Consider the following 139775-nt stretch of genomic DNA (forward strand, 5'->3'; position numbering starts at 1 on the left):
AGGTTAACCTTATTTACTAATTACTAAATTAATATTGAGGGTAATTACTATATATTTCTAAATTGAATTTGCGAGAACTTCCCCGGATATACATACATATATAGAGAGAATAGCACTATTTTCATACACTTGTATGAAAATATGTACTTAATCAGTTTTTACTGCAATGAATAGAATAAACATTTGCATAGTTTCGAAGTTTTTCATAGTTTTTATTACTTATCCTGAGTTTCATAATAAAATAGTTTAATAAACTTAAACAGTTAAACAGATCAGCATTTGTAATCTTTTTCAGAACAAATCCGAACAAGCACATATTGCAACATTATAGAGTAAGAAAATATTTAAAATCATATACATAGACTAACGCCTGCTCAGATAATGTTGGTGAAAGTTAATTCATGTCGTTGCCAGGAATTAAATGACTCGATGTTTTGCACAGCTGGAGCAGTTTTTCTGGGTCTCTACAGATTATGCATTATTTCAAAAAATAGGAAAGTTGTACTTAAATTTCGTCCAAAACTGAACACGATTATTCCGATTATAAAACTCACCTTTTCATAAAGTTCTCAATCCTCGCCTTCGCACCGGTCATACCGTGCAATTCGGTGAGTTTCAACAGTTCGGTGCAATTTTCCCAAGAGACGAGTGTCGTAAGAAACTTGTCACAAATATCGGTCAAGGATGTGATTTGATACTAAAAATAAAAAACATGATACATTTAAGTATTCACAATTGTGTTGGCACCCTCATGCAGTATCGTAAAACGTGTAATTTTCGAGGACAAAATTAAGGGTCCAACATCGTACAACGCGTAATTTACAATTCGTAAACGCGTAATTCTGCTGAGAAAATTTTACTTCAGTTGCGAAATATCATAACCGCCGTAACTTATTTTTTACGATATGAAGGATCTGTTCAAGTACATGAGGAAAATTTTTCGATACGGTTGCTACAGGGCTGAGGATTTAAATTAAATCCTCAGCCCTGTAATGCCCTGTAAAGCCCTGTAACAAAAAATGAAGGCTAAATCCAGCTCATGATTATATCATTTAATCATTTTTTGTTATCCATCGGCGAGAAATTATTACCACACGGTAAAGTTGCATAATATGTACATATAAAGGCAATTATCATTCAAAAGATTATTTACTCTGTACCCACCTTGTCTGCCGCATTGACAATTTCGCTGTAAAACTGGCCCCATTTGTCATCCAGTTCCCCAGTGTAGACGAACTTGGCAACTTTTTTTCCAACATGGCAAGAGCGACCTCCTTGTAACCCGGGGCACTTTGACCTTGCTCCCTTCTCACCTCCAGAAAAGTTGGTGGCAAATCCACATCCGAAATGGCGAATCTATGCTTCCCAAAAATCTCGAATTGGATCAACATCGTTAACGGGGGGTTTCCGGTGTGATGAAAAATTGAGGCGAGTGTCAAATTAGATAATCTAAAAGTCCTAAAATTGCATTTCAGTTGTTCCATGCTGGCCGCTGTGAATTTATGGAATCCCACATCTGCCAGAATAAATTATATAAAATAAATAATTGTACAAAATTAAATATGTTGTCTCATTTCTTCCCAAAAAACTGTTTGGGGCCGTACATAAAGCATGTAGGCGATTCTCGGAGAGTTTTGATCCCTACCCCCCGATGAGGAACTATCCTTCCCATGTTATACTTAACATGGGAAAGATATAGAATGCCTTGACCCCCCTCCCTCAAATCGATCACATGCGTTCAGCACAGTCCCTCTTAATATTTTGTTTTTTGCCCTTACAAAATGCATATCTGTAATTATTCCCACCCAAAATGGCAACTCTTAGGGTGACGGGAAGCTCATTCGACCCTCGATATTCCACCAGTTGAAAAAATAATGTGACGGATGAGTTCTCATTGTCGGAGTCCGGGGCGAGGAAAAATTTCCATTTAGAGACCCTGTCGATGGTGGCGCCGACCGTGAAGGGGAGCACGTGCATGTCCTTCAAATTCGGATTGGTGGCGAGGACCTGGAGATTTTCAATGTTCCAGGTAAATTTCTTGATCTCGCTGTCCACCTGAGAAATGAGGAATAAATAAGTCAAATATCAAGCAGCGCCATAAAATTGAGCGAGGTCACCCACGTGGGATTTGGCGATCAGGGACATGGTGGTACTCTTGAAGGTACAAACTTTTATAAAAAGATGGTTTACACTTTAATGATAGATATTCAAATTAGGCAAAATTAATGGATTATTAAATATGAAATGTATAAATGTAATTATCTGTAAGAAGTGTGATGTTGAGTTGTAAATTATAATAGGTAAACTACTTCATAAATATTTACGCAAATTGTGTTTCGCAAATACACTTAAACATTGATTTGATCAACCCGGATAAAAAACTACGACGTGTTTAATCCTGTTCCTGCCAAGACTTTAACTGATCAGGGTTAAACTTTGCATGAAAATGCCATGAATAAGGAGCACACCCGCAAAGAGAGTAAGAGGACAAATATATACGCCCACAAGGGGGAGCTATTTCATATGAGGGAAGTAGAATGTAGTAGAGAATCTAACACGACCTGTAGAATAACTAATGTTAAAGGGAAGCGGCATCGCCCAGTAAGTATATTTACTTAAGTATATTTATTAGCATGCATTTTTATATGCGTGCTAGAAATCTGCTGGCCAACTTGGCCTGGCCAACTGGCCGATATCTGTAATAGAATTTTTTAAAGTCTACGTAACGACAGTGCATCAATTCCACGGCAATGGAATCGATGCTGCTGAGGGGCTGTACACAAAGCATGTGGTATATTTTCGGAGATTTTTTTTGCCCCACCCCCTGGTCTAAACTATGCTCCCCATGTTATAATTATTATAGGAAGGATGACCCTTACCCTCTTCCATCCGTCAAATCGATCACACGGTTTGTGTAGTTCCTAAGTCGTTTTGCCAACTCTCTTTAGTCAGCAAATCTCTTTTTTATTGCTCTTTGATACGCAAAGTGGTCATTAAGCTGAACTGATCCAGAAATAATGTAAACAAATGACGCCCAACCTACTCACTAATACGTCACGATATGAGAAAAGATGATTATTAAGAATTGTTGTATGCACACTCTTAGAAATCCAGGGTTGCAATTATGTATACCAGTCCTAAAGCCGTGTTCAAACTTAGGTATGTCTGTATATGAATCAAAAAAGCCGCGCTATAAAATTCACTCACGTAGGACTTGGCGATCAGGGCATGACGACGGTACAATTGAAGGCACACACTTTCTTGAATAGTTTACACTGACAGTTTCAAATTAGTAAAATTTTATATGGATTGTTTAATATTAAATGTTCATGTGTACATAAATCTGTAGGTGAGAATAATTATATGGAAGTACAAATTATAATTTTAAATGGATAAATTACTTTATTTGTAGTTCATTTATGGTTCGAAAAGCTATGTACATATGCACGTGAACGTGGGTGTGATGAACCGGATAATAAAAATCACGCCGTGTTTAATCTTGTTCCTGTGAAGACCTTAATTGTTTCATGAACATTTCAATGATATGAATAACGAGCTGATGACAGCGCAATTAGCACTGCCACGTGTCATCATCATCAGTGGTGTCTATAGTTTTACACACGATACATGATTTACATTTACATAAATGATTTATATTTACATATCTATATTATAATTTCGAAAAGTCCGTCCCGTCAAATTTTCCGTGACATTCCTGCATTCTGATTGGTTGCCGGCTTCCTGGTTCCACCAATCACAGCACGGATATGATTTAGGTTATGATTTCGGTTATGATTTGGGTTATGATTTGGGTTATGATTTCGGTTATGATTTAGGTTATGATTTAGGTTATGATTTCGGTTTTGATTTGGGTTACGATTTGGGTTATGATTTGGGTTATGATTTGGGTTATGATTTGGGTTATGATTTAGGTTATGATTTCGGTTATGATTTGGGTTATGATTTGGGTTATGATTTAGGTTATGATTTGGGTTATGATTTGGGTTATGAATTGGGTTATGATTTCTGTTATGATTTGGGCTACGATTTAGGTTATGATTTGGGTTATCATTTCGGTTATAATTTCGGTTATGATTTGGGCTATGATTTAGGTTATGATTTGGGTTATGATTTGGGTTATGATTTGGGTTATGATTTGGGTTATGATTTGGGTTATGATTTGGGCTATCATTTGGGTTATAATTTGGGTTATCATTTCGGTTATGATTTCGGTTATGATTTCGGTTATGATTCCGGTTATGATTTCGGTTATGGTTTCTGTAATCATTTGGGTTATCATTTCGGTTATGATTTGGGCTATGATTTAGGTTATGATTTCGGTTATGATTTCTGTTATGATTTGGGCTATGATTTAGGTTATGATTTCGGTTTTGATTTCGGTTACGATTTGGGTTATGATTTGGGTTATGATTTGGGTTATGATTTGGGTTATGATTTGGGTTATGATTTGGGTTATGATTTGGGTTATGATTTCTGTTATGATTTGGGCTATGATTTAGGTTATGATTTGGGTTATGATTTGGGTTATGATTTGGGTTATGATTTGGGTTATGATTTGGGTTATGATTTGGGTTATCATTTGGGTTATAATTTCGGTTATCATTTCGGTTACGATTTGGGTTATAATTTGGGTTATGATTTCGGTTATGGTTTCAGTTATCATTTGGGTTATCATTTCGGTTATAATTTCGGTTATAATTTCGGTTATGATTTGGGTTATGATTTCGGTTATCATTTGGGTTATCATTTCGGTTATAATTTCGGTTATAATTTCGGTTATGATTTGGGTTATGATTTCGGTTACGATTTGGGTTATAATTTCGGTTATGATTTCGGTTATGATTTGGGTTATGATTTGGGTTATGATTTGGGTTATGATTTGGGTTATGATTTCGGTTATAATTTCGGTTATGATTTGGGCTATGATTTAGGTTATGATTTGGGTTATGATTTGGGTTATGATTTGGGTTATGATTTGGGTTATGATTTGGGTTATGATTTGGGTTATGATTTGGGTTATGATTTGGGTTATGATTTGGGTTATGATTTGGGTTATGATTTCTGTTATGATTTGGGCTATGATTTAGGTTATGATTTGGGTTATGATTTGGGTTATGATTTGGGTTATGATTTGGGTTATGATTTGGGTTATCATTTGGGTTATCATTTGGGTTATAATTTCGGTTATCATTTCGGTTATGATTTCGGTTATGATTTCGGTTATGATTCCGGTTATGATTTCGGTTATGGTTTCAGTTATCATTTGGGTTATCATTTCGGTTATAATTTCGGTTATGATTTCGGTTATGATTTCTGTTATGATTTGGGCCATGATTTAGGTTATGATTTCGGTTATGATTTCGGTTATGATTTGGGTTATGATTTGGGTTATGATTTAGGTTACGATTTGGGTTATGATTTGGGTTATGATTTGGGTTATCATTTCGGTTATAATTTCGGTTATCATTTCGGTTATGATTTCGGTTATGATTTCGGTTACGATTTGGGTTATGATTTGGGTTATGATTTGGGTTATGATTTGGGTTATGATTTGGGTTATGATTTGGGTTATGATTTGGGTTATGATTTGGGTTATGATTTAGGTTATGATTTGGGTTATGATTTGGGTTATGATTTGGGTTATGATTTGGGTTATGATTTCTGTTATGATTTGGGCTATGATTTAGGTTATGATTTGGGTTATGATTTTAGTTATGATTTGGGTTATGATTTGGGTTATGATTTGGGTTATGATTTGGGTTATGATTTGGGTTATGATTTCTGTTATGATTTGGGCTATGATTTAGGTTATGATTTGGGTTATGATTTGGGTTATGATTTGGGTTATGATTTGGGTTATGATTTGGGTTATCATTTGGGTTATCATTTGGGTTATAATTTCGGTTATCATTTCGGTTATGATTTCGGTTATGATTTCGGTTATGATTCCGGTTATGATTTCGGTTATGGTTTCAGTTATCATTTGGGTTATCATTTCGGTTATAATTTCGGTTATGATTTCGGTTATGATTTCTGTTATGATTTGGGCCATGATTTAGGTTATGATTTCGGTTATGATTTCGGTTATGATTTGGGTTATGATTTGGGTTATGATTTAGGTTACGATTTGGGTTATGATTTGGGTTATGATTTGGGTTATCATTTCGGTTATAATTTCGGTTATCATTTCGGTTATGATTTCGGTTATGATTTCGGTTACGATTTGGGTTATGATTTGGGTTATGATTTGGGTTATGATTTGGGTTATGATTTGGGTAATGATTTGGGTTATGATTTGGGTTATGATTTGGGTTATGATTTAGGTTATGATTTGGGTTATGATTTGGGTTATGATTTGGGTTATGATTTGGGTTATGATTTCTGTTATGATTTGGGCTATGATTTAGGTTATGATTTGGGTTATGATTTTAGTTATGATTTGGGTTATGATTTGGGTTATGATTTGGGTTATGATTTGGGTTATGATTTGGGTTATGATTTCTGTTATGATTTGGGCTATGATTTAGGTTATGATTTGGGTTATGATTTGGGTTATGATTTGGGTTATGATTTGGGTTATGATTTCGGTTATCATTTCGGTTATGATTTCGGTTATGATTTCGGTTATGATTTGTGAAGTTCCGTTTATGGGGGGGGGGTTCACTGCGTTGATGAGACGATCGTTGTCGTTGTTGTACATGGAAATAAATTGGGTGTTGGAGGCAAGGTGAGATTTGGTGAGACAAAGTCAGGACAGGTTTTATTGCACGTATCAAGATACAGGCAGTCGACTCGCTGTCGATGGTCACTCTTATATACCATACGTATACCTATTTAGTCTACTTATATGTCTAACCGGTTATTGGGTGGTAAGAGGTGTAAGAATTATAAGAGTTGCCCTTTTGACATAGTGATCATTGATCACTAACACAACTACGAAAAGGAGATAGTGAGAGTTGCAGATCTAAAGAACCAGTTTTTCAATAAGGATTTGGCAAAGATCACCTCTTCACAGCTCTCATGTTATGAAGAGCCGGCCCGACTTATGAAGCGAAAAAATCCAAGATTTGCGTCAGTGTACCTACTTCAAGGGTGTGCATCACATTGTTTGTGTTAATTTGGAAACTTCTCAATCCCAGGTAAGGAGAATGTCAAAATTCTATGTCGGTTAAAAATTGATAGAGAAATTATTAAAATTTTCCTAGGTAGACTAAAATAGACTTAAAGTAACAGAGCGAATTAACCAATAAGTAAGATTATTAAGGCTACGTAAATGGCAATTTATTGAAAATGAAATCTGTTAACGCGAAAAAATTGTTTCTTAGGTAGAAATGGGGTTTGATATCTTGAAGGTTAACTGGATTTTGTTGATGCAGGGTCCTCATTGCCCGCTGTGTCTCTGTGGGCATCATTTTTGCTCACGGGACAGGTGGAGGAAACACCTTCAATCATGTCAAGGAGGTCGCCGCTGTGAGAGAGGGCGTTGTCACATGATGGGGTGTATTCAGCATCCAAGTGGAAGTCTAAAATAGTTTGAATTTCGAAGTTTCGAGTCTCTTTCGCCTTTTTTTAAATTTTGGGGAGGGAACTATGTTTTTGTTGAAAACCAAATTGGCGAAAATAAATGATCGATTGATTATTACGAAAATAATTCCGATGTTTGTAATTATTATTTGTGTGAAATGACATCGCATAAAGGGTAGACCAACATGTGTATGTGTTGAGGAGTGTCCGAGATCAATATAGGAGTTCATCATATCTCCGGAACGAATATGGGAGCGCGCCGACTTGAGGTAGGATGGTATGCATGTTTGGGGACCGAATCGGGTTGGGACGTTCTCCACTATGTGCAGGGGGCGTCGAGGTGAATCCGGAGGTGCGCAGGAAGGTTCGGCGGTGCTAGGAGTCAAGTTTTTTAGAACTTCATGGTGAGTCCGGAATGTTCGAGGGAGTGGGTAGTCAAGTAGGGGTTACTATGGAGTGTTCGACGGGGTTCGTAATCAAGTTTTTTTGAAAATTCGGGGTGACTTCAGAGTGTTCGACGGGGTTGGTAGTCAAATTTTTGAAATTCGGGGTGATTCCGGGGTGTTCTACGGGGTTGGTTGTCAAGTTTTTTTTGGAAATTCGGGGTGACTCAGTGGTGTTCGACGGGGTTGGTAGTCAAATTTTTGAAATTCGGGGTGATTCCGGGGTGTTCTACGGGGTTGGTTGTCAAGTTTTTTTGGAAATTCGGGGTGACTCCGGGGTGTTCGATGGGGTTGGTATTCAAATTTTTGAAATTCGGGGTGATTCCGGGGTGTTCTACGGGGTTGGTTGTCAAGCTTTTGGAAATTCGGGGTGACTCCGGGGTGTTCGACGGGGTTGGAAGTGAGGAGGTCTACGGTGTAAAGAAAAGAAATATCCGTTGTAAATTGAAGGGGGCGTGGTCTTTGGAGGATTGGAACATTGTTGCGCCAGGCCGGAAGTGTGTAAGAGTCTATGGCGTGGTCGATATCTGATGGGACGTGTGGAGTGACGACGAGAGGCGGAATAAGATAGAATTCCGGGACGTGTCTTAAAATTCGGGGGTAGATTTGAGGAAGGGGCGGTCGTGGGGGTGATAACTGGTGACCCATGTGCCTCACCAGTATTTTGGGCTGAGGAGGGGAGGGTAACCAAAGATTGATTGTGTCTGCTGTAGGTGTCGAAAGCGCCTTGGTGGGTGAGGACTGAAGGGTGGGAGATAATTTCTGGGTGTCTATTGCAAAATTCGTCGAACCACGCAATGTCAACGGTTGAAGTGGCGTGACAAAACTTGTTGGAGCGTGGGGGTTTCACTGTTGTGGCGAATACATAAAAAATTTGTTTGAGGTGAAGATGGGTGAGGTGGAGAAGTGGGGTGAGGAGGTGGGTTGGATCTATGTAAGAGAAAAAGAATCCGTTGTCGTTGGTTGTTAAAGAAAGTGATTGGCATATGTCGGCGTGGCGGCGTATGGCAACGGATGGCACGAAGAAATTATAAGTATTTTTATTGTTGAGGCGGATCGGCTGGATGAGATTGCATTGATGGAGAGCCTGGGGTTGAATTTTGGGGTGGGGCTGGCCTACTGGTAGCCGGCACAGGACGTGAGGGAGTGGATGGAAGTGGTGGGGAAGGGTATGTTCGGGTAGAGTGGGGGGATTGGAGGAGTTTCCTTAGGTTGGATGGGTGGTTCGGCGTGATCTTGATACGTGGTATGACGCGGTTTTAAGACGCGGGAGATAGCGGGGGGAGTGAGAACAAGAACAAAGTTGGTACGTGTATGACAGGAGGCCCCTTTTGGGAGGGCGTGGAGGAAGTAAACGTAGGTTACCTGGCACCGTTATGAGTTTTGAAGGGGGGACAATGGTGAGTTTTTCATTGTGTCGTGTGCAGAATCCATAAGCGCCATAATAGGTGAGGATATTGGGGTTGCGGAATACTTCCGGGTGTCTGGCTGTAAATTCGTTGTACCATTTTTCATCCACAGCTGTAGAGTCGGTGAAATTAAATGGGCGTGTAGGTGAAATGCTGGACGTAAATTTTCCACACATTTGGAGGAGGTGGTTGCGGGTGAAGAAAAAGTTCGCATCAAAAAGTCGGAGAAGTTCGGAGGCCAATTGCATTTCTTCGAGATAGGTCAGCAGGAGGATTGAGCTGTTGTACGCCCGAAATTGGGTGGACGAGAAGGTGGCCTTAGGCGACTTGGGAACTTGTTGGTCCATGGCACGGGAGTATGAAATCGAAGTTGTGTGGTCTTGTTGAACTGCACGTCGTTCACTGTCACAAGGTGGAAGATACAAGACGGAGGAGCCAGTGTCTGGGGCGATACTGCAGGTTGCGAGGAGAAGAGAGTCGTCTGGGAGAAGAATATGGGTTGGTGGGTGATGGGTGTTATGGCCTGAGGAAGGGTCGAGTTGGATGGTCTGCAGGATGAGTATGCACAATTAAGGCAGGAGGGAGACTGGTTTTGAGGGGAGAGAATCAGGTGAGAATGAGGGCGTCTCTGAGAGGAAGGTCGTTCTTCCTCGTGGGAGATATGAGATTGGCCGAGCCGTCCTGTCGATGCGGAGAACAGGTTTGGTGAGGTTCAGGTGTGCGATAAAAGGTAGAAGGTGGGTTGGAACTAGATTGTGGTCGGTGGGTCGGATCGTTGTAAGTGAGACGGCTAATTGTTTGAACAGCATGGGAGATGAGCCCTGAAGCGAGGAGAGTAATATTGTGGTCCAGTTGGTCCAAAAGGTATATGGATTGAGAATAACATCGGGGGCGAGTAAAGTGTTGAGTCAACCGGTGAAGTGAGATTGGACAAAGTGTTGTAGCAATTGAGTATATAGAGGTAGAGTAGAAGATACCGTTATACTAAACGTATTGCTGAGTCGCGTACGTGGTTCGTGAACAGACGGGGAGGTACGTAGTAGCGTTTAAAAAAGAAAACTAATGTAATTGAGTTGACAATTCGCTACTGGTTGAATGACAGATCGAAGGTTGCCTAATACTGGAAAAATGTGCAGACGAAGGTGACCAGGAGGAGTTTACTAGTGTTAAATCTTAAGGTAGGGGAGTGAGGGTACTCATTAGGGGAGATGCCCTTGGAAGTCTATATGCAACGTAAATGCACAGGAGAAGGAACTCTCCTGTGGATTTATGATGATCGCGTCGTTAGTTCTCTTATATATTTAATGCGGCGAATGGTTGTGGGGACCATAGAGCGACCGCTGTATAATATGGTAGACTATCCGGTTTTCGCTTCTAAGTAATAGTTATGTGGTACAAAAGAATGTGGGATGTCTACGTAATCCTAGATATCGAAAATCACCTATGGAAAAGCGCAAAAAAATACACAGGAGAAAGAATTCTCTTGTGGATTTTTGTTTTTGTAAATCCTATGGGTGGGTTTTATAATGCGTATATATATATATATCTGGGTGACCGGTAAGTATTACTATTTATTACTATTGTATTAATGGGTATAGTCAAGGGGACCATCCTAGGTTCGCCCTGATACGTATATACGTGTATACGTGTATACGTATATACGTGATACGTATATAATTAATACAGCTATCTGGGTGACCGGTAAGTATTACTATTTATTACTATTGTATTACGGGGATAGTCAAGGGGACCATCCTGGATTCGCGGTGATACCTATATAATTAATACAGCTAGTGTAATATGGTGATCTAATTGAGAACGTTGCCGAGGGGCAGAGGTTGGTCAAACGCTGCCTGGTTTAAAAGTATGTGGGATAGAGAAATTCGTGTGTCGTGAGGCGACGCAATCGGGGCATGAAGGAAAAGGAATGTTGCCACCGGCGGTGTGGGGGGCGAGGCGTTGGCTAGGTGAAGAAGGTAGAGGGTTAGAATTGGAAAGTGGTCGGGAGAGGTTGGTAGGTTGATTAGGTCGAGTTAATAGATCTGGTCGCCGGGTATTTGGGATATGTGAGGAGGAGCGATTTGGATTGTAGTTAGTGTGTATAGGCAATGAGTTAGAACGTGATTGGCGGGGGTGTGCGTTAGGGGGAGAATACAACGAGTGATTTTCACTACGAGGTCGGTTAGTATTGGGGTTGTAGCGTCGTCGAGAATGGACTCTCCCACCTCCACCAAAATTACGGCCGTCACCATCCTGTATGGGATGTGTGCCTCGGAATTCTGTATTCCTGGATTGCCAGTGATTCAAAGGTGCTGTGATGTGGAATTGGCTATGTACATTCTGGCGGGTAGAGAAACCGCCACCACGGTTGATGAAATACGAAGATCTACCCCTATGGTTACGGTTACCCTGGGAGGTGCGCTGTTGGTAGTTATTGTGCCTGAAACCACCCGTGGGTGGGGAATCTGGGAAGGTCATGAGCTGACCCGACGAACGAGGGCGAGGTGCATCTAACATATGAATAGAATCTGAACCTGCAGAGACTACATGAGGCCTCATGTCGGATGTACCAATCCCTTGTTGTAATTGGGAGGGAAGTTGTTGGGCTAAGAGAGAGACGAAGTGCGGGTCGTTGGTCGATCGGGGATTGACGAATGGGGGGTGTGCATTACATTCTTGAATGGAAGTAAACCTTAAGGCTTGAATGAGGTGGGCAAAAACTGCATCGTAGGAAGAAGATGTAGCGGGTGTGGGCCACCCCGTCAAATTGTCGATGTGAGAGATGTGTGGTGGGCAGGCGCAGAAGTCGCCATCAATGGTCGAGATATGCGAGGGAGGGAAAGGTGGTCGATAGAATGCGTTGGTATGGTGTGGAGGTACAGGTTGGAAGGAAGGTAGAATGTGAGGTGGCACAAAAATGTTAGCAGGGAGGGGTGCCGCGGGGGTTGGTAAAGGTTCCAACTCCGTATTAGGACAGACTTGTGATAAAGAAAGAGGAGAGTTAGTGTCTGTCGGGGGTGAACATCCTGGAGAGATGGTGATGTCGTTGATAGTTGTCCCCATTTGGAAAAGAGTGGGTGATGTAATAATGAAAGGAAAAATTGGTGGTGGTTGAAGAGCGGAAGGGTGTTTTGGGCAGGGTCTCAACCACTGCTGGGAGGGGGAGTAAAAAATGTTGTGGTACCAATAAGGATTGAGGGGTTGATGGGCACGGAGTCGTTGTGCAGGGGGTTTCGTAGACTACGGTGGTGGCTGGTGGAAGACGTTGGGGGCTGGCGTTTGGTTGAGGATAGAAAGTAGCCGGAGGCAAGATACTAGTTTTGAGATAAAAATTCGCAGGGATGGATGCTGCAGGTAGTTGATTTGCACTCGAAACTGGATTTTAGCTATCGGGGTCAGAAGAGAGAGGTGATGAAGGAGAAGCAGTTTCTGGTTGGGGTGAACGTCTTGGACTCAAAGTGATATCGTGGTGTGGAGCAACAACCTGGTTTTGAGGTGGAGATGTTGAAATTGGAAAGGGGGTGGCAGGTTGGAGAGATTGGCCAAGTGACGTGGCACCACAAGTATGCGGAACAACCTCGATTTGGGGTCGAGTTGGTGAAATTGGAAAGTTCCTCGATGATGGGAGAGATTGGCCAATTGACGTGGCACCAAAATTATGAGGACCAAGAGTGTGAGATGATGCTGCGGTTAATTGAGATGTAAGGCCGACTCGTCCGCCGAAAAATATGGGTCTAGTGGGCGTGCCGGATGAAAATGTGGATCGTATGTGGTTATATGTAACCGGTAAGTAGGAGGAGAACGAGGATTCGGGGAGGCCGATGTGGGGTTAGTGGTTTGGATGTGTAATATCGATGTCGAGAAATGAAATTATCCTTAATGCGGTCGAGTTGAACGAGCTGCCGCTCTCTCTTATTACAAAGTGCTGTGTGTCAGGTATGGGAAAAAAGAGCTATAACTACCAACACGCTAAATGAAACGGAGGATGCCCTAACGGCTGGAGAGAACAACGGGGTGCGTACGACTTACTGTCACAGGGTAAATGATTTTCAAAATATATCGGCGCCCCTCGGAGCGTGAACCGATAATTAGAAAAATACGCTTAATGGCGAGAAAAAAAAATGGCTACTGTGGCCTACTAGGTGCAAAAAGGACTGAAAAACGACCTCGTCCTTGCTGTCTCCGCAGTCAAGGGAAATAAATTCATAAAGTCTTCTATGTGTACTTGAAATGTAGGGGCCCCTATGGGCAAGAAGTGTTCCCCAAACTTCTCCCCGTCCTTTTTAGTTCTGACAGGTACGTGATTCTAGGGAATTGTGGACGTATGGTCGGTGGTGGGAACTCAAAATATTTTTTTTCCGTAAAATATCGACGGAGTACCGACCAATGGTGGATCGTGTAAAATGGTGAAGGGGGGAGAGTGTGGGGGGGGGGGGGTGGGTAAAAAGTCATGGAAAATTTTTTTTTTTTTTTTTACTTACCTTGGTGGTCTGTCACACCGACGTCGTGAAGATGGGGGATAGAGAGGGAATGGCGCGTTTTGTAGTGATGACACTTCGTTACACTGCAGTCGTGAAGATGGGGCGATTTTGAGAGAGGGGGTGCGGCGTCCTTCTCTCCTTCTGACAAGGAGAGGCCGCCGTGGGTACCAATGTGAAGTTCCGTTTATGGGGGGGGGTTCACTGCGTTTATGGTGGTGGTGAGGCAGATGAGACGATCGTTGTCGTTGTTGTAGATGGAAATAAATTGCGTCTTGGAGGCAAGGTGAGATTTGGTGAGACAAAGTCAGGACAGGTTTTATTGCACGTATCAAGATACAGGCAGTCGACTCGCTGTCGATGGTCACTCTTGTTCTTACTTATATACCATACGTATACCTATTTAGTCTACTTATATGTCTAACCGGTTATTGGGTGGTAAGAGTTGTAAGAATTATAAGAGTTGCCTTTTTGACATAGTGATCATTGATCACTAACACAACTACGAAGAGGAGATAGTGAGAGTTGCAGATCTAAAGAACCAGTTTTTCAATAAGGATTTGGCAAAGATCACCTCTTCACAGATTCCGGTTATGATTTCGGTTATGATTTCGGTTATGATTTCGGTTATGATTTCTGTTATGATTTGGGTTATCATTTCGGTTATAATTTCGGTTATGATTTCGGTTATGATTTCGGTTATGATTTCGGTTATGATTCCGGTTATGATTTCGGTTATGATTTCTGTTATCATTTGGGTTATCATTTCGGTTATAATTTCGGTTATGATTTCGGTTATGATTTCGGTTATGATTTCGGTTATGAGTTTGGTTATGGGCAACCAGGAAAAAATTCTTAGCAAATTAAAAAAATCGCTTATTACGTTAAAAAAACGTTAAAAAATTCTGAGCAACCTACAAAATTTCCCAAGGGGCGTAAAAAAAATTTTTCAGCAACCTTAAGGAAATTCGTTAACAAAGTAAAAAAAAATCCTTAGCAGCGTCAAAAAAATTCCTTAGCAACGTTAAAAAATTCCTTAGCAACGTTAAAAAAATTCCTTAGAAACGTTAAAAAAATTCCTTAGCAACGTTCAAAAATTCTCTACAAATTTTTTCACACACATACTCCGCGATACAACTTATACTATGAAATAAAAATTCCTTCGAGTAAAAATTCCCTTGGCGACATAAAAAAATTTTTAGCAACATAAAAAAAATTGCTTAGCAGCGTTAAAAAAAATCCTTGGCAATGTTAAGAAATTCTTGGCAAGGTTAAAAAATTCCTTAGCAACGTTAAAAAAATTCCCTAGCAACGTTAAAAAAAATTATTCGCAACGTTAACAAAATTCCTTAGTAATGTTAAAAAATTCCTTAACTACTTTGAAAGAATTCCTAAGGAAAGTGACAACCGCATCACAATCCAATCCAATCCAATCTGAATGAAGGAATGTCGTGGAAAGTCTCACGAAACAGCCTCTTCGATGTTTTAATACATGTAGATGTTTTTTAACCTCAAATTATAATTTGGTTATAATTAGTACATCGCCCAAGTTATGTGGTGCTTTCATCTAATGATTTTGGTGTGTTGATTTAAAACTTGATGTGGACCGTCTTTAAGACGGGCTTATAGGCTAGTTTAAATATATTTGATGCTGGAAGTAGCAATATTCGTTGTATGAAAAGTGAACCATCACCACGCTACCCAGTCATATTTATTTAAGTTCCCCAAATTCCCCACGAGAAATAAGGGTTCCAGAAATAATATCATGTGTTAACAATATTCTACAAAAACATGTCACCAACTTTTAATAATAAAAATATTAGTATGTATTATATATTTTATATTTCCATTATATTAAATATGTACACTCTTAGCAACTTGGTAACAAAACTCCAGATTTCGTTGACACCAACCGTCGGTGTCAACGTCAAATCCATTAAATGGTGTCAGAATGTTGTTGAAAAATGACACTGAAAAAAAATATGTGCTGACACCGTACAAGTAACAGCGATGTTTCTTCAATGGTGAGACCGAGTAAAAATCCGGTAAAGAATGGACACAGCCCAATGTTAACGCGGGAGCTAAAATTCTAAATCAACACTGGATTGTGTCAGTCTTTCTTCGCAACGCACGGTTCGGTTTGGCCGTTATTATTTTCTTTCTTGACAAAAAAGATTAACAAAAATGGATAAATTGACCCGTGTCTCTAATTCACTGCGGGGAAAAAAATTAATTGTTTGTAGTGGGGACTATTATCAATTTATTGAATCAGGTATATAACAGGTTAATATTATATTAATTTATGTATAAGGTTAAAATTATTTTACTCCGTGCATTTTTATACTAAATTTATTCGTTTCAGTGAAAATAAAATTCGATATTGGACCTGACGCCGAGATCTGTCTTCAAGATCACGAGGGGGCCGAGATTGATGAACAAGTCTTCCCAATTTTATTGGAACAGCCGGCCACCCCTAATATAGAGTTCATCATCAAAGGGGAGGAGCAAGCTGAATTGTCCTTGGATTATTCATTTGCGCCGAGCTCATCATTAGTATATTGTAATTGTCATCTTTAATTTTTCTGCAGCTACATATTTACCTATAGCATTAGATCCTTGGCCTTAAAAACTTTCTACATTTCCAGCTGAAAACTCAACTAAACACGGGAATTCATTGCCAGTGCTGTCACCTATTAAAGCAGTGCCACAAAGTCCCCAATTTACCCAGGTAAAGAATGCGATTATAAGTTTCAATAAATTAAGTACTATTTTATATAAGTTTTTCTTAGATCTTGGAGTCTATGGTGCAAAACGACCTCGAGCTAAACCGATTGGTCCGCGATTGCAACGATAAAGGATTTGTCGACAGCGCAACTTCTTCCGTTCTGATTAAGTCCTTTGTCGCAAAGTTAATTGAACTGAAAGGGTTTGGCAAATTTTAAGGCATTACTAGGTTAATTACAATATGTTCTTTAACATTAGATAGTCGTTTATATATGTATGCATAAGGCTCATCAGGCTGCTCTTATTACACATATTACATGTAGTTTCTTCATTAAATTTCAGTGAGTCGCCGTCTACTGCTGATCAAAAATTACTTGAACTCGGAATAATTTCCATAATCCCTTGTTGGAAATATTCGGCCTCAGAGAATGGAATTGTATGGGAAAATTATACATTTTTTTTAAATTTACAAACTTAATGTTAACTTTTTTCATAGGACATACTTTATGACGAGATAAACCGGTCCGGACTGATCCAATCACGCCTACGGTCAATTCATCGAAATTTAAAAGGGACCAAGCCACCCAAACGCGTACAGCCAACGTCGAATACTGGACCAAAGCCGAAATTTCCTAAGCCAAGCCTCGAGGAATCCAGCGATGAAAATGTGGATTTGATTGCCCAATTAAATTCCACCACTCTGAAGGACGAAGGCGAATTGAAACGCCTGACCCTCGAAACATTTTCTCATCGCAACTATTTGAGACGGACGAGTGACCCATCCATTTTAAGGTTATATAGGAAATTTCAGGAATAGAATTTAATGGTGATATTTATAATACATAAAACTAATTTTTAAACCAACTCAACTAATCAAATATACTGACATTTTTTTCTTAGATTAACTTCGAATTCTCACAGTTGTACCCGGAAGAGGAGAATAATTTTCTGAATTCGTGGCAAATTTGGACGAAACAAATCCTCCAGGAGGCAAAGTATATTAACAAATCTCCGGCTCTCTTAAAATTTCTTACTGAAAATTGCGGTACAAAATAAATTCATGATTACATAATATTAATTAAAATTGTGTAAGTTGATTAAATTAATTTTATTCAGGCGAATGGGATGAAGCAATCGGGGCTCTGTTTACGCTGCTTCATTTAATTCCCCCTACCGCACAATGAAAGGCAAAGGGGAACCGGTGCAATATTGAGGATGCCAAAACAAGACCAGTAACTTATTACAAGGCAATACTCAGTTATGTCATACATTTTGTTATTTTCATAAATCTGTATTTTCATATTGCACATTTTCTCTTGCAGGAAGGCACGCCGCTGCAATCTACGATTGGACACGTCTATTTTGGACACGTGGAAAGGGGATGTAAAACAGCCAAATCTCCTATGTCTCGGAAGTGACAAAAACAGCTTGGACAATTTTTTTATTATCTGTGACCGCCTACTCCTTCCACTTGCCGCAAGGAACTCCACCGAAGCCATCGATTCCTTGTTCAAATCGCACTATGTATTTGGAACTGAATATGACGTGAGCTTGCGGGGATTGTGGAAGTTTATTCAAGTGTACATCTTTAAGTTGGACCCTGAAGAACCAAATCTCCCCATGAAAGTTAAGCAAGTCTTCAACCAGCTCAACCGGGGAATCAATCAACCGCAAAAAAATGTTTAACTGTCCGGAATGTTTGAGGTTGGTCATAGGTAGCGATGAGCTAATAAGTCACGTGAAGTATATTCATTCTTATAGTTATGTAAATTTTAAAATAATTAGTTGTCCTTTTCAAACATGTTGTGCCGGGCTGAGCTCATGGAGTGGATTCTTGCGTCATATCAAATCTCATGATAATTCAGTAGTTAATTTAATTTATGAGTGCAATAGTTTGCAAAATATTTCCCAGTCAAAATCTGATTATACTGTAAGCTTAGAAAATATTGAGGGGATATCTAAAACTTTTGACGCCGATAAAGCAGAGCAATGCCCTTCTGCTCTGGAAAATATGTCAGTGGATCTAGGAATTAAATTAATTACTGAATTGTTGTCTAACTTTTGTTCCTCTTTACTTGCTACAGGTGTAACAAATTCTACAGTAGATTACGTTGTGAGAGAACTTAGATATTCAATGAATGATATCTTCAATATTATTCTCAAATTAGAGAAACCTTTCTGCCCAAATGAATTTGAGAAATTTTATTCACAGACAATTAGCCTACTTAAATCGTTTGATGAAATAAAATCAGGATATCATAGACAAAAGCTTTTGCTGAAGGAAGATCAATTTGTCTCGCCAAGGGAACTAACATTAGGAAGCAGGGTGGAATTAAGGGTTAATAATAACAAAAGGCAGCAAGTATTGGTTGAGGACACATTTATGTATGTACCTCTGCTAAAAACATTAGAAAAAATTGTAAAACTTCCGGAATATTCCAGGTATTTAAACTTTCATGAACATACTTCAAAAACTTACGCGTGTTATTCTCATTCAAAGTCATTTAAATCCAACGAATTATTTTCGAAATTTCCAGACTCTTTACAATTACAATTGTTTTATGACGATTTTGAAACGGTTAATCCGCTTGGGTCTAAACGGGGAGTTCATAAAATTGGGGCTCTATATTTTGTGCTACGAAATTCTCCTGACTTTGTCAATTCTCAACTAAGTCAAATACACTTGTTAGCTTTATTTTACTCCGAGGATGCGAAAAAATACGGCCTTAATTCCATTCTTAGCTTAATTATTTCAGACATTAAAATTCTTGAAAATGAGGGTATTAAAACATTAGGGATGGAAAAACTATTTGGAACAGTTAGTACCATCGTTTTTGATAATTTAGGAGGCAATGCAATTTTGGGATTTCATGAGTCATTCAATGCCAATAATTACTGCAGAATTTGTTGCACAAGCAAAGAAGAGGCTCAAACTATTTTCCAGCACGAGAAAATGAAAATCAGAAACGCAGAAAATTATTCTCTTGATCTCCAAAGAAAAACAAATGGGGTACAGAGACCTTGTATTTTTAACGACTTGAAATATTTCAAATTTCTTGATTCACCTTCTGTGGATATCATGCATGACCTATTGGAAGGCGTCGTGCAATACGAGATCAAGTTAGTACTTCAAAAGTTAATTTCTTTAAAGTGTTTTGATTTGGACACTATTAATCAAAGGCTTATCTCGTATGATTTTGGATATCTAGACTCCAAAAATAAACCAAGTCCGATTAGGTTAGATAATACTGGGAATAGGATCGGTCAAAAAGCAGCTCAAGCGTGGTGCCTTATTAGGCATTTGCCAATTATAATTGGGGATCTAATTTTCACAGACGAAGCTATAAAACAGTGGGAATTAATCCTTTTGCTTTTAGATGTGATGAGTATTGTTTTTTGTCGTGAGTTTTCTGAGGCTATTCTGATTAGATTAGAATCATTAATTGTACAGCATCATTGCAAATTTAAGGAACTGTTCCCTGATTGTCGCTTAATCCCAAAACATCATTTCATGTGTCATTATCCTTTCGTTGTCAGGCAAAGTGGTCCATTAATTTCTCTTTGGATGATGAGATTTGAGGGAAAGCACAACTATTTTGCACAGTTAGCAAATAATACAAAAAATTTCAAAAACATCTGTCACACTCTTGCTTGGCGTCATCAGCAATATTCTGCAGTTGCCTTCAAAAAATTTTCAACTCAGATTGCTCTAAAAGCAGACAACATATTTTTACAGAAACTTTATCAGTTTTCAAATTCATTTGACGTTATTGAACTTTTGCGAAATAGTGACCAGTTCCGCGACTGTAACGTGGATACGGAAATTTGTACCACAAATCAGATATGGTTCAAAAATTATAATTATAAGCTAAACTTTGTAGTTTGTTTTGGACATAAATCTATTTTTCCAAAATTTTGTATTATTTCTGAATTTTTGCTTACAAATGAGTCAACCTGTTATTTACTTTTGCGTCAGTTAAATGTAGAATACTTCGATCGTCATTTTTTTAGTTACAGAGTCAACAATATAGGTGAGGTATGTATATCATTTATGCGATGTAAATAATTTACCAATACATGATTGCTTCGAATTAATGCATAATTGCAGTTCTGATGGGATGTTTATTACTTTAAGACATCATATTTAATTTTTGATTTAATAGTACATATATATATATTAGTGTATGATTTGTGTAGATAAGTTATGTAGTACATAAAATATTATAGAATTTGTGTTGGTATATTACCTGGTTAACTATAGAATATTCCTGATTTTAAATACATATTTTAATTTGTAAGTGCTAAATATGGTATTATTTAGTGTGAAATAAAAAATTTGTTACAAAACGTTGTTAAAATGTGTCCCAATCCTTTACCTCATTATGTCAAAGCAGAGCTGACCTATTAGCTAAGCCGTCACCATCCGGGAAGGATTTGTCACCAAGCGGTAACGTGCACATATTAAAATATTGTGTTGCAACAACATAGCTGAGCACAACCCGTTATAATACTCCGGTGTTGCTATTGTCATAACGGCATGTTGGGTTGACACCGCGCGGTGCGCAACTTAATTGACACCACGTTGTGTCAATTTGACACCAATCCGGTAGAGTCATATATAGACACCGGCTTGGTGTCAGTTGGGTGTCGATTTTTCTGTGAGTGTGGATCCGTCAAATTGTCCCCCTTGCCAGTTCTGATGGTTCATATTATCCTCTTGTTTTTATGGTGTTACAACTTCTTCGTTGGCGTAGCAATGGTGCTGCATGGCGAGCAGTTTGTGGATGGGTGGAACCTTTTGTTATGGGAGTTTCGGAAATTATATTATATATTCATATTTTATATTTCCATAAAGTACAAATAAGAAAACTTTCAATTTTAGAAAACTATTTACAATACAAAAAGCTATTTGACTAATAATATGCGTCCTCCAAATTGAATAATGCACATAAATGCCTAATTGAATAAATACGTTGGGATTAAATACATAATTTATGGACGGCCCCTTACTTGTGTCGCAACAAACAAAAGAAGGAAAACTCTAGAGCTTATCTCGTCTCGAATTTCATTGACTTTCTAAGGATACGTTTATTTTTTAATACTTACCGTAATAATTTGTGAATGGACCAGACATATGACCAGACTAGGTATGCTCATGGCTGGCATGCAACACATCGAGTGAGGTAGACTTTCTGAAAAGTGGATTTGAAAAACAGGCCGTAAAAGACATTTTGAACACCAAGCTAAGTGTGCAAAATGTATTTTCTGACCTCCAAATCGTCACGGGTGAAACCCCAACCATCGTCAACAGCAGAATAGATGATGCTCATGAGTTTGCCAATTGTTGTTTCGTTTGCAAATGTCTTTTTTTATTAGTACTTAATTTACGTGTACCCCAACTCTTCATGAAGTTATCGAATTACAACCAGCCACCAAACCAATCCCACTAACAAACACGTGGCGATATGATGAAAAGATGATTCTTCAGAATTATTGCATGCACGCGCTTAGAAATCCAGGATTAGAATTATACGACTCTACCAAAGTGATACGGACCAGGGTTGCAAGTGATATATATCACCTAGTGAGATTTAGTGAGATTTAATGATTTATATCATTTATCTCACTTGGGGCTGAGTGAGAAATATGAGAAATAATGAGATAAACATGCAGTTAATGACTCCGTCCGCTAGGTGGCGCTAGTGCATGGCTCATAAATCTCACTAAATCTCATATTTCTCATGTCTCACTATTTCTCATTATATCTCAGTGAGATGAGATTTGTGAAGGTGAGATGAGATTTCTGCAACCCTGATACGGACTAGTAAGAGGTCTGTATTAAGTTTTAACCCCACTGGTAGAAACTTTCATGGGCCTTGATTTATGTACCTATGTATAATTTTGGTACCAAGTGGTAGCAAGTTTTTGTAATACCGAGAAATCAATGGGTGTCTGACTATACCAGATTTATTAGAGTGCATGAAAACGGGAGAATGTACATCAAATAACTGTATGCATATATGTATGCATGTATTTATAAGCATTTAAATTATTATTAAATTTATTTATTTAAATTTTACTAACAATCGAGCCTTTTTAAGTGTGTAGTTGCTATTTGAGTGGAGCGCAGAAGTGGAAGTAATTTTTACATATTTATTATACACAAACTTCCAGGATAAAACTAATAATGAGAATAAGATTGAATTTTCACTTACATAAAAATTGGTTTCCATTTGTTTTTTTTAAATAAATATTTAAATTACAAATCCAAGGGAAATTCAGTTAATAAATATGTTTGTACTAATATATAGAAAGATAAGTAAACGGCCATCCAAAATAATGGTGATGAAGGTTAAGGCATATCGTTGTCAACAATTAAATGGCTGGATGACACGTACAACTGAAGCAATTTTCCCGGGTCACTATTAAATATACCAAACAATTAAGAACAGATTACTTCCAGAAGTTACGAAGTTACGAAGTTCTTCCGACAGTGAGCAAAATTATTTCGAATTTTAAACTTGCCTTTTCATAAATTCTTCAATCTCTCCCTTCGCACCGGGCATCCCGTGCAATTCGGCAAGTTTCAACAGCTCTGTGCAATTTTCCCATGAGACGAGTGTCGGAAGAAGCTTATCACAAATATTGGTCAAGGATGTGAGTTGATACTATAAATAAAACAAAATATAGGCAATTGTCTTGATACACAAATAGTTTACGAAGAACAGAACAAGCTCCATAAAAATCATAACCTTGGTAACGCAATTTTTCTGGCAATATTTTACCACGCTTACAAACTCTCGACTACGTTGCAACTAATTTTATGATACAATGAATATTGGTACAGTACGAAGGAATCGTATCGCGTCGAAACATATTTTTTTTAATGTTCAGCGAACCAAATATTTATTAGGCTTGTAATTGCGCAGGTATGCAAATGAATTTTCAAGCGAATTTATTCGCGAACTTTGTGTTTTGCTAGCTATGCTAAATCGGAACGAATATCCTCAACATATGTACATATGTAGGTATGTATGACAGACCATGCATGTACACCAATATAATTATGTAAATGTATGCATGTAAATGCACCCACCTTATCAGCTGCGTTGACAATCTCGCCGTAAAACTGGCCCCATTTTTCATCCATTTCGTCCGTGTAGACGAACTTTAACAAGATTTTGAGCGCGTCGCCCCCCATGTCGACCAAGTTCACAACGCCGTCCGTCTTCTCCTTCATCTCGGCGGCGAACATGGCTGCAAAGACGGCGCTGTGCATGGAGAGGATCAGCCTGTGCGCCACGACACGCTGACCATCCCGCGTCATGAAGGTCACATCAGACCACTCCCCGCTTTCCAGCATGGCCAGGGCGATCTCCTTGTAGCGCTGGGAGCTTTGATTCATTCTCTTCGCCAAAAAAGATGGCGACAGCAAATCCGAATCCGAAATGGCGTATCTCTGTTTCCCAAAAATCTGGAATTTGATAAATACCTTCAACAGACGGTTGCCACCGTGCTGAAAAATTGAGCCGAGCGTTCCATCAGGCAGCGGAAAAGTGGTAATATTGCATTTCATAGGCGCCGTACTGGCCGCTGTGAATTTGTGTATTCCCAAGACTAGGAATTGTAAATATAAAATTATGAAGGATTAGCAAAATTTATAGTGTCAAAATATTTATAGTATTTTGATCTCAGCTTTTTCAGTGGCTTGGATTTCTAGTTACAAAATTCGAATTAAGATTATACGAAGTTCTGGGAAGAAATTGATCTTTTATCACTTCAAAATACTCTATTTGTTACAAAAATCATGAAAGTTAAGTAATTTAATAGTAAGATTTTCATGAAATCACGTGTAATTTTGTGCGCGTGTGACTGTCTATGCAAATTCTCGACTTTTTGCAAGGGCAATGGAATTCGAAACCTTTGAAAAAACGGAGATCAAGACTACTTTATTTTGGCAACATATTTTCCCGATTATGTACGTTATCTCATCATAGATAACCTAATTGTTTTATTTTTGTCCTTACAAACCGCATATCTCCAATTGTTATCACCCATGACGGAAATTTGCAGCTCGATGGGAATCTCTTCTGTCCCAGAGTATTCTACCAATTGGACGTAAAAGGCGATGGACAACGGGAAGCGTGCATTGTTGTTGTTATCGGGAGACAGGAAAAATTTCCATTTTGAGGCCCTGTCGATAGTTGAGCCGATAGAGAAGGGGAAAACATGCGTGTCTCTTAAGTTCGGATTAGTGGCTAGGATCTTCAGATTTTCAAGATTCCAGGTAAATCTCTTGACCTCGTGGTCCACCTGGGAAAGGAGAAAATGAATAAAATAATTTTTAAAAATATGTAAAAAAAAAAAAAAAATGTGCGATGAATTAAATTTAGGAGTAAGACCGGTTTCGCTATAAAATTCAATAAAATTTGCTCACATGAGACTTAGCGATCACTGACATGATGAAACTTTGTATGTATTTAGTGAAGGCACAAACTATTAATTATATGTATGCAGATGTTCAGTAAAAATTGGCGAATATGTATGGTGAAATTGGCGAAGTGTGAAATGTAAATGTGCAACGTAATATTTAGTTAATTTATGAAATGACGGAGGGATGTGGAATTATAAGTTATAATTGACAACGGATTAAATAATTACTTTGTATTTATTTTAATACGTACTTTCTTTGTGTTCCGCAAAGGCTCGACTGGATAAGAAATGACGACGTGATTAGCTTATATAGCTCCCGAGAGGACTTTAACTGAACCACGGACCACGGTTAAATTTTACATGAAAATTCATTTCTAATATGCACATGGTTATATTGCTCCACCACCACAAGCGTACCTAGTCTGATCACATGTTCTGTCCTACGCTTCCTTCGACTAAATATATGTAGTTGCAAGTGAGCCTTTTCTTCATGCTACATCACGATTATGTACATATGTAGCGAGTTATGTTTTAAAAATCAAGCCAAACATTAGCAATCGTATGGCACCCTAGAATATTCACTTCGAGACAAAATATGTATTTTGAGGGCGAAGTAAAACTTTTAGTAAATTTTCTATCACTTGTTACTCCACGTGACGAGAAAAAGGCGCACGTGCGGAATTTGACCTCTATAATTTTGCCTCCAAGAGGCCATTCAACGGAAAAACAAATGCCACTTGATTCCTAATTTTTGGCCAGTAGTTGTGTGGACAGGGGAAAGTAAACGTTTTGAAAAGTAATAATCTGGTCAGGAATTTCATCGGCTTTCAAGTGATAATTTCATTTTTTGAATAGTTAATAGAATGGCTTTGTTCCATTTAAAAATGTGATGAGGTTACATATGTATACCATACACTCCGTGCTGGTACAGATTTGGGAATTAGTTCCTCCCCGATTGATAATAAATACTTTGTTTCTGAGCGGTAAATTTTCATTCCCACAACGGTATTTCATACCTTAATGTAATGCCTTTTATTACCGTGTTGGTGAAATCATACATTTACTCCGGCTCCAGTTGATTCAATTCAACACAATTTAGCTAGGCGTGTACACTCATTTCTTTAACAGGACGAGACATACGACGGAACTAGGTATCTAATATGTCCCATTAGCCATCATACAACAAAGCGACCGATCCTGAGGTACATATTGTTCCTGGAAAGTGGATGTAAAACAACACGTTGTGAAGGACGTGCTGAAGTCTAACGCCGTCTTTCGTCCGCAATAATGGCATCATGAACCTTTCTCACATCATCACAACCGTATCATGGCGACAGTATTGTATCGATGCTGAGCATCATAACTTTATCTCTTAAGTCATCCGTTCTATTTTCTCCTCCGCAGACATACGAATGTAGCGTGATGAACATTTTTTATGATGCGGATGATATAAATCGGTCAGTAAGTTGAAGTCATGATGAAACAGAAGAAACAAACGACAACAAACTAAACCGATCAGCACGTTGTGATATAATGAAATGAATGTGAGTAAAAATTACTGCATGAATTATACAATTAGAAATGCAGCGTTAAAATAATATGTACGTATACCAAGCGGTATTCACATTTGTAAATGCTTAAATTTGTCGAAATGTAGTAAAAAGCGGATGCTGAGTTTGAGAGGATCTTTGTCATCATTTCGACCCAATTTTTATCAGGTCACACTCTTAGAAATGCAGTATTAAACAGTAAAAGCACTAACTATATATTATGCATGCATGCATGCTTGCATATGTGTGTACGTGTAAGTCGCGAAAATATGCAAATTATAGGATGCTGTTTTGACCTGAGGTATTCTAATTTTTCGGGGGTGAAGTAAGATTAGGGTTGTAAGGACACCCCGTCAGAATCTTTGTGATGGGTGTGGTCATAAATTTAAAAAATTATTTGTTTTTTTAATGCGTTGTCACACATTGAGACGATTCTTATCCATACACGGGTGTGCCAATTGCCATGACCCCCAGTTCCCAATGAGGAAATTAGACTTTTTGGAAATATGAGAAAGGTGCTTACTTACTGGGCCCACTGTAGCTGTAAGTAGCTGTTTTCTTCGAAACGGCTAGAGATAATGAAAATCTGATGAGTGCATTGGATTCCCCGTGCGATTTTGCATAACAACCACGAATCAGTTTTTTACTACTTGCAAAGAAAATTAGCATGGAAAATATTGATTGGAAGCGGGCGGCGAAAATTTTTCTCTACAAAAATGGGGAGAGAAATGGCGAATTTTAGAAGTGTGGCAGAAATCGAACGTGCACTATAATTTAGTCCAACGGACTATAATAACGTTCATGGGGACCGGGTCGACTAAGAACAGTCGAAGAAAGATTTTTTGAAATCGTACAAAGACCACACCCATCATGAAGGCGTTTAAAGCTGGAATCCGAAGAAATTCACGAAATTCCAACGGAAACCAACCTCACAGGTGACAGGATAGAAGCAGATTATCCAATGAGCGTTCAAATTGAACCTTAGACTTAGGACTTTGAAATGTGGTACTTGCCACATGCCGATCATTCCCCAAAGGAAGACCAGATTAAAGAAACCCAGGAGTAACTTCAAGCGGGACGCTCAGAAAAACTGAAGAGGATTCTATTTACAGATGAGGAGATTATCACATCAGAAAAATCTTTTAACAAGCGAGTTGGCCTAATCTACGCCAAATCTGTCAGAGACATCCCCAAATATAGACAAAAGGTCAGAAAGCCACATTATCCAGGTTTTGTCATGATTTTGGTAGGTGGGAGCAAATTGGGGTAATTCCTCTACATTTTTTTGAAACTGGGGGGAAGGTGGGGGGATCAAATTTCTTAAAATACTTTTCGAGTCCGTGCTACATCCCCTAAGTGAGATCCAATTCATTGAAGTCGACAGGACCTTGGAGTACGACTCAGCAAGAGCTTATAGTAGAAAAAATGACCCAAGCGTGTGTAAAAAACAAAATTCCGAACTTTACATCCACTTGGAAATGGTAATTCTACTTTCAGGATTTGAATCTCCGGATTATGAAAAATGGTCAAAGTTAGGGGCAAACGTATGTTCTAAGTCTCATAGAAGTCTAGGGATCCGAAAAAATTTTTTGACTACGGAATGGAACACTATACCCAGGAATTAGTGCGTGCTTCAGCAGAGGACTGCAGGCGGTTTCTATAGCGCTGCGTTAGCGCCGAGGGAGGAAATTTCGAAAACTAAAAATTGTTCTCTACTCTGAAATTAACTGGCTTTCAGTTAAAATTAACTAGAAATTCGTAACATAAAAACTGTTAAAGTCACAGGGTTTCATTTCACTTACAGTTTCAGTGGGCCACCTAGTACGTATAAAATGACCCGATTTATAAATATGTACATATGTATGTACATATTTATAATCCCTACATAGTTATGCTACCTATGTATGTATGTATCTAAAACCAAACCACTACCAATCCGGTAGGAAATTATTACCAAATTATTAAGTTATTTTCTACTATGGAGTACATACATACATACATAAGTAGGTGAGTCAGCCAGATTTTTAGCAGTGTATTTTTAAGTGTACAATATTGTACATATTTAACTCTACTGGATTGTTTTACAGTGCATGTCCAAACGAATCGGGGAAGACCTCAGTCGTCTTCAGTCACTGAGACTTACTGAAGAATACAGAGCTAAACATCAAAGTTTCACACTAGGTCAAGCAAGGGAGGGCTTTTCCTGCAGGAGACATTATGTACTCATGCTTTAGTTAGTTACTGAAGAAAATGCACTGACGAACATTTTCTTCAGTAAGAAATGCCTGAGTGTGTCTATGAAAGAGTTTGTCGGGCATTAGCGTATGCATTCACAAATCTGAACTCTCTGCTTAAAACTATGTATGTACATACATTCACAATCGAGTAACTAGTATTAAAGTTATGTATATGGAGTTATGTATATGGAGCAACTGTAATGTAAATATGCAACATGTGCAGTGAGTGCATGATACTTTTAATAATCTGATTTACTTCGGAAATTTGGTGTATTGTAAGTTTTTCATTGCTATTATGCATCTTGACGGAAGATGGTGAGGAATATGTATGTATGTATATGTATGTATGCATCTTGGTGAAATCTAACCGATGTAACTGTAACCGATAACCACCCATACAACTGCATCAGTAAGTAAAGCAACCATTATGCAATACAGAATTTAAACGAGAAACTTCTCCAGACTGAGCTCTGCTCGCATTCACTCTCACTAAATCTCATCCCTGTAAATACACTGTGTCCAAAAAGTCCTGACGCATAAAATACGAGTAATTTTTATTGGCTTGTAGAAAAGTGGGAAAGGAAATAATTAATTTGAAACATTTGTTTTCAAGTACCCTAGTAAGTTGTGTGTCCACCGTCGTTGGTCATCATTTGGTCCACACGTGTTTTAAAGCTTTGGGCCAACTTTTGTAAAAGGTCAACCGGAAGCGAATTCCATGTGGTTTGGAATCGGGCCTGTAACTCTTGTCTTGTCGTGGGAAGAGGGTCTTGGTATGCTGAATCCTTTAATATGGACCATAAATTCTCGATGGGGTTCAAGTCAGGAGAATTTCCAGGCCACACCCCTTTTCCCCACACCGTTTCAAATTCGTCCTCTAAAATCTTCATCGTCGACTTTGCGGTATGTGCTGGAGCCCCATCTTGTTGGAAAACTATATTATTTCGACTGCTAAATATCCCACTGCTCATAGCCTGAGTATAGGTAGGCAAAATTTTGGTTTGATAATAGTTGGCGTTGATGGTTTGGCCCTGAGGAACAACGTGCAGTTGCGTGACGCCTCCGGCACAGAAGCCACCCGCCACCATGATCTTAAGGCTGTGTTTTGGCCTTAAAATCGGAGGAACGTCTATTCTTTCTTCTGTTCTGTATCTACGATTTTGAGAGTGACCTTGGCCGTGGAGCTCAATCCATGTCTCATCCGTAAATAGTATATTGGCCCTCAATTTTTGACCACGCGTCCCCGGCGTCAAAAATCCAGTTTCCTCCACCAACTGTCCAAATTTAAGTCTGTCTTGAACATTTTTTTTACTTAAAAGAGTCTTCTTTTGGCTCCGATATGCAGTTTTACCCCATTTTGTTGTCTTGAGGTAATTGTGCACGGTACTTTTTGAAATATTCTTATTTTTGTTCATATACCGGGGAGTGGAATTCAATATTCTTGCGGTTTTTCGTACAGATGCTCCACATTTTCTATACATTTTGGACTTTATTTGACGTTTTGTGGTAGGCGAGAGTACTCTTGGTCTTCCGGATCGTTTTCTATCTGTAAATTGTTTTTTGTTTCTCCACCGGCGAACTGTACTTGGAGACACTTGAACTTTTTGACAAATTTCTTTGGTGCCATACCCTTCGCTGAATAATGTTTGTATTCTAACTCTTTTATGTTCACAAGATACCTTGACCTTAGGACCCATTGTGGAAAAAATATAATTTGTCGGAACTTCCAAATATAAAAGTAATCAACAAAACAACGAGGCAAAACCGCGCGCGGGACGACAGCGTCAGGACTTTTTGGACACAGTGTACACACATAAATATGTACCAAGAAAAATTCATTGTGATTACCGTGATAGGAAATTGCTGACGTTTCAACTGATGTTGATGATGAGATGGTGTTTTACTGAAATTACGTATTTACAGTTCATTTTGTAATTATTGCATGACTGTGTTACATATGAAATCCTGACCGTATGTAGGTTAAACTTTGGAAAATATCTTTTTTTTATGTTGTTATGCTCTAAAATCGACATTTCGATAGATTTATGAAAATGTATTTATAAACCTTTAGAACCAAGATATAACCTAGGGACTGTGCAGAAAGCATATGATCGATTTGAGGGTAAAGGCATCCTACCTGTCCCATGCAAATTATAACATGGGGCGTATAAGTCACAGTCGGGTAGGGGTCAAAATTCTCCGAAAGTGGATCGCATCCTTTATTTATGGCCGTGTGGATACAAACATACCTACAAATTTATGGTAATTCGTTAAACGGGAATTTACAGTATGTAACAAAAGTATATTTCAGTTTTTTAATTTTCGCCAAGGCGGCGATTTTAGACCTCCAACCTGTCCTGGGCGAAAAATTCCTGTGGGCGCCAAAAAAATCGTACACGGTCCGACCAAAGCTCATTATTCTATCGTATAGACAGTGCGAAATTGGTCACAAATATTGCAGCATATCAACCATAAATTTAAATAATATTCATTAACCTTGTAATTTTTGAAACTCCAACTGTCAATGTACATATCCGATCTGCCTACAAAATTTCGACACATTTTCATATACTTCGATGAGACCCATTACAAATGGTGTTCATTCGAAGATACCAAGCCTCTACAGTGTTCTTGGTACCAGGAGTGGAATTATTCAAATATTAAGTAATTATTTTGTCATTGGCTACGGAAAGAATAAACGTTTTAGTCGATTTAAAATTAATTGTTTGGATGTATTTATGCGACTTATTTATTTTGCAATGAAATAATTTTAGTTTTTGGTTTCTGGATAAAGCAGTGAAACAATTGAAATCGAAGTATATATACTTCGATACATATATGTAAATAGTTGAATAAAATTGTTGTCACATTGTTACTGTTTAAACAAGTAAACAATTTTCATTGGCGATGGAAGAAATAAACATTTTAGTCGATTTGAAATTAATTGTTTGTGTTCATGCGATTTGTTTGTTTTACAATTTAATTATTGTATATTAAATATATTTATGTATTATGTTGGGTATGATATTTGAAGTTACATACAAATTTCTCCTACATTGTTAACAACCTAGAAGAATGACATAAATAATTTAATACGCTAAAAAAATGGCAGATTCAAAACTATCATTCGCAAAAATATTTGACTTACATAAATTCACTTAAGGCATACATCTACATATGTATGCATAACTGTAACCCCCAAAATTACTTTAATACTTTGTGTGATGCAAGCTCGGTTCGGTACTAACGTGTCCCGCAATTAATACGTAGAAATTATATAAATAATTGCATAAACTCACATAACGGTAAAACCGAGAAAAAGACAATTCATAGCTTCCACGAAGTGTTTCTTTCCAAGTAAATAATATCCCCAATTTATTTATTACGGGGATAAACTTCAGAATCAATTGAGGATAAAAACCTTCAAATCAGGCATTCTAATCTTGCTCAGTATTAATTTATTGATTCTTTCTCCGTAATTGTAATTAGACCCGAATTAAGGAGTATAATTTTTCTGAGTGCTCAACTAATTAGCTAGATTTAAAGATAATCCTCACATAGTGATAACAAGTAGTGTGACGGAAGGATTGTGTGAATCTCAATTGAGTAGTTTAATTTGCGTCAGACGTTCCTGAAAATTCGGCAATATATAAGGCAGTCGGTCAGCAGGAAATTTTACACTACCTTTTCATCCACAGTTTGGTCAAGCAACACATTTTTGCCTGGACAAGATGACATACTCCCCCATTTGGCAAGCCTTGATTGCTGCCGGGATAATCCTGTCGGTCACCAAGGCAACTCAGGCAGCTATAAGCTTCGAATATGAAGGCTTCACCGGGGTTGATTTTACAGGTGAATGTTTATAAATTTATCAAAAATTTCTAAATAAATACATATGTAAAAGCGAAAATTAGATTTGGGGGAGAGATTTTGTCGAAATTCGTCACCCAATTTTTCTCACACCCCTTATTTATTTACCCAAAATATGTATGATATTTTGCAGGTGAAGGTTTATAAATTTGTCCAATTTCTGAAATAGTGTAAAAATCCGATATTCGGATGCTGTCATTTCAAAATTTTCACCCAATTTTTCTCACACCCTTTATTTTTTTAGACAAAACGTGATTAGTTAAAAAAATTGAATTGTTGCTAGGAAGTGGGATCGACACTAGCGTGTCTTCCCAGAACCCGAACGGCTGTGCTTATATTGACCGGATTTTGGACTTAAAGATGGTCTCTTTCAACACGTACGGCCGTTGCTTGACGCTATATTCTGAGCTGGACTGTAAAGGAGAGCAGCGTATATTTAAGGGGATCTATCCCGACCTGGCCAAAAAGGGGTGGGCAAATAAGGCGAGATCCATTGCTCCATTGCCCGATAATTTAGTTTGTCTCGGATAAAGGAGTAAAAAGCAATGAGATGGAAGATTTGGACGTTTGAAGTCAAATTAATACGTAGTGAAGCAAAATTTTGCTTCACATTATAGTATGTGTTTGGGGAAATGTACATGTACGAAGAAATAAATAATGCATAAGCAATTTTAAAATGCTTATCTATGTGTTGTTTTTGAAGGATATTTGCATGCATATCTTTAGTTTCTTGTAGTGGAGGTCTCCCAGCGTATGCACTACTCTATTAATTAAATTTGTCATCAAGCGATTCCAGTTCGCTTAAAACCAGAGACCTGGGAGACCTTCCATTATTACTTGGTACTGATACAATTTATACAATGATACAATCAACTGATACTGATTTTTAACGAAAGGTACATACACATATTGGCTTGTATTTATGCTTGGATTGATTTGCAGATAAGTGACATGTGTAAGAATAATTGGGTCATTTACATATGTATATAAGTATGCATGTATGTATGTACATAGGCATATTCACTAATCCTGATATGTCATTGCGCTTTAAACTGCATGCCCTTTATACGTACATATTCTCATACTTCACATTTCACGTGCATTGTAATTGTTAGGTTACCGGCCCTTCCATTTCATCCATTTACATATTTACTTTACACAATTCGTATACATACATACATACATTTCAACTTAAACATATGTAGATGTAAAATTGACCAAGGTGGATAAACGACGAAGAAATCATCTGAGGAAGAAATCATCTCCTTGACATTTATTGACCCTGATGGACACGCCACGCTTTTTCGGCATCTCAACAAATTTATGTGTGTATGCAAATATGTATGGTTAAGTAATTGAGCATGCATGCTGATAACCTACTTTCCTTAATTCTTATTATGTAATAAATATGTATATGTATATCTATCGTGACATTCATATGTCAGTATAATAAATATTGTATGTAAATGTACAAATTTAAGTATGGAAATTACTTATGTAGATTTACTCGGCTCGTACGATGTTTTTGGGAGTGATCATAAATTATTAAGCAGTTGTAAGCTCGTCATTTTATAAATTAAGTCGATTTCTTTTTCAATGTGATCAATAAGAACTGGGTGAATCAATATTATGGAATTGATGAGATCCACACAATTTCTGAATGAATCGTTTTAAAGAAGAAGATTCAAAGTCCAATTTTGTTCATGTTCGCAGTTTTATCATCACGCGTTCAATTCCAGTTGATAAAATCTCCTTAGTCAGTCATCATTCACATTTACATATCCACGTTGTCATGGATACGAGTGTAATTTCTAAATTTGTGGATCCCACCAAAATTTGGGAGTGGATTGAAAATTTTGTGCATCAGCTTCCCTCAAATAAGGGATACGTCCTTCTTGGTGGAATTGGGGTGTGGACATTGTACAAATTTATAAGTAATCCAGTTCGGTTTATTTCTATAATAAGGACGATTCCGAGAGATTTCTGGTATGTAAATTTTTAATTAGCTTCGAGTTGTGCAAAATATTACATTTTTATTTTAAACAAAGAATTATGTTGTTGCCAATTAAATATGTAAATTACGTATAAATTATACAAATTTATTCATTTTACTAATATAAATATTTGTAAAATCATTTTAATTCGTAAGTTTTGTAAAATTAATTTACAAAGTTTGACAAAATACATATGTATATACATACATATATGTACAAAGACGCCATTTATGTGTATGTATGTATGAGTAAGTATACAAAAAAAATTGGGAGCTAATTTTTCTTAGAAATCGGCCTAAAACATTGTAGAAGTTTGTAAGTTTACAGAATTTACGGATTCTGCAAAGTTAATAAAAGCATGAATTCTCTCATTGTATTTCTATTAAAGATAAAAGAATATGTTTTGGAAATTGTGTAGATTTCCGTAAAAATTAGATATACAATATTTATTCATTTAGCAAGTGTAAAAATTTGTAAAATTAAGAAAATAAGGATACTTAAACTCACAAATAGATAGTTTAATCTTACATTTTTTAATTACAATTATAGCGCACTTCCAACTTTAATCTTATTGAAGAGAAATCTGAGACATTTCCAGAATGGAAACTACACAATATTTCGAGTATTTGAAGAAATTGTGAAAAAGAATCGGAACAAAATTATTTTCCAATTTAATGATTTTAAAATGACGGGAAAGGAGGTAAATAAATTACGTTTTTTTAATTCTTTTAAAAGGTTTTAAATTAAAAAATCTATTACTTTAATTATTCCAGGTGCAAGAATTAAGTTATCGTGTGGCGAATTATTTTGCATCGCTTGGCTACAAGAAAGGTGATCGAGTGGGAATATTTATGACAAATTGTGCCGAATATGCTCCGATTTGGCTGGGCCTCAGTCGGGTAAATTTATTTAAATATTTATTCATAAAATTTATATTTACAACTTCACAAGAAGCGTTCAAAGTTCTAAAATGGAAATTCGCAAAGTTTATAGAAGAAGTTGTCAAAATGTGACGATTAGTTTAAGTTAGAGGTCAACCCCGGCAAATTTGGCGGCGGCGCGGGCCCCAATTCAGACAAACTTTCGGGCAGTTTCGGGTTTCGTGCCACGGCGAGGTGTCCCAATCTTGATGTGCATACTTAGAAATAATGTCACCCTTTTGATAAGTTAATGCACCCTGAATTTAATATGAAGTAATTTATACTAAATCCAGAGTAAAATTTGGTCTTGATTAAGTAGATGTTACCCTGAATTTACAAAAGGCGTTAGGTGATTGTTTTGACGAATTCTCGGGTGAATATCTTTGGCGGGGAGTTGAATTTTGAACTGATTTTTGGTAGGTTGCAAGATAATACTCTCAAAAATATATCTTTAAAATTTTAGGGTGATAGCTTCGCAAATGCACCATACAGTGCCCCCGGAGTTGGTAGAAGCCAAAAAAACACTTTCCAAACTTAATTGCTTATATAGCATGATAACCAAAGAGGTCAGAGGTGAATGATTGTTAATATAATAACCCTAGATAATCATTGCATGTAATAATAAAAGAATCCGTAATGAATCACACAACGTGGGCCTTCCATCATCGCGGATAGTTTGCCCAAAAAATGATAAATCAGACCGTGCGCGGAAAAATTAACCTGCTGACCTTGAAAGTTGACCCACCGGGTCAAATGCAGCTTGAGGGTAAAGCTGGAAGTGTCCTAAGTAATATTAAAACAAACAGTCAAGATTTTGTGTAAACAGTTTTATACAAGGACCCGAGCTAATCAGCTGTCGCAGAATCCTAAAAAACTCGTGAACTTATTTGGAAAATTAATGGTCAAATTTTTTCGAAAATAAATTTTAATAATCTTTTGGTGTCCCCTGCTGCAGAACTATTTTATCTACAAGGTACAAGTGACAAAATAATAAAATTATTGCGTTTTGGTTAGTTAAATTATTTCTGAAGTTCGACATCGAAAACGACGGGAACTTTTCCAAAAAGTTTATAAGGTCTGATGAAAACTCAGTCCGTGGGGTATAACCACTTATCAAAATTTTGTCAAAAGTACTTACAGTGCAATATACTATATGTACCTTGGATAAAAACCACGTTAGGGATTTTTAGCATCAAAGTCGTAAAATGTGGGGGCCTTAAAAGTGGAAGAGTTGCGTTAAAGAGCGCATTTCATTAGGACAAGTATGAAATTAGACTGTAAAACGGACTTAAAAGATAAGCATGAGGCAAAAGTGGTTTTATATAGTGAAAAGCATGCTAAGTCCCTTAAAAATAGTCGCAAAATCTATTTTGGCATCAGGACCTCAGAAAAAAATATTTTGTTCAACGCCATTTTATAAGAACACTGGTTTGGAAAACTAAAAAAGGACACCTCTCCAAATTTGACCTTGCCTCATTTCGCAGAGTACACAAAATCGGAAGCCAGATATGCTTACCTATAGTTTGAGACATGGGCTTTCACATAAAAAAAGTTAGAAATCTCTACGACTAAAATCCATCCCGCAATTAAGGCATGAATTCGTCAAAACCATGTCCTAACGCCTTTTGTAATATAAATACATATATATATTTAGCTTACTTAATATTGAATTTAGACTTAATTTGCTTTTCAGAACGGTAATATTATTTTGAAAATTGTACTAAATCGACTAATTTTTCTGCTTTATAGATTGGCGTCATTGGCGCCCTGATAAACACGAACCTTCGCCAAACCCCGTTGAAACATTGTATCGAATCTGTCAACTGCAAAGCGGTCATATTTACGCTGGATCTTGTTGATGGTTCGTAATTCTCAGTTTTTAAAAAATCCACTGAAAACTTCAATTTTTTGATTTCTTTTTCGGTATCTAGCTATGAATGAATTACTGGCCGAATGTGGAGGTCAGTTGGAGGGCGAGCCAACCCTTTACACGTTCCTCGAGGGGGGCACATCCATCCCCATGACGTTCTACGACTCCTTCAAAAGCCTGAACGAAATATTGGTCGACGTTGATACCATTTGCCCACTCGTAAAGGAAGCGATAGGATTCGGTGATGTGGCCATGTTCATTTTCACCTCAGGGACGACAGGACTTCCAAAAGGTCAGAGTTGACAAATTACTTGCAAATTTTAAATTTGGCAATTGCAAATTTTATTTCTGAGGCTAGTGAGTATTTATTTAATCGAATTTTACCCCCGCAAAAGGCTGCAAATCCGTACATTTAGCCAAACCATTTCCCCAACCGTTTCAAAATATTTAGAAATCGTACTGCAAGATTTGTTGGAACTCTGTAAAATAAAGATTGAGTTTTACAAGGGAACCGTGTAAGGTGTCCCACCCTGAATTTCGGAGTAAAATTTCACCCAATTAGACGACTCCTTTGGGATGTATGAGGTACCTTACACGGTTCCCTTGCTAAACTCAAACCTCGTTTTAAAGACTCCCAACAAATCGAGTAGGAATCAAGATTAGAAAATCTGATCACATAAATCATAACACAGGTTTTATTTACATTATGAGGTATAACAAATATGATAATTTCACCCATTTGCATACATATTTAAATATATTTCAGCTGCTTCGATTAAGCATTCGCGGTTCTTAATGCTGGCCGCGACTGTTGTGCATATCGCGGGAATAAAGAATTCGGACATCGTTTACACGCCACTCCCTCTGTATCACGGATCTGGAACGGTACTCGGCTCGGGCCCGGCGCTCCTCTACGGGGCATGCCAAGTAATCCGGAAGAAGTTTTCTGCCTCCAATTTTTGGTCGGATTGCATCAAATATAACGCCACGGTGAGAAAAATTATGTCACGACGAAATAAATACACAAATATTCTGACGTGACATGTCATTGACAAAATTGACATGTCATAACTTGTGACTCATAAATGTCCAATTTGTCATAAATGTCCAATTTGTGTCATATTTGTCATAAATATCGGTCACATTAGAATTGTGACAAATTGTATGGTCAAATTGACACGTATCGACTTGACACGGACAAGCCTTACGTATGCTCAATCCTGTATAATTTATTTTGCATAATCTTGCTATAAATATCTATGGGTTGTATGTATTCTGCCCAACAGTATGTATGTACATACATATTTCTGCAAAAAATGATACTGCAAAAAATCATAAAGTTTTTCTGCAGGAAAGCCGTTCAAATTTTTACTCTGGTTGTTTTTCATCGGTTAATTTACGAATATAAAATGATATTAAGAAGGATTAATTATGCATAAAAATATGTACGTCGTTTTTTCTCAGGTTTCTCAATACATTGGGGAAACGTGTCGCTACCTGTTGGGCCAACCGGTATCCAAACAAGATAAGCAACATAAGGTTCGAGTAATGTATGGAAACGGTTTAAGGGGAGAGATTTGGGCAGATTTCGTGTCAAGGTTCGGAGTCAAGATCTCCGAGTTTTACGGGGCGACGGAAGGAAACTGTAATATGGGTAAAGAAAACTTAATTTCAATTTCAATTTTTTCAATTTTTTCAAAAAGCTAATTTTTTGACGAATTATTTTCACAAATTAATTCTCGAGGCAATCCGGGTATTCATGATTCCTTCGAGATTTTAAAGGCGTCATAAGATTTTATCAATATCTGGAAAAATGGCGTTAGTAAGGCTACAATGTGTACGAAGATTATTTTTACTTCGTATTTACGGTACTAAGGTTACCAGGACAATTGTAGATGCCCTCAATAATTTCCAATTTTCGATATAAATATAAATATACTTGATCGGAACTTTTAGCTTTTATCTTATTTTCAAAATTTGTTTACCAGAAAGTTAAATTTTACTCAAAAATTATCCCTGTCCTTTTTTAAGTGAATTTGGACGGTCGTGTCGGTGCGATTGGATTCGTCCCGCTCTGGGGGCCTAATGTTCTTCCCATACGACTAATAAAAGTGGACGAAGAAACCGGCGAGCCGATTCGGGATCCCAAGACGGGATTTGTCGTCCGATGTGGGCTCAACCACCCGGGTGAAATTGTGGGACGGATTATTAAGAAGGATCCCATAACAGATTTTCAAGGGTGCGCACGTTTAGAAATTATGTATTGATCTCCTTTAAAAACTACCTAAATGCACTCTGAATTCTATATTACGCAACCTGTATTAAATCCAGAGGAAACTTGACTCTTTATGAAGTTTAAGCTACTCTGGGTTTATTATAGGTTATTTAATTTCTAGTTCAGACTGCATTTATTTAGTCCCTGAAAGAGATATATTATGTATTTTTTAGTGTTTTATCTGCGTGAATTTGAATATGTTGCGAAATTTAAAACCCTAAACGGAATAATTAATTAAAAATGTAGATATGCTGATAAGACGTCGACGAGTGGGAAAATTATGGTGGACGCGTTTCGCAAAGGAGACTCGTGGTTTAGATCGGGCGACGTTTTGGTTCAAGATAATCTCGGATATTTCTACTTCCAGGACAGAAAAGGGGATACTTTTAGATGGAAAGGTGACAAAATAATTCATAATTTAATTGGCAAAATTACTAATTAGCAATTTATAAATGTTTGCCTAGTTCAATTTTAATTTATATGCGTTGAGCAAAATGTAGTTATGACAAATTTTATACGATTCTCTATTACTTCGAATTTTTGGCACATTTTTGGCCATTGTGAATTGTTTGCTGAGATAGTCAAAAATAAGTCTGAAAGGTTTCCTGACAGATATTCAGCGACCAAGAAATGTTAGCAAGCAAATAACACCTCAGCCTAATATTTATTCTGTAAGGAACTATAAGGATGAGACTTACGTACTTAAATATAATGTTGGCTGACATTTTTTAATCAATGAAACTTCAACAAGGCATAATTTGAAATTTTTGGGCAATTTCTAAATGGTGCACTACCTGTAAAAATGTAGAAGATTTTTACCTAAAATTTCGAGAACAACTCAGTTTAACCAGACAATTATTAAAAAATCTTTAGGTGAGAATTGTTCCACGGCTGAGGTGGAGTCGATCATCAGCACGATAAGCGGTCTCAAGGGGACGGTCGTGTTTGGCGTGGAAATTCCTGGCGCGAATGGGCGTGCCGGCATGGCGGTCATGTCCGACCCAGAAAACACGCTGGACATGAAAGAACTGGCGAACGGTGTGATTAAAGGGCTCCCCGCGTACGCGAGACCAGTTTTTGTCCGCGTCCTTTCCACCGAATTGGTCCTCACAGGTATAGTGGAATTATTTGTGCGTCACAGTCATCTAATTTACATATTTTGAGTCATAAGCGAGAGACATACATAAAAATTTATTCAACATATCTCCATAGGAAACCCGTATCGCCCAAAATGGGTATAGCGAGATTTATACAAATTAAGATAAAAATATTAAGCTAAAAAATTCGATCCAACGGATCCGAGATTATCACATCCGATCTACCCACGATAAAGGCTTAAAGAACGACCTTGTATAGGCCGACTTTTCGAGCAAACTCCCTTACATACATCTTTCATGCACGAAACTTAAAAATTTGTTTACAGTTTATACAACTTAGTTATTTATTCATTGTAGTATAGATTATATTCGCAGAGATGTATGTATGTGTACAATTATTACTTTTTTAGAAAAGTCTAAACGCCCAGCGCTTCACAAAATATCCCTATCCGAAATTTAATAATAAAAAAACCTTAACCTATTTCGTAGTCTTATAGTAAGAAAATCTCATCCAGCTCTCGTCCGGCTGGAAGAGATCCCAAAATTGCAGCAACGTTTCCACGCTGGTTTACACATCTACATACATATGTACATATATTGGATATTTTTATTAATATTTCTCGTCGTTTTTGTATAATTCAACAGGGACATACAAACTGAAGAAGAACGAATACCAGAAGGAAGCCTTCAACATAAACCTGGTCCCAGATCCCGTCTACTTCTTCAATGGGAAGAAATATGTCCGAATGGATCAGGAAATCTATGAGGATATAATGTCGAGCAAAATTAGAGTGTAAAAGCAATACAAATTTTTAATAAAAAATACATGTAAACTATGTACTGTATAATTCATGATGAAATATTTATATTTCTTATAGAATATGTATTTCTTTTAAAAATTGTACATGGGACATGCATGACTTAATTGTATCAAGATATGACTGCGCTTTAATCCTTTTATCGTAGAGTGGAGTATAAAGGAAGACGGAATTTACTTACTTGTACAGAGTTGGTTATAGGAAAGCTAGACATAGTTTGAGGTAAATTGATACAAAATTTAACTTAAAGCAATCCCATGTTTAAAAAAAATTGGAAAGTCAGGAGCGTTCAAACGCCGTCCTGGATTATTCAATTTTTTATGCTTTAAAAAACATTTTTTTTATTAAAAAAATTCAATCAATTTTTATTAATGTTAAGCTTAGAAATTTTAACTATTATTAGATTTTCCACCACCGAAAATTTGTAGTGCGTTATCGATTATCCATAATTATCCATATTTCTTCGTTCTAATATGGTCATGTATTCTCGGAGTAACTCCTTCTACCATATCCAACTCTGTGTCTTTTACATATGTATGCATTTACATACATCCCAGCCAACAATTCTTTGTGTTTTCTGGATCAATTCGGCCACAATTTTCGACCTATTCGGGACCGATTTCTTGACGATTCGTACAGAAATCCCAAAGAAATCGGTGGGAAATGTCCGCAGAATCGTACAGAATTCTTGACGATTCGTCACGACTTTTTATGCCGAACTCTGTACGAATTCTGTACGAATTCTTTCCGATTCTTTCTCGACTTCGTGACGATTTCTGATGGAAATCCTAACGAATTTTGTACGAATTCTGCCCGAAATCACTACGATTTACATTTAAATAAAAAATTAGATAGACGAGTTGCCCTTTTAAATAATTTTATTACTTTTGTGATCATAACAAAAAATAAACTAATTATTTGTAAATTAATTCTGTGATGATGGCGAGGGCAGGTTGTTGGTGACTGGCTGTTTCCTGTGAAATTAAAAGAGGTTATAAATATTTTGCACCATATATTGATAATAGCAAAAATTTCTCACTTATTTCTTTTATACACACGATCGCCGGCCTTAGTCAACTCCCTCGAGATTCCGTCATCAATTTTTGAGTGGTCAGGTGTCAAAGGGCTCATCAGAATTGCCGCACCGCCTAATAATTAAAAAATAATAATAAATTCAAGGGAAGAAACCCTAATTATATGATTCACCCTACTTATTCATACTTACTGTGTAGGACATATTTTATATCCGCTAGCGTAGAAAACGAAAGCTTTTTCTGCATTCCTTTTAGACTATATTTGGACAATAAATCGTCGGTCATCAATTTTTTCATCATCTTGCTAATGACATCAACTTCCTCGTATCCTCTCACTCCTCCAGAGACGATGGTGATCTGAATACCCCAAAGAACAATTACCACAAGCAAAACGAGATAAAAACGGATAAAACTTGCTACAACATTTTACAAAATGAAATACTTACCAGGTCACCTTTTGCTACGTCAGACGACTTTACCATGTCATTTAGGTTTTCCAATTCGACAGTATTTGTAAGAGGAAACGTAAATTTCTGTAGTTCCATTGAAATCCGTGTATTCGAGGCAGAGCGACCTTTCCCTCCATCGAGAATTGTGTGCAGAATTTGACCTTGTTCTGCCAATGCAAGTTGAATTCCCTTGACCATCCGCAGCACTGTAATTAAAATAACCGAAGGTTTATTTAGATATTCTTTGGATAGTAGAAATAGTACAAAATTTTTAAAAAAGCTCACATTGAGTAATTTCGCAGGGATCCGTCTGAACCTCCTTCTCATTGGTGTCAATCGCTGGAGAGACGAAATACACCACGTCTTGATCTTGTGTGACAGAAGACGCCTCTCTTGACAAGTTCTCGTTCTCTTCTAGAATAACGTTGGCGTCGCTAGGAATAACGCTTCCAGACTCATCAATTTCGGGTGGCGTGGGAAGAGAAACCTGTCGTTTTGATTTCGATGCCGACGTGGCGCTTCTTTGTTCTTCAAAATCCGAAGTATAGGTTGCTGCTTTCAAATTCTGCCGAGCTTCGTTGTAGCTTCCTGAAAAATTGGACAAAAATTCAATGGTTTATAAAATTATGAATGTAGTTTGGAATGTAAAATGGAATGTAAGGCAAATGACATGTGAGCTTACCGTACGCATTTCCGACGATCAGAGCTTTGCATTTTACCCACGTCTCGAAATTCGGTTCGGCATAATTTTTAACAAGTTTATTTACATTATTCGGTGGGGGTGGCCAATAACAGACTTCTCCAACCATCCACGGCTTGGCAACAACGGCAACAGCATCATTCTCTTCAGGAAATTTCACAATTTGGAATTCCATTATTTAACTACAATGTAAAAGGGGGAACACAACAGTTTTTAAATTGGATTCGTTTAAAACAACGCACTTGTAATTAATCTCGGAGATAGGGAGTTGTATTTCACTTGACAATTTTGACAAATCTACATTAATTGTTGAGATAAGTGAAGAATCACAAGGGCAGGTAAACGCACTTTCAAAGCCACACAATTTTCGACAGACTACCGTCACCTCTCCGGTTTTTTCTAAGAACTTTTGCGCGACTGCAAATTGTCGGTTAGCGAAACAAAATGTACCGTTATGAACATTAGGTTTTAATGTAAAGTTTTTATATTTCACAGCACTATAACTTCCGTCAGATTGGATTTTTGACAGTACTGGAACTTCTACTTTGTTCACAAAAGGCCCCTGCACTACAGAATCTTTTTCAATTAACCGCCTGTGAACTTGAGCCAAAGAACCAGATGATTTTCGAATTAATCTCTTAATTTCACCAAGTTTATTTTCATACTTGAAGGCACTAAATGTGTCTAATCCACCAAGTCGACGGACATCTGTTGCCAAATGTATTAGTCCATGAATGTTGTACGAAATATTCACTTTTCCATACAATATTTTAAATTGGCTAACAAAATAATGTAATAGAGAATCAGCATAAGTAATAAGTTGCTCTTTTTGTTTTGGTGAAGCCAAAATTCGGATTGCAAAGTTGAGACACAAAAATAATTGGTAATGTTGTTCTGGTAAATGTTTCTTCAAAGCCAAGGGACCCGTATAAAGAAGAAATGTACGTAATTCAGTTGCTTTCCACCTGTCAATTTCTGAAAGTGGTCTTTGTTTCCGGTTGAACTCTACAGGTAAACACTTGCCAACTTTTACGAGTTTTTTTGATATTTTTAAAATCACTTTCGACCCTAGACGAAATACTTTAACTTTTCCACTTGTCCACAGTTTTACCAACTTTTTTGTAACTCCTAAGCAAATCAAATGCATGTATTCATAGGGAAAACTTTCTACCATGTCGAGGGGAAGCTTTTCTAAGTCACTAATTCCATTATGATGTTTTTCTTGCACCCGTCCTCTAAAAGTGTCATTTGTTCTTAATTCGGCATCCGTTTTTAACATAACCACCCGGTTGTCAATATATTTACCCTTAACTATGCACTTTCCACAACCATAATAACCGGTATGATTTTTAATGCTTGTAATAAACGCACGAGCAGGGGCGTCACAAATAAATGCTTCTATTTGAAAATTGATTTTACGGCTATTGTAAATAATTCCATTACTAATTAGTTCGAGAGATTCTTCCACAAAATCGCGAAGATAATTATTCAAGTCGTTTGGCTTACTGCAACCTTCGTAAATTCCAATTACAAACACATCACTAACGTTTTTCACACTTCCAAGAATGGGCCAAAGCTGTTTATTTGTACTTTTGTGAATCGGAATGCCGTCAATATTAATGTGAACAACAACTGTCTCGGGGCATGAATTTGATTTGTTTAAAACTTTTATAATTCCGGCTGCAAGTCCTAAATGGCAGTATTGTCCAGGCTCAACTTGTCGAATAACGGTAGTAGTGGGCGTTTGAAGTAATGTTCTTCTGATGGCAAGTCTGAGAAACATTGATGAGTTTTTAATATTTTAAGGAGGTCGGAAATAGCTGAGTGAGTCACGTTATGTCCAGTTCCCCATTTCTGAAGTTTTATTCTAAGGTCAATGCTGTCCTCCAATAAATCTATGCAGTCACTATCAGAACTGTTGCTTTCGTCAATTAAAGGTGAAAATTCCCCAATGTCAAACTTTTCTAAGTAATTATTTTGCGCTGGCACATAATTTAGTAAATCACTATCTGCATTACTTATAATTTCACTTACTGATTCGAGTTGTAGTTTGTGATTATGAGGTGTAGATTCGTGTTGTTCTTTGCTTCTTACGTCGTTGGTTATCACAGGTTGTTGTTGGAGGGAGGATTTATTATTCAGATAACTTTCCAAATTAATGTTGTTCTTTAAAATCCTCCGTTTTTGTCTGAGGGAGAGCAGTAATAAATTGCGTGGGCTCATGGCCACTTCCAAGAACATACTGCCGCCTTAGCTAGAATTCCTTAAGAATTCGTACAATACAATTGAGATTACCGAAATCTCCAAGAAATCGTGGCGAATTCGGGCTATCCTTCTGTCTAAATTCGATCAAGATTTTCCTTTGAGAATTCGGAGTGAAATCACAAAGAAATCGTACCGAATTTTAGTCATCTTTCGGCCTAAATTCGTTGAAGATTTTTCGGTGCGAATTCGTAGTGAAATCGCATCGAATTCTTCAAGAATTCTGACAGCTTTCGAGCTCGGTGTAATTTCGACCTGTTCGTACAGAATTCTTTCAAAGAATTTTGGCCGAATTGTTGGCTGGGATAGTTTACATATTTATGTAAATGTCTGCTTATTAATTTAGTGACTGGTTCTTTGTACGTCATCTACTCATTCATTTAAATACTTTTAAGCTTAAATATATATGTAAAACTGACCAAGGAGAATATGTAAATTAGACAGCAATGTTTACCATCATCTTAACCTTTACTGACCCTGATGGGCTCGCTTTTCCCCTACTTAACAAAGTTATGTATGCACTTATACATGAGTAGTTAAGCAAGCATACTTATCACCTAGTTTACTTAAGGAAGTGATGCATATTTCTGATTATTCTGATGTCAGGCTCTGACACAAATATATGTATATATCAACATGATATTGCAAATGTGCATATGCATGGAAACTTAAGTCTTTTATGTTGACTTCTCTCGTTTTAGTAGGGAGTGATTAAAAATCATTCGTTGTATACATATATCTAAACTCATTTTATAAATTAACTGGGTTTGAACATATGTGGAAAATGGAGGAAAAGTTGTCAATATTTCGAATGCTATCTATCGAAGTCATTATCAAGCCACGTGTAGGAAAAGACGAAAAAATTATACCGATTTTACAATATAGGAACTATGTAACTAAGTAAATTGATTATTTATTCTTGAATATTTGATGAGCAACACAACTTCTGAATGAATATCTTTAACGAAAGGGAGTCAAAGTCCAAATTTTATCATTTTTGCATTTAAAGTATTTGTGTCAATTTGTTATGAATTGATCTTTGTTGACACGTATATGAATGCATAAATAAATAAATGATTAAGAAACAAACAAATCACGCATTCAATTCCAGTTGACAAGATATACTCAGTCATCTTTCACATTTACATATTCACGTTGCTATGGATACCAGCTTAATTTCTAAATTTGTGGATCCCTCCAAAATTTGGGAGTGGGTGGAAAATTTTGTGCATGAGCTTCCCTCAAATAAGGGATACGTCCTTCTCGGTGGAATCGGGGTGTGGACGCTGTACAAATTTATAAGGAACCCGATTCGGTTTATTTCTATAATAAGGACTATTCCGAGAGATTTCTGGTGTGCAAATTTACAAATATTTATGCAAATTTTACAAAACATTAGACATAAAGGAATGTGTTTGGTTATCATGTACATTTTCCTTGATAATTATTGAGATTTATTCCATTCACAAATCTAAATATTTATGAAATTAAATAAATTAATGCATTCACGCAAGATTAGTACATACGTAACTTATTTATACATATATAAAATCTAAAAATTGTGTGAAATAATTACACAAATTTTTCCAAAATAAAAAAAAATCGCTTGATCTCACTGTTTGCAAAAATTCGCAAGATAGATAATTTTCGTTAGAAATATTTGTAAAATTGTGTAAAGGTTTGCAAGTTTATAGAATTTACGGATTTTGCAATTTTACCAACAACTGCGTAAATTGTCTCATTACAGTCAATCCAAGAAGTATTGGCAACCACGGAAGCTAGAAACAATTGGCTATAACTTTTCCATGCATTATCAAATTTGCATAAAACTTTGTCCGCATTTGGTAAATCTAATGTAGTGTTCGATTATAATCATGCTTCCGATTAAAATTAAATAACCAGCACGTTATCCTGATTTTGATACGAACGAGTCAGGTACGAACCTCTAAAAAGTATTGGCAACCTGTGTCATAATTATTTGTACGAAATTTTTATAACGACAAACCTCTGCGTCTTGTCAAGGTAAGTTAATCAGATCAAAGAATTTTACTTTATCTGCTTCGTAAGTCCAGATTGGTATTGCCTAGAGCCAAAATGTCGACACCAAACGGGCTATTTTTGGCGGAGCGAGGAATAATCTTGCCTCCTTCAAAATCAAGCTTTTATATCGATAACTCAGACAGAAAACATGCTCCGTGATATTTACTATTGGAAACGTATCCAAAGAACATGAAGCAATTATTTCAGTTCGTGGTTTCCTATGATCCGGCTAAAAATGCCTCCTAATCCTAAAATCAATGGATTAATCAAGCAAATTATCACTCAAGATCGGGAGATTTCAGCTCCCATAACCATGTTGAATTTGAGTACGGAATGTGGGGTCAACATAGCATGCAATTTGGTGATCAATCAAAAATCATGCCATGGGGTTTCAGGGTCCAGTATCCCGACAGGCGGGAAGGTACCCAACGCGAACCAACTCAATAAATTTGAACGGGCTAAATACCATCATTAACAGAATTCCAATGAATGAAAAAGGAGCTGATGGTCTCACATAAGCTCATTTTACCTATTCGGAGCTAATTAAAGGGTTCAAGTCTGCCGGATGCATTAAAAGGCTCAGAAAAACGAATATGTGCATATAGCAGTTAAACACAGAGGAGGAGCGATTATGGTTTGGGGTTAAATGACCAGGTCGCGGCGTACTTATGTGGTCATTATCGGTGAAATCCTGACCAGGGGGGTCTAGGTAATCATTCGAAACGATAATTTGAAAAGATTTGACAAAAACATGACTCAGGAAGGAATTTCATATTCCAAAATTGCAGTGGCCCCAAACATGCATCCAAATTAACGATGCACATTTTTGGAGACCGAAAATTTCAGCATCTTTCGTTGGCTGCACAGTCTCCCGATGTGATTCTTATTGTCCGGGTTGAGATAAGAGCGACTGCTGGGAAATCACTCGTCGAAAAACGAGCTTGTCAAAAGTTCGAAAGAAGATTGGGAAGCAGTATGAAAAAGCGTTAGAAAGAAACTGGTCGAGTCAATTCCAAGGCGGATTTTTGCTCTTATTGCGTCGAGGGGAGGTGGTGCGCTGTACTAGTCGCAGTTTACCGAAACAAAATTGCAGTGTCTTTGATTATGATTTTTTTAAGTTAAGGGTTTCCAATACTTTTTGTGGGTTAATTTCGCAAATTTTCCAACAAATTATATAAAAACCGTGCCAATCTAATTTTAATCAACAAAGGATTATTATCATCGAATACCACATTAGATTTGTCAAATGTATGCAAAATTTCAGGCTAATTGGATAATCCATTCAAAAGTTATAGCCAATCATATTTAGCTTCCGTGGGGGTTGCCAATACTTGTTGGATTGACTGTATATTTCTATTGAATATCAATTAAGTTATTTTTGACAATTGTATTAATTTCCCCAAAAAGTTGTACAAATTTAATCGTGTTAAAAATAAAATATTTGTGAAATTTGTGAAATTAAGCACAAGTTATGTTTGTAAAGATCTGTGAAAAAATATGAAAAAAGGTGCGGAATAAATGCATGAATTTAATTTTGCATATTTTTATCCACCATTATAGCGCACTTCCAACTTTGTTCTTATTGAAAAGAAATCTGAGACGTTTTCAGAATGGAAACTACACAATATTTCAAGCATTTGATGAAACTGAGAAAAACAACCGGAATAAAATACTTTTTCAGTTTAATGATTTTAAAATGTCGGCAAAGGAGGTACGTATGTAAATAAACAATGTAACGAGTTTTATTACTCCAATGAGCTTATTTTAATTGTTCAATTATGTCAGGTGCAAGAATTAAGTTATTGGATCGCGAATTATTTTGCCTCACAAGGTTACAAGAAAGGTGATCGAGTAGGAATATTTATGACGAATTGTGCCGAATATGTTCCAATTTGGCTGGGTCTCAGTCGGGTAAAATATTTAATTTTCCAAATTCTTACACTCCCAAAAATAATTTTACCCCTCTAAGCAGCAAATACACTCTATTAATTAAAATAAACTGAATTCATAGCTACGTTAACTTGATAAAGGGTACGCAAGGTTTACCCAGAATTTGGTATATTGTATGTATTTACTTAGGATGTCCTTAGTATGAATAGAATTTAGAGTTCATTTACATACCTAACGTAAAATTTTTGGGTCCTAGATTGACTCGTGTTAACGAATTTATTTTTTCTAGATTGGCGTGATTGGGGCTCTTATAAATACGAACCTTCGCTTAACCCCGTTAAAGCATTGTATCGAATCCGTTAACTGTAAAGCGGTCATATTTACTTTAGATCTTGTTGATGGTAAGTAATTAAAAATGTTTAAGGATCCGTTCAAAATCCAATTTTTATCCTATGTTTTTGGTCTAGCGATGAATGAATTACTGGCCGAATGTGGAGGTCAGTTGGAGGGTGGTCCAACCCTTTACACATTCCTCGAGGGGGGCACATCCATCCCCATGACGTTCTACGATTCCTTCAAAAGCCTGAACGAAATCTTGGCCGATGTGAACCCTACGTGTCCGATTGTGAAGGAAACCATCGGATTTGGAGATGTGGCCATGTTCATTTTCACTTCTGGGACGACAGGGCTTCCAAAAGGTCAGGGGTCACGGGTGTTAGGCAAATTATTTTGATAAGCCTAATTAATCATTGTTTAATCGACTTTACCTCAAAATATTGAGTATATCGGGCCTTGAATCTAGTCAAACTATTTAATTCAGCATCTTGAAATTCAGAGAGATTAGAAAATTTGACTATTTTAATCGAGATTAAATTTTTTTTGGCACAAATATTCATACATGACGGTTTTCCTTCGCTGTCTAAAAATGAAAATTATGAGAATGCCATTGAAATTTAATTTATTCAGCTGCTTCGATTAAACACTCGAGATACTTAATGCTGGCTGCGACTACGGTGCACATAAAAATCAATATTATTCGGAAACCAGCAGAGTCATGTAAACAAAGTTTTTTTCCCCTTGTAGTCCAACAATATGAGGAGTCGAGAAGAGAAAAGGGTGCAGATTCAAACTCTATTGAGCGAGGGATATGGTGCCTCCCAAATTTCGAGGAAACTAGGAGTTGCTTACAATACGGTCAAACTGTGGGAAGGTCGCCGTACCGTGGTGGACAAAAAAAGGTCAGGCCGACCCACAGCATTCTCCCCTACTTCAAAATCGCAAATAACAAGAAATTTGAAAGAGAAAATTGGTGGATCCGTGAGGAAAACACTAAAGAAGCTGAACGAGTCGGCGAGGTATCAAAAGAAGGGGAAGAAAATAAGTCGTGCTGCGGTTCGAAATTACGCAAAAAAGCAAAAATGGGGCAAAACGGCTTACAAAAGACCTAAGAAACAGATTCTGACTCAAAAAAATATTCAGGACCGATTAAAATTCGGCGAAACAGTCAAGAGAACGGGATACTTGGGTGACGACAGACGGGCGCAGCAGAAACGCTCTCACATTCTTTTCACTGATGAAACCTGGCTGGAGGTGTCACCAACTGGTAACAGACAAAATCAAAGATACTATACAGCTGATCCGAAAAAAATCCCGAAAATATTGACCCCAAAACTTGGTCTAAAAGTTATGGTAGCTGGTGGCTTCTGTGCTCAAGGAGTTACAAAGCTGCATATGGTAAGTGGAGGTACCGTAAACGCTGCATACTACAAAGACAAGATCCTCCCACTTTACATTAAATCCATGAAGGACCCAACTTTATTCCCCCAACAACAGAAGGTCACCTTTCAGCAAGATGGAGCACCAGCACACACTGCAAAAGTGACCACCAAAGTTTTGGAGGCGCTCCTTTTGACAGTGTGGGGGAAAGGGGTGTGGCCCGGAAATTCACCAGATTTGAATCCTCTGGAGAATTTATGAATCATTGTTAAGGATTCTGCGTACAAACCGCCATATCCAACCAAAACCGCTGAGCTATTCAGAAGATTTCAACATGAGTGGGAAAGCATTCCGGTTACCGTTTTGGAAAATTTGGCACAGTCATTCAATTCACGCATTGAACAAATGTTGGAAGCTGGTGGCGGACACTCTAAATATTAGTTAATAATCGTACAAAAAATTATAATATTCTATACACGCAATAAAAAGTTTTGACTACTTATGTTTTGAAGTTAATTTTTTTCAGAAACTTTAAGCCCACCCTTTACATGCGTAGATACGCGGATAAGACGTCAACGAGAGGGAAAATTATGGTGGATGCGTTTCGCAAAGGAGACTCGTGGTTTAGATCGGGCGACGTTTTGATTCAAGATAATCTCGGATATTTCTACTTCCAAGACAGAAAAGGGGACACTTTTAGGTGGAAAGGTGACAATGATTAATAATTTAATTGACCTAATTACTAATCAACAAGTTATAAATTTTTCCTTTGAGCAAAAACATATGTTAATGAAAAGCTTTGTCTCCAGAATTTACACGAATTATGTTAAATAACTTCCATCCAATAGTTTCAGTTTTTGGTAAAAATATTGGCCTGGATGCTAGATTAAAAAAAATAATGTAAATTTTACGGCCAGGTTGAAATTTTTTTACAATTTATAATTTCTGAAAAATATTAGTTAAAATTTTGAGAAAAGTCCAGTACGTTATTGCTGAATATTAAAATTATTAGGTGAGAATTGTTCCACGGCTGAGGTGGAGTCGATCATCAGCACGATAAGCGGTCTCAAGGGGACGGTCGTGTTTGGCGTGGAAATTCCTGGCGCGGATGGGCGTGCCGGCATGGCGGTCATGTCCGACCCAGAAAACACGCTGGACATGAAAGAACTGGCGAACGGGGTGATTAAAGGGCTCCCGGCGTACGCGAGACCACTTTTCGTCCGCGTCCTTTCCACCGAGTTGGTCCTCACAGGTAAAAGAGAATTGCTTTGATAAGACATGTGTAGTGTGTTTGAAATCTTTATCTGAAGTCATACCTGTGCAAGTGAATTTATCTTCACTCATTTTCACATCGAGCCAAGTTGCCCTTCACTCCCCTCACTCGCGTGAAGGAAGGCTGGGTGAGGCTTCACTCACTGACAAATCTGATTCTCACTCCTTCATTCCCTTCACTCCTTCACTCACTCTCACTCACTCATTCCCCTCACTCAGCTATTTTCCTCACTCTTTCTTTCATTCAATTAAATCCCTCGTGTCGTCATAACTTAAACATTTTGGCGCCATCTAGTGGGGCAATGTGAGAATAGGCTGGGGCAATGTGAGACTGGGCTGGGGCAATGTGAGACTGGGCTGGGGCAATGTGAGACTGGGCTGGGGCAATGTGAGACTGGACTGGGGCAATGTGAGACTAAGCTGGAGCAATGTGAGACTGGGCTTGGGTAATGTAGCACGAGACTGGGGCAACGCGAGAATTTCCTGGGGTGAAATGAGACTCACTATTTTCATATGCCCACGGTAACTTCAGTATGTAAACTAATTATCTACCCTATATTACTTCGCCCTTCTTCCCCGGAGACGAAGGAGTGAAAAAGATGAAGCCTTCATCTCCTTCACTCCTTCACCCTTCATTCCACTCATTTCTCGTCTCAGCTTCCCTCACTCACCTTCACTCACTCGATCAAATTTTTCAACTCCCTCACTCAGCTTCACTCTCCTTCACTCCCTCATCGTGAATGAAGCCTCAATTTCCCTAAATTGAGTGAAGCTGCACAGGTATGTCTGAAGTACAATAACGTGGTACATCTCATTTGCATAAATCTCATTATGCCCATTTTTGGCGATACGGGCTTTCCATGTTGAATAAATCCTACGTCTCTAACCAATGCTTCAAATTCAAAACATGAATGGACTATACATATATATTATGCGTTTTTTGGGTAATGGGCCCCCTGTTTGAATTTGAAATCCGCCCGCCACCAGGTTAACTTACGGACGAAATGAAACAGCGGCAAAACCAGGGGGACCCATTACCCAAAACATTCATAATAGCACAAATAAATCGACTGTATGTACGAAAATCCACTATTAGGGGACGTTCGTAAACTTCGTAACGCAAAGAGGGGTGGGCCCAATGATATCGTGCCTATGTGACACATGTTAAAGGGGGTGGGTGGGTGTCCAGAAAACCAAAAACTTAGGATTATAGTGTCGCCCTTCTAAAAAATGAATGCACTTTGCAATTCTATATTAACCGGGCCTGGGACAGTGAATGTCTAAAAAATGATGTTAAGGGTTCATTTTTGGAGAGAATGGAAAACGGATCGGTAATTCTGTGGAGAAACCCATTCCCCACATATTTACCGATTCATTTTCAATTCTGTCCAAAAATGAGCCCTTAACATCATACTTAAGAAATTATTTTTGTGCCTGCGTCCCAGGCAGCTTTAAGTAAATTATGCCAAATTCTTAGCAAACTTAAAGTTTGCTCAGAATAAAGAGTAAATTACTCTACGTAAATTAATTATATATAAAGTCAGCGTTACTCAGGATTTAGTATAGTTTAGTTAATTTAGACTCTAAATTTTAGAGCCTATTCATGTACTGTTCAAAAGGGCATCCTTGTTTTTAAGAGTATACAACTTTGCAAAGCAGATAATGCACAAAATTATATGAAGGAAATTGTTTGTGAGCCAACATTTCCCACAAAATTCCAATGGTTTCCCTTCATGCACACCCCTTTTAAATTAGTTTACGGATTATCTTATATATATTATATATATCTTATATATATATCTTAAATATTTTAATATTTCTCGCCATCATTAAATATTTATAACCAAATTCAGGGACTTAAAAACTGAAGAAGAACGAATACCAGAAGGAAGCCTTCAACATAAACCTTGTTCCCGATCCCGTCTACTTCTTCAACGGGAAAAAATATCTTCGAATGGATCAGGAAATGTATGAGGATATTATGTCGGGCAAAATTAGAGTGTAAAAATTAATATGTTCACACATTTAAATATGTGCATAAAATGTGTATAACTTTGGATGATTTTTTGATGAAAAATAAAAGTGCTTTGTTCCAAATAGAATACGGCACGTGCATTACGTATCGATACACCTAATTACAAATCAGCATTAATTTTTGCATATGATTTATTGCTTAATTTAAGTAACTTACTTAAATGGGCATCGACGATTTATCGGACGTGCAGCAAATATGTTTATTTAGGTAATAATTAATTGGACGTCTCCTGTTGCCCCGCGGTGCGGTTTAATTCAACCACCTCAACCGAATAACACATGGTCACGGACAGCCATTGATTGTGTTCTGGTGCCCAATATTAAACAAGTCGCCGTTCGTTATCAAAATATGAAATAACCAAAACACCACACAATTTGTGCGACACAAAGTAAGTAAATTATCAAGTACATATTTATCCTTTGTAATTCCACCTTCATGATGGAGGCTCCATCCCTCTTCCTCAGACGAATTATTTACATTACTTACTTAATATTTAACACTTCCCAATTTTTTTTCTATTAAATATCTATCAGTAACAGGATAAAATTTGAAAAAAACCGTGTGCCTTCAATAGTACCATCATGTCATTGGTCGCCAAGTCGTACGTGAGTAACTTCCGGTCAATTTTGTAGCGCGTTTTAACGTGTAACTCATCCTCTTTTTTTCTCATTTTTTGTCCAGGTGGACAAGGAGGTCAACGAATTTATCTGGAACATTGAAGATCTGCAGCTCCTCGCTACTAATCCGAATATGACGGAAATGCACGTTTTCCCCTTCACGGTCGGCTCCAGCATCGACAGAGTCTCGAAATGGAAACTTTTCCTTGCCCCCGACAACACTAAGGGTCCCCTGTTCATCGCACTATTCTTCCAATTGGTCGAATACACCGGTACTGACAGGCTCCCCGTCACCCTGAAAGTTTGCATCGAGCCGAGCAGTTCTTCCAGATATGGATGTCGTAAGAGTAGAAAAATAATAAATAGTTCATGATGAGATAACCAAATTTTAATTTTACACAATTCCTACATAGACATTGAATTTTCCAACTTCACCGCAGGCAAGGAGCGTATGAAATGCAATTTTGTTTCTGATGCTGACTTGACCTCTACCAGTAGGTTTCCGCAGAGGTATACGCTCGGCTCAATTTTTAAGGAGTTTTCCACCCCCGGGTTAAAATTGATGATCAAGTTCGAGATGTTTGGGAAACACCGATTCACTATTTCGGACGAGGATGGGTCGTCGCCAGCTTCTTTGATGGCGAGGGAGCAAGCCCTTAGCGCCAGACGCCACAAGGAGGTCGCGCTTGCCATGCTGGAAAGCGGGGAGCGGTCCGATGTGACCTTTGTGACGCGGGATGAACAACGCGTCCCGGCGCACAGGCTGATCCTCTCCATGCACAGCGCCGTCTTTGCCGCCATGTTCGCCGCCGAGATGAAGGAGAAGACGGACGGCGTCGTCGAGCTGGTCGACATGGGGGGCGACGCGCTCAAAATCTTGTTAAAGTTCGTCTACATTGGAGAACTGGATGATAAATGGGGCCAATTTTACGGTGAGATTATCAACGCGGCGGAAAAGGTGGGTAAATTTTCATGCACATAATAGATACATGGGGCAGCCATGGACATATAACTTAAAATTATGACGTATAACTTAACTTATAATTATAAATATACGTCGCCTTATGGCGTTTCTATGACTTATAACTTATAAAATAAGTCATACGTCATAATTATAAGTTATAAGTTATATGTCCATGGCTGCCCCATGTATCTAATATGTCCATGCATATTATGCAATTATAAACCATATTGGCACTCATAAAAATACTGTGAACAGGAAATGCGCTCTGAATTCCACAATTAGGAAACTAAATATTCAAAATTCAGATTAAACTTTACTATTGAAATGAATTATGAGCGTATTTACTTTTTAAAAGGGCAACATTACTTTTTAGGGTGCATTAACGACGACTAAATTAGATTTCCTGAAAACATGATTTTCATAGTATCTGGAATTCATACATTTTTTATTTATAGTATCAACTCACATCCTTGACCAATATTTGTGATAAGCTTCTTCCGACACTCGTCTCATGGGAAAACTGCGTCGAGCTGTTGAAACTGACCGAATTGCACGGTATGGCCGGTGCGAAGGAGGGGATTGAAAAATTTATGAGAAGGTAAATATTTTGTAGACAAATATTTTTCAATTTCGAGACATTTTGCAGAATGATGAATAATCAGTTGTTAATTGTTTTGTATGCAGTGACCCGGGAAAATTGTTTCACTTGACAAATCAACTTCTCAGCGTCGTCAATGCATTTGCATAATTCTTGAGACCAATTTAATCAAACTTTGTGGACAATTGTTATGACGAACGTTAATCTACGTGTCTGCATATGACATAATTAATTGCAACGAATCACTTGTAATTTTTTCATTATTGTAATAAATATGTACGTATCGAATCGATACTATCGATGATATGTATTAAGAGTTGACTATATTTTAGGTTAAACCAATCCTCATAAATCACATAGTGGCGAAACTGACGAACTCGGTGGGGTATAAAGTTCACAAGTTTCGGTGGGAATTTTGAATTTTTTGCAAAAAAACTGCAAATATCATCTGGCATTGTTTATGTTTTTAGTGGTTTCCAGTGGGAAGAGTATGTGTGGTGGTGGCTTCCCACCACGCATACTCTATGACAAGTTGAGACGAATCAGGAAAAAATGCAATGTCTTGACCTTGTCATTCTTATACCGATATTAAATGTGCACTCAAAAATGTGAAATTTGTTGAATTATAACTATTGATAGTTGGGCAACAAGGGAGCAAGGCCCTTTAAGGAATTGATATGCTACTTTTATTTATATTAAATGACGAACTCGAGAGGAAACAAAATTTTGATGGAAATTGATATTCGGCCATAACTGGAATTTGACGCTGGGCTCAGTTTCGAAGCGCTGTGACAACCGCCCGTTAAAGTTGATAATCAAATTTGAGCTCTTTGGGAAACACAGAGTCGCTATTTCGGACGTGGGTTTATCTCTGATGGCGAGGGAGCAAGCCCTTAGCGCCAGGAGCCACAAGGAGATTACGCTTGCCATGTTGGAAAGCGGGGAGCGGTCGGATGTGACCTTTGTGACGCGGGATGGACAGCGCGTCGCGGCGCACAGGTTTCTGCTCTCCATGTACAGCGCCGTCTTTGCCGCCATGTTCGCCGCCGAGATGAAGGAGAAGACGGACGGCGTCGTCGAGCTGGTCGACATGGGGGGCGACGCGCTCAAAATCTTGCTAAAGTTCGTCTACACTGGAGAACTTGATGATAAATGGGGCCAATTTTACGGCGAGATTGTCAACGCGGCTGATAAGGTGGGTAAATTTGCAGTCGCATTTACATATAATTAATAATTATTAACCATATATTTACAGACACTCTTAAAAGTAATGTTGTTCTGTTATTTTTAAGATAATGCAGTCTCAATTACATATATATTAAATAAACTATTTGTAAAATCAAAAGTTACGTTAACTTAAAGTCTATTGTGGATTTAGGATAGTTTACCTAATTTATAATTTGGAGTAAATTATTGAATCCCTGATTTTACCTAGTGTACATTATTGCTGACACTGATTTTACCTAGTGTACTTTATTTCTGACCCTGATTTTACCTAGTGTACTTTATTTCTGACCCTGATTTTACCTAGTGTACTATATTGTTGACCCTGATTTTACCTAGTGTACTTTATTGCTGACACTGATTTTACCTAGTGTACTTTATTTCTGACCCTGATTTTACCTAGTGTACTTTATTTCTGACCCTGATTTTACCTAGTGTACTTTATTTCTGACTCTGATTTTACCTAGTGTACTGTATTGTTGACCCTGATTTTACCTAGTGTACTTTATTGCTGACACTGATTTTACCTAGTGTACTTTATTTCTGACCCTGATTTTACCTAGTGTACTTTATTTCTGACCCTGATTTTACCTAGTGTACTATATTGTTGACCCCGGCGGTACGGCCTGGACAGTGTCTCTCCACCTCTCTCCACCGTCGCTACGGCGCTGAGTGCAGTCGATGTTTAATTTTAAAAAGACGTAAGTGCAGTCGATGTTTAATTTTAAAAAGACGTAAGTGCACTTTTAAAATTATATAAATAGTAATTACTTGTTCAAAATTGTCCTGTCAATTGAAATTTGACTTTATTGGCCCCCCGTAGGCTAGTAATGAAAGAAGATTTAAAATTTAAAAACTACACCCTCAGGGGGTGTGGTTCTTGGCGCCAAATATAAGGTGAATCAAATCCTGACTTTTGTTTCTCTTCTCACCGCCATGAGGCAATTACCAAAGATTATTAAAAATTTAAAAACCACACCCTTAGTGGGTGTGGTTCTCGGCGCCTATTTTGCTCTAAATAAAACATGGCATGCAATATATCATTTTTGTCAGCCCTACAATCGATATTCGACGGTACACACAAAATTTTAAGACCAAACTTTCAGGGGGAGTGGTTCTTAAATTCAAAATAGAATTTTGACTTGGTTACACCCCCAAAGTTTCCAAAATTGAATTTTGACTTGGTTACACCCCCAAAGTTTTCCAAATTGAAGTTCTACTTGGTTACACCCCAAAAGTTTCCAAAAATGAATTGTGACTTGGTTACACCCCTAAAGTTTCCAAAATTAAATTTTGACTTGGTTACACCCCCAAAGTTTCCAAAATTGAATTTTGACTTGGTTACACCCCCATTGTTTTCCAAATTGAAGTTCTACTTGGTTACACCCCAAAAGTTTACAAAAATGAATTTTGACTTGGTTACACCCCCAAAATTTCCAAAATTGAATTTTGACTTGGTTACACCCCCAAAGTTTACAAAATTGAAGTTCGACTTGATTACGCCCCCAAACTTTCCAAAAATGAAGTTTGACTTTGTTACACCCCCAAAGTTTCCAAAATTGAATTTTGATTTGGTTACACCCCAAAGTTTCCAAAATTGAAGTTTGACTTGGGTACACTCCCAAAGTTTCCAAAATTGAATTTTAGAAACTTTGGGGGTGTAACCAAGTCAAAGTTCAATTTTGGAAACTTTGGGGGTGTAACAAAGTCAAACCTCATTTTTGGAATGTTTGAAGGTGTAACAAAGTCAAAGTTCAATTTTGGAAACTTTGGGGGCGTAATCAAGTCAAAATTCAATTTTAAATTTAAGAACCACTCCCCCTGAAAGTTTTGGTTTTAAAATTTTGTGTGTACCGTCGAATATCGATTGTAGGGCTGACAAAAATGATATATTGCATGCCATGTTTTATTTAGAGCAAAATAGGCGCCGAGAACCACACCCACTAAGGGTGTGGTTTTTAAATTTTTAATAATCTTTGGTAATTGCCTCATGGCGGTGAGAAGAGAAACAAAAGTCAGGATTTGATTCACCTTATATTTGGCGCCAAGAACCACACCCCCTGAGGGTGTAGTTTTTAAATTTTAAATCTTCTTTCATTACTAGCCTACGGGGGGCCAATAAAGTCAAATTTCAATTGACAGGACAATTTTGAACAAGTAATTACTATTTATATAATTTTAAAAGTGCACACAGTTAGAAAAGACGTTTACTCTTCGACAAGTAAAATTTTTATTAACTGCATATTTCGTAAATCACCCTACCCTATCATAAAGTAATAGGAAAAACTTACCCTAGATGAAGAAAGTGACGCAAAGTGCCCCAATATTGCGTACGTTTAATTTCATATGAAGGAGCGATGTCATACATGAATGGATATGAATGGACTATACATATATATTATGCGTTTTTTGGGTAATGGGCCCCCTGTTTGAATTTGAAATCCGCCCGCCACCAGGTTAACTTACGGACGAAATGAAACAGCGGCAAAACCAGGGGGACCCATTACCCAAAACATTCATAATAGCACAAATAAATCGACTGTATGTACGAAAATCCACTATTAGGGGACGTTCGTAAACTTCGTAACGCAAAGAGGGGTGGGCCCAATGATATCGTGCCTATGTGACACATGTTAAAGGGGGTGGGTGGGTGTCCAGAAAACCAAAAACTTAGGATTATAGTGTCGCCCTTCTAAAAAATGAATGCACTTTGCAATTCTATATTAACCGGGCCTGGGACAGTGAATGTCTAAAAAATGATGTTAAGGGTTCATTTTTGGAGAGAATGGAAAACGGATCGGTAATTCTGTGGAGAAACCCATTCCCCACATATTTACCGATTCATTTTCAATTCTGTCCAAAAATGAGCCCTTAACATCATACTTAAGAAATTATTTTTGTGCCTGCGTCCCAGGCAGCTTTAAGTAAATTATGCCAAATTCTTAGCAAACTTAAAGTTTGCTCAGAATAAAGAGTAAATTACTCTACGTAAATTAATTATATATAAAGTCAGCGTTACTCAGGATTTAGTATAGTTTAGTTAATTTAGACTCTAAATTTTAGAGCCTATTCATGTACTGTTCAAAAGGGCATCCTTGTTTTTAAGAGTATACAACTTTGCAAAGCAGATAATGCACAAAATTATATGAAGGAAATTGTTTGTGAGCCAACATTTCCCACAAAATTCCAATGGTTTCCCTTCATGCACACCCCTTTTAAATTAGTTTACGGATTATCTTATATATATTATATATATCTTATATATATATCTTAAATATTTTAATATTTCTCGCCATCATTAAATATTTATAACCAAATTCAGGGACTTAAAAACTGAAGAAGAACGAATACCAGAAGGAAGCCTTCAACATAAACCTTGTTCCCGATCCCGTCTACTTCTTCAACGGGAAAAAATATCTTCGAATGGATCAGGAAATGTATGAGGATATTATGTCGGGCAAAATTAGAGTGTAAAAATTAATATGTTCACACATTTAAATATGTGCATAAAATGTGTATAACTTTGGATGATTTTTTGATGAAAAATAAAAGTGCTTTGTTCCAAATAGAATACGGCACGTGCATTACGTATCGATACACCTAATTACAAATCAGCATTAATTTTTGCATATGATTTATTGCTTAATTTAAGTAACTTACTTAAATGGGCATCGACGATTTATCGGACGTGCAGCAAATATGTTTATTTAGGTAATAATTAATTGGACGTCTCCTGTTGCCCCGCGGTGCGGTTTAATTCAACCACCTCAACCGAATAACACATGGTCACGGACAGCCATTGATTGTGTTCTGGTGCCCAATATTAAACAAGTCGCCGTTCGTTATCAAAATATGAAATAACCAAAACACCACACAATTTGTGCGACACAAAGTAAGTAAATTATCAAGTACATATTTATCCTTTGTAATTCCACCTTCATGATGGAGGCTCCATCCCTCTTCCTCAGACGAATTATTTACATTACTTACTTAATATTTAACACTTCCCAATTTTTTTTCTATTAAATATCTATCAGTAACAGGATAAAATTTGAAAAAAACCGTGTGCCTTCAATAGTACCATCATGTCATTGGTCGCCAAGTCGTACGTGAGTAACTTCCGGTCAATTTTGTAGCGCGTTTTAACGTGTAACTCATCCTCTTTTTTTCTCATTTTTTGTCCAGGTGGACAAGGAGGTCAACGAATTTATCTGGAACATTGAAGATCTGCAGCTCCTCGCTACTAATCCGAATATGACGGAAATGCACGTTTTCCCCTTCACGGTCGGCTCCAGCATCGACAGAGTCTCGAAATGGAAACTTTTCCTTGCCCCCGACAACACTAAGGGTCCCCTGTTCATCGCACTATTCTTCCAATTGGTCGAATACACCGGTACTGACAGGCTCCCCGTCACCCTGAAAGTTTGCATCGAGCCGAGCAGTTCTTCCAGATATGGATGTCGTAAGAGTAGAAAAATAATAAATAGTTCATGATGAGATAACCAAATTTTAATTTTACACAATTCCTACATAGACATTGAATTTTCCAACTTCACCGCAGGCAAGGAGCGTATGAAATGCAATTTTGTTTCTGATGCTGACTTGACCTCTACCAGTAGGTTTCCGCAGAGGTATACGCTCGGCTCAATTTTTAAGGAGTTTTCCACCCCCGGGTTAAAATTGATGATCAAGTTCGAGATGTTTGGGAAACACCGATTCACTATTTCGGACGAGGATGGGTCGTCGCCAGCTTCTTTGATGGCGAGGGAGCAAGCCCTTAGCGCCAGACGCCACAAGGAGGTCGCGCTTGCCATGCTGGAAAGCGGGGAGCGGTCCGATGTGACCTTTGTGACGCGGGATGAACAACGCGTCCCGGCGCACAGGCTGATCCTCTCCATGCACAGCGCCGTCTTTGCCGCCATGTTCGCCGCCGAGATGAAGGAGAAGACGGACGGCGTCGTCGAGCTGGTCGACATGGGGGGCGACGCGCTCAAAATCTTGTTAAAGTTCGTCTACATTGGAGAACTGGATGATAAATGGGGCCAATTTTACGGTGAGATTATCAACGCGGCGGAAAAGGTGGGTAAATTTTCATGCACATAATAGATACATGGGGCAGCCATGGACATATAACTTAAAATTATGACGTATAACTTAACTTATAATTATAAATATACGTCGCCTTATGGCGTTTCTATGACTTATAACTTATAAAATAAGTCATACGTCATAATTATAAGTTATAAGTTATATGTCCATGGCTGCCCCATGTATCTAATATGTCCATGCATATTATGCAATTATAAACCATATTGGCACTCATAAAAATACTGTGAACAGGAAATGCGCTCTGAATTCCACAATTAGGAAACTAAATATTCAAAATTCAGATTAAACTTTACTATTGAAATGAATTATGAGCGTATTTACTTTTTAAAAGGGCAACATTACTTTTTAGGGTGCATTAACGACGACTAAATTAGATTTCCTGAAAACATGATTTTCATAGTATCTGGAATTCATACATTTTTTATTTATAGTATCAACTCACATCCTTGACCAATATTTGTGATAAGCTTCTTCCGACACTCGTCTCATGGGAAAACTGCGTCGAGCTGTTGAAACTGACCGAATTGCACGGTATGGCCGGTGCGAAGGAGGGGATTGAAAAATTTATGAGAAGGTAAATATTTTGTAGACAAATATTTTTCAATTTCGAGACATTTTGCAGAATGATGAATAATCAGTTGTTAATTGTTTTGTATGCAGTGACCCGGGAAAATTGTTTCACTTGACAAATCAACTTCTCAGCGTCGTCAATGCATTTGCATAATTCTTGAGACCAATTTAATCAAACTTTGTGGACAATTGTTATGACGAACGTTAATCTACGTGTCTGCATATGACATAATTAATTGCAACGAATCACTTGTAATTTTTTCATTATTGTAATAAATATGTACGTATCGAATCGATACTATCGATGATATGTATTAAGAGTTGACTATATTTTAGGTTAAACCAATCCTCATAAATCACATAGTGGCGAAACTGACGAACTCGGTGGGGTATAAAGTTCACAAGTTTCGGTGGGAATTTTGAATTTTTTGCAAAAAAACTGCAAATATCATCTGGCATTGTTTATGTTTTTAGTGGTTTCCAGTGGGAAGAGTATGTGTGGTGGTGGCTTCCCACCACGCATACTCTATGACAAGTTGAGACGAATCAGGAAAAAATGCAATGTCTTGACCTTGTCATTCTTATACCGATATTAAATGTGCACTCAAAAATGTGAAATTTGTTGAATTATAACTATTGATAGTTGGGCAACAAGGGAGCAAGGCCCTTTAAGGAATTGATATGCTACTTTTATTTATATTAAATGACGAACTCGAGAGGAAACAAAATTTTGATGGAAATTGATATTCGGCCATAACTGGAATTTGACGCTGGGCTCAGTTTCGAAGCGCTGTGACAACCGCCCGTTAAAGTTGATAATCAAATTTGAGCTCTTTGGGAAACACAGAGTCGCTATTTCGGACGTGGGTTTATCTCTGATGGCGAGGGAGCAAGCCCTTAGCGCCAGGAGCCACAAGGAGATTACGCTTGCCATGTTGGAAAGCGGGGAGCGGTCGGATGTGACCTTTGTGACGCGGGATGGACAGCGCGTCGCGGCGCACAGGTTTCTGCTCTCCATGTACAGCGCCGTCTTTGCCGCCATGTTCGCCGCCGAGATGAAGGAGAAGACGGACGGCGTCGTCGAGCTGGTCGACATGGGGGGCGACGCGCTCAAAATCTTGCTAAAGTTCGTCTACACTGGAGAACTTGATGATAAATGGGGCCAATTTTACGGCGAGATTGTCAACGCGGCTGATAAGGTGGGTAAATTTGCAGTCGCATTTACATATAATTAATAATTATTAACCATATATTTACAGACACTCTTAAAAGTAATGTTGTTCTGTTATTTTTAAGATAATGCAGTCTCAATTACATATATATTAAATAAACTATTTGTAAAATCAAAAGTTACGTTAACTTAAAGTCTATTGTGGATTTAGGATAGTTTACCTAATTTATAATTTGGAGTAAATTATTGAATCCCTGATTTTACCTAGTGTACATTATTGCTGACACTGATTTTACCTAGTGTACTTTATTTCTGACCCTGATTTTACCTAGTGTACTTTATTTCTGACCCTGATTTTACCTAGTGTACTATATTGTTGACCCTGATTTTACCTAGTGTACTTTATTGCTGACACTGATTTTACCTAGTGTACTTTATTTCTGACCCTGATTTTACCTAGTGTACTTTATTTCTGACCCTGATTTTACCTAGTGTACTTTATTTCTGACCCTGATTTTACCTAGTGTACTATATTGTTGACCCTGATTTTACCTAGTGTACTTTATTGCTGACACTGATTTTACCTAGTGTACTTTATTTCTGACCCTGATTTTACCTAGTGTACTTTATTTCTGACCCTGATTTTACCTAGTGTACTATATTGTTGACCCCGGCGGTACGGCCTGGACAGTGTCTCTCCACCTCTCTCCACCGTCGCTACGGCGCTGAGTGCAGTCGATGTTTAATTTTAAAAAGACGTAAGTGCAGTCGATGTTTAATTTTAAAAAGACGTAAGTGCACTTTTAAAATTATATAAATAGTAATTACTTGTTCAAAATTGTCCTGTCAATTGAAATTTGACTTTATTGGCCCCCCGTAGGCTAGTAATGAAAGAAGATTTAAAATTTAAAAACTACACCCTCAGGGGGTGTGGTTCTTGGCGCCAAATATAAGGTGAATCAAATCCTGACTTTTGTTTCTCTTCTCACCGCCATGAGGCAATTACCAAAGATTATTAAAAATTTAAAAACCACACCCTTAGTGGGTGTGGTTCTCGGCGCCTATTTTGCTCTAAATAAAACATGGCATGCAATATATCATTTTTGTCAGCCCTACAATCGATATTCGACGGTACACACAAAATTTTAAGACCAAACTTTCAGGGGGAGTGGTTCTTAAATTCAAAATAGAATTTTGACTTGGTTACACCCCCAAAGTTTCCAAAATTGAATTTTGACTTGGTTACACCCCCAAAGTTTTCCAAATTGAAGTTCTACTTGGTTACACCCCAAAAGTTTCCAAAAATGAATTGTGACTTGGTTACACCCCTAAAGTTTCCAAAATTAAATTTTGACTTGGTTACACCCCCAAAGTTTCCAAAATTGAATTTTGACTTGGTTACACCCCCATTGTTTTCCAAATTGAAGTTCTACTTGGTTACACCCCAAAAGTTTACAAAAATGAATTTTGACTTGGTTACACCCCCAAAATTTCCAAAATTGAATTTTGACTTGGTTACACCCCCAAAGTTTACAAAATTGAAGTTCGACTTGATTACGCCCCCAAACTTTCCAAAAATGAAGTTTGACTTTGTTACACCCCCAAAGTTTCCAAAATTGAATTTTGATTTGGTTACACCCCAAAGTTTCCAAAATTGAAGTTTGACTTGGGTACACTCCCAAAGTTTCCAAAATTGAATTTTAGAAACTTTGGGGGTGTAACCAAGTCAAAGTTCAATTTTGGAAACTTTGGGGGTGTAACAAAGTCAAACCTCATTTTTGGAATGTTTGAAGGTGTAACAAAGTCAAAGTTCAATTTTGGAAACTTTGGGGGCGTAATCAAGTCAAAATTCAATTTTAAATTTAAGAACCACTCCCCCTGAAAGTTTTGGTTTTAAAATTTTGTGTGTACCGTCGAATATCGATTGTAGGGCTGACAAAAATGATATATTGCATGCCATGTTTTATTTAGAGCAAAATAGGCGCCGAGAACCACACCCACTAAGGGTGTGGTTTTTAAATTTTTAATAATCTTTGGTAATTGCCTCATGGCGGTGAGAAGAGAAACAAAAGTCAGGATTTGATTCACCTTATATTTGGCGCCAAGAACCACACCCCCTGAGGGTGTAGTTTTTAAATTTTAAATCTTCTTTCATTACTAGCCTACGGGGGGCCAATAAAGTCAAATTTCAATTGACAGGACAATTTTGAACAAGTAATTACTATTTATATAATTTTAAAAGTGCACACAGTTAGAAAAGACGTTTACTCTTCGACAAGTAAAATTTTTATTAACTGCATATTTCGTAAATCACCCTACCCTATCATAAAGTAATAGGAAAAACTTACCCTAGATGAAGAAAGTGACGCAAAGTGCCCCAATATTGCGTACGTTTAATTTCATATGAAGGAGCGATGTCATACATAGGGTAAATGCCAGATCGCAATACCCTACATTAAACATGGTTACCCCATATAGGCACAACTCGGCATGGTCTATGACCTATATTGAGTTAAACGCCCGCTTTTTACTTTCAGTCAGTTTTGTGCCAATTTGATCTTCTAAAGATTTCAGTTTATAAATTGCAACAAATTCTTAATTTAAAATGGACTCTGCGGAGGTCAAGCGACTTCTAACGCAACTGGATTTTAAGGGGTACATTCAAGCATTTGAAGGTATTCATTTCTTATTTATTTTTCGATTTGTATACTTTTTAAACAGTTTTGCAAATTATGAAATATCTAATAAAACTTTACTTGCAATTTTTATGTAGAAAACAATTCGCACGTTCGTGAATTTCTTCCTGTAATAGGAGACAAGAATTGCTTAGAACGTATACATAATAGTATTAGATGATTAACTAAATAATATTATTAATACGAATTGTAATTTTAATGATGCAAGTAGAATAAATACAAAAGATAACCGATACTCTATATATGTAATTCATTAACTTCATATAGTTACTCTGCGCCATGATATGAGATAAAAAATATTATACTATATAAACCATCTAGATGCTTTTGGTTCATGTGGGGTACGAAATGTGGCTTATAAAGGGTAATGCAATTAACGCTATATAATGCACACCGAGTGCAAGGTAGGGTAAAATCGATTACCCCATCCTATTTTTCCCTACTTATACTCCATGTAGCATCACTGCACTTATTACTCTGTTTGAAGTTATTTTTTACCTCATATCGATGCAAAATTTCTAACTGTGCACTTACGTCTTTTTACTAGTTTTTTTTTGTGCACTTACGTCTTTTTAAAATTTAACATCGACTGCACTTACATCTTTTTAAAATTTAACATCGACTGCACTTACATCTTTTTAAAATTAAACATCGAGTGCAGTTACGTCTTTTTAAAATTAAACATCGACTGCACTTACGTCTTTTTAGAATGAGTGCGACGATATGCAACACTGGATAAGAGTCATGCATATACACATGTATTTAAAAATGCATTTAATAACAACAATTAACACTGATCAGAAATCCGAAATTCAAACAGCATGGGTTTTTAATTCATTACTTTAAATTTTGTAATACAATGAAATAACATGAATGATATGGGGAATTTTGACAGCTAGAAATTTGGTAACTGATAAATACCCGTAATCTAACTACACGCTAAATATAAATTAGTATAATTTACTCAAGGCTGAGTACATCTGAAATAGAAGATGACAGTAGTGGGATAAATTTTATCCAATTGTGGTATATCATTTTACTAACTTTTATTTAGGGTGTGCCAATAACAAGTAATAGTTGTAAGGAATTGAAACAAGAAATAATATTCCAGATGTCGACATTCCGAAAATCAGGGCTCTTGTGAAAGTCTTGTCATTTCATGGCGAGCTGAACAGTATGTCCTGTAATGAACAAATGAAAGTAATTTTAACGTCTGTATATCTTAAAAATTACTTCAATTAGGGGCCTTCCATAAATTACGTAACGCAAAAAATCGCGATTTTCTAGATCCTCTCCCCCCAATAACATGTGTAAGATAGGCACGATATCATTAGAGCCTGAGATAGACCCACATCCCCATTTTTGCGTTACGCAATTAATGGACGGCCCTTTTTATATGATTCATTTTTGGTTATTTATTATTCCTACCGATAGATTAACCGTGTGATTCCCGGTAGGTAGTCATGTTCATAATTGAAAAATTCGGCGGCCAACCGATGCGCATAATGAATGCGAGATTCGGTCCCACCCTTCGCATAGCGCACGGCGGGATCGATACCAGAGGACAGTTTCATTTCAGAAATAAAGTGTTCCATGAGCCCAAGATGAAAAGTCTGATGACTAAAAGACGGACAAATTTATACACTTATAAGTATAGTTACATATATTATGCAGGTTGACTGACTTGTGATAACTTCTGGCAATTTCCAAATACAATTCCTTTTTCGGGCCGGGCGTGCATGCCATCGTCAGGAGCGATTGAAAAAACAGGTTTAGGTCTCGATGCAGGTCCGGTAGTCCAGCGTCCAAGAGAAAAGTACTTGTTGGAATTGGAGGATCCGGGATATTCTCGCATACAATAGGCTCCATAGAGTGAGTAGGAACTTGATCGTTCTCCATTACTGGTTTGTTCGAGTGGTTGCTAAGCTCGGGTGAAGTTATGCAAGTCAGGAGATAAGAGAACTGCAGATAGGATAATGAACACGGAGCGAGGTGAAGTGATGGAGATTGAAGGAGAATCAGTGGGGTCCTGATACTCAAAGCGATGTGGAGCGATACGGAGCGCTGTAAAGCGATGGAGCTTGAGCGCTGTGAAGTGATTAAGGATGGAGCTTGTCCGTGTCAAGCGAATATGTGTCACATTTGTCATATTTGTCCGTCCCATCTGTCACGATTCCAATATGTCCGACCAATTGGACAAATATGACATTTTGTCTCAACACTCCCCTTTATATGGGAGTTTGTAATTGAATGATTTGGAATGCCTCATTGTCGTTGTTCCCGCATAAATTGATTTAATTTGATTAAGTAACCATGTAATACTTTTTAAAATCCTATCATGTGATTCGTAGTGCAAGATGTTGCGGTTTTTATGGTCAACGCTAGTCTTCAAATAAGGCTACAGCAGCAAAAATAATGGAGACAAGTACACTTAATTGATTTACTTAATTGAAAATTGCAATTTTTTGCACCTGATATTGGCTGCTGCAGGTCAAGAAGTGAGGAGTGCATAAAGCCTTATTTTAGTTTATATGAACTGTAATGGATCATGTAGATAATACAAATAAAACGAATAACGAAACCAAAATTTCTGGGATGAGGGACTGTTAATTTGACATTACCAAATTTCACAAAATATTGGGGTGACCATATTTGCCCTGACAAAAATCGGGACATTTTTTGGCAAAAAAATTACCCATAATATCTAGTGCTTTGCGAAAAAAGTCTAAAAAGTCTAAAAATACTATTTGAAATACAAAATACAAATTACAAAATACTATTTTGTATTTTGTATTTTGAGTAGGGTTGCCCCGGGTACCGGGTAGTTACCCGGTACCCGGCATACCCGGCCTGTTTTGGGATACCCGGTACCCGGCCGGGTATACTTAAGTACCAGGTCTACCCGGCCGGGTAATTTAAATATTCAATTTTCTTACTTTTACAATGCAAAACCTTACAAAAAAATATAATCCGATGGATTTCATTTTTGTATTTGGTACCAAATAATATATTTGGAAGGAATGAGTACAACCATGGCCAACACTTACAAATCTTTAACTTGCCTTAAGCGCACTCGCGTCAACGAATTTTCAATCAGTCGATTTGCATGTCTTTCACATTAAGCTTAACGTGCGAAATTTTGACAGATTTCTCAAAGCTTTTCCTAAACAGCCATTTTTTTGTAAATTTATTTCGCAGATTCATCCTGGAGATCATCGGCGAGAGAAATTGCGAATATTCATGATACAAAGATCAATATAGACGTCTGTAGTTGATTTGCGAGACTTTCGAAGTTCAATCTTGCAAATCGATTCGCAGAATATGACCTCGAAAGTCTCGAAAAATTTGTTTTGTGCGGGGATATGAATCCCCTCAAGAATTAACTTTTTTAAGTCTCGCAAGTTTGCTAAATGATTGCGATGATTCTTTCATACATGTAATATCCACTTTCTAGCCTGAATCATTAGCCTGAGAAGTTGACAATTTTACCGTATGCATATTGGACAAAGATATAGGAAACAAGTTCAAAGATAGGCTACATCGGTCACCTAGTTGACCTGTAGGGGCCGTATTGGATTGGGGGAGCAAAGTGTAACCATAGAGAAGGCGACCTATACCAATTTTTACAAAATATTACTTTCATCTGAAATTTGGTATGGAGGTTAAAAATGAAGTCTGATCTGTACAAATTTAACTTGTAATTTTTAAAACTTATAAAATTATTGCAAATTCTAGAAAAAGTGGAAAATTCCCATTATTTTTAATATATAAATATTACCCGGTACCCGGCCGGGTAGTCGGGTACCCGGCAAAAATTTTAGGCCGAGTACCAGGTAGCCGGGTACCGGGTAGTACCACTACCCGGGGCAACCCTAATTTTGAGGGCCATGGTTCAGATGAAAGTATTTTGTATTTTGTATTTTGAAGCTAGCCGGGTATTTTGTATTTTGTATTTTCTAACTTTTCAAGTCGGTCAAAGTATTTTAAATACAAAAATACTTTACAAAATACATTTGGCGAATATGAGACGAACTCATGAGTAGAACAAGAATTGGTCCGTGCGTGCGATACCTATTGCAAACCAATATTCCACGGTTTTAACTATTAAGAAGCATCAATTATTTTCAGTTTCTGGACTCACGGCTGTGCCAGAAAACTGTGTAAAATATTTTGTATTTATGCAGATGATTAATTTTTTAATCTTAAATTGCTTCCAAGGGTTAAGATGGTTATTAAACTTATGTTTACTTCATTATCGACACTTTGTCGTACGAGAAGGTCTTTTTATAGTGCGAGAAGGATTAAAATTAATTAGATTGAAATTATGGGGGGCTTATCATTTTTTGGATAACAAATGAACGCACACATGCTCAGAAACATAATTATTCAATTCCAAATAACGCTGTGAAATAAAATAAGTTTGCCACAATTTTGAAATTTGAGCTTGACTTGCATTTTCAGGGTCAAATCTGGCAGTAGTATTTTGTATTTTGAAATGTATTTTAAATACGTATTTTGTATTTTGTATTTTTAGGTTTCGACGATTTTGGGCAAAAGTATTTTGTATTTTGACGAGATTCGAGTATTTTGTATTTTGTAATTGTATTTTGAAGGTTCACAGCAATGTATTTTCATTTTGTATTTTGTATTTTGAAACCCATGTATTTTGCCCAACCCTGCTTTCTGGCATTTTTTAATTGTCACTTTTGTCATATTTGTCCCAAAATTTAAGTGTCTGACAAATTGGACATTTATGACGTCTTAATATGTCAGTTTGTCAATGACATGTCAAGACGGCACATCACTGCCAGTGATGGAGCGATACGGAGCGCTGTAAAATGATGGAGCGATGTGGTGCGCTGTGAAGTGATGGAGCGATACGGAGCGCTGTAAAATGATGGAGCTATGTGGTGCGCTGTGAAGTGATGAAGCCATACGGAGCGCTGTGAGGTGATGGAGCGATACGGAGCGCTGTAAAGTGATGGAGCGATACGGAGCGCTGTAAAGTGATGGAGCCATACGAAGCGCTGTGAGGTTATGGAGCGCTGATGAAATAATCAACTAATATGTTATTAGATGCTTTCCTAAATTACTAAATGTATGCAATGTATTTATGAACATTTTAAGTTACATTTTTGTTATCCGATCCTGCCGTGTATTTGTATTTGATGCAGGTATCTTACAAATGACAAAATAATCATGGAACCATTTTAATTGATATAATACAGATATATTTAGTTACTTCTGGGGCTCGTATATGTACCATTTATTGGTAATAATTTCCTACTAGGTTGGTAGTAGTTTGGTAAATTTGTCAGTGACATAAAGTAAAGCTCGATGCTATCATGCCGGTATAATCACATATGTACATATGTCCACTGCAAATAATTTGGTGTAAATCCAGTCCGGTGTAGCCACATGCACAATGCACAAATCGGCTTTATGCACACCGTGCGGTACAAATCCGGGTAAATTAACACAGGCGGTGTGCATATGTGGCGACACCGCACTGGATTTACACCAAAATATTTGCAGTACATATACCCAGTAGGGACAATTGTAATGACCAACGGCTTCCGCGCGCCAAAAAAAATAGTAGGAGCTATGTTAGACAGTTGTAGTATTTTTTATTGAAATGCCCATGCAATTGTCTATCAGAAACCATGTTCCGAAATTTTTTGTGACCCGAGGTGCTAAAATGACAGACAGGCCAAACCGACGTGTTGCATTTTTTCAGAAACATTTTGGTAAACATAAAAATCCGGCATTTTTCAATAGCTCATTAAAAATCGGAACTAATCGCAAGATGGTCGACCGTACCATAAAATGATCCACTAACATTGGCGGTGTAGATAACCGAAAACCGAGTTGAAGGGAACGGTCAAAAAGGTCACAAAAAATCACGAAGGCTCGCAAAACCTGAATTCGGCTGAATTCATCCCGGATCCTAACAAAAATTTCCCTACAAATGAACGGTCCAAGTAAAACTACGTTCCGTGGCCCCTAAACTTGACCTTGGACTTATGTCTTTAAGATGTGAAAAGAAACACTTGCTAACTTCACGCCAAGTACAAATAGTACCCTTGAAAGGCGGGCACTGATCATGCGGTACGCGCTTGAAAAATGGAAATAAGTATTTTTCAAAGATAAGTAAACTTTCACAATTGAGGCCATATTAAATTAGCAAATGCACTTTGTCGACACCCCACCAGTCCATATTATTCATAGAAATTTTTAAAATATTAATCGGAGACACCATCCAGATTCTGTGATTTTTTTATTCGGCGTAGATTGGATTTGGTCAAAAAAGTGAATTTTCTTCCTTTGAGGGTGAAATTTCTTGTCAAAAGGTATTTTTTGAAGTTATCGAGCGAATGGAACAACCACTGGACCACACTCTATTAAAAAATAGCTGCTAGATATTCGAGCAGGGCTCAAGACCTTCTGATAAGGCCAAAATAGTAAAAATGGGGTAAAATTCCAAAATTTCTGACTCCATTTTGGACCGAGAATAAAATTCACTGCCGCAGAACCTCAAACTTCTGGAATATAACATGTGATCCAAACTGAAGCTAGATACATGTGCTAAGCCCCACACAAGTTTGAAATCCGAGAAAAAATCTATCGGTTAGAAATGAAACCAATATGCCTTGAAATGAGTGCGTACTGCGAGTGAGATGTGGATACAAAGACTTCGGGCTCTTGTAGCTTCAAAAGGAGGAAATTTTGAAAACTAGTTAGTATATTTTGAAGGGAATTTAATGGGCTTTCTCGTGGTATCATTAGTTTTCCAAAATTCCATCAAGTGGGTTCCCTACATTAATTTATTCATTGGTCATAACAATTGGCCCTACTAGGTATATATGTACTCACTCCCGGCAAGTAATGATTTAATACCAGCTGCCTACGAGCGTATAGATATGTAATTACATGCATGTATATATATACTATAAATTGCTTAAATAGCTTATATCTGACATTGCTTATTGCTTTACCTATAGCAGAATTTACCAATAGATAAGTTCTATTTCTGTATAGTAAAATATTTTATAATTTCGTACCCCGTAGTTCAAAAGTTCAACAAATTTGTTGAATTTTTGAGCCACACTTGTTTTGTAAATATGTAGTATGAACGTGTCAAATACTACACAATTTTTGAAAATTTCTTGGTGCCAACAAAAATCGGCTTTATGAATAATGTGAAATTTATTCAAGAATTACCGTACAAAGTGGATATTTCAAACTGAAAATTGTGAAAAAAGTTCACATATTTTTTTTTTCCAGACTTGTAATATTAATCAATACTTATGTACTTATAACTCTTATGTATAATTCCATATTTTTAAGATCCTAACCTTGGCGCACACAGTTCATTCGACAACAAGAATCCCAATTAAATTTCCGGTAAATCTTTTATGGAACCCAGAACAAAATGTGTAAGGAAAAGGAAAATAATTGAAAAATGGAAAAGTAGGTACATATAATTAATAAATACTTCAAAACTTAAGTAATTAATTATCCATCAGTTAACGAAATGTTCTACCATAATTACTCATGCGTTTAGGGCAAACTGAGTAACAATTTGTGACGCCGCCCACTTAATTAACGCATCGTCGTGAGCACTTGTTTAAGAGATTGTTCATTTTAAAAATTATGTAAGTTGCATGAATTACATATTTATTATTACAACATTCATAAAGCTAAATATTTGAATTTATCCTACGAACATTTATTTAGAAACCAACAAGCTTCATTTATGCCTAACAAAGGTGTTAATTTTTAACTGGAATTCTAAAAACTTAACTTCACATTGATTAACCAATAAAGTTATGGCAAAAAATTCTATTCTAAGCCTTGCATCGATATTTATTTACATACATCGTTATTTTAAATTTTAATCCTCAACTAACTTTGTCCTTTGATCGAATCTTGGGAAATAATCAAATTTGCAAATTAAACGCTACCAATCAGAGGGGACGATTGTCCTTGAAATATTTTGAACTTCGAGACAGTCAAGTTGTTTGATACCATTAACTTCCATATCTTCCTCTTAGATTCTTCGCTAAACTGGGTACAAAATCAACAGACATATGTTACAAATTGTACGAATTCTAATATCAATCAGGCTAATTCATAGTTATTAAGAAATTGAATCATGATAACTTACATCAAGGTAGGAAATGATAACCTCGTCCATCTCATTCATCGCGAGAAGCAGTTCCTTAAACACATCCAACTCGTCCACCGTCAAATCTAGTTTAATGCTATGGCCGTTGGATCTCATAAATTCGAAAGTTTTCAACCCTAAAATTAAATAAAGAAATAACCATGTTAGTAAAAAAAGAATATGCGCACAGGGAAACAACCAGTAATTCTAACTGCATGACAATCACAATGCGCTCAATCGATCATGTATTGTGGGCGCAATCGATCCTGCTGTGTGCGCACCGCCCTATAGATCCTGTGTTGTGCCAATGTCCGAAATAATTAACCGGCACCGTTGGAAGCGCGCCCAGGAATTAGAAGTACCACTGATCTGACTAATTTATAGCTAATTTTTAAAAATGATGCGTAATTTTGCTATAAAGTTTATTGGACATCAAATTTCAACACCGTAAAATAGAGGTCAAAACCAAGCGTGGCTCTACGAATTTCTTATTCTGGCTCCTCAACGGAAAAAATTGTTTCAATTTTGATATCAGTTTCTTTTTTGTATAGTTTATACATATGAATAAAAGGGTCTAATTTTTTTTAATTGAAACCATATCGGCTGTACTATTTCCAACTAAAAAAAGGTGGGGTTTAACGTACGCGTATTAGCTCATGGCTCTTGCATATAGGCAGGATAGGTAGATTTTAACTAGGTAGGTTGAAATAGGTTCCATTTAGACAGCTACATTTGCATAATACTACTTATCATATCAGTAGCGTGAATGCAAATCACTGGGTTGGAGAAAACACGTATCACTCATAAGCATGTACCGTACGGAAGTCTTTAGCCCAGGTAGGGGCAGCTTCTGCTTTGTTCAAGCACTGACTACCCCCAAATAGACAACTATCCAGTACGCTGATGTTGATTTACCAAAAACTCCAACCACCACCCAATTTCGAACCAGGGACCTCGGCGGAGGGAGCTGGATGCTCTAACCACTCAGCTATAGCCCCGGCCCTACCATTTTCAACTACATAACTAACTTGAAAACTGGGACTGACCTTTGTACAATTCGTTTCCTTGCAGCAGAGCGGGAATAACGTCCTTACTTTCTTGCGGGCAAATCGGTAGTGCTAATTCCAAGTGCTTCAACCTTCCACAACCCCCACATGCCTTCAGCACCACGCCCAACTTCATCCTACTCTCCTTTCCGCGGGAGCCTGATGTGTCCACTTGTAACCTCATAAGGTTCGGAAATGTGGTCTTCAATCCCGTCGAAAGCCTAGGATCATGCATTTCCAGAATCTTCAAATTCGTCACGCTTCTAAAAATCTTGCCTTGCCTTTTCTTTTTGAAGATCGGTCGAAAGAAACTATTTAAATTTGCCGATTTGCTTGTAGTTGCCTTTCCAATCACCAGCGTTTTGAGGGCGGGCATCATTTCGAAGTCTTGCAAGACGTCGACACATTGAAAAACGTCGACCAGCACGTTTCGATACTTTTCCAACTTCGGCATCTTCACCGGCAATTGGAATATTGGCCTACTCCAGGGTCCGAAATCGGTGACGAATTCTATGTCATCCTTTTCTCCAACACATAGGCTGACCAGCTGGTAGCTAACTTGAAGCAACATGCGGGACATATCTTCAAGCTTAAAAAGAGCAACGTAATGTGTTTGTTGATAGTCCTGTGCGATCGTTAAGGAGTCTAGAAATTTTGAGTTTTCTAAGTCAGGATAGCTTCCCCATGGAATTGTGACCTTTAAATTTGATGAGGCGTTGAGGACAATCTGGATGAAGCTGGTGAGAGTTTGGATCGGCGTCTTCAAGGTGGAATTGAGTACAAATGATTTCAAGTATGGTTTTGGTGGCAGTGGCTCAAACAAAATTTCCTTGAGATGCGTAAATTTGCAAAAGATTTGCAACTGCTTCAAATTCGGACAGCGATTTCCCAAGATTTGATGAATACATTTTAAGCATTTTTGGTCGTCAATGGAGAGCTTCATAATTTGGACAGTTTCGTCAAATATTTCGCAAAAGTTGGTTAGCCTGACGACGAAGGAGGTTATTAAGGTGGCGCGGGGTAGGTTGTGTTTGCCCTTAACTTTCTTGGTGTCGCAAATGGCGCTGGTCTTTTTCGCAAGTCTGCCAACCTTACGATTTGTGGCCGATTTGCTGTCTTTTTGTAGTGATAGACATAATTTGGAAAAGGAAGTGGGGTCCATTGGTCGGGTGTATCTGTTGTTAATCTTTAACCCAAGTCTTGTATTTGGAAGGGAGAGGACCATTTCGTTCCAAAACTTGCAAACCAATCGGGCATCTTTCAAGGGGGCGGACGACTGTTTTAATATCTGAGTCAAAATCTGCAGGTTTACAAAATAATTTATGAATGTATTAGATACACATTTTCCCACATATATGAGTAAGAATTATAGGACTCGACAAAGACATCCAACGAGTATTTCAAAAGTGAAATTAAACTATTTTATTATGTTCACCTTATAAAATAAATTTTAATTTAATTTAATAAATTTATAATAAAAAATTTTAGGCGCCTAAATTTTGGCGCCTAAAATATTTTGCATTTTTTTTCTTTTTATAAGGTGAACATAATAAAATAGTTTAATTTCACTTTTGAAATACTCGTTGGATGTCTTTGTCGAGTCCTATAATTCTTACTCATATATGAATCCGTTATAAAAATATTTAGCTTACAATCGGATTTAGTGCAATCTGCTGCACGTTGGTGTCCTCTTTCGACGACGCCATGTTACCAACCAAAGGAAAATTGACGACCGATTAAACGATTAACGGAAGCCCGTCAGTAGGGTTCTAGTCCTCGGAACGTTGATGGGGCGCTGAGTTGTGTAACAGAATCAAACGCGTGCTTGTCTAAGGAATCCTATCCTTAGAGCCAAAGCAACACGAGGCGATCCATGGTGTTACTGCAAGAACATCAAAGTGGATCTTAGAATTAGACAAACGGAGATGTAGGGCGATCCGGGGGCTACCGTGTGGGGCTTTGTTGGATCGTAACCTACATAAACTAGATCACCCGGGCTAACAAAAATGCATATATGCCGGGCTGTTTTTAATATTCCCTAAGCAGTGTTAAATAGATCGCCCAGGTTGACAGAAATGCATATGTGCCTACGTACCTAGTGTCTCGGGCTGTTTTTGGGCTGTTTTAAATCTTGACTATATAGTGTAAAATAGATCGCCCAGGTTAACAAAGATGCATATGTGTCTACGTACCTTGTGCGTTGGGCTGTTTTTAGTTTTCCCTAAACAGTGCTAAATGGATCGCCCAGGTTAATAAAAATGGAATCCATGTCAAATTGACCCCGTCAGATTTCCCCGCGACAGATTTCCCCGGTCATATTGACCCCGCGACAGATTGACCCCACGCCATATTGACCCCGCGACAGATTGACCCCATGTCATATTGACCCCGCGACAGATTGACCCCACGCCATATTTACCCCGCGACAGATTGACCCCACGCCATATTTACCCCGCGACAGATTGACCCCCGGGAACTATTAGTTAATACACACATAAAAAGGTATGTCCCATGGACATGGTCCACTAGCGTACCATACGCAATTAACCCTTTCTTCCAAAATTTTACACTTACATTTACGCCATCTCATAAAGTGTTAATTCAATGGATTTAGTACAGAGGTTGCTAATGGCTTATAATGCACAAAAACTCATTCAAGTTGGAAAAATTGTTATCTTGAGGGACCCTATGAGGTGACCCACACTGATTTTTCAAAAATCATCATATCAAACTGAAATTTGGTAGAGATGTTGCTTTTAGGTCCCATTGGAAGAATATGAAAATAAATTGGTAAAATTTTTATCTGGAGCGACCCTATGGGGTGACCCATACCGATTTTTAGAAATTGCTTTAAAAAGACGAAATCTGGCAAGGTAATACCTAATGGCTTCTCATTAAAGAATATGAAGTTAAAAGTGAGAAAAGTTTAACCAGAGTGACCCTGGAGGCTGACCTATACCGTTTTTAAAAGTTGTTACTTCCATCTGAAATTTGGTATGGGTGATAAAAACCACTTCTGGATAGCACACACAGCTTTGAAAGTTCAAGATGTTAAGGGATTTGATGCCAAATAATAGAAAATCTAACAAATATGACTCGGACTATATGAAGTCTACACTGTAGGTTTTTTAGCTTAAAATGAGGATAAAAATAGATTAAGAAATTTGCATATTAATAATTAAAATATTACATGATGTATGTATACTCTTGAGTGGAATACATATTTGACTTAAATTTGAATAGGAAATAAAATTAACTATTAGTATGTAAATACATTAAGTAGTACCTGTATCTATGGCCTGGGGTCAATCTGTCGCGGGGTCAATATGGCGTGGGGTCAATCTGTCGCGGGGTCAATATGGCGTGGGGTCAATCTGTCGCGGGGTCAATATGGCGTGGGGTCAATCTGTCGCGGGGTCAATATGACATGGGGTCAATCTGTCGCGGGGTCAATATGACGTGGGGTCAATCTGTCGCGGGGTCAATATGACGTGGGGTCAATCTGTCGCGGGGTCAATATGACCTGGGAAATCTGTCGCGGGGAAATCTGACGGGGTCAATTTGACGCCCTACCATAAAAATGCATGTCTGCCTTAGTGCATTGTGTGCGGGGCTGTTTTTTTGCCAGAGATTGAAGGGGAATCAGTGGGGTCCTAATAGTCGAAGCGAGTTGGAGCGATATGGAGCGCTCTAAAGTGTTGAAGCGATACGGCGCGCTGGGAGGTGATGGAACTATGCGGATGGCTTGGAATGGGTGGAACTATACGGATCGTTGTGAGATCTGTTAGCGATAAGGAGCGCCCAGGTTAATAAAAGTGTATATGTGTCTTAGTACCTAGTGTGCTGCGCTATTTCGGGCTGTTTTAAATTTTACATAAGCAGAGTTAACTTGAACGCCCAGGTTAATAAACATTCATAAGTGCCTTAGTACCTTGTACCTAGTGTCTCGGGCTGTTTTTAGTTTTCCCAAACTAGAGTTAAATAGATCGCCCAGGCTAATAAAAATGCATGTGTGCCTTAATACCTTATTTGTGGGGCTGTTTTGGGCTGTTTCGGGCTGTTTTTAATTTTCTCTAACTTGTGTTAAATAGATCGGCCAGGTTAATAAAAATGCATATGTGTCTTACAATGGGACCTTTTTCAAGCTACACGAGATAAGCTTAGTGACTTATGCTAAAAATCAAGCTAAAAATTAGAAATGACGTGGTACTTATCTTTCCGTTGAATGGGCACTTGGAGGTCAAATATTTGAGGGCAAAGTTCACAGTAGCGGCCTGCTTTTTTCTCAAACGGGCGAGCGGAGGAGTGAAAATTTACCCTTTCGAAGTCACTCCGCTCCCTTCACTCTCGCACGCTCGCACTTCATTCAATGCATATTATTTTTGATAAAATTTCACAATCTGGTAAATTGGTGTATACATTCGTGTAATTTTATATTTGCTTTTTAAAATCCTACTATCCACCGATCCGTAATAAAAAGTCACGATGGGTTCAATAAGTTTTTAGTGCGTCTAATTAATTAGAAATCATAATCCTTAAAGTTGACTTAATTTTATTGGGGGTTGTCCATAAATTATGTCACGCTGAGGATGGGGGGGAGGGGTCCCAAGCATCCGTGACAAAGTGTGACATATGGGGAGGGGGGGTTCGGCCGATCCGTGACATCATTTTTTGCAGGCCTAACTTAATGCAAACTTTAACTCACATTTTAATTCTCCGACTATGACCAAACTACAGTTTCGCAAATTATTTCGAAATATGTCCAAGTCCAACCGAATATCAAACCTTTGATCCAAAGCATCCAAAATTTCAACCAAGTTTTAGATTTTGGGATTTTCAACCAAGTTTCTAAAGTTTGTTCAAACCTTAAAATAATTTGCACGATATACAATTATTTGAAAATTTAAAAAATTCATGATATCAAAAAGTCTTCACAATTTAAAAAAACCATCATAATTTTGCAAAATTTCATTCAACAATTAAAAAAACATTACTAAATCTACAAAAATTTGCACAATTAAAAAAAGTCGTCCGAAAGAACCGTATTTTTTATAGTTTCAAAAATGTGTACTAATTGAAGACAACTGTATAATTCAATAATGCTAACAATTCAAAAAATTATCGCAATAAGAAAACTTAAAAATTTGGCGGATTTTTTTTTCGACTTATTTGAAACTTTTAAAAACTAAAAATACTAGAAAAATGAATAGTTGAGAAATGTTGTTATCTACAAATCACTTGACAAATCACAAATCAAATGACTTTTAACTCCATCAAAGGTGTAATATGAGTATAAATAAAGCTAACAATTGTTCCTGTCCTGTAAAATTACACGGGTTTCACTCAGTTATCGCGAAATATTTGGTTTCAGCCGCAATTTGTACTACATCTTCTATGACAAAGGCATGGTTTCATAATTATCGGCCAAATAAAGTTAATGTGTGCAAAATCCTGGTGACAGAGTACATAAGATTCCCTTGTGAGTGTTGATATTACGCCATATTTACTACTCGCTCCTCTTTTATAGAACATATGTATGTATCATTCTTGCAATTGGAAAAATTTAGATTTTCAGGCGTGACACGACAAGAGGGGGGGTGGGGTCACAACGAGCGTGACAGAGGCGTGACAACAGGGGTGGGGGGTCCTAAAAAAGGGCTTTTTTGCATGACATAATTTATGGATCACCCCTTGCCACATTTCGTTGTATATTTTTGGAAATGCATATTGATTTCATACTAGTAACGAAACTAACGCGAGAGTGAAGAGAGCGGAGTGACTTCGAAAGGGTAAATTTTCACTCCTCCGCTCGCCGCTTGAGAAAAAAACAGGCCGCTACTGTGAAATTTGCCCTCAAATATTTGACCTCCAAGTGCCCATTCAACGGAAAGATAAGTACCACGTCATTTCTAATTTTTAGCTTGATTTTTTAGCATAAGTCACTAAGCTTATCTCGTGTAGCTTGAAAAAAGGTTCCATTGTTAGTAGCTTGTGTGCGGGGCTGTATTGGGCATATTTAATTTTAGTTATTTTAATAAGATTTGACACGCAAGTTGAGAGGAAGGGGACTATGCCTCGGTACCTGGTGTGTGGGGTTGTTTCGTTTTGGAGCGTTTATTTGCGTTTTTAGTTTTTCTGAATAGTAAAAACAGGATCACGGATAAGAACAACAGGAGAAACATATAGGATCCAGACCTCGGAGCGATGTGCGGCGACGGAAATTGAAGGAGCATCAATGGGCTCCTTATACTCGGGGCGATGTGGAACGATGCGGGGCGTTATTTATCTTCTGCTAGTTATTGTTCATGGAACTCTCAGATGCGATGGGATAGAATGCAACATCTGATGGTACATACTCCGTGTGTTAATCAAGTGGACGAGGCATCTTGATAGAAAGCTTCCTGGAACCGTTTTCCTCTACCCCACTTGATTTACATAATCGCGAAGTATATTCACCTATTGCGCTCGTCTAGTAGTCTCAATGGTCCGGTTTGGTTTGGGGAGTGACCAAGTCGAAATTTCACTTCGGAAACCTTGGGGGTGTAACCAAGCCGAAATTTCATTTCGGAAACTTTGGGGGTGAAACCAGGTCGAAATTTAATTTCGGAAACTTTAGGGGTGCATCCAAGAGAAAATATCGTTTTTGAAGCTTTGGGGATCTACATCGGGAAATTCGGAAAGGTTTGTGTAATGGATTTACCTATGAAGTTCGGTTCAACCCGAACCGGCCGGTTCGGTTCGGTTCTAAAAAAATTGGAACCTGAACCGAACCAATAATAAAGTTTCGGCTCGGTTCGGTTCTCTCTACGAAACCGGACCGAACCGAAATCGGCGGTTCCGGTTCGGTCCGATCAGAACCGGGAACCGTTGAGACCACTACTCCCGTCGCATCTGAGAGTTCCATGAACAATAATTAGTGGTAAATGGGGAGCCTAGGTTAATTAAAATGCAAATGTGTCTTAGTACCTTGTGAGTCGGGCTGTTTTGAGTTGTTTCAAAAGTATCTTAATTGAATGAAATGGAGCGCACAGGTTGTTACAAAATGGAACTGTGGCTTGGTACCTCGTGTGTTATGCGGTTTGGTGCGCTCTTGTGCGTTTATGTGCGATCTCGTGTGTTTTTGTGCGCTCTCGTGCATTTTTCTACGATTTTAATTTTTCATTGATATTAAAAACTGGGCTCCCTACGTGAATAAAGAAGTAGTACATATATGAATGTATATATGTATATATGTATATAGGATATGATGAGGGCGCTTGATGGAGAATTGGAGAAGTCCGATTCGATGAACAGCGCAATATGTTTCTTCATTGGAATGAGGAATATACATATGAAATTTTAATAAAATTTTATTTGAGGGTTTTGTAAATTAAAATTTTGAGGAATTACATAAGATTTTTTTGAAACTTTACTTACATTTGAATACGCGGAGAGATTACTGTAAATGCCAGCGATGAAGATGTCCGCACCGGTCATACTTCCGGACGGAGAAATTTCCAGCCCCACCCATCCCGTCGTTTCCACCTCCATCTCGAAAGTTATCACATTGGTTTCCGAATCAAATTCCCACCCCAGAAAAACTTTTCCCTCGCTGTCCAATTGTTCCCGATTTTGGTAAGTGCCAAATCTTAATGCCTCCTCGTGTGAGGAAACTAAGGTAAAAAATAAGGAAAATAATGCAACCCACATTTTTAAAAAGATTGGTATTTAATTTGTAAACGATTAACGATATGGTTGTGAAGTGAGAATGAAGGATTGAACTGATTTCAGACGGATTATACATGCACGTGCAAATTTATTAATGCCGCATTTATGTATGACATCTTTTCCAGGTGCAACAATTTTATCACAGCAAAGTGTCTCGTTGGTTATTATTAGTTGTCTTGTCACCAGGTTGGTGCATGATAAGCCTTGATTGACAAGACAATACAATTATGATGAGTGCAAATAAATTTGAAGTTGTTTTTAGTTGCAAAGTACGAGTGTCGTCTAATTTTTCAATGAATTCGGTTTCGTAAAAGTCTCTTAGTCAATCAGCGTTTGCATAGCTGTGCACCTTCACCTGCACTTGACCATAATTATTAATGGCCATAATCACCATAATCAATGGGTGGAATTCAATATACGCTATCATAAGCATTTGCGTAGATAAGCACATGCTCAGCAAGGTTTTTGCTGAGCAAAATTTGGTATTCAATATACAGTCGACTTAGGCATGCGTAAGTTTAAGAATGCTTAAACTTACGCAAATTCTAAGCAACGGCTAAGCAACGAAAATCTGTGACCTCGTGTGAACTGAAAAAAATCATGAAAAATTATGACGGTCGGCTGCTTGCATCTTATTTCATCTCGGTTAAACCATCAACATCACATTCCCTACAATAATTTTGACTGGCTAATTATTGAAGTTTTTATGGTCATTTTCGATCATTCCATTGCATTTCGAAATGGCGTTGACCACTTTAACGGGTAATATCACAAGTAAGTGACCACTTTTCCATAAACTTAGCTAAATTATAAATTTAAAGTCACATTAATTGTCTTAATTAATGTGATTGATAATTTTTTAGAGACCGAAGGTGCCAAAAGGAGTCCAAATTTCACTTCTCTGGAAAAGGAGGTGCTAGTTGATGAAATTGTTGCAAATCTTTCGTTACTTTTTGGCCAATTCACCACGAAAATGACTCCTGAAATTCAATCAGAAGCATGGGGGCGAGTCCTTCTCAAGGTCAACGCATTGGGTGTGGTTCCTGGCGGAAGAAAGCTGTCTGAAATTAAGAAGAAGTACCAACAGCTTAAGAGCGAGGTCAAGGCTAAAGGGGCCGCAAATAAACGAGAGCTGAATGAGACCGGTGGCGGTGAAAGTGCGTTGTCCCAACTCGACGACCTACAGGAAAAAATTTTGTCGACTCTCCCTACGGTATCAGTCGAAGGAATTTTTGGAGGATTCGATTCCAGTGGTGAGGCTTAAAACTGACTGACATGATTAGTTGTATACTAAAGTTTGTGACTCGTTTTACAGACAAACCTACGATGAAGACAACTACCGCCCGAAATCACGTCCCACGATGCACTCCATCTTCTCGAAGTGAAGAAGACCCGTCAATAAATGAGTCTCCTCGCCCCACAAAACGCAAGCTTCCCGAGACCACGTTGTACCAGCTGCAAACACGTCAAGTTACCTTACTGGAAACTCAAGTTAAGGAACTGAAGCGTATTGGTGATCTCATGCAGCAACGAAACAATATTGAGGAAGAAAAATTGAAACTCAAGCGCAAGAAATTTGAATCGTCCCAATTCCCGAACTATATTTCCAATTAACAGATGGTCAATGTGTTCGTTCTTCAGATGTGAACAGCTGCATTTGAATTAATCATCAAATTTCTATTCAATTAATTTCGTGTTCAGTTATTTTTGTTAATATGAGCAATTGTATTTCAAGTTTTACGTTGTATGTAATTACAATTCATTGCAAAATTACACTTTCCTTTACAGAATTCTATTTCAAAACCATCATCCTGAACATGGTTAAATTCTGCAAATATTCACTGCTACCATCCATGAGCCGGTGATTGCATTCCTACCAGAACAATGAGATTCGATGGATGTGATCGGGTCCTTTAAGTCGGTGGCAGGATTGCAGTGCGGTAATAGCGCGACACATAGATTCATAAAATAGTAAATTGGGAAAGTCAGCACCCGGTCAGGATAGTAAAGAGCTGTTAATTTAATTAGTTTAACTATTAATTGAACTTATCGAGAGACATATTCTGTAAAATCTTATCCAACACGGCGATAACTACTTCCTCTTGGACGACCCTGTTGTTGTTCGACGTTATTTCAGGGATTTGGCCGACTTGCAATTCAAAACCACCACCGCTCACATTCTCATTTGAGTCATCACATAAATAACTCGAAATGCAGAAGACTTATCAATAGTTTTGTTTGCGTTAATATGAGAAATTGTTTTTCAGGTTTTACTTTGTATGTACTTAAAATTTGGTCCAAGATTAAATACACGAATAACAAATACGTAAATTTTCACATGTGTACACTAGTATAAAACTTACTTACAACCACCACTAAACTAATTAGGCTAATCCAACTCATCTTCAGCCAGACCGTGAATAATAAGTTCTAACTGATGCTCATCTTCATCCAACAAGGGAATTCCGAAATTTACACAGTAATTATGCAAAACGACGCTGGCAGTGATCAATTTGCAAACTTTTGCTGGCTCGTAGCATAAGTCGCCTCCCGATCTATTAGTTAACGGAAAATTAAATCAAAATACGATCACGTATGAATGAAAGAATTACAAACTTATGCATTGATCTGAATCTGCATTTCCACAATCCGATGCATCGTTCAACTTTGCTTCTAGTTTTTGTCAATGCGGTATTAAATAATTGCTGCTCGACTGATAATGCCGCTCTCCTCGAAAACGGAATGGCCAAGTATGGTGCACGAAAATAACCACTGTCGCCTTTAATTTTAATTTTTAATTAATTTTCAACCTTTAATTTTTAATTAATTAATTGTTTTAAATGTATTTGTTATATAATTTACCTATCAAAACGTTGTTACCGAATTCTCCTCGCTGAAACCGATGACAAATCGCACTGTTCCTCATAATGAAGCTATCATGGCTGCTACCAGGATATTTCGCTACGATATCAGTTATTTTATCCTGGTGATTGCATATTATCTGTACGTTAATGGAATGTTGAACGCTGTTTTCTGTTAATGTAAACTCCGCCGTGGTCAGTTGGAGCTTTTATAAGAACGTGGCTTCCGTCAACAATGCCAATCACGTTCGGTAGACCTGCGACCTGATAAAATGCGTTTGACACGATATTTCGTTCATCCACACTTGCTGGGAATCTGATCATTTCATTTGCATGACCCTGCAGAGTAGATGACACCTGACCGTGTTCGAAATAAATTTTGAAAGTTCAAACTGCAACATATTAAAGACCATTTTTTAAGCGTACCTCCGCAATTATTCGGCTGCACGAAGGCTGGGAAGTTCCGGAAACAGTTCCTAGCATCCATTGGAATGACCCAGATCGAAAAAAACCCAATGTTGTAAGAATTTTCGTCTCCGCCGGTGTCGCGTAGTTTCTCCGTGCCAGTGGTTCAACTTCCGGTTCAATCCACTCAATAAGCTCTCGAGCTCCCCACCAAGGCAAACCAGTATGTTTCCTTATTTCAAATTCGGAGAGACTTTCAAGGAGTCGACGTTGTTTATAAACCCGATTGCGCTCATTGTTCAGGACAAATAATGGAATGGCCATTTTTAAAGAAATAAATATTTTTTTGAGCTAAATTAAAGTTACGCAAGTCGTTATTCCACCTCCGAGCTGGAATAACTTTAGGCAAAAAATTTAGGAATTTGTGCATATTGAATACAGAAATTCATAAATTTTTTGCTCAGCACTTGCTTAGAATTTTGCCTAAGCAACAAATATTGAATACAAATAAAATTTGCTTAGGCAAATTTCTCTTGCCTAAGCATTGCCTAACGTATATTGAATTCCACCCAATATTATTAATTTTTTTAAATATCCGCATCATCACATTTTGTGGTCCGTCCGTCAGATAGTCAGGGAATACTTAAGCCTGTTTACTGGGATTTAGAGCCACGTCAACCATGTTGACCGCGTTTCGTAATATCTATAACAACCAAATGACGTAATCTTCGTCGCGATAAAGTATCATATGTATAGGTGTATTTGTACTCCAGTATTAAATGGATTCCAAGCGATATGGCTCTCACAGGGTGTTATGAGTTAGTAAATAATCCTGGGTGACAATATTTCACCATGTCGTTAATAAATTTTATTTACAGGTAAGATTTTAACATATGCGTAAGATACGGAATAATGTTTGTTATCTATTTAATACTGACGGATCAAGACCTGCATATAATAGGGACCACAGCAGATGGTCAACAATGCGGTCGACCCGAAAAGCCCAGTATCGGCCCAGATCAGAGGTCGACGCCGACAAATTTTCGGCGGCGGCGGCGCCAGTTTTTGGTGATTTTTCGGCGGCGTCGGCGGCGCGGCGCGGCGTCGCAATGTTAAAGGTATAGGAAATTAAATTTTTAGGCGGCGGCGGCGCGTAAAATTCATCGGCGTATTGCGGCGCGGCGGGAGATCAGCGGCGTCGACCTCTGGCCCAGAAGATAGAGGATTACCATATCAGAGTCAGGTTGCACAGCTATGTTACTTACTCGTAACGCCTATGTACGTAACAAATTAAATGAAATCTTCAATTTATAAATTAAAAAAATTTCAATACGCTGAATTTGTTTAAGCTTATCATAATTGAACTGTCAAGTTTGATAAGTCTATGCAGGCTCATTATGCAGTAAGGTATATCGTAATAGATAAATCAAGCAGACAATTACATACTTTCGAACATTTGTAATACATAATGTGGATGCGATTACACTTCCACGAATAAATTTGCATGCATTTAATCTTCCCGATATGTACACATATACCATTGTGATTTCCACTCCTGTTTTACCCGGTATGCATTCATAAATATGTAGACACATATGTAGGATTTTTAGCTCCACGCCTTACTCTCCCCACCTTGTCATTGCACAAATTTAATTCGACGTATCGTATGATTCGACGCAATTTATAACTCGATAAATTTTAAGTATGATTCGACGTGTACAAATATTCAAATGGTTTGATTTTTTAAATAAAAGACTTCTTTGCAAGCAAAGTTTTTTTGGATGCTCTCGTACGTAGTAAAAACGATAAAGCCCATGCATAATGTATTAAGATAGCGAATTAGACTACAGTTTGGTATATCTTGACCTGAAACTCAGGGTTATATTTTTGACAGAAGTACACTTAAATACAATTTTGCTAAAGAACGTTATTAGATTCCTTGTGATAAAATTCCTAGCAAGTGTATGTACATTCTTCTTGGAATAAATAAATAAGTATTTCTATTTTCTCCTTTCCACCAGAAACGATCCAACAGTGCTGAGTATGATGGTACAAATCGGAAAGCAAATTCCATTAAGGAAAACGGTTGGATGAGTCACGCCCCAATTTTGAAGCATAACATGTCGCAAGGCGCGGATCGTGATGGTAAATGGAAGGCAGTGACAAAATAAGCGATACCACACGACAGATTCGATAGGCCAGATCGTATCTATAGGAAAGTATGCAAAAAGTTTTAAAAAATCAATAAATGCATATCAAACTCCATAATTCCCAGGGTTTTACTTTACCCACTTTTTGAGCTTAATCCCCAGCCCAGTGGGTATAATGGAAAAAATGGGGAAAATGGGTGGGTAGTGGGGAAAATGAGTATGAAGGGTTATAGTGACGTGGTGGACCACCACCACCATTGGGAGTAGTTTATTTGCCTTGTTTTGTTCTTATTGTTTATTAAATAAACCACTCGATTTTTGATTTTACCGTTAAGTAATTCATTAGGTTTAAAATTGCCAATTTAGTAAAAACAAAACTACACTCTGGGTAAATTCTGGATAAATACGAAATATCCTAACAATTTGCATTCATTTTAATCTCTCATAAAGTATAACAATTTATCTTTTGTCATTAGATTTTGACAGTGATAGCGATTATGAATCATTGATTCATAATCGCTATCACTGTTATATTAGGTGCTTGATTCAGAATCAAGCACCTAATATAACCTTACCCATGAAGAAGGAAATGCAAACAATTTCGAAGAAAGAAATACAGAGAGAGTCAGCAATTATCTATATTTTAAAAAAAATTTCAGTGCTCTCGTGTTATTAATATGATGAATTACTTTATCTTTCAAGTTGGGATTGAAAAAGTGAATCATTTTGCCCCAAAAAAGTGTTTTCCCCATTTTGTCCATTTTCCCCACTTGCGGGGCTTTGGGGTGGGTGGCTAAAACCCATTTTACCCACCCATTTTCCCCACCCTATTTTCCTCACGGTAAAACCCTGATAATCCCTAGGGAATATTTAGGGTATTCATTCTTCTTTTGTATTCCAAAATAAGTTTCGACGGTTACGAGGTTTTGTAAGATTTTCTCATCAAAATCCACATTACAAAAGTTCCGGTTTTTATGAAACATGACCCCTTGGTATTGTTCTTCGTAAAATATTTTACGATACTACAGATACAAATAAATATTGAATACCCTAATTATTCATATATCTGAAGCCAGTTTTTGCTTGCACCAGGCTGAAACGGTACCTGAAGAACATGCGTAAACTATAACGATTGCAATCGTTAAGAACATTGCGTCCGCTTTCAACTTGAGTGATCCCAGTAGGAAATAAATTGAAACATTCGCCATCCTGGCGAGATATAAGATAACCAATACCATGTTTTTGCAAACGAATTTTTAAATGGTCATTTTGGTGTTGAGAAAAATTCGCTAGGGCCGAAGGCGCGAGCGGCTTGGGGCGCATCAATAAGTTTGCCCACCCTCGTGTTTGGCATAGTTTAGGCACTGGCTGGTAGTGTGCTTCTGAGTGGGCACAGAGGGAGGGTGTCGATGCAAAATATAGTCACCGATCGCCGATCGGTGATAATCCGAATTTCTTAGAGCGTGCAGAAACTGTACATATATACATACTTAAGGGCGGCATGCATATATATACATACATATATACAAGCGTGTAGGAATAAATTTTTATTTTCAGAAACAAACCAAGTCACCACATATTATTGATAACATTTAATAAGGCTCTTCGGGTAATATCTGGTTGTAGCTTACATAATATCACACTCATATTAGTAAATCACAACTTTTTGCTTCTCCTTTCCATCACAAATGACACAATGGTACTAATCCCAGTGATTATTAGTGGGAAGCAGATTCCTCCGTAAAGCACGGTGGGATGAGTCATCCCCCACCCTCTCGTAATTACACTGCGCAACACGCGGATCGTAACGGTAAACGGAAGGCAATGGCAAAATGGTCGGTACCACCACACGACAGATTCGATAGGCCAGATCGTATCTAAAAGATAGTTATAAATATTGAAAACATTTATTAGGTAAATAAGAAGATTAGAAAAATTGAAAAATTAAATTAAAGTCAAATGGAAAATTTTCTAAAATTTGTGGATATAACGCATTACTTCTGGAGGCGAGTATTATTTTCACGAACTGACAAAATTAGGATGTAAATTTTACTCTTATAAATGGAGTGGCCCTTACCTGAAGGGTACCGGAATTAAAGTTTTACCATATCGGTAGCAAATTTCTACAGACCATTGCAATTTAAGGCCACAAAATAAACACCTGCAGGACTAACAATGTATTAGGAATGAAAAATAATTCAAAATGGGCCGTCCATAAATTACGCAACGCACAAGGAGGGACGGGGAGGGGGTCAAAAGCTCCAATGATATCGTGCCTATGTTACACATGTTAAAGGGGTAGGGGGGTCTACAAAATCGCGATTTTTGCTTTACGTAATTTATGGACGGCCCTAAATCACAAACTTTCTAACGAACGAAGCTAGTCGATATACAGGGTGGTTTAAATGTCACGCTATAATGGAAAATTTTTCAATGGGAAAACCCCCTAAATCTCCATTAGCTACAAGATTTTTGATTGAGATTTTTATAATTGTTGTCAAAACTGATGGAACATTGATGACGAAATTCTTAAATTCATGTTGAATTTTAGAGACAAAATTTCGGTAACTAATGGAAATTTACAAATTTTTCCCATTGACAAATTTTCCATTGTAGCGTGACATATTAACCACCCTGTACATATAAGCGGCAAAATTTGTTGCTATATTTACCTGAAGCATAAACGTAAACCATAACTATGGAAATTGTTAAAAGCGTCATGTCCTTGACACTCATATTGAACGTCCCCACCACGAAATACAGCGAGAGAATGGCCATCCTGGCGAGATAGAAGATAACCCCGATCAAGATCCAGCTTCCTTGGACTTGTTCGCCCCGGTCCCACCAGAAAATTAGTAAGATCAGTCCACCTTGAAAGAGGGCCAGCGGGACGTCCGAAAAGTAGTAGGACAGCTGAATTTGACCAAAGTCCACACCCGTGGCCATTGTGCGAGCAAAGGTGTTATCGCAGCGATCAATTACGTGAAAGAAGCCAAACGTTGTTGAAAAGAGGGTCCACAATCTGTAATGATAGTATATATGCACATAATTTATTTGTAGTCGAATTCTGGCGATTCTATTATAAAAATCTTAACAAACTTACAGAAGAAGTTCGGCCGGAACAAGGAACAAGCTTCCGTAGATTGGACTGAACTGTACATAAATTTAGATTACCAGAATTAATCTGTTAATTTACGATATACCTATTGGTAAATATTTAAATGCGTGAGTAAGGGGCCGTCCATAAATTATGTTGCACAAAAATCGCTATTTTCTAGGGCCCCTCCCTCCCTGCCCCTCTAACATAGGCACGATATCATCGGAGCTATGACCCCCCTTCCCTCCAACGCTTTACATAACTAGTTTACGGGCGATCCCTATCGCGAGAGTGGGGAGGGGTATCTAAGGCTCCAATAGCATCGTACATACATTTGCTAAAGGGGGAAGGGGGTCTAGAAATCGAGATTTTTTCGTTGCGTAATTTATGGACGGCCCCTAAGCAATAGACCAACATACCTGTAACGGCAGGGTGACCATCCGTTCGTCCACGTCATAATCGTTCGCACTTAATAGTAAGAATTGCTGAACGGATTCATATAACGATTTGGTAAGGAAGTATGTGTTCATGTATTCTGTAAAAAAATTAGTGTTTTTACTGCTTATCCATATTTCATAACCATCTGCTTTACGCATGTAAAGGTTGGTTTAAGTGTGTCGCTACAGTGGAAAATTTTGTAATTGGAAAAATGCGTAACTTTCTATTAGTTAATCAAATTTTGTCCATGAAATTCAAAATTTTAAGAATTTGTATTCTATCAGTTTTGATAAGAATTAATGAAAATGTCATCGAATCCATGTGTTTAACTAATGGAGATCTAGGGACTTTTCCCTCAGCAAAAGTTTTAATAGTACCGAGACATTTAAACCACCCTGTTTAAAAATTTCCACGAACCAGAATTGTCCAATCTGATGGAAATAGTGGATCCGTTTAAAGTTTCTTCGTCCGCGTAAATTCTCCAGACAAATCGTTTCTTCATATTTTCTGTAAAATTTGCCGGGAATTTTATGTAACCCATTAGGTCACCAGATTTTATAGCTTGCTCGGCATCCAATTCGGTACTTAAGGGAACCATATGGATCATTTCGTGACTAACAATGGAACCTTTTTTCAAGCTACACCGGGATCGACTAGCGAGTTATGTCAAAAAATCAAGCCAAAAATTAGTAGTCACGTGACACTTCTCTTTCCGTTGAATGGCCCCTTTGAAGAAAAATATTGGCGGTTAAGTTCAATTTTTGAGCAAATTTTCCCTTGCTTTTTCCTCCACGGGGCGAAAACCAAGGCGCTCGTGCGAACTTTGACCCCTAATAATTTTCTTCAAAGGGGCCATTCAACGGAACGATAAGCGCCATGTGATCCCTAATTTTTGGCTTGATTTTTTGATATAATTCGTTAGTCAATCCCGGTGTAGCTTGAAAAAAGGTTCCATTGTAAGTGATCTTTTTTTCATAAAATCCAAATTATTTAGTAACGTTACCCAGTTAACTCCCAATTTTTCGAGATTGTATAACAATCGACAAGGGTAATCTATTCCTGTTTGCCTTCCTATGGGAGAAATTGAATGGCCGAGCTTTGTGTCACAAAGGGTTTGCAGTTGTCCATTGTCAATTACTGCTCCCAAAGTGAGACCCTGTGGATCATATCCGATACCGTGCAAGCTAAGGAATGTGTTCAGTAACAACATAACCAGCTGGTGGAGTGGCAATCTTCGAATGCGGTAAGAAAAATTATTTGCAAATGTAATATGTACATTGCCATAGGGACCGTCCATAAACTATGCCACACGAGAGGGGCGACAATGGCTCCAAAGATATCGTGCCTACGCTTCATTCGCACACAGTGGAATTTTTACAGAAAATGAAAATTATGAGAAACCATATACGCCACTGCCATTCTCAAAGTCCCCCATCAGCATATCATTTGAATTTGAATTAATTAAGAATGAGGCTGACAGTGGCGTAGTTTCTCAGAATTCTCAATTTCTATAAAAGTTCAACTGTTTGCGAATGGAGACTATGTGACACATGTTGAAGGGACGAAGGGAGGGGAGGGGGTCTAGAAAATCGCGATTTTGGCGTTACATAATTTATGGATCTCCCCATATAATAATTTGAAAATAAGAAATTACAATTTTCGTATATTTATAATTCGAGTTCAAATTTTGTAGATCAAACAAGCGTCACCCTTTGGAAAAGTAACTGCTCTGAAATGAAAATGTTTTGAATTAAGTATTACATGTGTATGTATGTAGTTACATTTCTTGAAAAACAGCGAAGTTTACTCTGGATTTAGTATAATTTATGCAACTATGTAAGTCTAGTCCTCAGGAAGCATTTTTCCCTGGAATAGGCGGGTCCTTCGTGATTTGTATTAAATTACTCGTCCGCTGATAAATTACTGTACTTGAATTTCATATAACTTTTCAAAAATTTGGTACACTCTTGCAAATTCTATCAAACGGGAGTGGTGCTTCAAATTAATTGCTAAACGTTATTTAACTTCCTTTCCACCCATTTCGCTTAACTTTGTCACGTGTTAAACTCGTCCTATGTACGTACTACGCTTTACCATATATAAAATTCAAAGTGTATTTATGTTTTAGAAGAGTGTCACATTACTTTTAAGTGTACTTTATCAAAATTCTCAATATTTTCACTACAGGATAAAACTTACGACATAGATCGGGTGTAGATAATTGAATTTCGGACGGTAAGTGCTTTCAGTTGAGAGCAGTAAGTTTTCATAGTCCTGGATATTAATTTTGGGTCTGGCTTGTATGGGGTACTCAATGTGTTAAACAACTCATCATTGATATTCCCAAAAGATAAGCATTTCACGCTTTCGTCCAAATCGCGTTCCATTTTGACTTTCTGGGATTTTAGAGAGGTTGCAAATTGTGCCTGGAAGGATTGTGGCAGGCAGCTTGGAGTTTTGCATAAGTGAGGAATTACATCATCCAAAGATGTCGTACAATTTGGGCCTGAAATTATTTCGATTAAATCGAAATGTTGTACAGCTTTGTCATAATTTTACAAATATTTGCATACCATATTTTTCCAGTAAAGCTTTAGGAGAATCTTGCACTAACATAGAGCCATCTCGAAGATAGCCAATCTACAAATATCAAATTAATGTTAATTTTTAAGACATCTTAAAGTTTGATATTTTCATGCTATTTCTGAATCTTTAAAAATAAAAAATAAAACCGTTACTCTTTTAAAGTTAAAATTTAAAAAAATGAGGATTGAACTCAGAATTACTTAATAAGTAATTCTGAGTTCAATTCTCATTTTTATAATTCGAAAAAACCAAAAAGACCAAATTCGGAAAATTAAAGTATTTAAAAAAATCTTAATTTTGGCTAAAAATTTAAATAAATGTTGACTTTACTTTTTTGCATTGTCTCGTTTCATGGACATAATGCGTCGTTACGAAAACTGTGGTTCCTTTCGATTCAACAAGAAGTCTCAAATAATCCCAGATTCTGAAATTGTGTTTGTAATTTTTATTGGTCACCAAAATATTCGTACATACTTATTTTTAATACCTTTCTCGTAAAAGTGGGTCAATCCCGGTCGTGGGCTCGTCCAACAGAAGAATTTCAGGGTCATGCAGCAACGCGACACAAAGAGAGACACGTCGTTGCTCTCCACCGCTAAATGAGTAGGTGACAAGTACAATGTTGATCATCGTAAACTTTCAATAAGACTTTATGTCGAGTTAATTCAAAATGTTTGGGGCCAATATGAAAAATGTTCAGAAGACCCCCCCAAATAATGTAAACATGGGGTCCGAAACTCGAGATAAAGACGGTTGCCGAAAGTTTTCCGCAGTCTTCCTAACCGCAGTTTATGTACTTTTGAGGCATTTATGCAAATTTTAGAAAACATCGGAATGCATTTAACCACAGGTTAAGCAATTGAATTAAGTTATACCTGAGTTGTGACACAATGCTGTTCAAGCTCGGCAGAGTCATAACAATGTTTAGGGTTTCCATTTTACTTAAAATCTTGTGTAACTGCATACAGTGAAGTCTCCCAAAGTATACAAATGTTTCCATGATTGTGAACAATTCATAGAGGCAGGTATCCTAAATACATAGTTAATTAGATTTTGAGCTGTCCATAAATAATTTAACAAGAATGATACTGAATTTATGGATCTCAGAGTTTTGATTTAAATGTCATAATTAGATTATGGCATTTTAAAATATTTTCATCAAATATAATGAAATATGATATTTAAATTTTCGAATTATGATAATTCGGAAGTCGATATTTTGCAGTATCTGTGGGAATTCGTACCTGTGGCATGTAACCAATTAGGCTTGCAGGCATTCCATTTTTAAAAGTGGACACGTTCCTCCCAAATATTTCTATACTTCCCCCACTTAAATGCTGAACTCCTACGATGCAAGAAAGTAAAGTGGTTTTCCTGTTTGCAAAAAGTTTTTAATTTTAACAATACCATTTTTGTATGTAAGGTAGGGGTCGTACATTAGAGGGATTACATACACTAAATATGTGTGTTAACCTTAGGGCACTCTACACACAAACTTTGCCATAAAACGTTTATATACATGCAACGAGTAAATCACGCGGTTTTTGATTAAGTTTAATTCTGCAGCCAACTTAATCATTTAAAATTTTTATATAGGTAGTAGAGTTGCCAGCGAGTCGACTCATTGAGTTGTGAGTCGAAGCAAGCCGAGTCAGAAGCAAGCCGGCTTGGCTTGACTCGACTCATTAAGAATCTGAGTGAGTCGAGTGAGTGGAGGCAGCTATTGACGGAGCATATGTACATACGTGTACGTGCATTTTATGTTTACAAGTTGGAGCGAACTGGATTTGTTTATGCATGTGTGTAAGTACGAGGAGGCGGCTTATTGAGTGAGTGAGTCAAGCCGAGTCCAACTCACTCACAACTCACTGTGGGTTGTGAGTTACTCACAACTCAATAAGCCAACTCTTTGAGTCGACGGCTTACTTGAAGTAAACTCGACTCGGCTTGACTCAACAGACTCAATAAGCTGAGTCAAGCCGAGTTGAAGTGGCAACTCTAATAGGTAGGTATGTATCCATCACGTTTCTGTTTGTATAACAAACATGTGCCACACACTTTTATAAGTGTTTCACATGTTTACTTTATGTCATAAATTAAATCTGCGGTTGATGTGTATATGTAAATGTAGCAAACCTTACCCACATCCACTCGGGCCTAGAAGGGCGTATCTGTGTAAATAAGTGTATTAAAGATAACTGTTAAATATTTACTAGTTTTATCAGTGTCTTTTAATCATTGCGAATTTCAATTTTACTATAAATTTCAAGTCTTGAATATTTGCACCGTTTAACACCAATGCATTTTAATGACTTACATTGTCCATTTTTCGACCGTGATATCCACTCCACGCAAAACCACCTTGTCAGAAAATACTTTCCTAGCACCAACTATCTTTAGTGCTGTCGCCTTTGACATTTTGCTTGAAGCCAACCATTAATTACTAATTAATCTGAAGACTAATTAATCATTAGTCTTTAGATTCTAACTTTAGAGCTCAAAACTAAATTTAAATTTATCCAACGTTTTTCTAAGAAGCACAATACTTATCGTCCGTCGTCGGTTAAATTCTTCATACAAAATGTATATCTGCACTGAATTTATATAACTTTAACTAGCCGACCTAAATAAAGTTGAGTAAAATTCTCGAGGACACGACGGGTAGTGTAAAATTTACCCAAGGTTGGGCAGGATTCCAACAACGTGGGATAAATTTTCATCTTCATTGAAATTTTACACAACTAGTGGTACCGGGTGCAAATTTTACTATAACATTTGTGCAAGTTTCGTACACATTTAATTTGTTGCTTTATAATGTAAACGATGAAAATGTGTGATAAATAATTGAAATTGTTGGGTAGCTGAGATTATTTCTCAAGTTTAAGGTACATTTAAATGAACATATATATGTATGTGCATCTATAGGAACTCATGCACACAAATAACATGAACAACATCACGTACGAAAGTACGAACACATACATATTTCAAAATGATTGACTTAATTAAATTAGATAAATATTGACTTATCAAACATCAGATTCTGTTTGCTGACCATTATTTCCACAGAACCTGGTTGCTTTGCGGTATTTTACAAATCATTATTTCCTTGTCAATCATGTAAGTAAATATTTAGCAGGGGAAAGAAGTGGAATATAAATCTTAATTAGAAATTTCAATCCTAAGATTTTTTGGGCATAAAGTTTTCCGTGCTATGGAAAATTGAAATCCTGAGATTTTCAGATTTTCTATCTTGTTGTTCAGATTATAAATCGTTTTAGACTATGTGCAAAAAAAAACAGATAACACATTGCAAAGAATTTATTAGTTTATTACTGTCTCACAAATGACTTTCCAAAAAATGTGTACATCGAACTGTTTTCTAATTAAATATCCTGATTCCTGAGTGAAACACGCATTTGATTTCGGTTTATTACGCGCATCGCTCCATTCCACCCTTAGAATTGCAACAGGGGACGAATTCCTTAATTTGTGCTTCCACCAGACCTTCACACTTGCCCTCCCACCCATTGAACGTGCACCCCGCGGGGCAACAAACTTTCGTGTCCGAGTACCAATTGCACCTGCAGGTGAGGCACGTGGTAGATCCATCGCTGCATTTTTCCCCACCTGCCCAAACTACTTCAAGTCCAACGACCGAAATTAGTACGATCAGCGCGAGTTGGAAGGATGCCTTCGGAAACTGCATTATTTGCGAGTTTGGCTATGAGGTTTAAAATTGAAAGGGATCAATTTGTATGTAAATTTGAGACTCCACATAACTTGGGGACAAATCGTCACCCGCTAAACTCATCTAATTTTTGTTACTGAATAAGGAGATGCGTAGACATCAACGGAAAGTAAGTCAAAAATTTACAATGTACTTTTTTGTAACCCAAACTTCTAGTCACATATTAACGTTCAAGTTCTTTAAAACGACGTCACGTGTGCTTGACACACGAGTTTTTTTTACTCAATTTCCGTTGATTTCAAAAGGCATTGTTAATAATTATCAAAAGTAGATTAATGTTGTCCCTCAGGTGACGGCTTGCGCCTAAATTATTTAGAGTGCACCATGCATACATATATACATATATTAGATATATAGGTTTTCCTTCTATTCCTAAGTATGTATGACTTACATTTTTATTCCAGCAACTTTAATAACGATTTGTTCAATAAATGTGTTTGTGAAACTTTTGTGAAAATGATTTACTTAAGTACTTTTTTTCTGGGTTCGAAGTCTGCATTGGTGAGTTAACTGCTTACCACAACACCTCCCGGAACTAACGAAGGTTGAGCATTATATGTAACGACGTCTGCAATATGCGGGACAGGGTCGATGTCAATTGGAACAAGGAATATACAATACATTTCATAGCCTCTAAACTTAAGTCAGCTGAATTAAATGCTTTAAGGAAAAAACAATTAATCAAAATGTTAGTGATCAACTTTTTTTAGAAGTATCGCGATACAATTAATGTAGCAATTAATGCACGATTAATTATGCATAATGTAGCTTAGTGAAGAAAAATTTGTACACCTTAAAGTAATTTTAAATAGGATACCACGTATCGTCTCGCATCCCACCTGTTAAACTTTCCGATTACAAAACCACAATTACGTGTGTATATCTTAATTTGCAAAACTCAGTACTGAGTTATAAATTTTTTGCTGAAGTATAAAAGCTGTAGAACATGTCCATGCGGCATGAATGATGAGTGTTCGACCTTCTGAATGTGTATGGTAATCGAATTTATGAGACTTTAAGCGTGCAAAAGTATTTAGAAGAATGCCAGAAAATAGAATTTTATATTTTTTATAATCATAATTGAAGGTTGATAAAGGAGCTCAAATTAATTCAAAACTGTTTGTATGTAATTGGCAGATTAATATTTTAGATAAATTTTAAAAGATTTTGCTTCAGTTGAATTAACGCCCAAGGCCAATGGAGAATCCAGCTCCTCCAAGGGAAGCTCCAGCACCACCACCAGTTCCAATGGATGCACCAGCTCCAGCACCTCCGGCAGCACCAGCCGCACCACCTGCAGCACCCCCGGCAGCTCCAGCTCCGGCAGATCCAGCCCCAGCTCCAGCGGATCCGGCCCCAGCTCCAGCAGATCCAGCCCCAGCTCCAACAGATCCGGCCCCAGCTCCAGCAGATCCGGCCCCAGCACCAGCAGATCCGGCCCCAGCACCAGCAGATCCGTCCCCAGCACCACCTCCTAATCCACCAACGGCACCAGCAAGTGCGTTAAATCCCCCCGAGATGGCACTATAACAAAAATCATTAATTAGCTATTTGACTAGATTTTTCTAACTTACCTGCATAATTTAATTTTCGCAAAAAAGAAGTTTTAGCTTGCCTCCCAATATTGCCTGCCAAGTTACCAGCAGCATTTAATCCACCCTGAACAGCAGCACCTAATCCGGCACCGAGTTTCTTGAAGATACTTCCAGTCGCGTCGACGGCAGATTTAAGATTTCCGGACAACTAGGGAAATAAATATTTCAGTAAGTGCAAAACGATCTATTTGTTTTATCCAGCCAAAATCTAACCAGAGGAGACATTTTTGCCAAAAGACTTTGCACAGGGCACGATCCACCTTGTCCTCCCGTCGCCATGGCGGCTGCCATTGCGGATTTGATCCCTGAATCTCCGGCTCTCAAGGCAGAGAGCAGGAGGTTCATTTTTGCCTTTTCCACAGCCGAAGCGAATTTCATTGCTTGTTGAATGCCGGCTTCAAGGTTTGTCGCAGCTTCGGTCATGCCGGCAGCAAGGGCTTGACTCGCACTATCGAAAACATTTTTGGTCATGTCGACCAATCCATTGATGAGCCTCTTTTTGAATTCAATGTCAGCCTTGACTACGGAGACCAGATCCGCCGCGGCCTGTTCGCCTGCATCGTAAAGGAGAGCGCCAAAGTTATCCAAAAACTGAGAGAGCTGGTCCACATTGGAGGCTGTTGTGTCTCTAATGGCAGCCATGGCTTGTGCGGCAAGATCATGCTTGAAAGCGATCAAGTCTTGGAGTGTAGCGTATGCATCGGTAAGAGCAGAAGCTGCGGCACCGCCGCCCAATCCGGAGAGAGAGTTGGCGAGACTGAACGTTTGTGCGAGGTCGGTTGCAAGGTCACCGGAAGTTGCAAATCCACTTGATCCACCAGCACCTAAATACAAACCCAAAACAATTAAAGTCATGGTATTGTATTAGGTCAGCCTAACAATGAGAAACCAGCGGCCTCCTTAAATCCCTTGGCGGAAGACCAAGGATTTTCATTAGTTCCACTCCCCTGCATAGCATAGTATCTTACTCAACGTGACTGTAGTTTGTGGAATTATAATCTTCGTGGAATTATTGTTAGAGATATTGCGAATTGAGGAAATTTACATGCTACAAAGCTAGTGATTTGGCGTTTGCACGAAAATTTGTGTCAAAATATCTGATTTTTTAATTTCTGTATTAATATTTTTGTTATACCTGCACCCCCAGCACCACTGGCCGCACCACCAGCTCCACCAGCAGCTCCCCCAGCACCTCCCGCAGCTCCACCAGCTGCACCACCCGCAGCTCCGCCAGCACCACCGGCAGCCCCACTAGCTCCACCGGCCCCACCTCCGATTCCTAAACCGATTCCGCCCAAGCTAAATCCAAAACGAGTGTTTGGAACTGCCGAAGCCAACACGACTACGGTGAAGAGAGGGATCAGGAATTTCATTTTGTAATTAGAAATTTATTTCGTTCTAAGAGAAGATTCGTGTCTTTTCAATGATCCTGTTTGGAGAAACCAGCCCTGATTTTATACAAAACCAATGGCATAATCTGACCACAAAATTGTGTGCCAAAATTGTAATCCTACCATTGTCTCGCATGAGGACAAAAGCTTGACCAGGTTTTTATATTACAATTGATCTTTTCAAATTTGAAACTAGAACAGTTGTGTGATTTTAGCATTTTTCTCCTTTCGCAAATACTTTGCAAATCTGTCCCATACAAAGTCGGCCACAAACCTTGAACGTAACAGTTCTATCACGGCACACTGTTTGCCAGGGCAAACTCCAGATTCCAAGTTTGACGTAACGTGTATATTTACTTTGAGCAGCTAATTTACTTAGACATAATATTGTTTACCTTATCTGTACAACTATGTACATGTCTGTATCACTTACATACAAACTTATGTCATGGTAAGTAAATATACGTGGATATTTTTGGATGGTCTGCAACCAACGTTCAATAATTTTGAAGGTTAGCCAGGTCAAATGGCTTAGAATTGTAGAGCGCGTGTCGTTATGTAACGATTTTTTTGTGATGATAATTTTATGGGTTAAAATAATCTAAATATGTAACTTTCCTAATTATACGTATGCAAATGTGTACATATAATGTTGTCTAATCCATTAAAATGTCCTACATACATATATATCTATGCGGTGGATATATGTACGCATATCTGTTCAATAGAACACTCCATAAACTTTAAAATGTAGCAAAGGTTGAGCTACCTTTGGGATAGCACACCTGGTTGTGTTAAACTTATCCTACGTTGTACAATTGCAGAATTTCCAACCTGGTGATACAATTACCTTGGTCGGGTAAGTTTTTCAGAAACGGTTGCAGCGTCGCAATTTTTATCTCAAGTTTATTTCGATTGTGTAAACCGTCTATACCATCATTTTAAAATTCTTCTTTTTTTGCTACTCATCAATGTACCACGTTTCGCTGGTCTATTCTGTTATGTACAGGGTGGTTAAAATGTCACGCTAGAATGGAAAATTTGTCGAAAAATTCGTAAATTTTCATTGGTTACCGAAATTTTGTCTCCAAAATTCAACATTTAAGAATTTGGTAATCAGTGTTCCATCAGTTTTGATGATTATAAAAATCTCAACCCGAAATCTTGTAACTAATGGAGATTTAGAGGTTGTTCCCATTAAAAAATTGTCCATTGTAGCGTGACATTTTAATCACATTGTACATATTTAAGGAAGTTCCTTTCGTCTCGTTCTACAGTTTTCACATTTTACATAATTTAAATCACTTCAATATGTAACTCATCTTACTTCTAGACCAATGTGATACCAGTTAGCGTTCAACCGATTATGGGGCTGATTGACCTTTAACTCGACTTACCTCGGTTACCCTTCTTTAGGTAAGGTTTTGAACATGCAAAACATAATTTATTATTGTCAGTTTTATCTTTCTTTTATTTTTTTTATCTTTTTGTCTCTTACTTAATCATTCCCAGCCACTCACGGGCGGCCCATCTCGGATTCCATACCACCTCTCTCCTGTAATAAGTACGTGGTAAGCTAAATATGAGACAGATACGAAAGAGGTGGGTGGTATAGGAATCTGCGATTTTATGATGTAATATAAGTATGTATTTGCACTCTTTAAGGCTCTATAAGGCAAATTTACTTCAAAAAAGAGGTTTCATGCCTTAGCAAAAAGAATCCTTATGGCCAGGGAAGAATTTTTACATATTGCGCAAAGTATGTACATCAGTATCTAGATAAAGGGTGTTAATAAAGTCCGATCCCATGCATTTTTTGGAGCGTGGTTGTTACAAATTCAGCTGGAACTTTTGAACCAGTGAAGTTATTTATTTCAAATTTTTACCATGGGAGGAACAACTAAACGTGTAAGTCATGAGCATCTTAGAGTTGAGATACAAACATTGCATCAGCAGGGGCTTAAACCTACAGAAATTGTGCAAAAATTGGGCTGCAGCCGCAGAACTGTTTGGAAATGGAAGAATAAAAATTTTGTCCACGACAAAAAGCGACCAGGGCGACCCAGAAAGGTGTCACCTACCACAAAAAGAATGATTAAAAACAGACTTTGCAAGAAAACCGGTAGTTCATTACGTAATTGAGCAAGGGAGTTAAATGACTCAAAACGCTATAAAGAGAAGAAGAAGCAAATTAACTGTGTGACCGTGCAAAAATTTGTGAAAACTACGAAGTGGGGTCACACAGCTTACAAACTAACCAAAAAAACCTCTCATGTCACAAAAATATATCGATGACCGTCTGAAATTTGAAGAACTCCTTCAGAAAAGTGCCCATTTGAGTGAAAAAAGACTTGGTGAAGAATTGCGCAGTCACATCCTTTGGACTGACGAATCTATTATTGAACTATATCCAAAATTGAACCAACAAAATGTTCGTTACAGGACAGAAAACAAATCGGATGTACCATCAAGAGCGATCCCAAAATTCGGGCTTAAAGTTATGGTAGCGGGTGGATTTTGTGCACGTTGCGTGACCCCTCTACATATCATACCAAAAGGCCAATCAGTCAATGCAAAGCATTATATGGAAAAAATATTACCTATCTATTTCGATAGCATGGGGAACAAGGAAATATTTCCGAATGAAAGAAAAATAGTTTTCATGCAGGATGGTGCTATAGCCCATACAGCAAAAGCGAGTTTGAGTCTCATCAAGACGCAAGTTTCAACGGTCTGGAGCAAGGGGGTGTGGGCCGCTAACGGCCCAGATTTGAATCCCCTGAAGAACCAGTGGTCCATACTTAAGGAAAATGTATACAAAGAGCCACAACCCCGGACGAGGGAAGAGCTAGTAAAAAAAAGTTCAAGATGTATGGAATTCGATTTCCAGAGGCACAATGGAAAAATTAGCACAGAGCCTTAAACAAAGAGTTGAGGGCATGGTTAAAGTAAATGGTAACAAGACCAAATACTAAGGTAAATATGTCGAACATTTTTTGTAAGTATCACGGGTAGTTTTTTTTTATACTAGCCTTCACTTTTTTACAGGAAAAATGGGATCGGACTTTATTAACACCCTGTATATACGTAAGCAAACAAATTCATACCAGACGAAATTCACCGAACTTTACTACTTAACTATGAAATAAAAACATTGCGTGCATATACATAGGTATGTCAATATGAACAACATTTGCCACGCATTTACATACATACGTATGAAATTACATAAACGTATGAAATTACATAAACGTATGAATCAGGTAAAATAACCGCACAATGGTGCATTTACAAAATCATAAATAGACTGGCACTGCCAGTCTTGTTTTTCGCCCCGTGGACTAAAAAAACGAGAGAACATTAACTCGGAAATCGAACTTTGCCCCCAATAACTTTCTTTAAGGGGGCCATTCAACGGAAAGATAAGCCTCATGTGACTCTCCTCATTTTGCTTGGAGAAAAGGTTCCAATGCTAGATATATTTTTTCCGTTGGTGATAAAAAGTATCCTGAATCATTCTCCCAGAAAAAAACCACTATCCGCGGGTGAAGATTTGTCCCCAAATTATTTAGAGTGTACCGATGTAATATTAATGCGTTTCAGACAGGATTATACTTCTTTGATACTTCTTTGATATTTTTGTATTAAATAAATAGAATCCTATCTGGAATGTGAACATACTAATTAAAAAAATATTTATTAAACTTGATAATAATCTAATTTCTAAGACAACATTTTTTATGTACCTATTCAACTCAACCAAGATGTGTAAATAGTTATATGTGTGTGAAAAGAGATCTAGGAAAACTGGATAAGGTACCTTAACAAATGTAAAATTTACCATTGAAATCAAATCCAAGCTTTTTGAATAGCAATTCTGCACTCTTAAAAAACTGGAATTAAATAATTGCTGACTAGAGGATATATGTATATGACGCTACGGGCACTAGTAATAACGGGCATTACGGTTATGTAAGTACAATACATACACATTTACACTTGTACTTATGTACTTGCTCCGATCCAATGTCAACTAATATGTAAATCACACAAGCGTCATCGCCTAAGGGAATGTCCATAAATTACGCCATCAAAAAGTTCTGTGGATAGTTTTGAGGGCGCCTATCTTACCCTTGTTAAGCTTAACATGAGAAGAATAGGTGAAAGGATGGGTGAGTGATATACGAATCAGCGTTGTTTTGGTAACGTAATATATGGAAGTTCCCTAAGGTTCAATATTGCATAATGCGCCTAAAATCGTCTGCTTGGAAATTTAATTCAAGAAACTGGTTTCCTGTTTAACAATAAAATTCTTGAGGCTAGAATTCCAGCAAGGTTTTGGATTCGCAGAATCTTCATTGCCAGCGAAGAATAGAGCATGCAATACCGGTACTGTTTTTCAAAACCGGTATTCGGTATTTTCGGTATTGGGACCGACGGTAATACCGGTATTACCGACCCATATATTAAATATGTTAAACATGTTAAATATACCAATAAAAATGATCGCACAAAGCAATGCATAGGTTTAAAAGACATCAATCGTTGATGTGCAATCATATACACAAGTATTTGTTACTGAAGTGAACATACATATTCTTAAAAACTATTTATATGTAGTTGTATGCCTAATTGCAAAAGAAATTATGAGGGTTGCAAGCTCTGACAAGAAATTACCTACGATTCAAATTTAGCTCATTGTGCACCCAAACTTCCTATTATTTAATCCATGTCCCAGCTTTTTCAAATTCATACACTTTACATATATGTATGCTTGAACGAAATTTCAATCACTAAAATTTTAACATCATCTTATGTAAAACTCATTTCGTGTGCTGCATTACTCATAATTACGATTGGTATTTTCAAGGATTTTAAAAATTGCTCCATGAGTCGTAAAATTGTTTTAAGTTGAACGGGTCTATTTATTAAAGTTTGTTAGTATATTTTTTGCGTTGGTACCATTTTAGCAATAGTTATTCAACCATTGAAAATTTTGTATTTTCTCTCTGAGATTCAAACTAACAGTACTTTGCATCGAAAACATTTCATCCCGAGGACTTAAGCTTATCGGAAACCTATCGGAAATTTTGCTAGACGAAAATCTCCTGAGAAAACGATTCAATGATTTATTTTATTTCTGGAGTTAATTTCTTTTGCATTTTTGACACAATTTTTTTGAACTTTAAAAATAAATGCATACCTGTATGCATGCATACGTAGTAAATATAATAAATCAAAATTAAATTAAATATATGAGTGCATGTACAATGCATTGCTTATAATCTGCTAAAAATATAACTATCAACACCTGATTTCAATTTTGAATTTAATAAGTGAAATTTGGTTGACTGAACGTTAGTCTCAATAAGTAAAATTTATGAGTTGAATACCGGTATTGGTTAGCTCAAAACCGGTATTCGGTATTCGGTAATACCGGTTAATACCGGTACTCGAATACCGGTATTGCATGCCCTAGCGAAGAATCTATATTATAAGCGAGAATGTCTGTTGGCAACGGAAGTGAAAGTAAATTTGTCCGTGACGGAAGTTTGTTCGTGACGGAAGTGAAAGCAGGGAAAGTCTTAGGCGTGGCCTTATGGTTATCTTGAGGTGGCGGTTATCTGGGGGTAGTGGTTATCTGGGGGTAGTGGTTATCTAGGGGTAGTGGTTATCTGAGGTGGTGGTTATCTAGGGATAGTAGTTACCTAGGGGTAGTGGTTCTCTGGGTAAGGTAAGCCCCCAATACCTCGATATCCGAATATCCAGGTATCTCAATATTCCTGATATTCCTGATATTCTTGATATTCTAAATATTCTTGGTATTCCTGATATTCTTGATTTTCTTAATATTCTTGGCATTTCAAATATCCATCATATCAATAATATTCTTGATATTCTAAATATCCATTATATCCATAATATCAGAATATCGAGAATATCAGAATATCGAGAATATCAGGAATATTGAGAATATCAGAATATCAAGAATATAGAATCAAGAATATTTTAGCGATATTCTTGGCATTCTTGCTTTTCCTAATATTCTTGGTATTCCTGATATCCCTGATATTCTTCATGTACCTGATATTCCTGATATTCTTAATATTCCAAATATCTATCATATCCATAATATTCAGAATATCAAAATATCGAGAATATCAGAATATCAAAAATATCAGAATATCAGGAATATCAAGAATATCAGGAATATCAACAAAGTCAGGAATACCAAGAATATCGGGAATGTCAAGAATATCAGGAATATCAAGAATATCATGAATATCAAGAATATCAAGACTATAAAGAATATCAGGAATATCAAGAATATTAGCAGTATTAGGAATATTAGGAATATCAAGAATATCGGAAATATCAAGAATATCAGGAATATCAAGAATATCAGGAATGTCAAGAATATTAAGACTATCAAGAATATCAAGACTATCAAGAATATCAAGAATATAAAGAATATCAGGAATATCAACAATATCAAGCATATCAAGAATATCAGGAATATCAAGAATGTCAAGAATATCAGGAATATCAAGAATATAAAGAATATCAGGAGTATCAAGAATATTAAGAATATCAGGAATATCTGGAATATCAAGAATATCAAGAATAACAGGAATATCAAGAACATCTATATTATAAGCAAGAATGTCTGTTGGTAACGAAAGTGAAATTTAATCTGTGCGACCTAAAATTCTGTTCGTGACGGAAGTGAAAGTGGGGAAAGTCTTAGGCGTAGCCTTATGATTATCTGGTGGCGTTGGTTATCTGGGGGTGTTAGTTAACTGGGGGTGTTGGTTAACTGGGGGTGTTGGTTATCTATGGGTGGTAGTTATCTGGGTTAGGTAAGCCCCCAATACCTCGATATCCGAATATCCCGGTATCTCAATATTCTTGATATTCCTGATATTCTTAATATTCTTGATATTTCTGATATTCTTAATATTCTTAGTATTCCTGATATTCTTGATATTCTTGATACTCTTGATATTCAGAATATCCAGGATACCAAGAATATCTATATTATAAGCTGGAAATGTCTTTTGGCAACGGAAGTGAAAGTTATTTTCCGTGACGGAAGTGAAAGCAGGGAAAGTTAAATTTCGAATGGCGCGAAAATTCAAAATCTTTATTTTAAAAATAAATATGAGAAGATGGGGTTATCGGGTCGTTGATGCCTTATGGTGGTTATATATGGTGTGGCAGCCTGATGGTGGTTATCGTGTTGTGTGGGCCTGGTGGTGGTTATCGGGGCGTGGCGGCTTGGTGGTGGTTAAGTTAGGAGTGGTTATCTTGAGGGCTTTCTGATGGTGGTTGTCTTGAAAGTGGTTATCTGGTGGTTGTTATCGGAATGTGGCTGCTGCATGGTGGTTATCGAGGTGTGGCGGCCTGGTGGTGGTTATCGGGGTGTGGCGGCCTGGTGGTGGTTATCTGGGTGTGGCGGCCTGGTGGTGGTTATCGGGATGTGGCGGCTTGGTGGTGGTTATCGGGGTGTGGCGGCCTGGTGGTGGTTATCGGGGTCTGGCGGCCTGGTGGTGGTTATCGGGGTGTGGCGGCCTGGTGGTGGTTATCGGGGTGTGGCGGCCTGGTGGTGGTTATCGGGGTGTGGCGGCCTGGTGGTGGTTATCGGGGTGTGGCGGCCTGGTGGTGGTTATCGGGGTGTGGCGGCCTGGTGGTGGTTATCGGGGTGTGGCGGCCTGGTGGTGGTTATCGGGGTGTATCGGCCTGGTGGTGGTTATGTTGGGAGTGGTTATCTGATTTTGGTTATCTTGGGGGCTTCCTGATGATGGTTATCAGGGTGTGGCTGCCTCACGGTGGTTATCTGGGAGTGGTTATTTGATGGATTGTCGTTTGGGTATGGTTGCCAACGCATATCATTGCCAATGGCGGACTAGGCTGGTAAAGATGACAGAGCCAAATGGGGTGCCAGTGGCACTGCCATTGCCACTGGCAGAATGGGCTAGCAAAGATAACTGAGCCAAATGGGTGCCAGACAAAGTGCCAGTGGCACTGCCATTGCCACTGGCAGACTGGGATGACAGAGATGACAGAGCCAAGTGGGTGACATTTAATTGTCGACTTTAACTTGCATTACAAATTGCTTTCACTTCCGTTCGCGTCAAATTGTTTAAAAAAAAATAAATATCTACAAAATATTTAACTGGTGAAATTTTGATAATCTCATCATCTTTCGCCCGGCGGGAGACGGGCTTATACGCTAGTGCTTACATATTGCGCAAAGTATGTATGTATCTACATAATCAAACATAGATATTCATACCCGACGCAATGCATCGAAGATAACCACTTGACAATCAAATAGAAAAATTGCGTGTTTGTTAGGATGAACAACATTTGCCGCGCATTTACATACGTATGAGATTACATAAACGTATGATTCGGGTAGAACAACCTCACAATTCATTTACAAAATCATAAATACATACACTCTAAATAATTTCAAATTCTTTGGAGAATTACTTCAAATTAGCAATATGAAGACAAATCGTTACCTCTTGAGGTACTAAATATGGACTAAATATGGTGCTCAATTTTTAGGTAATGATAAGGATACGGTTTCTCAATGAAGGAAAATAGGTCAAAAAGTCATGTACGAAACAAACACGGCTAAATGTTTATTTTTCAAATAGGGACGCCACGAGTCCTCCATTTTTGTATTGTGATTAAAGAGACGTTTCGTCACCTGCCACAAATAAGAAAAAAATCGTGTAGGTATTTATCAAATAGACGATATCGTTGCTTAGAAAATTTAAAACCTCGATGCAAAATAATCCTATATTCTGGAGACAAAATATTATTATTTTTTTAATAATGACGTCACGTGTGAGTTTTTGACCCACAATGGAATCTTTATTCAAGCTTCACAAGGATTTTATAACGATTAACGAGTTATGTTAAAAAATCATTAAATGAAAAAAGGTTCCATTGCTAAAGGGTGTTAATAAAGTCCGATCCCATGCATTTTTTGGAGCGTGGTTGTTACAAATTCAGCTGGAACTTTTGAACCAGTGAAGTTATTTATTTCAAATTTTTACCATGGGAGGAACAACTAAACGTGTAAGTCATGAGCATCTTAGAGTTGAGATACAAACATTGCATCAGCAGGGGCTTAAACCTACAGAAATTGTGCAAAAATTGGGCTGCAGCCGCAGAACTGTTTGGAAATGGAAGAATAAAAATTTTGTCCACGACAAAAAGCGACCAGGGCGACCCAGAAAGGTGTCACCTACCACAAAAAGAATGATTAAAAACAGACTTTGCAAGAAAACCGGTAGTTCATTACGTAATTGAGCAAGGGAGTTAAATGACTCAAAACGCTATAAAGAGAAGAAGAAGCAAATTAACTGTGTGACCGTGCAAAAATTTGTGAAAACTACGAAGTGGGGTCACACAGCTTACAAACTAACCAAAAAAACCTCTCATGTCACAAAAATATATCGATGACCGTCTGAAATTTGAAGAACTCCTTCAGAAAAGTGCCCATTTGAGTGAAAAAAGACTTGGTGAAGAATTGCGCAGTCACATCCTTTGGACTGACGAATCTATTATTGAACTATATCCAAAATTGAACCAACAAAATGTTCGTTACAGGACAGAAAACAAATCGGATGTACCATCAAGAGCGATCCCAAAATTCGGGCTTAAAGTTATGGTAGCGGGTGGATTTTGTGCACGTTGCGTGACCCCTCTACATATCATACCAAAAGGCCAATCAGTCAATGCAAAGCATTATATGGAAAAAATATTACCTATCTATTTCGATAGCATGGGGAACAAGGAAATATTTCCGAATGAAAGAAAAATAGTTTTCATGCAGGATGGTGCTATAGCCCATACAGCAAAAGCGAGTTTGAGTCTCATCAAGACGCAAGTTTCAACGGTCTGGAGCAAGGGGGTGTGGGCCGCTAACGGCCCAGATTTGAATCCCCTGAAGAACCAGTGGTCCATACTTAAGGAAAATGTATACAAAGAGCCACAACCCCGGACGAGGGAAGAGCTAGTAAAAAAAAGTTCAAGATGTATGGAATTCGATTTCCAGAGGCACAATGGAAAAATTAGCACAGAGCCTTAAACAAAGAGTTGAGGGCATGGTTAAAGTAAATGGTAACAAGACCAAATACTAAGGTAAATATGTCGAACATTTTTTGTAAGTATCACGGGTAGTTTTTTTTTATACTAGCCTTCACTTTTTTACAGGAAAAATGGGATCGGACTTTATTAACACCCTGTAGATATTTTTCCCTTGGTAATACATAAAACCCACGATTTGTCCCCAAATTATTTACAGTGTACTGACGTATAATTAATGCGTTTCAGACAATATTCTACTTATATAATACGGTAGTAAATAAATAGAAACCCTGTCTGGAGTGTATGCTAATTAGAAAAAATATTAAACTTGATAAAAATCGAGTGTCTAGGAAAACATTTTCTACCTATTCAACCCAAACAAGATGTGAAAATATATAGGTATGAAAACAAATCTATGTAGGAAAACTGGATTTTATTCGATAAGGTACCTTAACAGACGTAAAACTTCTCATCGAAATCAAATCCAAATCTTCTGAATTACACTCTAAGAAAACTGGTATTAAACCATTTATGACTGGAGGACATATATGACGCTAGCGGCACTAGTAATAACGGGCATTATAGTGTAGTAATGTTGTGGTGATGAGAAATCTTTAATGCGGAAACAAAGTGATACCAATCCTGTAGGAAATTAGTACCAAATCAACCACCACCGACGAGACTGCCTTTCTTATCTGGACGACTATACATACATACAGATGTGACCCTACCAGGTTTTGTAACACACTTTAAATAAAAATGAGTAAAATTTACTCAAGATTGGTAACAAAGAGGATGACACAGCTAAAATGTAAAACTTACATATGTATCAAATGTCTTATCCCATGTCGTGCAAAATTTATCCACGCGTGGGGAAAAATGTGCTCAATGTTGCGTCAATTTTACCTTTTGGTTGTGTCATCCCCTTTGTTTACCTAACCTTAAGTAAATTTACTAATTTTTATTTAGAGTGTGTTAATAAATCTGGTAGGGGTACGTATAGTCGTCTAGACGTGAAAAAAATCTCGTCGGTGTGGTAGTGATTTGGCACAAATTTCCTACTGGATTGGTAGTAGTTTGTTTCCGAGGGGTTTTTCTTATTTTGTATTCATTTCAAGAGTGTATATTTATAATACCTAGAATTTTACAATGCATCCGTTAACTAAAAAGTTATGCACGAATACGAGGGTTTAAATGTGATGCAAAATTAATTCCGTTATACATATAACAAGGTTTCGACGTCACATATGGTAATCAATTATTTAACAAATAGGTACATCTGGTAATCATTACATAAACTCGTACCTAAAATGCCGGTAGAGTCAAGGGGGCAAGAATTTCAAGGTTAACTACATACTAACATTTTTACCAGTGTGTAAAAACCCTAGACTCGTGTGATAAGATTAATTCTCATTGCCAGAGGGCGAATAAGTATTCCGATGCATAAACTGGCTGAAATATGTACGTGAAGGAATAAAATGTTTACGAAGTTTGGAAAAAAAGATAATATGTGATTTGTATTTCGGAATATAATACTCTGGATGTTTTTTTGTGGACAAGTTTCACTGAGAAAAAAATTTTGTCTCGAATCTTTGCAATATTTGCAAAATATATGCATTTTTTAAATATCTAAGATGAATTCTTAAGATGAAAATGGCAATATTTATGAATAGGTTCATGCAAAAATGTGTGAAAATATTTCGAAATTTTTGTGATCTATGAACTTATAGGAGTTATTCAACACAACCATAGAGTTTGAACGTCGATCGAAATGAAATCAAAAAGTAGCAAACAAATAAATATCCGTCTTCTGTGAATTACCAACTTCTGAATAGTAATACATAAATAGACACAAACGGGTAATTATTCAGTGAATATGCAATAATGCATGTAAAAAATCAAGGGACAGAATAGGATGTCCATAAATTATGTCACAGAGGCTCAGGTGGGCAGGAGGTTTGTGTAACCGACCAATTTACGCTATATGTTAAAAGAAGGTGTAACAAAAGGGTAAGAAAAATTAGAAATTTTCCATATATAATTGATGGACTATCCAAAAATCTTATCAGACACGTAAATTTGTATAAATAATTCACATGGATTCCTGACCAAAAAAGATATGCATATGTCTGCATACTAATTGTAAGTACCTGAATCGAATAAATTATGCATGCATTCACTTCGTGAATATGCATATGTATTTATCTATGTGTAATCTTGCAAATAAATGTGATACATACATACACTATTAAAAATGTGGTCGATTCACAAATGCACATGTATGCCCGATTTGGTAATAACTTTCAATTCAAATGGGATTAGTGTGTTCCTGAGTGGTCAGTTTGTCATTGCCTCAACATTACTGAAAGGTAATTTCCGTTATTACTAGTGCCGGTAGAGTCATAGATTTATGTACTCCAGTCAGTAATTATGGACTACCAGTTTTCTAAGAGTGTAGTAAAAAATATATATAAATACATTGCCCCTCTGGCTTATACATATTTAGTTGCAGGGTTGGTTCAAGTTCAACGGGTTATGTTAAAATTAGTATGCATAATTTTACATCAGTATCTTAGTTCATTTACATATTTGCACAAGCTCTGAGTTAATTTAAGCTTTGCGTTAAATCCAGTGTGAGTTTGTAACATTAGTTTTTCAGGAAAGCAAAAAAAAATGTCTGCGCTAAATATAGTTTCTGCCACGAAATCATTTTCTGACAAAGTGGTTTTGCAAGGGGTGGATATCAAGGTCGAAAAAGGAACAATGTTAGTGAAAAACCTCGTAAGAAATTTTAGAATTAAATACATAATTAAGAAAAATTATAAATACATACATACATTTTTTTATTTAATTAACTTTATAAGATATCGTCGTAATTGTATTTGGAAGCAAGCCAGCAAACATTTTCTTAAGAAAACCGGCCAAAAACTGAAATAGTCTACTTTACATTTGAAACCTAATGTTAGCAGAAAAAAATGGTTTTAATGCTTAAAGCGTCTTTAAAATTAACTATTAAATATACCAGATATATATTTCAGTTTATTGACGACCTTGAAAAATTATGTTTTTGGATAAATGCAATTAACATGACATGGAGTTGTTACCTTATGTAACTAAATAGCATGAATGCAAATTTGTATTTGTATTTGTAATTTCTTTTCTGTAATGCACATAATGTACACTTTATGGAGATATGTACCTATGTAGGACTTAATCCAATGCTCAACTTTTAAATTTGTGACCAAATGCAAATTCATCCACCAGATGTAAATTATGCAACTAGATTAAATTAATTATTAAGAACGAGAGTAATTTTTCCTGTTTACATGCGCAGATATGCCCTTCTTGGACCCAGTGGATGTGGGTAAGGTGTATACTTTTTTTTGCATAAATTAGTAAGTCTAACATGTCGAAAAAAACTGACCTGGTAAACCTCAGAACCCGACTGGTTCAAGTTGCCCCCCAGGGTTTTACGGGTTTTGGTAGGTTTTGGGGTAGGAAATATGTATGAACAATACCTACGAGTAGTCGGAGTTTTCAAATAAAATTTGATAACAGGACATCACCAACAACTCTACAAATTAATTAGTTATTAAAATCGAATCAATAAGCAGTTTCTTTGCGGAATTAAGGAAAATTAGATTGTTTTCATAACTTGACAAATGATATACTTACTCAGCTTGCCCCCGACACCCCAACTACCCCAAAAACCCGGGTAGCACCCCTGGGTATATGATTTCAATAGCAAAAACACAGGGTTTTCCTTACCTTGGATCGGGTCAATGGCGGGTCGGGATTTCCCATGATCTCTTTTCCCTTTATTACTTACTTCTATACTTGGTTACTGATCAATTTGCTAATCAGGAAAACCACTCTGATATCTTGCATCGTGGGAATTCAGCAGTTGCACGAGGGAAGTATAGAAATCCTTGGGAAAAATGTGACCAACTTCAAAAATGGAATTCCTGGAAGTTTAATCGGCTACATGCCACAGGTGAATATGTAAGACGTTATGTATTAGGGGTAACATATATTTGGCTACTGAAAGGTATTATTCTTGTTTTATTCGAGATAAAACCTCGCGGTTCCACCTGGCCTACCCAGTTGGAACCCATTTCCATTCAAAAACTTCGCAGCTTTTAGTCAAAAGTTTTTTTAATGGAGGGGGTGCGAGATTTTATAGCAACTAAATAAGAATAAATATGTATGCATTCCTAGCTAAGCTCTTCTTCACGGCCTCCTCTTTTAACACAATTACAGGAAGCTTCGCTCACCGGGTCGCTAACAATTATGGAAACATTCACATACTACGGAAGCCTTAATGGTGTCCCTTCTCACGAGATTATAAGCAAAGTGGAAACTTTAAGAACTATCATGAATTTGCCCAATCTTAATAGTAGAACGAATCAAATCAGGTAACCTAAACTTAAGTTTCAAAATTTGCTCTCGTAGATTTTTAATATTTGTAATGTTTCTCTAGTGGGGGAGAGCAACGGCGTGTCTCACTTTGCGTCGCGTTGCTGCATGACCCTGAAATTCTTCTTTTGGACGAGCCTACGACCGGGATAGATCCGCTTTTACGAGAAAGGTATTGCAAAAACACGGAAGACTTTAGATTGCCAATAATAATAGCACAATTTCAGGATTTGGGATTATCTAAGACTTCTTGTCGAATCCAAGGGAACCACGGTTTTTGTCACGACGCACTACGTCCATGAAACGAGACAGTGCAAACAGGTAATTATTTATGGAATGTACTATTAAATCGCAATATACCGTTTATACAATACACCTACAAAATGGTGTACTACATGTAACCCATTAACAAAGTGTGCACAGTGGGAATAAAAAATGAACTATACACATGTTACACGTGTACATACATGGGCGTGTACATACACGTGAACATATGTTAATCCCTCTAACATTAACTGGGTATTCGTCACGTTATATGTATTTAGATTGGGTACCTACGAGATGGCTCCATGTTGGTGCAAGATTCACCCAGCATGTTACTTGACAAATACGGTACAAAAATACTTATGAATAAAATTATCACAAAAAACGCATCTACTTAACTGAAATAATTTCAGGCCCAAATTGTAACTTAAATACGGCATCTTTGGATGACGTAATTCTTCATCTATGCAAAATTCCACGATCTCTACGAACAACCCCTAGAAAATCAACCCCTGCTGTAAAATTCTCCCAAGTAAGAAAGGAGCCTGACTTGGACCAAAATGTGGAAATTTTATCCTTCAAGAGTGTCAAGGACGATTTCATTAACATGAGTGGTGAACCGATCAAACAAAAATTCGATCCCAGATTAGTATCCAGGAAATATGCAGCTTCGAAGAAGTACTGCGTACAAGTTAAGGCACTTGCGATCCGAAACGTAATTATTTACATGCGATTTATATCGTAAGTTGAAAACAGTCAGTATCAACACTATTTAGAGGTCTGTATGTGCACATACAAGTTATTAATTTTAGTATCTCCGCAACTATTCTCGTAGATATCCAATGCTCCAGCTGGTCGTAATATTAATCAACATGCTCATTGGCTTGTATGCTCTTGGATATAACCCAAAAGGGCTCAATCTGGGGGCAATAATGGACAACGGACAAATCCACTGCGACACAAATTTTGCCCATCAAATTTCTTCTGTCTGTAACGCAACAAATTCAGAAACAGATTACACGTGTCGATTATTGAATATTGTTCAAAACTTGGGAGTTGACTGGGTACGTAATAGTAAACGTGACGGATTTAAATTTTAATGAGGGGAACGTCCATATATTACGTCATCGATAAGCGGTTTTGGGTCGCACGTCGTATGTTAGCTCACCACGAGAGGATAGGGAAGGGTTCAAAAATTGGCACTTTTTTTCTGACGTGATATATGCACGCTCCCAAATCATGAACATGAACTTTATATATGTATATCTAATATTTAGTTACTTAGGCACCCTTGAGTACCGAGTTGGAAGCAGTACAAGCTATAAGAGCCGGTAGTATAAATGGATATATTAAATTCCCGAAAAATTTTACAGAAAATGTGATAAAACGACTTATCTGGAATATCCATTCGGACGAGGAAATTTTAAATGGATCCACTATTTCGATCACATTAGATAATTCAGGTAATATCATGTAGGGATGCCAGGGCAATACCCAATATTGGCAATACCCTCTACCCGGCTACTCCTTACTTAGCGTGAAATGTTTGCCGGGTACACGGGTAACTCGGTCGGGTGTTAATAAGAAGGAGACCCTGTACCGGGTATCTACCCGACTACCCGGGGCATCCCTAACATGTTTCATAACACATTTTATGCATTAAGCAGATTATCTATGAGCGTGTTAATTTTTTTCACAGATTACATGAACACGTATTTCCTAACCACATCCTTGTATGAATCAGTTCACGAGTTTCTTGTGTCAAGTGCCAACGAATCTGATGTGGGCGAATGGTTGGTCACACTACCGTTAAAGGTACATATGTAGACTCTTAGAAAATTGGTGTTAAATTATTAATGACCGGAATATATAACATATATGCCTCCACCACCACTAGTAATAATAGGCATTTCCGTTTATTATTACACTCTAAATAATTTTGTGATGCGTTTGTTACCAGCGGGGGTAATTCGACAGTCTGTTATACCCAAACTAAATAACCATGCGATGGTGTGAAGTGTAACCCTCCGATTTGGTTGTAGACTTGCAACAGCGTTGTCAATTACGCAACAAGCGTTTCTTGAGGCAGTTTATGCGATGGTATAAATTTGTCAAAATATTGGAGGTCAAAGTTGAAAAATGATTGTCAATCTGAGGAAAAAACACTTTAAAATTCCATCCGAAGGGATAAATCGCTCTTTTTTCAACTTTGACATCAAAAATTTTGACTAATTCGCACCATAGAACAAACTGCCTCAAGAAACGTTGGTTGTATTGACTTGGACCACATAATTTCAAAATTTCAACCAAATCGGAGGGTTATACTTTACACCATCGCATTATAAGATAATTGTTCTTTGAAAAAAGTAAGAAATTATGCCAATTTTTGTATAGGTCAGTCCAATCTATGGGAGCCAATTTTATCCTTTTAACGCATTTCTTGTGCCGACCTTCGTGCTTGTGTAAGTTTGTCCATAAGTCGCAACAAATCGACGAGAATGATGCTAAATAGACTTTCTTAAATTGAGCGTATACCCACGTCAACCTTACCCCGAAAATTAAGCATAACAACCACATAAACTTGACAAGATTTTCGAGGTTCTACAAAACTTTTACCAAAAAACGGTGCAACTTGTTTTCGCAAACTTACCCAGACATTGGGCAAATTTTTGTATCGTAAAGTCAACCGGATAAGTTTTTTTACATGTTTTAAAGAATAAAGTTTACAAACTTTATTCTTCAATCGGTTTATTACAAATAACAAGTTTTGGTCGAACCAAAACCGGAGCTCTGGTCGTGGATACGCTTATGGTTTGGTTTCTTAAACAAGAAACTCATTACTAAGGGTAGCCCACATCCGTGAAAACGTTTTTGACCTTTAATATCTTTGGCGCTAGTAGAAATTTTGAATTGAAATTTTTACAATTTGTTCACCTTATAGTCAGCATTATGGGTGCAAAATTTCAATCCGCTAGTCCAAATGGCGCCAGAGATATTTGCATAAGAAAAAATAGTGCTGTTCTAAAAATGCCCAAAGCTGCATAAATTTTACGTTTCAGAATATTTTTAAAACCTTCTAGAATTGTGAATTGTTTATGGAATTTTATGTGGGTGGTATGAAAATTTTTTCCATCTATGTGGCTTTCATAAATAACTAAGAATTTCCAAATTTTTTAAAAATTCATTTCATACCAGGTGGATTTGTACGAAAAAAGCGTGAATAAAGTTTGTTGTAGTGTTAAATGGAATTATATAAATCACAATAGCTGAAATTTTTTCATGTTTATTATTTTAACAGTTAGAGGAGACATTACTCATGGTAATGCAAACAGATTTTGGACTACAAATGTTTAATTTCGTGTAATGGAGGTACTTGGGAAAAATTAGCGAAATTTTGCCAATTTGGGGGTTGTTATAACTTTTACTCTGAAACTCTACCCAGCTATTTTTTTATCAAAATTTAAACTGCAATGTGTACTACAGACATGGGCTCACACAATTTGCTATTTCCTGGCATTTCTAGCCTATCCGCAACTGCTCTATGTCTTCTAACCGGGTAATTTATGTCTGAAACAAAAAAAAACATCATTGTTTTACTCTGGGGTTAGTTGAAGGTCTGCTTTTTACACTAGAGAATTGAAATTTTGCACCCATAATGCTGACTATAAGGTGAACAAATTGTAAAAATTTCAATTCAAAATTTCTACTAGCGCCAAAGATGTTAAAGGTCAAAAACGTTTTCACGGATGTGGGCTACCCTCAGTACATCCTAAGCTTACTCAAATCAAGTCCCATATTAAAAAAAATCAACTATAATATAAACCGTCATTTGCCTACAGATTGTGGACCTTTATGTCGACCACGTTGGGCGTCGTGCACATACTTGACCGCGGCGACAACACGTTTGCTCGCACGATAGCCACCGGTGTGGAGTTTGGTCAAATTCAGCTTGGCTACTATCTTGCGGACATCCCGTTGGCCATTTTTCAAGCCGGACTGATCCTATTAATGATTTGGTGGGATCGTGGCGAACAAATTAAGGGAAGCTGGGCCTTAATCGGGTTGATCTTCTATCTCGCGAGGGTGGCCGTTATAGCGCTATATTTCATCCTGGCATCGTTCAATGTGAACGTGAAGGACTCGACTCTGCTAATGATTTCCATCGTTATGGTTTACGTCTACGCGTCAGGTATGTATGAGACCGTTCATAAATTATGCAACGTTGGAGGGGGTCTAAGGCTCCAATGATGTCGTGCGAATAGATACATGGTAAAGGGGGGTCTAGAAAATCGCGATTTTTATGTTACTTACGTAGTTGATGGACTGGAGCTGGAGCATCACTGGAGCCCCTAAGGCTCCAGTGATGTCGTTCTTGTTCTACACATGATAAAGAAGGGGAGATGGAATCTAGAAAATCATAATTTTTCCGTTACGTTATTCATGAGCGGCACTTATTAGCTCGTATTACATACTAATACTCTTAAATATAATGTTAGCATTTTGAAATTATCTGCGCATCGAATCGCTTTCATTTTTCAATTTCTGAAAAGTATTTAGAAGAAACAAAATACGTAATATTCGTAAATTTGATATAATTTGATATTTAAATATGTATTTAATGAATTTACTTAATCAATGTTATGCTTTTAAATAATTGCCTTTTAGATACGATCTGGCCTATCGAAGCTGTTGTCTGGTGGTACCGGCCATTTTGCCATTGCCTTCCAATGACCGTGACGATCCGCGTGTTGCGTAGTGTAATTACGAGAGGGTGGGGAATAACGCATCCGACCGTATTTTTTGGAGGAATTTGTTTTCCACTAATAATCACAGGTATTAGCACCATTGTATCATTTGTGGTGGAAAAAAGTAATAAAAAGTAGTGATTTATCAATATGACACATATGTACATATGTAAGCTATGTTTTATAACTTTTATTGGAAAAAGTTTAATAAATATATATTATAAGGAGAATTTGGTATAGATAGGCACATATTTACTTCTGTTTCAGAAAATTGTAATTTAAGCTTGACATTGCTGCGGTAAAGGGAGATTGTTTTTTTTCTTTCGAAAATGATGTTTACGTAGTACCGTTCCACCAATTTCGTAGAAAATTCTAGGGTCTGTGAGAAGTACGTATCCCCATAACCCCTAGAATTTTCTAAGTAATTGGTGGCTACACTACTCGTTAGATTTAGCTTGAATAAAGGTTCCATTGTTAATAGCAAATAATTTCTACCGGATTTATATTTATTTGTGTGTAGTAATTTTTTTAAATTCTTTTTCACTTTTCAAGCGTGAATATACTACAAAGATCATCCGTTAATTAAAAAGTTACGCACGGCTGCATATACTTATGCTGGAAAATTAATTACGTCCCATAACAAGGTTTCCACGTCATATAGATATGATAATCAATTATTTATTAGGTGCATCTGGTCATTACCTCGCTGGTGCTTAATAAACCAGTAGCGTCACGGGGGCAAGCTTTTCAAGGTTAACTACAAACACCAGTTTTTCAAAAACCAGCGACTGGTCAGATAAGATTTTGCTTTATTGCCAGAGGGAGGATAAGTATTTGCAAAAAAAATATTACATACATAAGTATTATGTATGTAATATGGGGTGTTCCATAAGTAACCGGAATTTTTGCATTCGCTTATATAAATTAAAGTAACAAAGTTCTTTAAACACAGTTTTGGTCAGAAGTAGACAAGGGCTGAAACTAATATTTTTTTGTTTCAAACGGTTCATGCACCCCCTTCCGCCCAATCTGTAGAAGCTTTTGTCAGACGCTCCAAAAAGTGCTTCGCCACTGTTTAGAGCTACCTTTTTTGCCATTATTGACCTCACTTTGTGAAATAAGTTCAAATTTTTTGGCTGAAGGTTTTCGACTATGATCTTCTTTACTGGATAAAGACAAAAATTCTTCAATAGGTCTTGTTTGGGAACGTTGTTCACCTCTCCCATGTTAATTGCATTTGATCCGTTTTCAGGCGGAGCGTGATAATTTTGCTTAGATTAATTTTCAAGTTTTGCTTATATAGTTTTCTTGAAGCTGGGAGACTTGTACTATGTATAAATAAAATCATTTTGATGATCTTGACTGTAAATCGTATTGTACGGGACGTCCAATTTTGATGACTTCAGGTCGAGTCGTTTTTCCGTCATCTGGCTTGCTACTTTTATTTTACTCTCCACTGTATTTGTAAGCTTATAAAACCTTATAAGATTTAGTGGCCAACTTCTAAACTTTAAAATAATGCATCATGTTCTGTGGTAACTTCAAGTACGGAATCTAATTACGCTCCAACAGTGAAGATTTCTATTTTTACGAATCGCATCACTTTCGGTGCAGCCACACGAATGGGCCGACCAGATATTTTTTTGTGATTAGCAGTTTTTTGTAGCTCATACCTCAGTAGTGTATAACAAATTTTGGGTTTTTGAATTATTTGGTTTTTAAAGTTGCTACAGTTCAATTTCTTGGACCGCGTAACCACTTTTTCGTGGTAGTGGGGACGGCTCTTGCTAGTTGCTTCAGGGTTTTTGACCCCATTTTGGAATGGAAAGAGATATGTCTGGTTTTCGGATTTTGGTAGAAGGATGTATGTGCTACATGACCTGGGTCATTTCGAATCTGGGGCAACCTGATATCCCACAGATATATGCGAATGCAAAAATTCCGGATACTAATGGAACACCCCATATTTGCAAAACAACGTTAAGAAATATGTACCAAATATTCGAGAAAAAAACTATAAACAAATACAATTTTTGCAAAACTTGTATTTTGGAATGTATAGATTATGCTATTGTGTAAACACAATATTAAACTTAATATTTAAAAAATGCTAAAATGTTTACCAAATTTCCACTAACAAAAGTCATGGAAATATAAAATTTAAAAAAATTGTATTCTGAATATATGCAATACTCTGGGTATTTTTGTGGTCGACTTTCATTGAGCACAAAAATTCGTCCCCTATTTTTGAAGTGGATAAATAGATGCTTATTTACCAAATCTAAAATAAATATTTACGTATCCTTGAAATAATGACGGAAATATTTATGCATGCAAAAATATTTTGAAATATTTTGAACTTTTTTTATCCATAAGAGTCACTGAGAGTTTGACCGTCGGTTGGAACTTAATGGGAAAGTCTAATGTACATAAATACATATCCGCCCTCTGTGAATTACGAATTCACAAGAATCATAAATAGACACGAGCTGGTAAAAATTTGGTGCAAAAATGTATATGTATATAATTAAGCAAACGTGTGAGTATATCTATAAAAAATCAAAGAAGAAAAGGGTACATGTATAAATTATGTCATTGAAGAAGTTAGCAGGAGGGTAAAAGGTTAGTGTCAAAGGCCGGTTTGTTCCACGTGCACATAACACGTGACAAAATGTCTGAATTTTTTGCGTAATGTAATTTATGGAAGGTCCCTACATCTTATCAGTTCTGCAGGAATATCTCACACTAAATATTCCCGACTACATATAATATGTACCTGAAAACGGATAAATTATACATGCATTCACTTTGCAAATGTATGTATGTGTGTGTAACCTTGCAAATAAAAATACATACACACACTGTTAAAAGTCTGGAAGATTCACAAATGTACATTTACGTAAATATGTATTTTCACAATGTAAATGTGTATGTATACTTCGTACTGGTATTGATTCGGTAATAACTTCTTACTAGATTGGTTGTATTTTGTTTTTGCGCGATAATTTTTTCATTACCACAGCATTAATAAACCGTAATTCCTGTTATTACCAGTAATGTTAGAGCAATATCTGTGTTCCACCAAGTAGAGATTTAATACCAGTTTTCTAAGAGTGTAGCAAAAAAAAATATAAAATACATGCATTGTGTCTGGTGGCATTATGCATTTTTAGTTGCAAGGTTGGTTCAAGTTCAACAGGTCATGTTAAAATTAGTATGCAAGTTTTCACATAAGAATCTGGCTTCTAATTTCAGCTGCATATTTATATCAGCTTTAAATTGACTATCTAAGTTGTGTGTGAAATCCAGTGCGAAATTGTGAAAATTTGTTTTTCAGAAACACGAAAAAAATGTCTGCGTTGAATATAGTTTCTGCTACGAAAGCATTTTCTGACAAAGTGATTTTACATGGAGTAAATATTACGGTTGAGAAAGGAACAATGTTAGTCCAATAGTAAAAAAATGTCGTACAATATTTAAAATTTAATATTTAATGTTAATATTATGAATACATAATTTAAAAAAATAATAATTTCTTTATAAGATATCGTCGTTGAATATGCGTTTAGCCACAAATCAAGAAATTAAGCATCGGATTAAGTCAAAGAACATAACTTTTCAAGAAACCTCGTAAAACCTTAATTTTTCAAAACGCTATTGTAACCTTTCGAATTTTGACCCGATTTCAAGAATTGAACACGTTTTTGAAATTACTTCCTTGAAATTAAACAAAAATCCAGTTTAAAAAATTTTTAAGTTTAATATTTTCATGCCACGCATTTCAGAATTTTCAAAAATGCAAAAAGCGAGAATGTTTTGAAAATTGAGGTTTTTTTTACGAATGGACTTTTGTAATTTCAGCTAAGTAATTCGGAGCAAGAATTGTGTTTAATTTTTAAGATGGCGGTAGAACTTGGAAATTTGTAGCGTTTTAAAAAATGCTGATTTTACCTGATTTTTTAAAAATTCCGCCACGGCCGAAAACAGGCGCATTCAGGAATACTCAAAAATACGGATCCGCTTTTTTTATCGTGAATATTTTAAAATTAGTCCTGTCAAAATCTACGAAATCCACATTACACATACACTTTGTGAGTGCAATTAACACAATCTGGATTATCTTATGAAACTAGCACGATCTAGATTTCTTTTTTCTGCATTGCACATGTTTTTGAGAGGGGACAGAACACAAGGCTCGAATTTTGAATTTTATGTCCGAAAGCATATTCAACGAAGATATACAAATTTAAATCTATGTACATGATATTTTTGAAGGTGGATTTATTTCTAAAAATAAAATTAATTTTTCTTGTATCCATGTGCAGATATGCCCTTCTTGGTCCCAGCGGATGTGGGTAAGGTCAAAAGTTTTTTCACAGGAATTAGGGACCGCTCATTAAACTTGTTACCAGTTTGACTTGAATTTGAAGGAAATAATTGTTGTTAACCAATTACTTAATCTATTTGTTAATTAGAAAAACTACTCTGATATCTTGTATCGTGGGAATTCAGCAGTTGCACGAGGGAAGGATAGAAGTCTTTGGAAAAAATGTGACCAACTTCAAAAATGGAATTCCTTTAAATTTTATAGGCTACATGCCACAGGTGAGTAAGAAGTTAGGTGTCAGGGGTCACACTTACTTATTTAACTGCTTATGTATTTAGTGGTATGTATTTATGTATGTATGCATTAATTACTACGGTTTTTTAAAAGAACTCTCTGTACCCACATTTCCAGGACACTTCCCTCACCGAGTGTTTAACAATTATGGAAACATTCACCTACTACGGGACCCTGCACTGTATACCTTCACACGAGATTTTAAGCAGAGTAGAGACTTTGAAAAATGTCATGAATTTGCCAAATGTTAACAGAACTATAAAACAAATCAGGTATAGTATACATAAATTCCAGTTGTAAAAATTTGCGTTATGCATAGATTTTAACCTGATAGTTATGTAGTGGCGGGGAACAACGACGTGTCTCACTATGCGTCGCGTTGCTGCATGACCCTGAAATACTTCTTTTGGACGAACCAACGACCGGGATTGACCCAGTTTTAAGAGAAAGGTATTAAAAATTAGAACTACTAAAAATTTGTTTATCTTCCACATATTTTCAGTACAAAGATATGTATTTCCATCAAAAAGGCGGCACAGCAATGGGTTCCCCCATATCACCCATTGTGGCAGAGCTGTTTTTACAAATGCTTGAAATGAAAATTATTCATCAAAATCGCGACATCCGTTTTTGGAGAAGATTTGTGGATGACGCTTTCATCATTGCAAAAGGGAGAAAACTCAAGAGCATCCTTGATAAGCTAAACAATTTCAACCCAGCAATTGAATTTACCTTGGAAGAAGAGAAAAATGGAAAACTCGCATTCTTAGACACCATGCTATATGACAAAATAGATGGAAAAATTGGACACTATGTACACAGGAAGCCTACTCATACTAACAAATATTTGGATTACCAATCTTTCCATCCAAATGCCCACAAGATAAGCGTATGTGACACGTTACTACGAAGAGCCATAATTCTATGTGATGATGACCACGTGAACGAAGAGATTGAATTCGTAACAAACACACTGAAATCAAATGGATACCCCAACAAAATGATCCAAAGAAGATTACAAATCGTAAAAGAAAAAATTTCACACCCTCAAGAACCAAGTGAAATACAAAAACGAGTAATTTTACCATGGGCAGGAAAACCAACAACCAGAATTGCTCAATTCTTACGTAGGAAACTATCTTGGGAAATTGGATATTATCCTGGACAAAAAGTATCAACATTGGTACGTAATATGAAACAAAAAACAATACCATTAAATACAGGAGTATATGAATTTACTTGCTCGAATTGTCCTAAAAAATATATTGGAGAAAGTGGGCGATGCATAGAGAAACGTTTTTTAGAACACCAAAATGACGTGAGAAGATTAAACATTAAATCACCAATTTTCCTCCACACCATTGAAAACCAACATCAAATTGATGCAACCTCGCTGAAAATGATCATGAAAGAACCGAGGAAGTATCATAGAAAATTTAAAGAAGCTATATTAATCAGAAGCTCAAACAACATCATGAATTCATCCAAAGGAATGAATGTCAACCCTATTTGGTGCGCAACACTTGTAAATTTTTTAAAATTTGGTCCAGTTACTTAGTTGCTAATATGTGCTCATATACAAAATCACAAAAATTGATGTACATACATTATTTCATTTAATTTATCGGATTTGTAAAGACCTGATGAAGGAATAAGTATTCCGAAAGCTAGTCAGATTTACAATAAAGAAAATGTCCTCAGAATCCATGAATTCTTCTACAAATAAAAATTAGAATTAAATTGGGGTAGACAAACTGAATTGTCCTTGTGGCATACCAACTTCGACGGACGGACAAGATATTTCCATAAAGGGTTGTCACCCCTTCCTAATAAGATTTTTAATAGCCAGTAAAAATGACGCAATTTCAGGATCTGGGATTACTTGAGGCTGCTTGTCGAATCCAAAGGAACCACGGTTTTCGTCACGACGCATTATGTCCATGAAACGAGACAGTGCAAACATGTAAATAGATGTTTATGGAATTGCCAATTAATACGCAATGAGCTATTTACATACATATGAATACGAAACGACAACAAAATTGTGTATTGCATCTCACAATGGAACTTTTTTTCAAGCTACACGAGATAAGCCTAGTGACTTATGCTAAAAAATCAAGCTAAAAATTAGAAATGACGGGGTACTTATCTTTCCATTGAATGGGCACTTGGAGGTCAAATATTTGAGGGCAAAGTTCACAGTAGCGGCCTGTCTTTTTCTTAAGAGGTCGAGCGCAGGAGTGAAAATTTTCTCCTTCGAGGTCACTCCGCTCCCTTCACGCTCGCACTTCATTCACTGTATATTATTTTTAACAAAATTTTACAATCTTCTAAATTGGTGCATGCATTCATATAATTTTATATTTGCTTTTTAAAGTCCTACTATCCACCGATCCGTAATAAAAAAGTGACGATGGGTTCAATAAATTATAACTTATAATTTATAAAATATAGCATACACTCTTAAAAAATCAAGAACCGTTGGTATTGATACGTGACTCTACCGCGTGGTATTGATCCGGTCTTGAATTAATACTGCGTGGTAAAAACTTTAATACCAATTAGTATTAAAATTATTACCATGAGGTATAATTTCAATACCGGTTCTATACCAATATGGTATAACCGTTTAATACCAAGGCGGTAGAGTCACGTATCAATACCGTTAGGTTTTTTTCAATACCAAGTTTCTAAGAGTGTACATATTTATAGCAAATATAAAATTATATGAATGCATGCACCAATTTACGAGATTGTAAAATTTTGTTAAAAATAATATACAGTGAATGAAGTGCGAGCGTGAAGGGAGCGGAGTGACCTCGAAGGAGAAAATTTTCACTCCTCCGCTCGACCTCTTAAGAAAAAGACAGGCCGCTACTGTGAACTTTGCCCTCAAATATTTGACCTCCAAGTGCCCATTCAATGGAAAGATAAGTATCCCGTCATTTCTAATTTTTAGCTTGATTTTTTAGCATAAGTCACTAGGCTTATCTCGTGTAGCTTGAAAAAAGGCTCCATTGTCAGTCATTGACAAATTATATTTGTGTACATGTGAATGACAAGTTTCGTTTAAAACGGTTAATTCCTCTAACGTTAACTAGATATTCGTCACGTTATGCTTACATATGTAGATTGGTTACCTACGAGATGGTTCCATGTTGGTGCAAGATTCTCCGGACGCGTTACTTGAAAAATATGGTATGCAATTTTTTATAAAATTGACACATCTTTACAAATTAACTTCTTCAAAATTGATCTGAATATTTTCAGGTCCAAAGTGTACCTTAAACGAGGCAACTTTGGATGATGTATTTCTTCATTTATGCAAAATGCCACTTTCTCAACGAACAACCCCTAGAAAATTTACCACTTCTTCAAGATCCCCCGAAGTAAAAATGGAGCGTGAAGGGGACCGAAACGTCGAAATTTTATCCTTTAAGAACATCAGAGACGAATCAGTTAACATCCGTAGCGAACTACAAACGTGCAAACTCGACCAAAAATTAATACCCAGCACGTTTACGGCTACGAAGAATTACTGCTCTCAAGTTAAAGCACTTACAGTTCGCACTTCAATTATTTACCTCCGATTTATATCGTAAGTTGAAAAAAGTCAGTATCTAAATATACTAGAGATGAGTCAGGTCATGGGTAAACCGTGAAAACCCGGACGGGCCGGGTTAATAAATTCATCGGGTCAGGTCAGGTCCAAATATGTGTGACTCGACCCATCTCTATTTTAAACTGTTAAAAATCTGGTATAGTCATGCAATTATGTGTTGGTGTCTCGGTATCAAAGTTGTTACCCCTTGGAACTAAAATTAAGGTACAAGTCGTTAAAAATTATCTATCGATATAGTACAACTTTTATACCGAGCTATGTACGTATTACCAATCAGTACAATGTTAGTAGACTCATCTGCTTGGTACGATTTTGATACTTTATTTCAAAGAATATATGCGTGCGTTTACATACATTTGAAGAGGCACTCTTAGTAAAATGGTACTGAATTTCACAGACCCGAGTGCATATTTGACTTGCCCATTTTAACAGTGTATGTATTTATATATTCGTTGTGGATTTTTCTAACTATGTACATAAATCCACTCATAGATTACCACTCATCCAGCTGGTCTTAATATTAATCAACATGCTCATTGCCCTGTATGCTTTTGGATTTGACCCAAAAGGTCTCACCTTGGGAGCAATAATTGACAACGGACAAATCCACTGCGACACAAATCTCGGCCATCCAATTTCTTCCGGCAGGAATGTAACACGCCCAGAAATAGATTATACGTGTCGACTATTGAACATTATTGAAAAATTGGGAGTTAATTGGGTACGTAAAAATGTGTCTAATTTAAATTTTATAAAAAATCTTAAGGGACCCTGTATATAATGTATTGCGTCATCAAAAAAGTGGGTGGGTGGTTTTGGGTCACATCTTGCTCATGTTAAGCTCAACATTTGTAGCATAGAAGGGTTAGCTAGGTGGGTGGTTTAAAAATCGGCACTTTTTGATGACCTAACATGTGGACTTTCCTTAATCATGAGAAATATACTTAACATTTACTTACATACATAGGTGCCCATGGATACTGAATTGGATGCACTACAAGACGTTAAAACTGGTGGTATCACGGGTTATATAAAATTCCCGATAAATTTTACGGAAAATGTGATAAACCGATTTGTCTGGAGGATCCATGCGGACGAGGAAATTTTAAATGGATCCACTATTTCGATTAGATTAGATAATTCTGGTAAGATTTCACATTCACATTTAGAAGATAAGTACATACATTGATTTTTTATAGAATACTTGAACACGTACTTCCTGACCAACTCGTTGTACGAATCTGTCCAGCAGTTTGCATTATTAAGTGCGAAAGAGTCTGATGTGGACGAACGGGTGGTCAAATTACCTTTACAGGTACACTAGTAAAACTGGTAATGAATTATTACTGTCCGGAGTACATATGCATATCTATGTATGTATGACTCTACCGGCACTGGTAATAACCGGCATTGTTGTGGTAATGAAAAGTTCGTCAATCAGAAACAAATAGAAGCCTTTAGGGGCCGTCCATAAATTGCGCAAGGCGAGATGGGGAGGGGGGGGGGCTATGAATCCAATGCTATCGTGGCTACGGTACGCATGTTAAAGAGAGGGGAGGGGATGTCTAGAAAATCACGATTTTTTCGTTATGCAATTTACATATGGACGGCCCCTTATCGAATAAATTAATGCCAATCTGTGAATTTATGTACAGTTCAACCCAATCTATGGAAATCTGTTACTCACTTGGAACTCATTTCTGGTTCCGACCGTAGTGCTTATGTAAGTTTGTTAACATTTAGCAAGAAAATTATCAGAAAGCTTAAAGATTAAATATTAAATATTGAAGTTAAGCGAACATACATCAACCTTTGTATATTTCGCAAATTGAGCATAAATACTTGACTAACAAGTTTTGAGGAATTTGTGAAATTGCGAAAAACTTGCTGGAAAGTCATTCCACAAACTCATCGATTATATTGCATTCTTTCCCTACAGACTGTGGACCTTTATTTCGACCACGTTGGGCTTCATCCACATACTTGATCGTGGCGAAAACACCTTTGCTCGCACGATGGCCACCGGTGTGAAGTACGGTCAAATTCAGCTCGGCTTCTATTTTGCGGATATCCCACTGGCCATTTTTCAAGGCGGCCTGATCTTAACCATGATTTGGTGGGATCGTGGCGAACAAATTAAGGGAAGCTGGGCCTTAATCGGGCTGATCTTCTATCTCGCGAGGGTGGCTGTTCTCTCGCTTTATTTCGTTTTGGGGTCGTTGAATGTGAACGTCAAGGATACGACAATTCTAACGATTTCCGTCGTTATGGTTTATGTGTACGCGTCAGGTAAGAATACTAGAATTTACACAATTACTGAATCCATGTTCCACATGGTTCTAAATAAATAATTGCCTTTTAGATACGATCTGGCCAATCGAAGCTGTCGTGTGGTGGTACCGACCGTTTTGTCACTGCCTTCCGTTGACCGTTACGATCCGCGTGTTGCGCTCTGTTATGACGAAAGGTTGGGGGATAACTCATCCAACCGTGTTTTTCGGATTAATTTGCTTCCCCCTAATAATCACGGGTATTAGCACCATGGTGTCATTCGTGGTGGAAAGGAGAAACAAAAAGTAGTGCTTTAAATATTGGTTGATAAAATGTATGAAAAATGAATACTAAGATTATGTAAGGTGTAACTCTTTAAAAAAGTGTAACAAATCAAATAAGGTGTGCTTACAAATTTGCCAAAGAAATTTCTAATTTTAGATATTATTGAGACACATGCCGTATAATAAATTAAAAATTAAGTTTGATTTTTTAATTCAGCACCATAGTTGGACATATGTAAATGCATGTAAACCGAATTTCATAAGTTAAAAGCAAAACAATACGTACACAACGTATATGCTTTCGAACATTTCAATTTTCTGAATTTCGCCATAGTCATGATTTTAGATCTCTGTGCTTGACGAAATATTTTTGTGGGTATAAAAAATCGCACATTGTCGTACCATAGCTCATTTTTTCGTGATAAAAAAATAAGCCAATAAAAAATATTAGAAGTAATAAAAAATATCCATGGAGTTTCATTTTTGACCATTCATGTCGAATCTTAAAAAAATTCTGACCTTTGACCTGTCTGTGACATTAAATATGACGACGCGGAAATTATCCACAGGTAGGTAGTTTTGACATTTGTATACGACCTTTTACGTTCTAAAAATTATGAGATCATATAGAAATAAAAAAAATATGTTGTTGCATCCACAATTTTTTACATATGTATATACTGTATGTATGTCGCATTATGTCACCCTTCCCTTGCTGTCGTCTTATCAAACCGCAGTGTTTTTTATTTTGGCGGGGATGGAGCCGTCTTGCGTTCACCACGCTGACCTTGATGAGACGCCCAATGGATCCTGCCCGCTCAGAACCATCTGGTTTCTGGAGACGCCTTGTCCCATCCAATATTTCTAGCGGTGAACCATTCTCATTGTGTTGCTATACTGGTCACCATGCCTGGAATATGCAACTTGACGCGATATTTTTACAACGTTTAACTAACGACCGAATCGCCCTTGTGAAAGCATTTTTAAAGATTTTTTGTATTTAGCCTGTATTAGGATGCCGAATGCTACTTGTAATTGATGCCCACAACTGGATAATTTTGCTAAGTGTGACCTGTACTGACACCATGAAGTATTAAGCATGGTATGTACATATTTACCCATGTTAGAATGTCGAGTGCTAATTGTGAATGCACATGCACACAAATATCTTTGCAAAATTATATCAATGTATTGAAGACAGCATGTGTGTATTTAGAATCCTTTCTTGGAGTGTGCATATGTATATCTATGCTAAATAATGTATATTAAACTCGAGAATAATTCAGCGCAAGAGTTGTAATAAAAAATAGAAAAAAATTAAATTGCTTCACATGCATAAAAATAATTATGGAAATCAAGTAAAAACTCGTATAATTAAAAGGACCAAGCAAAGTTAGAATTATCTAGATATGTATTCATATCATGGAAAATTTCACAGTGACGTTTAAACACGGGCAAAGTTATAATACATCATTAATTATTTACATAACAAGTTTTCGAGGTTGCAAGTGGTAATTGAGGGTCCAAAATGTATAACTTACACTCTTAAGAATAATCTGGTAGAATCATCAAATATTTCATGGTTAATTTCACCTACCTGTTGGTAAAAAGTAGTGATCGAACATTTCTTTCTCATCATTTCTGTATATTCCCAGACGGTGGCAATTTTTATTACTAGTTCCGGTGGGGTCATATTTATTTATTAAGGTCGGCAGGTAATATATAATTACCAATTTTTGACAGAGTAGATATTTATTCCCTGTCATAAGTCTGGAACGGTCAGGCAGATATTTATTTCTAGGTATAAATTCTTCGATACTAATATTCGGTAGTATGTCGGTATTATGTAAAGTTACCGTTCGGTATTGAAATCATATCAGACATTTTCTATTTACCGATATGGTATAACGTTAAGACGGAGTTATTACTACATGGTATTACTTATCAATCCAACTTTGATTGATAGAGTCATACATGAATACCGTTTGGTATCATTTTATTACTGGATTTCTAAGAGTCGATATATAAATAATCAAGAGGAATGTCTTATCAGATGCACATGCACATATGAAGCAATACTCCACATGGCTCCCTGCCTAGCTAAAAATACTAGCTAAAAGAATACATGATACATTCCCTTTGAAAATATATAACCTTGTAAATACATATATAAATGCAACATACATACTTATGGATAAACATAGGGCGGATATGTATGTACTTAAATTTCTCAAAATAATATGTGTGTAATTAGTATTTAAAAAACTGGAAAATATTTACATAAATATTTTTATGTACATAAAAAATATTTTTCAACTTAAATTTCAGACCATCTTCACATTTTATCTTCAAGAAGAGAAGAAATCTTTAGAAGGTTTAAATTTTTTAACGCTTATAGCGAATTATATATAACATCAGTATGTTCAAGTTTATTTTCAGACTCATAAAGTGACCGGTCTGGCTTGTTATAAAAAAAGTTCTAAATGCATACATATCCGCCGTTTGTATATAACCTTGTAAATAAATAATTGCAACACATAAAAAAATATATGTATGTATTTGCATGTATATAAAAATACATTGTGTCCCGCTGCAGAAAAAATATTTATTTAGTTACAATCATGGCTCAGGTGTAGCTAGTCGGGTTTGAAGGTGTGGAATTTTATATAGCAGATTTCCCACTAAATTTGCATAAAGTCTCAACTTTCTTCAATTTCGTGAGATTATTCCAGTGTAAGATTTGGATATTAGTTTAAATAATGTCTGGATTTGCAGCTTTAAATATAGTTTCCGCCACAAAAGCGTATGCAAACAAGGTGGTTTTGCATGGAGTTGATATCAAGGTGGAGAAAGGAACTATGTAAGTGAAAATTTTTTAGCATGGATAAACGAGAATAATGAATAATTTTTTAACTTACTTCAATTTACGTAAACCTACCTCTGAAAATTTTGAAATTATATATACTTATTACAAATAAAAAATGTAAATAATTTTGTTGTACATGAATAGATACGCTCTTCTGGGTCCCAGTGGGTGTGGGTAAGGTGTACGTTATTTTGAAAAAATTGTAAAAATCAGGAAACGCTCGTAAAACTTGTTATTAGCAATTTGGTGTGAGTTTGAGCCTAGTTACATTCACACATGCATAAAGTTCATGTCAATTTTAGCTTATAAAGTATATGTGCATGTACTTACGTACGATTGTGTTACAAAAGCTCCCAATTTCTCAAAAATTTGAACAAATTTATGTGCGATGTGGTCCAAATTATGAACGTGTGACTACCAGTATTTAATTAGTTACTAATTGATGTATTTCCTAATTAGGAAAACCCTCTGATATCTTGCATCGTGGGAATTCAGCAGTTGCACGAGGGAAGGGTAGAAATCTTTCGAAAAAATGTGACCAATTTTAAAAATGGAATGCCTGGAAGTCTCATTGGCTACATGCCACAGGTGAATACTTATGTAGTTGATTTATATGCTTCTTAGACCTTAATCATATTTATGTAGATATTGACAACTCGTTTTTTTAAATCATCACTTCCGCACATTTATAGGAAAATGCGCTTTACAGGGCGCTCACAATTATGGAGACATTCACCTACTACGGAAGATTGCACGGCATACCTTCACCTGATGTTTTACGGAGAGTGGAAACCTTGAGAAATGTCATGAATTTGCCCAATATGAACAGTCGTGTGGAACAAATCAGGTATATGTAAAGTCCAGTTTTAAAAGCTTCCGGCAGATTAATACACTTTAGATAAATAATTTGGAGACAAATCGTCACCCACGGAGGTACTGTCCTGTTCTATTTCTGGGTAATGATTAAGGATATGCTTTGTCACCAATGGGAAATATGTTAGTCAAAACTACGTGTATGAACCAAACACAAGTGAGGTCGACATTAAAATATTCTATATTTTCATGAACAACTTGTTTTTTTTAAATGCCGACGTCACGTGCTTTTACACGATTTTTTTTTACTTATTCCTATTTTCTTGAAAAAACGCATTCGTAATCACTACCCTGAAGTAGAACACGATACCTAGCACCTCGGTGGGTGAAGATTTGTCTTCAAATTATCTAAAGTGTAACTTGTAACTATTTATTTATTAAGTGGTGGAGAACAACGGCGTGTCTCACTTTGTGTGGCGTTGCTGCATGACCCTGAAATTCTTCTTTTGGACGAGCCTACGACCGGGATAGATCCGCTTTTACGAGAAAGGTATTGCAAAAAAGTAAGAACATTTTTAATAGCCAATAAAAATTGTGCAATTTCAGAATCTGGGATTACTTGAGACTTCTTGTTGAATCCAAAGGAACCACAGTTTTCGTCACGACGCATTACGTTCAGGAAACGAGACAATGCAAAAAAGTAAATTCACATTAATTTAAATTTTAAGCAAAATTTAAGATTTTTTAAATACTGTAATTTTTGGAAAAGAATTTAGTATGCCACCTGAGCGATATGGCGTCATATGATACCTCATTTTGTTCAGTTCGTCGAGCTGAACAAGAATATCAAAACCATTTAGGGCGGAAACGCTCCGTTCAAAAGTTATGGCGGGTCAAAGTTTGAAATTTTTATTGCATTTTTGGACGTTTCGGAGAATTCTAAGACTTTGTCTCACTTTCCCCCAAAGCGGGAAATTTTTTGGGGTATATTGAGATTTTGGGGTAAGGTGAGATTTTTACTTTTTACTGTAAAATATTGAATTTCAATTATTTTCACGCAAGGCGGGAGTGTTTGTTTTTAATTTTTGGGCTATATCTTATCTAATTCTCGCACCTACCATCTTCCAGGCAACACTTCTAGGTAGTATTTCTAGGTAGGACTTCTAGTTCTAGGTACCAGTTCTAGGTAGCTCTTCTAGGTAGCACTTCTAGGTAGCACTTCTAGGTAGCTCTTCTAGGTACCTCTTCTAGGTAGCACTTCTAGGTAGCACTTCTAGGTAACTTTCCTAGGTAGAAATTTCCGCGTATTCTATCTAACCTAACCTCGCTCGCTTCGCTCGCTTAAATACGAACAATACCCCAATATGGGCATAATCTCATCTTAGTCCAGTCTCCATATACCCCAAAAGTCTCAAAAAACTCCGAGAACCTTCTAGGTAGCACTTATAGGTAGTACTTCTAGGTAGCACTTCTAGGTAGCACTTCTAGGTAGCTCTTCTAGGTACTTCTTCTTGGTAGCACTTCTAGGTAGCACTTCTAGGTAACTTTCCTAGGTAGCACTTTCCGCGAATTCTATCTAACCTAACCTCGCTCGCTTCGCTCGCTTAAATACGAACAATACCCCAATATGGGCATAATCTCATCTCACCCCCCAAAAGTCTCAAAATGCCCAAAACCCTTCCCGCCCTGCGGGAGAATGATTGAAATTCCATATTTTACAGTAAAAAGTAAAAATCTCACCTTACCCCCCAAAATCTCAATATACCCCAAAAAATTTCCCGCTTTGGGGGAAAGTGAGACAAAGTCTTAGAATTCTCTGAAACGTCCAAAAATGCAATAAAAATTTCAAACTTTAACCCGCCATAACTTTTGAACGGAGCGTTTCCGCCCTAAATGGTTTTGATATTCTTGTTCAGCTCGACGAACTGAACAAAATGAGGTATCATATGACCCCATATCGGCCAGGTGGTATACTAAAGTGTAGCCTAATTTTTCGAATTTGTACCCAGCATTACTTATTAAATAATTCTGAGTTCAATTCTCATTGCTTTAACTTTTAACTTTAAACGAGTAACGGGTTTTATTTTTTATTTTTAAAGATTCAGAAATGGCATGAAAATATCAAACTTTAAGATTTCTTAAAAATTAACATTAATTTGATATTTGTAGATTGGCTATCTTCGAGATGGCTCCATGTTAGTGCAAGATTCTCCGAAAGCTTTACTGGAAAAATATGGTACGTGAATATTTTTAAAATTATCTTAAAGCTATGCAAATTTTTTTTAATCGAAATAATTTCAGGTCCGAATTGTACGACAGCTCTGGATGATGTACAGAGATTCGCATTTCTATCTGAAAACGAATTTGTCGTTGAATAACCCCGGAACGGTATGTCGCAGCGGGTCAAAATTTTGAACAGACGAGCATGTTATCCTCAGATGGGTGTGTGCAAAAATTCAACTCTCTACTTTCAAAACTGCCTCCCCCACAGCCCCCAGAAGTCCAGACAGTCATAAAAAGTCTTTCCAAACTTAAATGCTCATACACCAAAATAATTAAACA

At 37.2% G+C, this 139775-nt stretch overlaps 17 protein-coding genes, 1 long non-coding RNA gene and 1 pseudogene across 28 annotated transcripts; 13 read left to right on the forward strand and 6 right to left on the reverse strand.

Moving 5' to 3' along the window:
- The first annotated feature begins 15766 nt into the window (after nucleotides 1-15766).
- Nucleotides 15767-16817, forward strand: LOC118433488. The gene is made up of 4 exons (XM_035845450.1): nucleotides 15767-16147; nucleotides 16238-16435; nucleotides 16521-16603; nucleotides 16665-16817. The coding sequence occupies exons 1-4, from the start codon at nucleotides 16060-16062 to the stop codon at nucleotides 16815-16817; spliced, it is 522 nt and encodes a 173-aa protein (XP_035701343.1). The 5' UTR covers nucleotides 15767-16059.
- A 6134-nt stretch (nucleotides 16818-22951) lies between these two features.
- Nucleotides 22952-24004, reverse strand: LOC110862354 (speckle-type POZ protein). Its single transcript, XM_022111548.1, has 3 exons — nucleotides 23696-24004; nucleotides 23125-23267; nucleotides 22952-23021 (listed from the first exon to the last, which is right to left on the reverse strand). Exons 1-3 carry the CDS (start codon nucleotides 24002-24004, stop codon nucleotides 22952-22954), a joined length of 522 nt encoding a protein of 173 aa, XP_021967240.1.
- An 8514-nt stretch (nucleotides 24005-32518) lies between these two features.
- Nucleotides 32519-33332, forward strand: LOC118433516. Its single transcript, XM_035845510.1, has 2 exons — nucleotides 32519-32671; nucleotides 32973-33332. The coding sequence occupies exons 1-2, from the start codon at nucleotides 32551-32553 to the stop codon at nucleotides 33218-33220; spliced, it is 369 nt and encodes a 122-aa protein (XP_035701403.1). The 5' UTR covers nucleotides 32519-32550; the 3' UTR covers nucleotides 33221-33332.
- A 1093-nt stretch (nucleotides 33333-34425) lies between these two features.
- LOC110862380 (long-chain fatty acid transport protein 4) lies at nucleotides 34426-42031 on the forward strand. Its single transcript, XM_022111577.2, has 11 exons — nucleotides 34426-34675; nucleotides 35233-35383; nucleotides 35457-35582; nucleotides 37353-37464; nucleotides 37535-37765; nucleotides 38240-38463; nucleotides 38938-39127; nucleotides 39505-39712; nucleotides 39995-40146; nucleotides 40622-40861; nucleotides 41491-42031. The coding sequence occupies exons 1-11, from the start codon at nucleotides 34482-34484 to the stop codon at nucleotides 41640-41642; spliced, it is 1980 nt and encodes a 659-aa protein (XP_021967269.2). The 5' UTR covers nucleotides 34426-34481; the 3' UTR covers nucleotides 41643-42031.
- A 495-nt stretch (nucleotides 42032-42526) lies between these two features.
- Nucleotides 42527-44057, reverse strand: LOC110862355. The gene is made up of 6 exons (XM_022111550.2): nucleotides 43829-44057; nucleotides 43432-43734; nucleotides 43144-43352; nucleotides 42889-43054; nucleotides 42703-42811; nucleotides 42527-42637 (listed from the first exon to the last, which is right to left on the reverse strand). Exons 1-6 carry the CDS (start codon nucleotides 44019-44021, stop codon nucleotides 42589-42591), a joined length of 1029 nt encoding a protein of 342 aa, XP_021967242.1. The 5' UTR covers nucleotides 44022-44057; the 3' UTR covers nucleotides 42527-42588.
- A 3181-nt stretch (nucleotides 44058-47238) lies between these two features.
- On the forward strand, nucleotides 47239-51973 carry LOC118433507 (long-chain fatty acid transport protein 4-like). Of its 2 annotated transcripts, XR_004833412.1 has the most exons (7): nucleotides 47239-47462; nucleotides 49709-49859; nucleotides 49934-50059; nucleotides 50328-50439; nucleotides 50506-50736; nucleotides 51122-51641; nucleotides 51723-51973. XR_004833412.1 is itself a non-coding variant. In XM_035845484.1 (6 exons), exons 1-6 carry the CDS (start codon nucleotides 47269-47271, stop codon nucleotides 51484-51486), a joined length of 1179 nt encoding a protein of 392 aa, XP_035701377.1. In that variant the 5' UTR covers nucleotides 47239-47268; the 3' UTR covers nucleotides 51487-51973. The 2 variants fall into 2 exon arrangements, 1 of the variants encoding a protein (XP_035701377.1); XM_035845484.1 differs by having other exon boundaries at nucleotides 51122-51973.
- Nucleotides 51974-52016: 43 nt separating this feature from the next.
- Nucleotides 52017-55148, forward strand: LOC118433508 (annotated as a pseudogene).
- Nucleotides 55149-55300: 152 nt separating this feature from the next.
- On the forward strand, nucleotides 55301-57550 carry LOC110862356 (kelch-like protein 7). Of its 2 annotated transcripts, none has more exons than XM_022111551.2 (6): nucleotides 55301-55449; nucleotides 55595-55666; nucleotides 55743-56019; nucleotides 56092-56636; nucleotides 57098-57240; nucleotides 57327-57550. In XM_022111551.2, the coding sequence occupies exons 2-6, from the start codon at nucleotides 55643-55645 to the stop codon at nucleotides 57388-57390; spliced, it is 1053 nt and encodes a 350-aa protein (XP_021967243.1). In that variant the 5' UTR covers nucleotides 55301-55449; nucleotides 55595-55642; the 3' UTR covers nucleotides 57391-57550. The 2 variants fall into 2 exon arrangements, with proteins under 2 accessions (XP_021967243.1, XP_035701401.1); XM_035845508.1 differs by having other exon boundaries at nucleotides 56119-56636.
- A 4662-nt stretch (nucleotides 57551-62212) lies between these two features.
- LOC110862357 (kelch-like protein 7) lies at nucleotides 62213-64457 on the forward strand. Of its 2 annotated transcripts, none has more exons than XM_022111552.2 (6): nucleotides 62213-62356; nucleotides 62502-62573; nucleotides 62650-62926; nucleotides 62999-63543; nucleotides 64005-64147; nucleotides 64234-64457. In XM_022111552.2, the coding sequence occupies exons 2-6, from the start codon at nucleotides 62550-62552 to the stop codon at nucleotides 64295-64297; spliced, it is 1053 nt and encodes a 350-aa protein (XP_021967244.1). In that variant the 5' UTR covers nucleotides 62213-62356; nucleotides 62502-62549; the 3' UTR covers nucleotides 64298-64457. The 2 variants fall into 2 exon arrangements, with proteins under 2 accessions (XP_021967244.1, XP_035701400.1); XM_035845507.1 differs by having other exon boundaries at nucleotides 63026-63543.
- A 21213-nt stretch (nucleotides 64458-85670) lies between these two features.
- LOC110862358 lies at nucleotides 85671-86544 on the forward strand. The gene is made up of 3 exons (XM_022111553.1): nucleotides 85671-85704; nucleotides 85794-86183; nucleotides 86246-86544. Exons 1-3 carry the CDS (start codon nucleotides 85671-85673, stop codon nucleotides 86542-86544), a joined length of 723 nt encoding a protein of 240 aa, XP_021967245.1.
- A 382-nt stretch (nucleotides 86545-86926) lies between these two features.
- On the reverse strand, nucleotides 86927-87943 carry LOC110862359. The gene is made up of 3 exons (XM_022111554.2): nucleotides 87793-87943; nucleotides 87547-87709; nucleotides 86927-87485 (listed from the first exon to the last, which is right to left on the reverse strand). Exons 1-3 carry the CDS (start codon nucleotides 87854-87856, stop codon nucleotides 87320-87322), a joined length of 393 nt encoding a protein of 130 aa, XP_021967246.1. The 5' UTR covers nucleotides 87857-87943; the 3' UTR covers nucleotides 86927-87319.
- On the reverse strand, nucleotides 87939-88759 carry LOC118433489 (putative nuclease HARBI1). The gene is made up of 2 exons (XM_035845451.1): nucleotides 88218-88759; nucleotides 87939-88148 (listed from the first exon to the last, which is right to left on the reverse strand). Exons 1-2 carry the CDS (start codon nucleotides 88518-88520, stop codon nucleotides 87939-87941), a joined length of 513 nt encoding a protein of 170 aa, XP_035701344.1. The 5' UTR covers nucleotides 88521-88759.
- Nucleotides 88760-91923: 3164 nt separating this feature from the next.
- On the reverse strand, nucleotides 91924-99125 carry LOC110862360 (ABC transporter G family member 23). 5 transcript variants are annotated; one of them, XR_004833416.1, is made up of 12 exons: nucleotides 98785-99125; nucleotides 98609-98638; nucleotides 97712-97841; nucleotides 97343-97497; nucleotides 96955-97062; nucleotides 96798-96891; nucleotides 96455-96521; nucleotides 96081-96387; nucleotides 95536-95610; nucleotides 94885-95113; nucleotides 94299-94388; nucleotides 93944-93978 (listed from the first exon to the last, which is right to left on the reverse strand). XR_004833416.1 is itself a non-coding variant. In XM_035845504.1 (10 exons), the coding sequence occupies exons 1-9, from the start codon at nucleotides 98883-98885 to the stop codon at nucleotides 95562-95564; spliced, it is 1041 nt and encodes a 346-aa protein (XP_035701397.1). In that variant the 5' UTR covers nucleotides 98886-99125; the 3' UTR covers nucleotides 94809-95113; nucleotides 95536-95561. The 5 variants fall into 5 exon arrangements, 3 of the variants coding, with proteins under 3 accessions (XP_035701399.1, XP_035701398.1, XP_035701397.1); XR_004833417.1 differs by lacking the exon at nucleotides 93944-93978 and having other exon boundaries at nucleotides 94337-94465; XM_035845504.1 differs by lacking the exons at nucleotides 93944-93978; nucleotides 94299-94388 and having other exon boundaries at nucleotides 94809-95113.
- A 2123-nt stretch (nucleotides 99126-101248) lies between these two features.
- Nucleotides 101249-103249, reverse strand: LOC110862372 (glycine-rich cell wall structural protein). Its single transcript, XM_022111568.2, has 4 exons — nucleotides 102949-103249; nucleotides 102027-102637; nucleotides 101834-101961; nucleotides 101249-101742 (listed from the first exon to the last, which is right to left on the reverse strand). The coding sequence occupies exons 1-4, from the start codon at nucleotides 103184-103186 to the stop codon at nucleotides 101400-101402; spliced, it is 1320 nt and encodes a 439-aa protein (XP_021967260.1). The 5' UTR covers nucleotides 103187-103249; the 3' UTR covers nucleotides 101249-101399.
- Nucleotides 103250-103948: 699 nt separating this feature from the next.
- On the forward strand, nucleotides 103949-105004 carry LOC118433511. 2 transcript variants are annotated; one of them, XR_004833415.1, is made up of 4 exons: nucleotides 103949-104063; nucleotides 104538-104620; nucleotides 104717-104775; nucleotides 104870-105004. It is a non-coding gene; the product is annotated as an uncharacterized LOC118433511 (long non-coding RNA). The 2 variants fall into 2 exon arrangements; XR_004833414.1 differs by having other exon boundaries at nucleotides 104717-105004.
- Nucleotides 105005-115807: 10803 nt separating this feature from the next.
- On the forward strand, nucleotides 115808-122941 carry LOC110862389 (ABC transporter G family member 23). Of its 3 annotated transcripts, none has more exons than XM_022111589.2 (14): nucleotides 115808-116092; nucleotides 116646-116675; nucleotides 117176-117305; nucleotides 117572-117726; nucleotides 117792-117899; nucleotides 117955-118048; nucleotides 118273-118339; nucleotides 118405-118732; nucleotides 118827-119055; nucleotides 119277-119454; nucleotides 119691-119806; nucleotides 120386-120453; nucleotides 121831-122180; nucleotides 122657-122941. In XM_022111589.2, the coding sequence occupies exons 3-14, from the start codon at nucleotides 117297-117299 to the stop codon at nucleotides 122872-122874; spliced, it is 1920 nt and encodes a 639-aa protein (XP_021967281.2). In that variant the 5' UTR covers nucleotides 115808-116092; nucleotides 116646-116675; nucleotides 117176-117296; the 3' UTR covers nucleotides 122875-122941. The 3 variants fall into 3 exon arrangements, with proteins under 3 accessions (XP_021967281.2, XP_035701381.1, XP_035701382.1); XM_035845488.1 differs by having other exon boundaries at nucleotides 115808-116076; XM_035845489.1 differs by lacking the exon at nucleotides 115808-116092 and adding an exon at nucleotides 116175-116577.
- Nucleotides 122942-127697: 4756 nt separating this feature from the next.
- LOC118433502 lies at nucleotides 127698-129020 on the forward strand. The gene is made up of 2 exons (XM_035845474.1): nucleotides 127698-127807; nucleotides 127888-129020. The coding sequence occupies exon 2, from the start codon at nucleotides 127899-127901 to the stop codon at nucleotides 128913-128915; it is 1017 nt and encodes a 338-aa protein (XP_035701367.1). The 5' UTR covers nucleotides 127698-127807; nucleotides 127888-127898; the 3' UTR covers nucleotides 128916-129020.
- Nucleotides 129021-131498: 2478 nt separating this feature from the next.
- On the forward strand, nucleotides 131499-133746 carry LOC110862361 (ABC transporter G family member 23). The gene is made up of 6 exons (XM_035845473.1): nucleotides 131499-131700; nucleotides 131947-132124; nucleotides 132179-132294; nucleotides 132635-132702; nucleotides 132919-133268; nucleotides 133342-133746. The coding sequence occupies exons 1-6, from the start codon at nucleotides 131509-131511 to the stop codon at nucleotides 133557-133559; spliced, it is 1122 nt and encodes a 373-aa protein (XP_035701366.1). The 5' UTR covers nucleotides 131499-131508; the 3' UTR covers nucleotides 133560-133746.
- A 2425-nt stretch (nucleotides 133747-136171) lies between these two features.
- LOC118433505 (ABC transporter G family member 23-like) lies at nucleotides 136172-139620 on the forward strand. The gene is made up of 8 exons (XM_035845482.1): nucleotides 136172-136394; nucleotides 136545-136574; nucleotides 136860-136988; nucleotides 137093-137247; nucleotides 137656-137763; nucleotides 137820-137913; nucleotides 139383-139449; nucleotides 139515-139620. Exons 3-8 carry the CDS (start codon nucleotides 136956-136958, stop codon nucleotides 139589-139591), a joined length of 534 nt encoding a protein of 177 aa, XP_035701375.1. The 5' UTR covers nucleotides 136172-136394; nucleotides 136545-136574; nucleotides 136860-136955; the 3' UTR covers nucleotides 139592-139620.
- The last annotated feature ends 155 nt before the right edge of the window (nucleotides 139621-139775 follow it).

This window comes from Folsomia candida, unplaced genomic scaffold (assembly GCF_002217175.1).
Source record: "Folsomia candida strain VU population unplaced genomic scaffold, ASM221717v1 Fcan01_Sc055, whole genome shotgun sequence".
Taxonomy (NCBI): Eukaryota; Metazoa; Arthropoda; class Collembola; order Entomobryomorpha; family Isotomidae; genus Folsomia; species Folsomia candida.

Excerpts from the sequence above, each read along its gene's own strand:
- LOC118433488 (XM_035845450.1), top strand. The coding sequence starts at position 16,060 with ATGGATAAATTGACCCGTGTCTCTAATTCACTGCGGGGAAAAAAATTA. Across the intron at positions 16,148-16,237 it reads TTATCAATTTATTGAATCAG|TGAAAATAAAATTCGATATT; the intron begins GTATATAACAGG and ends TATTCGTTTCAG. Across the intron at positions 16,436-16,520 it reads GAGCTCATCATTAGTATATT|CTGAAAACTCAACTAAACAC; the intron begins GTAATTGTCATC and ends CTACATTTCCAG.
- LOC110862354 (XM_022111548.1), bottom strand. The coding sequence starts at position 24,004 with ATGAATCAAAGCTCCCAGCGCTACAAGGAGATCGCCCTGGCCATGCTG. Across the intron at positions 23,268-23,695 it reads TTGTCAACGCAGCTGATAAG|TATCAACTCACATCCTTGAC; the intron begins GTGGGTGCATTT and ends TTTTATTTATAG. Across the intron at positions 23,022-23,124 it reads ATTGAAGAATTTATGAAAAG|TGACCCGGGAAAATTGCTTC; the intron begins GCAAGTTTAAAA and ends TATATTTAATAG.
- LOC118433516 (XM_035845510.1), top strand. The coding sequence starts at position 32,551 with ATGACATACTCCCCCATTTGGCAAGCCTTGATTGCTGCCGGGATAATC. Across the intron at positions 32,672-32,972 it reads CACCGGGGTTGATTTTACAG|GAAGTGGGATCGACACTAGC; the intron begins GTGAATGTTTAT and ends AATTGTTGCTAG.
- LOC110862380 (XM_022111577.2), top strand. The coding sequence starts at position 34,482 with ATGGATACGAGTGTAATTTCTAAATTTGTGGATCCCACCAAAATTTGG. Across the intron at positions 35,384-35,456 it reads TTAAAATGACGGGAAAGGAG|GTGCAAGAATTAAGTTATCG; the intron begins GTAAATAAATTA and ends TAATTATTCCAG. Across the intron at positions 39,713-39,994 it reads CCCATAACAGATTTTCAAGG|ATATGCTGATAAGACGTCGA; the intron begins GTGCGCACGTTT and ends TTAAAAATGTAG.
- LOC110862355 (XM_022111550.2), bottom strand. The coding sequence starts at position 44,021 with ATGGAATTCCAAATTGTGAAATTTCCTGAAGAGAATGATGCTGTTGCC. Across the intron at positions 43,353-43,431 it reads TCCCTGCGAAATTACTCAAT|TGCTGCGGATGGTCAAGGGA; the intron begins GTGAGCTTTTTT and ends TTTTAATTACAG. Across the intron at positions 43,055-43,143 it reads ACGTAGCAAAAGGTGACCTG|ATCACCATCGTCTCTGGAGG; the intron begins GTAAGTATTTCA and ends TGGGGTATTCAG.
- LOC118433507 (XM_035845484.1), top strand. The coding sequence starts at position 47,269 with ATGGATACCAGCTTAATTTCTAAATTTGTGGATCCCTCCAAAATTTGG. Across the intron at positions 50,060-50,327 it reads TTTGGCTGGGTCTCAGTCGG|ATTGGCGTGATTGGGGCTCT; the intron begins GTAAAATATTTA and ends TATTTTTTCTAG. Across the intron at positions 50,737-51,121 it reads GACGACAGGGCTTCCAAAAG|TCCAACAATATGAGGAGTCG; the intron begins GTCAGGGGTCAC and ends TTCCCCTTGTAG.
- LOC110862356 (XM_022111551.2), top strand. The coding sequence starts at position 55,643 with ATGTCATTGGTCGCCAAGTCGTAC. Across the intron at positions 55,667-55,742 it reads CATTGGTCGCCAAGTCGTAC|GTGGACAAGGAGGTCAACGA; the intron begins GTGAGTAACTTC and ends TTTTTTGTCCAG. Across the intron at positions 56,637-57,097 it reads TTATCAACGCGGCGGAAAAG|TATCAACTCACATCCTTGAC; the intron begins GTGGGTAAATTT and ends TTTTATTTATAG.
- LOC110862357 (XM_022111552.2), top strand. The coding sequence starts at position 62,550 with ATGTCATTGGTCGCCAAGTCGTAC. Across the intron at positions 62,574-62,649 it reads CATTGGTCGCCAAGTCGTAC|GTGGACAAGGAGGTCAACGA; the intron begins GTGAGTAACTTC and ends TTTTTTGTCCAG. Across the intron at positions 63,544-64,004 it reads TTATCAACGCGGCGGAAAAG|TATCAACTCACATCCTTGAC; the intron begins GTGGGTAAATTT and ends TTTTATTTATAG.
- LOC110862358 (XM_022111553.1), top strand. The coding sequence starts at position 85,671 with ATGGCGTTGACCACTTTAACGGGTAATATCACAA. Across the intron at positions 85,705-85,793 it reads TTTAACGGGTAATATCACAA|AGACCGAAGGTGCCAAAAGG; the intron begins GTAAGTGACCAC and ends ATAATTTTTTAG. Across the intron at positions 86,184-86,245 it reads TGGAGGATTCGATTCCAGTG|ACAAACCTACGATGAAGACA; the intron begins GTGAGGCTTAAA and ends CTCGTTTTACAG.
- LOC110862359 (XM_022111554.2), bottom strand. The coding sequence starts at position 87,856 with ATGAGGAACAGTGCGATTTGTCATCGGTTTCAGCGAGGAGAATTCGGT. Across the intron at positions 87,710-87,792 it reads CGGTAACAACGTTTTGATAG|GCGACAGTGGTTATTTTCGT; the intron begins GTAAATTATATA and ends TTAAAATTAAAG. Across the intron at positions 87,486-87,546 it reads AGATTCAGATCAATGCATAA|ATCGGGAGGCGACTTATGCT; the intron begins GTTTGTAATTCT and ends GTTAACTAATAG.
- LOC118433489 (XM_035845451.1), bottom strand. The coding sequence starts at position 88,520 with ATGGCCATTCCATTATTTGTCCTGAACAATGAGCGCAATCGGGTTTAT. Across the intron at positions 88,149-88,217 it reads GCAGCCGAATAATTGCGGAG|GTGTCATCTACTCTGCAGGG; the intron begins GTACGCTTAAAA and ends GAACACGGTCAG.
- LOC110862360 (XM_035845504.1), bottom strand. The coding sequence starts at position 98,885 with ATGTCAAAGGCGACAGCACTAAAGATAGTTGGTGCTAGGAAAGTATTT. Across the intron at positions 97,063-97,342 it reads AGCATTGTGTCACAACTCAG|CGGTGGAGAGCAACGACGTG; the intron begins GTATAACTTAAT and ends CTACTCATTTAG. Across the intron at positions 95,611-96,080 it reads ATCTACACCCGATCTATGTC|AGCAGTTACTTTTCCAAAGG; the intron begins GTAAGTTTTATC and ends TTTTCATTTCAG.
- LOC110862372 (XM_022111568.2), bottom strand. The coding sequence starts at position 103,186 with ATGAAATTCCTGATCCCTCTCTTCACCGTAGTCGTGTTGGCTTCGGCA. Across the intron at positions 101,962-102,026 it reads TGGCAAAAATGTCTCCTCTG|TTGTCCGGAAATCTTAAATC; the intron begins GTTAGATTTTGG and ends TTATTTCCCTAG. Across the intron at positions 101,743-101,833 it reads TTGGCAGGCAATATTGGGAG|TGCCATCTCGGGGGGATTTA; the intron begins GCAAGCTAAAAC and ends TTTTTGTTATAG.
- LOC110862389 (XM_035845488.1), top strand. The coding sequence starts at position 115,985 with ATGTCTGCGCTAAATATAGTTTCTGCCACGAAATCATTTTCTGACAAA. Across the intron at positions 117,727-117,791 it reads AGTAGAACGAATCAAATCAG|TGGGGGAGAGCAACGGCGTG; the intron begins GTAACCTAAACT and ends ATGTTTCTCTAG. Across the intron at positions 119,807-120,385 it reads TGGTCACACTACCGTTAAAG|GTCAGTCCAATCTATGGGAG; the intron begins GTACATATGTAG and ends ATTTTTGTATAG.
- LOC118433502 (XM_035845474.1), top strand. The coding sequence starts at position 127,899 with ATGGGTTCCCCCATATCACCCATTGTGGCAGAGCTGTTTTTACAAATG.
- LOC110862361 (XM_035845473.1), top strand. The coding sequence starts at position 131,509 with ATGCTCATTGCCCTGTATGCTTTTGGATTTGACCCAAAAGGTCTCACC. Across the intron at positions 131,701-131,946 it reads AAAAATTGGGAGTTAATTGG|GTGCCCATGGATACTGAATT; the intron begins GTACGTAAAAAT and ends TTACATACATAG. Across the intron at positions 132,125-132,178 it reads GATTAGATTAGATAATTCTG|AATACTTGAACACGTACTTC; the intron begins GTAAGATTTCAC and ends GATTTTTTATAG.
- LOC118433505 (XM_035845482.1), top strand. The coding sequence starts at position 136,956 with ATGCCTGGAAGTCTCATTGGCTACATGCCACAG. Across the intron at positions 137,764-137,819 it reads GATCCGCTTTTACGAGAAAG|AATCTGGGATTACTTGAGAC; the intron begins GTATTGCAAAAA and ends GTGCAATTTCAG. Across the intron at positions 137,914-139,382 it reads AAACGAGACAATGCAAAAAA|ATTGGCTATCTTCGAGATGG; the intron begins GTAAATTCACAT and ends TGATATTTGTAG.